The sequence below is a fragment of the Capricornis sumatraensis genome, chromosome 22 (genome assembly GCF_032405125.1).
Source record: "Capricornis sumatraensis isolate serow.1 chromosome 22, serow.2, whole genome shotgun sequence".
NCBI classification, from domain to species: domain Eukaryota; kingdom Metazoa; phylum Chordata; class Mammalia; order Artiodactyla; family Bovidae; genus Capricornis; species Capricornis sumatraensis.
The window spans coordinates 38,145,932-38,290,110 of NC_091090.1; the positions used below are offsets into that span (position 1 = coordinate 38,145,932).

The window sequence follows — 144,179 nt, forward strand, 5'->3', positions numbered from 1 at the left end:
CAGGTTTCAAAATTTTGTGGTTTTAATTAGCTATTGTAAATAAGCTATTCTGCAGTTAATATTACAGGTTAAGACACATTTCTGTTTCTTTTATCAGCAGAAACATAAACTACATTTGAAGATAAGCTTTTAGACTCAACATGATAACTAAAAGCCACGTTTGAAAAAAATATATATACTAGTTGATTTGTTTACTTTATCCAAAATATAATTTTCTTTCTTTTCAAAAATGTTTCCTTACCTTGGTGTGTCTACATATATGTTTATATATATAAATAAAATTCCATCTTCAAAGCTATGGTTTTTCCAGTAATCAGTATGGGTGTGAGAGCTGGACCATAAGGAAATGAAGCACTGAGGAATGGATGCTTTTGAACTGCGATGTTGGAGAAGACTCTTGAGAGTCCCTTGGACTGCAGGAGATCAAACTGGTCAATACTAAAGGAAATCAGCCCTGAATATTCATTGAAAGGACTGATACTGAAGCTGAAGTTCCAATACTTTGGCCATCAGATACAAAGAACTGATTCATTGGAAAAGACCCTGATGCTAGGAAAGATTGATGGTGGGAGGAGAAGAAGATGGCAGAGGATGAGATGGTTGGATGGCATCATAAGTCAATGGACATGAGTTTGAGCAAGCTCCAGAAGACGGTGGAAGACAGGAGAACTTGATGTACTGCAGTCCATGGGGTCTCAAAGACTTGGGTATGACTGAGTTACTGAACTTAACTGAAGGTATGCATATGTGTTATGTATATAACATAATGATTATATGATCATTATACATAGGTCACATTGACAAATAATGTTATTTTAGTTTCAGGTATCATTATACATAGATAATATTGACATATAATGTTATTTTCGGTTCAAGTGTACAACATTATTGTTTGATATGTATTGCAAAAGGATCACCACAGTAAGTCTGGTGAATATCCGTCACTAGAAATAGTTACAATATTCTTCTTACAATGAGAACTTTAAGATCTCTTAACAGTGTTCAAATAGCCAATAAGCATAGTCCCTTTTTGACTTGGTGCAGTTAAATGAGAAATTGGCTAGAGTCTTAGAATCAAAGAATCATGTTGAAACAATTGAGTTGAATCAAACATCTCAGTGCCAGCTCATATAGAGCTTTCTTGAAAAATCCATCCCTGATTAGGCCCTCCAGGCTCCCATCAAACATGGTATGGTGTACAGGCAGATATTGGTGTTTAAGGCTTATGGTATCTTTTTCACGTGTCCACGCATTTCTTTCTCGACATCATTCAGTGCTTCATCCATCTCCTGTCTTCACTATTCAAACAGGTTATAATTATGGCAGAAGACATCTAAGTAGCTTGACTCGCAATTGCTGCCCACTGGGCATTTTGGAAAGAGGCTGTGAAGGAGTCCTTCCAGTTTTAGAGTTTTACTTTCAGGGGATTAGAAAGCTTTTCAGTTTGAAGTGTCCATCAATAGAAATATATCTCAGGAATGAACACTGTTTAATTATTTATTTGATTAAAGATTAGCTGACCATCTGCTGAGAGTAAGGTAATGAAGGGTTAGCAAACAAGGGAGGATTCAGGCAAAAGAATGAGAACCTCTTGGAGAAAGTGGACACATGATTAAGGAGACCATGACCTCTATTTGGTTTATGATTTAGGTTTTGTCTAGGCTGGCTCTGTAAAGGTATTGGTTGTTTCCATTTGATTTCCATTCATCCTCTATGCTTTACAATGTATGACTTACTTAAGTCTTGAAAGCGACTAGTGACTTACTGCTTGTTATTACTGGGTAGTTCTGCTTTGGATCTGGTATTCCAGCATTCCAGGTATGCTAATTTCTATCATTTGCTGCAGAACCTTAACATTTTTTTTTTGATTTCTGGTACTAAGTTGATGAAATACAGGAAAACATAGCTCAGGTGCTTTTGGATAAAACCTTAATTTATCTCCTCCCTTCTCTCTGACTTTTCATTGACTCAACTAGTCACATATTGCTGGATGTCTTTTTTGACTCATGTCTGCCTCATTCCTTGCGTGTGGTCAAGGTCTATTTCATTTCCTGTATCTCTCAAATCCTTTGCGTCTTTTTAATTGGCAGGGCCCTCTTTGATTTTTAGTGTCATAATGTTCCCAGCTCTTTCTGGTCTCTTTCTTTTCCTCTACCAGCCCCAACAGCCACAATTCCACAATCCACATTAAAGTTTCTCTTTTCTAATTCTGGACATTGTGGTCTCTTGGACTAAATATTCTTGGTTTCCTGTTGCTTTGTAGAATAAAGACAAACTGTCCAAACTGGCATATATGATTCTCCTTAATGCATAAAAATCCATAAAAGTATTTCTCCATTCTAACCCTACAATAATATATACAGTATATCATGGGTGCATAATCATGAGAGATACAACATGTACAGTAAAAAATGAACATTTCTTGTGTTTTTGTCAGACTTGATTATTCACTGATACCTTATATTGCTTTATGTATTAGTATATCAGTTGCCTTGATCTAGGATGTCAGAGTTCCTTAATTCATAAGATGATACTAAATGAATTGACAGATGTGCTGTTTTCCTTTTTCCATATCAATATCCCATCAACCTTTCAAAACTCCATCATAAAGCCATCCCATTTGTGCCATTCCTATGACCCACTCAGGTGGCTCCTCGCTTTAGTTCAGTCTACTGTAGCACCGTGCTGGCATCACATCTCATTCTTCTCTCTATCATGCAATACAGCAATTTGTGTGTTTATATCACCCTCTCCATCTCCACAAGTTGCGGGCCTGCTTCTGGAAAATAGAGACTTTTTTAAACCTCAGTTTAAGTCTCACTGTATCCATGACATGTGGCTTACTAATCTATAAGGTCAGTGAACTTAAAAGGTTCTTTATTTATTTGTTTCCATTCGGTAACCACTGCTACTATTCTTGATATAGTAGGGCCATTTCTTCAAATGTAATCTTACACGGAAATCTGTAAAAGAGGGGAAAATCGATGCTTTCTGGATGGCAAGGGAGTGATTGTTAAATCCTGTCCAAATATCCCCTCTTTGGCTATTCCTGACTGACTCTATAATTTATCTATAGCTCTGTTCAATATTGTCTGAAATCTACAGTATTCACTTTATATGTCACAGTCAAGCAAGTAGAGCACTCTCAATGTCACCACTCTGTGCTTGATGTAAAGTCCTAAATTTATGCTTGAAATAAATTTTATAAGAGACAAATACATGAAGATGTATGTGGTCTATTGGTGAGTGTATGTTTCTCCAATTGCATTGTCCGCTTTATTGCAAAATTTTCCTTCTAATAAATACCATCCTCTCTACTGGAAATATCGAGATATTGAAGGAAAAAAAAGTTAAGCAAGTAACAAAATAGAATTAGGTGTTTTAGGCAGTAAATGACAAAGAAAGTGCTTGCAGGGTTTTTTCATGGTCTTTTACCTTTGGAAGAAGAAAGTGAAAGTACAAGAAAGCTGACGCTTTACATGCATGGAGGAGCCAAAGGAGGGATTGATAGTTTGCTTTGGGAGAGAGTATTCTGTAATATTCTACAGGTTTGGGTCATCCCAGGTAGAGGCAGGGGCAGGACTCAGGCAAAAAATAACCCTGCCTATGAGGGAAGAGGTTTGTTTTGCGGACAGTGTTCCTGTATGTGGGTGAAACTTTTCTTTGTCTAAAGGAAGATAATTTGGCTGGATTCTGCCCTGAAGAGTTGCCAAGCTTTGTTCATCTTTAGAACTATGGCCTTTAGTAACAACAAAAGAATACTTCTAATATAAAGGACAATTTCAGAAAAAAGAGGAGAGAAGGGAAAATGGAAATAAAAGGGAATATGAAATATTTGCTCGTAGGATATTAAAAACACATATATATTTGGGTCCTTAAAAATAAAGTGTTCTAACAGCATTTCATCCTTCATTACCCAAGTCCTAGACTCACTTTCCCTTTGCTGCCTTTCCTTCCTTTTGTCTTTCTCTTCCTTCTTCCTTTCTCTTCCTTCTCTCTTATTCATCCACCTTTCCCTTCTACCTTTGATTTCTCATTTTCTGTTTAAGAGGAATTACTGCTAAAGCCCTAAAGATGCTGCAACACCAGCCCAGTAACATCACTGACTTCTTAGGAGAGCCAGTCAAGACATTGGCCCTCATGTCAGGTTGTTTGGAGGCTGTTGAACAAGCTGAGCATCCCTAATCCAGTCACATTGCTCCAGTCTCAGTAGAGACTCAGTCGATTTGGAGGATTTTATAATTCAGGAATGACTAGGGCATGTTTGTAAGGCAAAATAATTAATGACTAGGATAGCTACTCTAAAAGGAAGAGAGAATGGCATCTCACTTCTCAGATAAATGTGTTTTTAAATCCAGATTTCTGATCTCCTCAGTGTCTATGTGACCAGTTTGTCAATTGTCCAGAATCCACAGTGGTGGACAGATGCACACCAGTATTTCTGCCAATCAGTTGTTCAGAGTGTTTATGATACATGGGTTTCCCGTGGGTCAGCTAGTAGGCAGCTGACTATGGGCTGCTTAATTTTCTCCAGATGGTGCTTGCAGAGTGAGGGTAACAGAGAGGCTGTGGTGACTACTGCAGGTGGGGAGCTGTAAAAAGGAAACTATGAATTTGGGGATCCTCAACTTGTGAATGTCATGGAAAATCACCAGGATACCCCTCAAGGGAAACACTTGTCAGTCAGGGGGAATTTCAGATCAGTCCGTCTGGACCAAGAGAAGGCTACAACAGCACCATGTAAGTCAGTGATGTCAGAACTTTCCCATCTCATTACCATCTACCCTGTTCCAACATGGCCCAAGGAATGAAGATCCAGAGAGGGAGACAGAAGGAAATTTGCAGAAATGGACACATACGCATTTCCTGGTAGGTCCCCTGGGCCTCAGCAGGGGAGAGGGAAACACTGAACAGGCTGAATATAAGGTGCAGCTGACACTGACCTGGACTTGTGAAACCCAGAGTGATGGAATGTGTGGAATTGCTGCAAGGTGATGCAGGAAAAGAGGATGCAGTGGAGTGTGGGTGACGACAGCCCCTGGAGGAGGATGAGCCACATCACGTTTCTTTCTGCTATGGTCTCAATCTTTGTGTCCCCCAGAAATTTCGCACGATGAAATCCTGATTCCCATGCTTATGGTATCCATAGGTGGGGCCTTTGTGAGATGATGGAGTTATGACGATGGAGACTCCTCAATGAGATGAGTGCTTTTATATATAAGACACGCACAGAGCTCCCGAGCCCTCTCCCGTGTGAGGATACAGTAAGCAGTGTGTGACCAGAGAGGACTCTGCATGACCACGCTGTAGAAATCCATTTCTGTTGTTTTTAAGCCTGTGGTAGTTTGTTATAGCAAACCAGAAGGACTAAGACAGCATCCTAACAATCTTTAGACAGTTCAGTAAACCTCACGCTTTATACAAAGGTGCAAAGCATTTGTATTGTATGGTGTAACACTGTGATAGTTGGCTGACTGGTCATGGCTGTGTTTCATAAAAAATTCTGAGAATTCAGTCTTCTTGGTAGCATGACCAGAACCATGAACAATTGTCTAATACTTTGATTCTAATAACTTGACCCAGAATAATTTGCTGTGATTCTTATGTAATATCTTAATAGTTTTCTTTGTAATGCCAGCTTCTGCTATTTGTGACTAATTTTAATAGGAGCTTCATTCTCTCAATGTAAGGGTGGATTTTCTTTTGATTTTCTATTAAATGAAGATAAAAAAATCTTAAGAAATTGCCCTCTTAGATTTTGACATCTCTACAGAGTCTGTTTATTTTTTTAAGAGGAGAACAATTTCACAGAGCATGCACTAAAGGGCTATAAATTTTAAAGAAGCTTGCCATGGGATAGATCATTATGATCACCTCAGAGATGGATGGGATGGATGTGGGTTTAGCACGAGTTGTTGATTCGGCACAACAGGATCTTGGTATAAATGTCAACGTTATGTGAATCCCTCTGCAGGCACTTGAACAGTTTATAAAATGCAGAATGACGAATCTTTTCATCTCTGGACACCAGGGATGGGAGTTCTGACCAGACAATGCGATTCTCAGTCAGCCGCCTTACTGGAAAAATAATCTGAATACCCAAAAGATAATGACTTCTTATGTGTTTTATTAGTATTTGCTCTTTTTTTTGCTTCTAATTATCAAAATAAGATTTGGAAAGACATACGAATATAAACTCTCTAGATATGGAATTTGGAGCCAGCCTATGGGAAAACTAAGAGAAATCTAAAATTTAGAAACATAACTCAAGTTTAGTTTTAATTTTCTCTTTTCTTCCTTCCCACTCTCATCCTTTGATTTGAAGAGAACAGAGAAAGAAGACAAGTGGAATTTCAATAGCAGATGTCCTGGGTTACTTTGAAGAAAATGCTCATCTGGGAAATTCTGTTCTCTAGTTCTCTTACTCTTGAAAGTATTTCAACCACCAGTGCCCAGGAAGAGGCAAGCTTTTGGTGGAATTGTGTGCAATGCGGGGAAGGCTGCACATGTCAAAAATTGCAGTGAAATTCTGATTCCTGTACAGTAGAGTCTACCACTATGAATGACTAGGCTCCTGGTTTATATAGTAGCAGTCTAGAATATAGAAGTCATGAATCTTTTTCTTACAAAATGAGGTATTTCAAAACACCTTACGCATTACAAAGGTCACCTCTTTCATTCACGAACAAAGCAAGAAAGCCCTTTGAAGGACACTCACGTTGCTGAATTGCCTCTCTATGAATTCTTGAAGTTCTTGTACTTTTTTCACATTCTCTCTGGCATTTGATAGGATAGTATCTGAGACTTCTTCCATATTCCACAGCTCTGTGAGTAGATGATTCAGAGGTCTATTCCAGGAGTACAGTAATATGAGTATAAACTGACCAAGGTCTTCATTCTAAGCAACCAGAAGAAATGGTCTCATTAAAATAATCATAATTCAGTGGTTTTGGTAACATGTGATCTTTGCTCAGCGCAGCTGACCTAAAAAACTTTTGGTTTTTCTATGTGTATGCAGAGATATTTGAAGGTAGTAAAAGTTGCAAAACTATAAAATGTAAGCTGTTAGTTCACACTTTGCTGAATTATTAAAACTCTAGGTTTTGTTAGGAACTAATTCTTCTGATGCGTTCTAATTTATAACATGAAGAATTTTGTTTTTTCCTCTGAAATTCTACGATCACTCAGTGAGTTCTTTTGTGTTTGTATATTTGCGTGAGAGAATCTAAGTATTTACGGCAAGTCAGTATGTCCCTGCAGAGCCTGACCCAGGAAAGAGGGATTCCACCTGTGCCCACGTCATTGTCACCCAGTGATTCATTCATATTAATGAATCAGACGAATCATTCGTATGGATTTTTGATCAGTAATTGTTTTATGATATTACAACAAAGAGACAAGGAAGAAGACATGACATTCCTAAACAGGCTTCTCTCCTCAGCTGATCCCAAAACCAGCCCCCTGCTGATATGAGAAGTGTCTGTTTTGTTGACATGTGTCGGGGCAGAAAATGGCCCAGTGTTGTCCTTAGTAACGGCATCAGTGGGATTCACAATGGAGTGTTTCCCCCCTAGCTCACTACTATTACCAAAATTTAGCATGAAAATCCCAGGGGCTGAAGATCTCTAGTTAATATGCTTGATTTCTTTACAACCATGAACTGTTTTAGTGGTTAAGAACAAAGAACTGAGTAGGATTAAATATAGTAATGCACATAAAGTGCTCAGTAAAATGTATGGCCATGTAGTAACTCTCAAACTTTAAATTTAAGCTTATTGAACAATCCCTCCTCTTCTTCCTCTTTGACTTTTTCCTTTACTTGACTATCCTCATTATTAATGAGCTTAACAGTGGAAAATAATGCTGGTATCATTAAGAAAGTTATAGAGAGAGAAGACAGTATTTTAAGGGAGGATGCATGTGAAAATATTTTAAATAATGTTAGGATAAAGGATAATGCAGGAAATCAGAAAAAAAGAGATTATAACTGTGAAAGTTTGGAGCTTCCATAAATGATTGAGGCTTGATATGTAAACAGTGTTGTCCTCAGAAAAGAGGCAATTGATGTGGCCATGAGAAGCAAAGCAATGTTTATAGGCTGTTGTAGGAGAGACTTACAAATTAAGAATAAAAGGTGACAGAAGAGTCATTGAGAATGACAAATGAAGGAGGTGTCAGAGAAGTAGAAGCAGAATTGAGAGCCTTGAAAGGCAGATGCGGTGGCTCGGGTGGTGCGGTATAGGACTCCCACGTAGGAGTCACTAGTAACAGGGAGTACTCAAAACTGGAGTGTGTTTCTTACATACTCATGAATTTTTCAGTCTTATATTTTACACATGGAAGTTCCCATTCATTTCCTGTTTTCGTACAGAATAGTGTCTGATGCATTGGTTGAACTAAACTTGTCTGCATGGACATTTTATAGATCTGTTATTTATTTTGCTACTACAGATCTTTAGTCATCCCTTGATTTCGCTCTTGTTTAATCAAATGCACAATATAATTTCTTTTCAATTTCTTACCGTTCCTCCACCTTTTCCTGCATGTACATTTACCATTACCTCTACTAATCTGAAGCCTGGTAACCTACATACTGTTTCATTTGATCCAGTGAAAAACCCAGGTGAAAGACTCACGGTCATCATGAGGGCGATTTCTCTTTCTTTGGGAGTAGGGGTGTCATCGGTATGGCAGCTGTAGAGCATATTCATATAGTTCGGTTTGCCCTGGACATATTTTTCATGCTGAAAGTGATCAGGCAATTAGTTAGGGTTGTTGGGCATTCAGTAGATGAACCCATTACAGGAACATTAACATGTTTGACATTCGTGCAATTTTTTTAACGGGGAGCATCACAAAATTTTAAAGTCATTCTTTTCCTATTTTTCTATACATTGTTTCTATAAAAATGATTTTACATCTAACGTTTCTAACTTTTCCCTTCACTATTTTATTATTCTCTTTTCTTTTTATTTTTTAGTATTTGACCCAAATATAGTATTTTTGTACCAATACTTGATGCTTCCCAGGTGACGTAGTGGTAAAGAACATTCCTGCCGATGAAGGATATATAAGAAGAATCAGGTTGATCTCTAGGTGAGGAGCATCACTGGCAAGAGAGTACAGCATCATACTCCAGTATTCTTGCCTGGCCAATCCTATGGACAGAGGAGCCTCTTGGGCTATAGTCAGTAGGGTTGCAAAGAGTAGGACACAACTGAAGTGAATTAGAATGCATGCTGGACCTATATTTAACCATTTAATCTCTTGTTTTCTTTGGGTTTGAGCCAATATATTCCCTTACAAAGAGTTATACAGTTATGACTTTGACTTATCTCTGAATCCACATACCAAAAACCTTAGTATTCTTCCCAGGTGCAGAGTACAATGTTGTTTATGGTGGCAAAATGGTACGTCATAAATACACGGCAAAAAGTTATAGGAAATACTAAGCAATGGACTGAGAATAATAAAAGTAGAAGAATCTAGCTAACACATTGATAGAGAAAAACTAATCTGTAGCGAAATCTATGAACATTTAAAGAGATTACTTGGAAGAGATGCAAAAAAACTGGACAGTCAAAAATGGAGGATGAAGCAAAAATAGTGAATAAAAGAACTACATGAATTTAACAGAACCCTTTAGCACCGCTTTTTATTAGCTGTCTGCTCTACTGTGTGCTCTTTGACTGACCTAAAAGAATTAACATACAACTTTCAAATACCTTCATCAGAATGAGAATAATTGTTTTCAATTAAACACTCCTTCTATTGTAGCTCAAAAACTATTCACTGCAAATTTTAAAACAATAATTTGTAGCATTAAAAAAACTATCAATATTTGTTTTTGTGAAAGGATTTCAGCTTTGTTTAACATGTTCCATCCACTCAGTTCACTGCAGAGTAGTTCTCATTTATTGGCTATTTACTCTGAGCCTGGAGAAGAAAGCCTAGAGAGACACTGAAGCACCAGAAAATCAACATGCTTCCCTTTCCCCAGTTCCACCTTAAAGTGCTTTATGTCAGGTAGTATTATGGACTGAATACGTGTTCTTCAAATTCATGTGTTTGAGCCCTAACTGCCAAAGTACTGTGTTTTGAAATGGGTTCCGACATTTTGAGATCCCATAGACTGTAGCCCACCAGACTCCTCTGTCCATGGGATTGCTCAGGCAAGAATTCTGGAGTGGCTTGCCATTCCCTTCTCCAGGGAATCTTGCAGACCCAGGGAGAGAACCCAAGGCTCTCACGTTGCAGACAGATTCTTTACCATCTGAGCCACCAGCAAAGCCCATTAAGGTTAAATGAGCTCTTAGGGTGGAACACTGACTCAATAGATTTAGTGTCTTCATGAAGCAAAATGCCAGAGAAATCTCTCTGTGTCTCTGTGTTTTTTATTCTCTCTCTCTTCCCCACACACCACCCTGTGTGAGGATGCATGGAGAATCCAGCCTGGGAAGAAATAATTCTTACCAGAACTTCACCTTGCTGGCACCTTTATCTGGGACTTCTAGGCCCCAGAACTGTGAGAATTATTTATTTCTGTTGTTTATTCCACTGTTAAAATAGATTTCTGTTATTTCCACTGAGTCTATTGTATTCTTTTATAGCATTCTTGGCTGACAAATACAAAATCATTTACTTTGGAAATTTACAAAGAAAATGAATGGAAGGAAATTGAAAAAGTTATTGCACTTCTTAGGAATCTTTGAGATTTCACAAAATTGATCCTTTCTTCGATTTCCACATCTTAGGAGCTGGTGGTCTCTTTGACATAGAGTCTGTGTTATATGAAGTTTGGCATATGGCAGCCTTCTTGTTGAAAGGACAGTATACCTGTCTCTTACATGAAGGTTCCATTTGGGAGCCTGGCCAGCTACAGTCCATGGGGTTGCAAGAATCAGACACGATTTAGCAAAGAAACCACCATCACCAAAGTACTTACAAACTCATTGAACATTATATTGGAATGGTTAGCGATATCACGGGACAGCATGGTGGCATTGAGAAACAGGTTTCTAAGTGATTCCAGGGGGATGTCAAACACGTCAGGACAGCAGATCGGGCATGTTTTGCCTTGGCACAGGAGCAGATTAGACATGACCAGCAGCAGCAGCAGGCAGGACACTGTTTAAATAAAAACATGAGCCATTCTGAGATGATCTAGTCACCTGAGTTTGTCAAATCCATCCTGAGGTGGGAAGCCTTCTCTTTCCCTGTTCCTCTGGGCAGGAGTGATGCTGTAGTAGCCGGGATGGGGAAGAAGGAGGGCCTTCTGTGTAAATTTACATGGATGATGATATTTGCACAAATAGATAGTTGGAGATGTAGGATACCCCCTGTAATTTTGTATTGCTGCCAGAAGTACTTCTGTGCTCTGCAAACATTTGGAACTTAATTCTGAGCCAGAGTGTTTAGGCCATTCTTTTAAGACAGTTTAATGTTGGGACTCTGCAGACTCTGGCAACAGGGCCCTCTAGGAGTTTGCAATTTTTTCACTCTAGATTGACTAATGCTTGCATTTTAGACACTGAAATGACAAGAAAAGTCCAGTTGATCTTTGTGGTTTACCATCACCATGGGGTAAGAGTAAACACATGACTGACTGATCGCTACTATTGACTAAAAAGAGAATACTAAGAGAAAAAAGATACTGTACTTTGGATCTGCTCACTCACCTTAGTAACCCCAGGCATGTCTTTGATACTTTCCCAAAAGCTTGAGAACATCTTAAAATGTGTTTTTCACTGTAACCCTGTGAGATAACCTTAATCTTCACTATGATCATCAAGTTATGTTAATGAAGATGCAATGACTTGGAGAGGGCAAGTAATTTTCCCCAGGTCCCATTATTAGCAGATGCAGGTGACTGGGCACCAATACACTCATCTGTTCACTTCCTGATGTCACATCACACATGCCTGTGGGCCCTCGGTTTGTATGTGTGTAACCAGGAACACATCAGGAGCTTGGTGACTGTGCTGAAAGAGAAAAATATTTTGTCTTTGACTGCAAAACAGCAGTGACCCTAGAACATTTGTTTTACCCACTTTTCACTCACAGTAATGGTCTCTGACAATTATCAGTGTGGGGACCTGGTTCTGCTCGCTAGCCTTTCTTCTAGGCACCTTAACAGCTCTTCTACCTTTATGCATCTTTAATCTTCTCATTACATTTGTTTCTTCAAGAAAACAGCAAATAAATCTCCAAATTTAATAGAATATTACCTGGTCAGCATCCAAGCTAACGTTTGGCTTTGTGAACAAGGCCTGCCCTTTCCTGACTTTGACTTTTTAAAAATTTATCTGTCTGGTCAGGAGTACATCCTGACAACCCATGGGCTTAGTTTTTGAACCATTTCCCAACATCTCCTCTTTGATAGGAGAACTAGACCTTCATGCTTCCATGAGGTTTTGCAATATTTCAGAAATTATTCCTGGCCCTACCTTTGGCCAACAGAAGCATAAAATCATAGATTCTTCCATGCTTGATTTTAATATTACTCTTCCTGTCCATCCTTTGTAAGTAAGCAGAATTTAAGACTGAAGTGAGCAAGAATTGAGTATGAACAAGAGAACTGATAAAATAGAGATTTTATCCTCTTGAATGAGACCTGAACATGATTCTTTTTCCAATTTACCAGAAGAGTGGTAATTTAATCAAGGATAAGATAATCAGCATTTATGAGGTTTTCTCTGCTTTTAGTTAGTTTAAAGGGGGAAGGAATAAAAGAATAAAATAGTCATTTAAAATTAGGTGATGGAAATAAAAGAAGCGGTTCTCAAAAGGAAGACATATAAGTTGGAGAAATCTGGGACTATATCTCTCATCAACTAAAGAGTTTATTGTGGCAGGCAAGGAGAATAATAGCTTGTATACATAGACATAATTGTGTTCATATATTTCTGTGTAATTATACATATGTTATGCCTAAATATACGCTTAATTCCTTCATGGAACTTTGGACCTTATAAAATAGATTTTATAAGAGGCAGTAAATATAGCTGCTGCTGCTGTTGTTAAGTTGCTTCTGTCATGTCCGACTCTGTGCAACCCCATAGACAGCAGCCCACCGGGCTCCATTGCCCCTGGGATTCTCCAGGCAAGAACACTGGAGTGGGTTGCCATTTCCTTCTCCAACGCATGAAAGTGAAAGCAAAGTTGTTCAGTCATGTCTGACTCTTCATCACCCCATGGACTGCAGCCTACCAGGCTCGTCTGACCATGGGATTTTCCAGCCAAGAGTACTGGAATGGGGTACCATTGCCTTCCCCAAGTAAATATAGAATACCCTAATTCCTAATGCAATTGATCATTTATTGGTAGATAACTAACTATATGATTTTTTTTGTGTTAAAATGTTATTCGTCTGTTTGCTTTGGTATCACATATATTAAATAATTGGAATAATACTGAGAAGATCAGCATGGCCCCTGCCCAAGGATGACACACATTTGTAAAGTCTTCCGTATTTTTCTGTAACAACTTCAAGGGTTTAGATTGAAAGCAAGGTGGCAAGGAGGTTAAAGAAAGAGGGAACATAGGTATACCTGTGGATGATTCAAGTTGAGGTTTGGCCGAAAGCAGTACAGTATTGTAAAGCAATAAAACTGTTATTGGGGATCATATAACAGGTTCACATATCCATTGTATGGCTAAAGAGGGTCTGACTGGAAACTGATGGCATCAATTATCATTGGTTAGTGATTCATTTGAACTCTGGGAGTTGGTGATGGACAGGGAGGCCTGGCGTGCTGCGATTCATGGGGTCACTAAGAGTCGGACATGACTGAGCGACTGAACTGAACTGAACTGAGTGATTCATTAACTTTATAGTTGAATGAGCAAAGTAAACGAAGAAAGACTACTATCTGTGATTCAGTGTCATAGCAAGCTATAATCATTGTCTGTGTTCGCTTTTAGGTGGTATAGTACCCAGACTTTGAAATTGAACCTGTTCCCAGAAGTGCAGTCGTGAGTCCTGCCCAGGGTTTTTGTTCCTGATGCTGGAGGTTTCTGTTCGCTGGTCACTAAGGCCGAAATATTCTCTCCTGAGCATTTTCTGGTTCTATCATGTGCATACATTTTTATATGTTGGTTTTCTAATTTGATTCTCTTATTCTTTTGACCCAGACTACCAAATCCCTTTACGATTTATTTTTCAGACCCTTTTGTGCTTTGATTTTTCTGATGCTCATTAGTATATTTGCTTCCATGTCTACCTCTCTGAGTAGTTTTCAGCATCTACATAGTTTAGTTCAGTTCAGTCGCTCAGTTGTCCGACTCTTTGCGACCCCATGAATCGCAGCACGCCAGGCCTCCCTGTCCATCACCAACTCCTGGAGTTCACTCAGACTCACGTCCATCGAGTCAGGGATGCCATTCAGCCATCTCATCCTTGTCATCCCCTTCTCCTCCTGCCCCCAATCCCTCCCAGCATCAGAGTCTTTTCCAATGAGTCAACTCTTCACATGAGGTGGCCAAAGTACTGGAGTTTCAGCTTTAGCATCATTCCTTCCAAAGAAATCCCAGGGCTGATCTCCTTCAGAATGGACTGGTTGGATCTCCTTGCAGTCCAAGGGACTCTCAAGAGTCTTCTCCAACACCACAGTTCAAAAGTATCAATTCTTTGGCACTCAGCCCTCTTCACTGTCCAACTCTCACATCCATACATGACTACAGGAAAAACCATAGCCTTGACTAGACAGACCTTAGTCGGCAAAGTAAGGTCTCTGCTTTTGAATACACTATCCCAGTTGGTCATAACTTTTCTTCCAAGGAGTGTCTTTTAATTTCATGGCTGCAATCATCATCTGCAGTGATTTTGGAGCCCAAAAAAATAAAGTCTGACACTGTTTCCACTGTTTCCCCATGTATTTGCCATGAAGTGATGGGACAGGATGCCATGATCTTCATTTTCTGAATGCTGAGCTTTAAGCCAACTTTTTCACTCTCCACTTTCACTTTGATCAAGAGGCTTTTTAGCTCCTCTTCACTTTCTGCCATAAGGGTGGTGTCATCTGCATATCTGAGGTTATTGATATTTCTCCCAGCAATCTTGATTCCAGCTTGTGTTTCTTCCAGTCCCGCATTTTTCATGATGTACTTTGCATAGAAGTTAAATAAGCAGGGTGACAATATACAGCCTTGACATACTCATTCTCCTATTTGGAATACGTCTGTTTTCCATGTCCAGTTCTAACTGTTGCTTCCCGACTTGCATATAAATTTCTAAAGAGGCAGGTCAGGTGGTCTGGTATTCCCATCTCTTTCAGAATTTTCCAGAGTTGATTGTGATCCACACAGTCAAAGGCTTTGGCATAGTCAATAAAGCAGAAATAGATGTTTTTCTGGAACTCTCTTGCTTTTTCAATGATCAAGCAGATGTTGGCAATTTGATCTCTTGTTCCTCTGCCTTTTCTAAAACCTGCTTGAACATCAGGAAGTTCACAGTTCATGAATTGCTGAAGCCTGGCTTGGAGAATTTTGAGCATTACCTTACTAGCATGTGAGATGAATGCAATTGTGCGGTAGTTTGTGCATTCTTTGGCATTGCCTTTCTTTGAGATTGGAATGAAAACTGACCTTTTCCAGTCCTGTGGCCACTGCTGAGTTTTCCAAATTTGCTGGCATATTGAGTGCAGCACTTTCACATAAACATAAGTGTAGCACCTACATAAACCCTACCCTATTCTCTTATGTCTGGATGTTGGGGTTTAGCATCAGCATAATTTTATGAACTTCATTTTCCTTCTGGTGCAGTTTCTGGTATACAGTTTAAGCTGGTTGGCTCCTATCTGGCTTGTTTGTGTTGTCTCCAAAAATTAGAGAACTCTGTTTTCTTTCTAGGAAATACTGCCCCTTGTTCTGATACCATTGCTAATATTCTGTGATTTCACTTCATGCCTCATAAACTTTGTCTTTCTCAAACAACTGTAACTTGAGCACTATGTGCCTCTATGTTGGATTTTTAAAAGTTACATATTTTCATATATAAAAAATTAATAAGGTCTGAAGCTAGAATCAAGTTTGCTGGGAGAAATATCAATAACCTCAGATATGCAGATGACACCACCCTTATGGCAGAAAGTGAAGAGGAACTAAAAAGCCTCTTGATCAAAGTGAAAGTGGAGAGTGAAAAAGTTGGCTTAAAGCTCAGCATTCAGAAAACGAAGATCATGGCATCCGGTCCCATCAGTTCATGGGAAATAGATGGAGAAACAGTGTAAACAGTGTCAGAGTTTATTTTTTGGGGCTCCAAAATCACTGCAGATGGTGACTGCAGCCATGAAATTAAAAGATGCTTCCTCCTTGGAAGAAAAGTTATGACCAACCTAGATAGCATATTCAAAAGCAGAGACATTACTTTGCTGACTAAGGCCCGTCTTGTCAAGGCTATGGTTTTTCCAGTAGTCATGTATGGATGTGAGAGTTGGACTGTGAAGAAGGCTGAGCGCCAAAGAATTGATGCTTTTGAACTGTGGTGTTGGAGAAGACTCTTGAGAGTCCCTTGGACTGCAAGGAGATCCAACTAGTCCATTCTGAAGGAGATCAACCCTGGGATTTCTTTGGAAGGAATGATGCTAAAGCTGAAACTCCAGTACTTTGGCCACCTCATGTGAAGAGTTGACTCATTGGAAAAGGCTTTGATGTTGGGAGGGATTGGGGGTGGGAGGAGACAGAGACGACTGAGGTTGAGATGGCTGGATGATATCACTGACTCGATGGACGCGAGTCTGAGTGAACTCCGGGAGTTGGTGATGGACAGGGAGGCTTGGCGTGCTGCAATTCATGGGGTCGCAAAGAGTCGGACACAACTGAGCGACTGAAATGAACTGAACTGAACTGAACTGAGGATCTAAGTTTGAGCTTCATGATCTAATCGTGAGATTGAAAAAGCTCTGGGTATTGTTTATGGACAGGGAAGCCTGTGTTGCCACAGTCCATGGGTCACAAAGAGTTAGACACAGCTGAATGACTGACTGAACTGAAGAGAGTGGAACTTACTTGTGTTCTCCTCAAAAAGCAAAAGTAAACATGTGTGGTGATGGCAATGTTACCTAATAGAAAGGGAAACTCATTGCTAATACATGCACAAATGGGGGTGGACAAGATGACGGAGGGGTAGGTGGAAGTGGGGTTCACCTCTCTCCACTGATGCATCAAGAGCATCCAAAGATGCAGCAGTTCTCACAGAAGACCAGGTGAGCACTGGCAGGACTCCCTGACTACTGAGAAGAAATATCTGGATCCATACAGAACTCAGTAGGAGAAAGGAAAGAAGGCACAAGGAGGAAGGGGAGAGGAGGAGGAGAGCAAGTGGGACCAGCCTGCACCCGGGGGAGAAGGAGCTGAAGCTCAGGGGAGAGATCCCCGCATCCATGGCCGTCCACTGGGATGGGGGAGGCATTTAAAGCAGTTGGGGAGTAAACTAACTAATCTGTGACAGTCTGAACGGAGTGAGAACCACATAGAGAAGCCATGCTGCAGCCTTTCATACCTTGGACAGGGTTGTAAGTCCACTGGTATCCACGGAAGCTGGGAGCTGGAGCCATGGGGATTGTGGAATGATCCCAGGGTGAGGACTCCTGTTGATCGTGGGAGTCAGCCTGATGGGATGGGATGGAGGAAATCTGTTGCATGGAATGCTTCTTAAGGAAAGGCATGAGGCCATAAAAGTAAGGTTCAACTGCCTGTGGAGTAGCTGTCTCTTTCTCCATGCTGGTACCTGCAGGTTGAGCAATAGAGAAAGACTTCAGTGAGGGTGGTCCTTGAGTGCCTGATGCACTAAGCAATGGAGAATTTTGAATGTTTATATACCTGACCCTACATATTCTCTTGCTAAATTTTGGGTTTTAGCATTGTAATTTTTTATGAACTTAACTTTCTTCTGGTAGAGTTTCTGGTTTACAATTAAAGCTAATTCCTCACATCTGGCTTGATCTTGGTGTTTCAAAAAACTTTGAGAACCTTCCTTCCTCTCAAGGCAATATTGCCCTTTACTTTACTACCATTGCTGACTTACTGTACTTTCACCTCTTGCCTTACATATTCTATGTCTTTCTCTATTCACTATAACTTTAGTAGTATGGGTCCCTGTGTTGGTATTAATACTTATAGTAAATTATTAACTGATGCAGTTGAGAATCAAAAGGACTACAGTAACAACAGTAGTAATAAATTACAGCCAAATTATAATCCATTAATACTCCCATTTAAAACTGATTTTCTATCTATATATTACTCAGGTCTCTTAACTCATTTTCCTTACTAGGTGGCTCAATTTTGAAATGAAATATAGAAAACAATGGATGGTAAACACTGGAAATTACCTTCCTTTGGATATGCCTCATTAGTAAGTGTGCAAATATTAGGTTCTTTTTCCCCAATGGGCCTGTTCTTAGTACACATTATAGCTCATTGTGGGGTGATTGCTATTGACTGAAAAATGTACACATTGAACTGTAATTGTCCTATAAGTGAGTGGAGATGAAGAGATTAATACCAGAAAGGAACAGGCTTTTGTTGTTCTAGAAGGAAAACCTTGCTGTGTCTCTCACCTACAGTCTAATCTTCAGATTTATTGAAACTCTTGCTTTCCTTACACTCCATTAAAAATTTGGATTATTTGGGTTTTTTTGTCCTTGAGTTGTATGTCTCATGTATTTTTGGATATAAGCCCTTATCAAATATATGATTTGGAAATATCTTCTGTCAATCTGTAAATTGCCATTTGATTTTGTTGATGTTTCTTTGTTTGCAGTTCGATGTCATCACACTTGTATGTTTTTGCAGTGTTGTCTTTGCTTTTGGTGTGAAACCCAAAAACTCATTACAAAGACCAATGGCAAGGAGATTACCTCAATGTTTTCTCCTAGGGGTATAATAGCTTAAAGTCATATGTTCAACTTTTAATCCCTTTTTAGTAGATTTTTGTGTATGGCAAAAGACAGGGGCACAGTTTCATTTTTTCATAGGACTATCCAGTTTTCCCAGTGCCATTTTAAAAAAGCTTGTCCTTTCTCCACTGGATATTCTTGGCTCCTTTTTCATAAGCTAACTGACAATAAATGGGTGTGCCCCTTTCTGGCTTCTCTGTTCTGCTCTGCTGATCTATGTGTTTATTTTTGTGCCAGAAGCAAATCATTTTGTCTTGAATACTATAACTTTCTAATACAGTTTGAAATCAGCAACCCTAGTCTCAAACTTTGTTCTTTTTTCTCAAGGTCACTTGTATCTTTGGTGTGTTGTGATTTAATGCAACAGAATAGACCAAAAGAGATGGAAAAAGTACACAGAAGAACCATACACAAAAAAGTATCTTAATGACTGAGAAAATCACAGTGGTGTATTTTCTCACTCAGAGCCAGATATTCTAGAATGTGAAGTCAAGTGGGTCTTAAGAAGCACTGCTGCCTATAAAGCTATTGGAGGTGATAGAATTCTAGCAAAGCTATTTAAAATCCTAAAACATGATGCTATTAAAGTGCTCCGCTCTATATGTCAGAAAACTTGGAAAAGCCAGAAGGGGCCAAAAGACAGGAAGAGGTCAACCCTTGTCCCATTTCCCAAGAAGGGCAGTATTAAAGAATGTTCAAGCCACTGAACAATTGCAATCATCTCCAGTGCTAGTAAGATTATGCTCAAAATCCTCCAGGTTAGGCTTCAGCATTATGTGAACCTAGAACTTTCAAGTGTTCAATTTGGGTTTAGAAAACGCAGAGGAACTGGAGATCAAATTGGCAACATATGTTGGAACATAGAGAAATCAAGGGAATTCCAGAAAATACATTTGGTTCATTGACCTTACCAAACTGTGTGGATCACAACAAAGTGAAAAATTGTTAAGGAGATGGGCATACCAGACCAACCTTACCCATCTTCTGAGAACCCTGTATGCAGTTCAAAAAGCAACAGTTAGAACCAGACAAAGAACAATAAACTGGTTCAAAATTGGTGAAGGAGTCCGTCAAGGATGAATATTGTCACCCTGACGATTTAACTTATATGCAGAGCATGTCATGCAAAATGTTGGATTGGATGAGTCCTAAAGGCTAGAATCAAGACTCCTGATAGAAATATCAACAACCTCAGATATGTGAATGATACCACTCTAATGGCGGAAAGCAAAGAGGAACTAACGAGACTCCGATGAGGATGAAAGAGGAGAGTGAAAAAGCTGGCTTAAAACTCAATATCAAAAAAGCTAAGATCATGGCATCTGGTCCCATCACTTACATGCAAATAGAAGGGGAAAAGGTGGAAGCAGTGACAGATTTCCTCTTCTTTGGCTCTAAAATCACTGTGGATGGTGACTGCAGCCATGAAATTAGAAGTCGATTGCTTCTTGGCAGGAAAGCTGTGACAAACCTAGACAGTGTGTTAAAAGCAAAAACATCATTTTGCCAACAGAGGTATGTATAGTCAAGGCTATGCTCTTTCCAGTAGTCATGTACGCATGTATGAGCTGGACCAATAATAAACAAGGCAGAATGCTGAAGAAATGATGTATTCAAACTGTGTTGCTGTAGAAGACTCTTAAGAGTCCCTTGGGCACCAAGGAGATCAAAACCAGTCAATCTTAAGTGAAGTCAACCCCATTAACTGTGCGGAAAGACTGATGCTGAAGCTGGATCTCCGATAGTTTGGCCATCTAATGCGAATAGCTGACTCATTGGAAAAGACCCTGATGCTGGGAAAGATTGAAGCCGAAGAAAAAGAGGCTGACAGAGGATGAGATGGTTGGGTGGCATCACAAATTCAATGGGCATGAACTTGGGCAAATTGTAGGAGATGGTAAGTGACAGGGAAATCTGGCGTGTTGCAGTCTGTGAAGTCACAAAGAGACAGACAGGACCTGGCAACTGAACAACAACAACAGTTTGATACAAGTTGTAGAATTTTTTATTTCTGTTTTGTGAAAAATGCCTCAGGATTTTGAAAGAGACTGCAGAGAATATGTAGATAGCTTTGGGGAGTATGGATATTAACAATATTAATTCTTCCAGTCAATAAATAAGAAATAAGTTTCTCTTGTGTCTTTAAATATTTCTTTCATGAGTGTCTTGAATGTTTTCGTACATAGATCTTTCAACATCCAGCTTAGATTTATTTCTAAGTACTTTTTTTGGGGATGCAATTGTAAATGGGATTATTTATATTTCTTTAATGTGTTTTGGTGTTATGTCCTAGAAATTCTACTATTGGGCATATACCCTGAGAAAACCATAATCCAAAAAAGACACGTGTACCCCATAATTCATTCCAACATTCTATACAATAGCCAGGACATGGAAGCAATCTAGATGTGCATTGAGAGAGGAATGGATAAAGAAGTTGTGGTGCATCTATACAAGGGAATTTTAATTAACCTTAAAAAGAAGTGAATTTGGGTCACTTGAGCTGAGGTGGATGAACTTGCAGCCTGTTATATAGAGTGAAATAAGTCAAAAGGAGAAAACAAAATATTGTATATTAATGTGTATATATGGAATCTAGAAAAATGGCACTGGTTAACCTATTTTCAGGGCAGGAAGAAAGACACAGACAGAGAACATGTTTGTGGACACAACAGGGAAAGGAGAGGGCAAGTTGAATTGAGAGAGTAGCATTGAAACATAGTACATTACCATATGTAAGATATTAATAGATAGCTAGTGGGAAGTGGCTGTGTGACACAAAAAGCTTACCCAGTGCTCTGTGACAACCTGGAGAAGTGAAATGGGGTACGTGGTGGGGGGATTCAAGAGGGAGGGGATACATGTATACTTATGGCTGATTCACGTTGTACAGCAGAAACCAACACATTGTAAAGCAATTATACTCTAATTAAAATAAATTTACAAAATAATATATACATATATCAAATTATCCTGTCCTTGGAAGGAAAGTTATGACCTATCTAGATAGCATATTAAAAAGTGGAGACATTACTTTGCCAACAAATTTCCACCTAGTCAAGGCTATGTGTTTCCCAGTGGTCATGTATGGATGTGAGAGTTGGACTGTGAAGAAAGCTGAGCACCGAAGAAATGATGCTTTTGAACTGTGGTGTTGGAGAAGACTCTTGAGAGTCCCTTGGACTGCAAGGTGATACATCCAGTCCATTCTAAAGGAGATCAGTCTTGGGTGTTCATTGGAAAGACTGATGCTAAAGATGAAACTCCAATACCTGGCCACCTCATGGGAAGAGTTGACTCATTGGAAAAGACTTTGATGCTGGGAGGTATTGGGGGCAGGCAGAGAAGGGTACGACAGAGGATGAGATGGCTGGATGGCATCACTGACTCAATGGACATGAGTTTCAATGAACTCCAGACTTTGGTGTTGGACAAAGAGGCCTGGTGTGCTGCGATTCATGGGGTCGCAAAGAGTCGGACATCACTGAGTGACTGAACTGAACTGAACTGAACTGATACTTTAAATATCTTACAGTTTTCTCTACCAATTCTGTCTCAAAAAATGCTCTGCTTGCTAGTCACTATTCATGACATTTGATATATATATATGTTTGTGTCTACATAGGAAAAATTAAAAAGAAAAGAACTGCAGTATCTACTGAGAAAGGCAAAATGGAGACTTTTTCAATGTTTAAATATCACTTAAGCAAAAGCATTAAAAATTAAGTAGTTATCAATGGATGAATAGCCCCTCAGCCTCTGGCCTCACTTTTAACTGCACCCTGCTTCTCCTCTTTCTAGTGTTTGGTAGGTTTTTTATCTTTGAGGGCAAACTTAACACGTCAGCTTCCATACAAATGTTATAACTGGGTGCTTAGTCCCCAGGGGTGACAAAGAATCTTATCAGTTGAAACTGCTTGTGTGAAATAAAAGCCTCCCCCTGTATCATTTGTGCTTTTAAGGAGATCCAAAAAGCTGAGGGTAGCACTGAGAGAGAGGTTTTGTTTTCCAAGCTGGATCCTATTGTCAGGACTAGATCGGTGGTGTATGAAATTTTTCAGGCTGCTTGAGCAGCAGTGGCTGTCTTATGCTTGCACACATATGCCCATCACACAGACACACACACAAACACACACACATCACACACACACACACTCCCCACATAATAAATGACTGGCATACAAAGGAAACTCAGGTTCCCATTTTCCAGTGACTGAAGATAGAAAATTTAGACTGATCTTGTTGCCCTAATTCTCTTCTTTTCAAAGTAAATTGTTAGTGAAAACAGTGAAAATCCCACACTAAACCTTCAAATCAGAAGAGAATTTTAATGTTCCTCCTTCATTTTCTTAAAATAAAAATATTCAAAACAATATAAATACATAGACATCAATTTCCAGGCAAGAGTACTGGAGTGGGGTGCCATTGCCTTTTCCACAATATATTCATACAGATATACATACAGGGTAGCTGAAGGATCTTCTAACCAGGATGGCATTAACTTTGGTGTGGAAGGTCTCTGACAGTGTTACGATGACCAGTCATTGAAAGGTTTAACATTTTTCATGTGGCTGAATATGGTTTTTCTTCTCAACACTGCAGATCATAAAGCCTTTGTGGGGCTACAGTAAAACCCGAGAAACTTGCTCTTGTTTTGCTATCACCACCTCTGAGTTTTGAACCTCTGGGGGTGTCTTATCAACCCAAGTTTCATCTGAAATGGCTGCTGTTAAAATGAAGATGCGTTGCTTTTGAAAAGATATTTCTGTTATTTGTTACCATAATAGCTGTAATTTTTGACTACTTTTCCTTTCTCTAGGAAATTTTACATTTTTAAATGTGAGTGTTGGTATTAAAGTTATAGGGACATTGCATAAGAGTTTTAAAAAATTAATGCTTTGATCAAATTTTGGAACTATAAAATAGGTTGGGGTGACCTGATTTCTCTCAGTCCTCTTGTTTGGTTACAGAGTGGGAACCACATCAGATGGTGACCATTCTGCTCCTTATACAATTCCTGGGAATTCAGTCCACAGTCTCCTTTAATGATCCACCCCAGGACTCAACAACCCAGTTTGTTGAAATTTCCTATTATATATACCTTGAAGCTCGAAGTCATTCCATGTTTTGTTTTCCATTTTCCATGGAATTTGAAACTTCTCTAGTCTAATAATTCTAATAAACTTTGATGTGATTATTAAATGATCTTGAACATAATTTTCTAAAGGTAAGCCATCTTAAGCATTTAGCATTTCTCATGTCTTCCTTTGCACTCTATCTTTTGTATATTTTGGCATATGAATATATAATCATGATTGAAATTGTTTCAAAGCTTCATAATTTACAAAGCAATTTTTATATTCATATTGGTCTTAGTCTCATTGTGATAAACAAGGAGACAAGGGTTTCATGCACTTAGGGAAGAAAGAAACCTGGGAAACAAGGAAGGAAGTTAAGGTGATGTGTAATGAAGGGTTGAGTAGATCAGGAAATGTAAGAACATGAAAGAACATGTAAGAACATGAAATAATGGGATGTGTACATATTTCAATGGCCAAACTAGGTAAGATAGATAGGTCTGCCAAGAACAGTTGCCCTTTTCTGATTCACTAATTTTTGTAGCAACATCAAAGCCTCATATTTTTTGCAGACTCTTGCCTGGTAGAATCCCATTCTGACAAAATTGGCACACAGATGCTCCGCACACAGGTGTGTATACAGACATTGACAGGTGAAATGAGCCAATTTGCATTCTGTCTACCAATGGCTCTTTGGTCTGTCCCTCTTTCCCTTCAATTTTTTTGTAGTCTTCCTGCATGTTCTGGGAAATGGGTAGCTCCAACACACACATTAAAAGTTGTGGGGATAAAGTTGACTCCATTACAAATTAAAGTTACACTGCTGGTTCAGCAGTAAAGAACCCACCTGCCAATGCAGGAGACCCGATTTCGATTTCCTGAGTGGTGAAGATACCCTGGACAAGGAAATGGCAACCCACTCTAGTATTCATGTCAGGGAAATCCCATGGACAGAGGAGCCTGGTTGATTACAGTCCACAGGATTGCAAAAGAATCAGGCACTAATTAGTGACTAAATAACAAAATCAGGGAAGTCTTTCCCCCATCATTCCCTCTTGCTGGCCACTGTTGAATATGATTTTAAAACTGGAGATTTGGAGTTGTATTTGAAAATCAGAAATATATACCACTTCCAATTGAAGGAAGAATCTGTAATTCAGTCCATGAATGTTTAAAGTCTTAGAACTTCATTAAGTTGTGATGACTACAGTGAGACAGTCAAGGTTGAGAAATAGAAGCTCAGCCTTCTCTCCCCAGCAAGACAGCTGCCAGATGACGCTGTGCTCTGAGCTTGTTCTCTTGGCCTCTGTTCTGCTGGTCTCCTGCATGCAGAGCAAGAAAACTTAAAAAGCTATTAGAGTTGGCGGCAGGCGGGGGTGGGGGGCGGGGTGGTCAGACACCCCGTGACAAAAATTTACCCCAATCCCACAAAGAAGGCAACCCTTTTTCTTTTAAATTGGAAATTTTAAGGAAAGATTTGTGGACCTTTGGGTTTATAAAACCACCTGGCGCTTCATAGTTTGCAGGCTGGTTGCTTTGAGAGTTCAAAGTTTGGACTGACCACACCATTATTGTTACCACTCCTCCTTGAATAGTTCAGTTTCGTTTCCACATTGATACCTAAGAAGCTAGGCTTTTAAACTTATTGGACAACTTGTAAACATTGGTAGGATTTAGAATAATGGACCTGTTACTTTTTAAGGACACTTTTTTACTGTTTGACCCTTTTTGCATTAAGGATTCCAGTTGGTGACCTCTGAGTTTCCACTTAACTTAGCTTCCTTATGGAAGCAATGCCTAATTAGGGTTTTGTTCTAGCAGTTGGTGACCTTTGACCCCTCTCAGTAAAGTGTTTAGGCTGAGGAGGGCTTGAAAAGGGTTTTCAGATGGGATATTTCCAACCTCTTCCAAGCTAAAGTATTCTTCCTCTCAGCAGAGCAAAGTCTTATATAGAAATGGTTTCCATTCTTTATAGAGTGTTCTGGTGGAGCAACTCAGATCAAAGGCTTGATATTTGAAAAATGTACATTCACATTGCAGAGCAAAAAAAAAAAATGTTATGCAAGTCAATAATATTACTTTAGAGTGACTCAAGTGTGTTCTCAATTTCAAAAGAAAATGGAGAAAATGAGAACAGGGTGTATAATTTTTCTCTGCCTAATTGTATTTTTAACTGAGGTGAAATCTCAAATATCCCTTTACTGCTAATGACAGGTCCCCAAGGACTCTGGGTGTAGGGCAGTCTGCTTATTAATTGTCATACCTTTGATAATCTTGTACACTTAGATTAAGGGTGACAAACTTTGATCCACCTCACACTTTTGGAATGCAAATTAGTTACATTTTATTAAAGAAATAGCATTTTAGGGAAGAATATAAAATGAGAAACAGAGATAATGTGGATTAGCCCTTTAGGTACCTTTAGCCCCAGAAAATTAGTTGTATTCATAGGATTTTTTACTGTTGTTGTCATAGTATTTGTTGAGTACCCGTTTTATGCATGTCAGTCTTTCTCTTAGGTACACTGTAATTGTATCTTTAGATTACACAACATTTTGGGATAAGGCTGTTTATTTTTTTCTTTGCATATTCAACATATTTTATGGGGTGATTGCTATTGACTGAAGAATGTACACATTGAATTGTAATTGTCAAACAAGTGAGTGGAGATGAAGAAAGTAATGCCAGACAGGCACAGGCTTTTGTTGTTCTAAAAGGAAAACCTGGCTGTGTCTCTCACCTACAGTCTAATCTTCAGATTTTTTGAAACTCTTACTTTTATTACGCTCTAATAAATTTTAGGATTATTTGTTTTTTCTGCCCTTCAGTTGTATGTCTCATGTAGTTTTGGATATTAAGCCCTTTTCAAATATATGATTTGGAAATATTTTCTGTCAATCTGTAAGTTGCCATTTGATTTTGCTGATGTTCCTATGTTTGGAGTTTTATGTGGTTCCACTACTTTGTTTTTGCAGTTGTGCCATGCTTTTGGTGTGAAACCAAAAAAACAATTGCAAAGACAGATGGCAAGAAGATTATCTCAATGTCTTCTTCTAGTAGTTTAATTGCTTAAAGTCTTATGTTCTGATTTTTTATTCATTTTTAGTTGATTTTCGTGTATAGCAAAAAACAGGGGCATAGTTTTGGTTTTTTCATAGGACTATCGAGTTTTCTCAGTATCATTCTTGAAAAGCATGTCCTTTTCCAACTGGATATTCTTGGCTCTTTTTCATAAGCTAACCGACAACATATGGATGTGCATTTCTTTCTGGTTTTGCTGTTCTCCTCTGTTGATCTATGTGTCTGTTTTCGTGCCAGAAGCAAATTATTCTGTTTTGCTTACTATAGCTTTCTAATACAATTTGAAATCAGCAAACCTAGTCTCGAAGTTTATTCTTCTTTCCCAAGATCACTTTTATCTTTGGTGTTTTGTGATTTAATACAGATAAATAGACCAAGAAGAGATGGAAAAAATACGCAGAAGAACTATACAAAAAAATATCCTAATGACCCAGATAATCACAATAGTGTAGTTTCTCACTTAGCCAGATATTATGGAATGTGAACTCCAGTGGGTCTTAAAAACACTGCTACCAGCAAAGCTAGTGGAGGTGATAGAATTCCAACAAAGCTATTTAAAACCCTAAAAGTTGATGCTATTAAAGTGCTCCACTCAATATGTCAGAAATTTCAAAAAGCCAGCAGTGACCAGAGGACTGGAAAAGGTCAATCCTCATCCCAATTCCCAAGAAGGACAGTATTAAAGAATGTTCAAGCCACTGAACAAATGCAGTCATCTCCAGTGCTAGTAAGGTTATGATCAAAATCTTCCTGGCTAGTCTTCAGCATTATGTGAACCTAGAACTTCCAGATGTTCATCCTGGCTTTAGAAAAGGCAGAGGAACCAGAGATCAAATTGGCAGCATTTGGGGGAACATAGAGAAATCAAAGGAATTCCAGAAAACCATCTGCTTCATTAACCTTACTGAACTGTGTGGATCACAACAAATTGGAAAATTCTTAAGGAGATGGGAATACCAGACGAATCTTATCTGTCTTCTGAGAAAGCTGTATGCAGATCAAACAGTAACAGTTAGAAGCAGACAAGGAACAATAAACTGGTTCAAAATTCGTGAAGGAGTCTGTCAAGGATGAATATTGTCCATCACGGCACTGATTTAACGTATATGCAGAGCATGTCATGTGAAATGTTGGACTGGATAAGTCCTAAAGGTTGGAATCAAGATTGCTGGGAGAAATATCAACAACCTGAGATGTGTGAATGATACCACTCTAATGGTAGAAAGTGAAGAACTAAAGAGCCTCCGATGAGTGTGAAAGAGGAAAGTGAAAAAGCTGGTTAAAACTCAATATCAAAAAAGCTAAGATCATGGCATCTGGTCCCATCACTTACATGCAAATAGAAGGGGAAAAGGTGGAAGCAGTGACAGATTTACTCTTCTTGGGCTCTAAAATCAATGTGGATGGTGACTGCAGCCATGAAATTAGAAGAAGACTGCTTTTTGGCAGGAAAGCTGTGACAAAACTAGACAGTGTATTAAAAGCAAAAACATCACTTTGCCAACAGAGCTTTGTATAGTCAAGGCTATGATCTTTCCTGTAGTCATGTACACAGGTAAGAGCTGGGCAGACAGTAAAGAAGGCAGAGTGCTGAAGAAGTGATATTTTTGAACTGTGGTGCTGCAGAAGACTCTTTAGAGTCCCTTGGGCACCAAGGAGATCAAAACCAGTCAATCTTAAAGGAAATCAACACCATATACTCTTCAGAAGGACTGATGCTGAAGCTGAATCTCCAATACTTTGGCCACCTAATGTGAACAGCTGACTCACTGGAAAAGACCCTGATGCTGGGAAAGATTGAAGACAGAGGAAAAAGAGGGTGACAGAGGATGAGATGGTTGAATGGCATCACAAATTCAATGGGCATGAACTTGGGCAAATTCTTGGAGATGGTAAGGGACAGGGAAGTCTGGTGTATTACAGGCTGTGGAGTCACACAGAGTCAGGCAAGTCCTGGCAACTGAACAACAACAACAGTTTTATACAAGCTGTAGAATTTTCTAATTTCAGTTGTGAAAAATGCCTTGGAATTTTGAGAGACTGCAGTGAATATGTAGATAGCTGTGTGTAGTATGGGTATATTAACAATATTAATTCTTCCAGTCAATAAATATGAAATATGTTCCTTTTGTGTCTTTTAAATATTTCTTTCATGATTGTCTTGAATGTTTTCATACATAGATCTTTCAACACCTTGCTTAAAATTATTTCTAAGTATTTTATTTTTTTGATGTAATTGTAAATGGGATTATTTGTATTTCTATAATGCGTTTTGGTGAATGGATAGGTAACTGAGTTTTATATATTCGAATACAGCATAAAAAATGCATGCTATTTTTTTACAGAATAGACAATCCCCCCGCCCCCCCCCCAATAAGATAGTTTTTTATCTGAGCAGTTTTTTATCTGTATCTTTCAAAACTCTGCAATCCCCTGAGTATATACCAAGAGAAATCTATAATTCCTTAGTCCTTGGCTTCATATCAGCATCACAGAGCATTCAGTAAGCTTTGAGTTACCTTAGACAAGTCAGTCTCCTCATCGGGTGCCGTGGTCTAACACTTATGTTCTCCCAAAATTCATATGTTGAAAACCTAACCCCCAAAGTGACAATTTTAGATGGTGGGACCACTTGAAAATAGTTAGGTCATGAGTTCAGAACCCACATGAGGGCAGAGCCCACATGAATGGGATTAGGGCTCTTGTGAAAGAGGCCTGAAATACTTGCTCATCCCTTCTATTTAGGGATATGTCCTGGAAGAGGCCCTCATTCACTCAACCATGTTGGCATCCTGATGTTGGACTTCTAGCCACCAGAACTTAGATAAATACTTGGTTTATAAACCACCTAGCCTCTGGCATTTTGTAATAGCAGCCTGCATTCACTAAAACTCTGGACATGATTAAGTGGGGGAAAAAAAAATTGTCAATCTTGTTTTCCCTTCCTAGGTCATGAGTGTGGAACAGGTAGCAAAGATATTCAATTCCAGTGGCACGTGGTAATGTACTCCATAAAATTGTACATTTCTTTAAAAATTGTAATTCTTTCACATGCTCACCTGGGAACATACTTTCTTAGATGTAATTAACATTTAAACCAATAGCTCGTGGATTTTATGGGATCAATTGAGGGTGTTAAGAGCAAAGATAAAGGTTTCCCAAAGTAAAAACAATTCAACCTGAAGACTGCACCATTACTGGTACCCCAATCTCCAGCCTGTCAGCCCAAAGTTGAAGTAACTGAACTCGAAGGCCTGTCACTGGGCTCTCATCAGAATCCCAACATAACTGCTCTTTGACTTAGTAAACTTATTTCACTTCTCTAGGCCTTGGTTTTCTCAACTAAACAAGGACTTTAGAGTAGAAAATCCTTTACATTTCCAAGATTATGCAAATCTCTGTATGAAATATGATCCAAAACTGAGGTTTTATTCTTTTTCTGGAAAAGAAAATTATCGATTGGTTGTGCAGCTTCCGTGTTGGATCTCTTCTACTTCTAATTATCTGCTCTATCTCACAGTGTTTTTCTCTAGCCTAGCTTTAAGAAAAATTCCTTAATAGAAAAAATTACTTGATTGTTATGAAATACTACTTTTATCTTTGGTTTTTCATTGAAAAGCAGGAGTTGTAGTTAAGCAGACTAGTGAGAGAAACTGTTTCTAAATGTCAGTATGTCACCTTGAGGAATTTTGCTATGCGTAGTTGCTCAGTTGAATCCAACGCTTTATGACTCCATGATCTGACGACCCCATGGACTGCAACCCACCAGGCTCCTCTGTTCATGGGGATTTCTAGGCAAGAATACTAGAATGGTTTGATATGCCCTCTTCCAGGTATCTTCCTGACCAAGGATGGAATCCAGGTCTCCTGTACTGCAGGCAGACTGTTTACTCTCTGAGCCCACAGCTCCCAATAAAATGAGTCTTGACTATACAGAAGATGTGTGATTGTCTACTTTTGTTTCCTGCAACAGTGTTTTTTTTTTTTTCCAGCTAACATATCAGTCCCGTTTCTATTCACCTGAAAGCTATCTAGAATGCAAGTTCTTTCTGAAAGAAAAAAAAAAACAACACAAAAGTAACTTTTATCTGGAATAGCAGTTAAAATTTTGTCCAGTTGTCAGTGTATTTAAAATACCAGAGGCTGAGTATTTCCTTTTAATTCTAATATTTACCTCAAAAGGAACAAATAGGCTGGTCTGTGAAAAATACCAGTTTCTGCTATAGTTGATACTCAGTAAATAGGAAGTTCAGGGTAGTTGGTGCAGCCTTTGTAAACCCAAGGGAACTGAATTAAAGCAGTGGGAATTGGTGTTGTTCAGATAATTAACTATAAGACAGAATGTGGTCAGTGAGATAAAAATGATGAGAATGAAATTAGGAAGCCATAAGGAGGAAGATGGTACTTTCATCTGGGAAAAGTAGGTAACAATTCATCAAGGAGGTGAATTTTTTTGTACCTTCAAAGAAAGATTAGGTGTTTGTGTGCAATGTAAAAATACTTGAATTGTAGACTCTCCTTAAAGTGTTTTCATCTGTTATGGAAATACTTTATGTATTTTCATCTGTCAAGGAAAAGCACAGAATGCCAAATGTCCACATAACAAGGAGACCTGAGCTGTGTCAGAGTCGTGAAAGGCTGCTTTGTGGAAATGGTTTTTACTGAGATCTGAAAGATGCTGAGGAGGTAATCAGGTAAGAGAAAGAGGGTCTTCCAGGGAGAAGGAATGGCATTTATAAAGAGTTAGCCCTATGTGAGAATATACAGTGAGAAGATCACACATGCCAGGATTGCACCTTCAAAGAATTCAATTTACTTGGTAAAACTTATGCTAACTGAACAAGAATACAAGGTGGAATATGATCAGTTCTCTGAAAGAGATAAGAATCAAGTTTTGCAGAGCATAGGAGATATTTCCATTTGCTTGGTAATTCAGTAAAGATTCACTTAAACCTAGGAAATGTGCTTTCTATTGCTACTTTTGCATCGAGTTTTATAAGTTTAGATAAGTGGCATAATCATTCTTGGATTTACTTATATATCCTTAATATGGGAAGATTGTCTAGATAATTTCCAAGGTTTCTTCCCTTTTTGAATATCCAGTGAATCCCACCGGTTATTATCTGGAATAAAAAAAAAAAAAAAAAACCTTTTACTTACAAAGCGTAATGTTTGATACCTACAAAATTATATAAAAAGCATTGAAATTCTTACTGTTTTCTTTTTTCAGTATTTTAAAAATATATTTTCCAGAAAAAATTGCAAGCTATATAAAGAATACATGACAATTTAAATAGGTATACATTATTAATGGATCCCCTCAGTGAGCTAATTAACATATCTATTAATATCATCTCACCTATTTAACTTTCAAGATCTTTTTGGTGAGGACTTTTAAGTTTTCCTCTCTTACATGTGTACCAAATGACTTTACTCATGTCCAACTCTTTGAGACCCCATGGACTATATAGCCTGTCAGGCTCCTCTGTCCATGGGGATTCTCCAGGAAAGAATGTTAAGGTAGTTTGCCATGCCCTCCTCCAGGGGATCTTTTGACCCAGGGATTAAACTCCTTTTACTTTATGTAATGTGCTTGTATTCCTTTGTCTTTGGAAATGTTCTTTGCTCTAAATTTTACTTTGTCTAATATTAACATATGCTTTTATGCCCTGGTGGATATGGGGAATTCGAAGCAGGGACTGCGACAGCGTCTAAGGAATTAATTGCTTAATTAAAGATATGGAGGGATATTAGAAAGAAATAGTGTAGTAAGAAAATAAGTGGAGAAAAGACGCTGAATAACTTGGTTTACGCGGAAAACCAATAAAACTCCAAGACAAGGAGTTTGCAACATCTATGTAGGCCACTGGCGCCCACTTGAATAGCGGAGGCTGCCCCTCCTTGGGCTCCCTCTCGCATGGGTCTTAGAAGCCAGGGCAAGTAAGTAGACATTGTGAGCCTCCACGCTCCAGATGGGAATTCAGCCAGAAAAGAAAAGAACGAGAAAAGACCACACTGGAGAAACCAGTCTTTCCAGGAACTGGTCCGTTTCTTTATTTTCCAGGTTCACTTTTATACTTTTAGTTATCAGTTCAGTTCAGTCGCTCAGTTGTGTCCGACTCTTTGCAACCCCATGAATCACAACACGCCAGGCCTCCCTGTCCATCACCATCTCCCGGAGTTCACTCAGACTCACGTCCATCGAGTTGGTGATACCATCCATCATCTCATCCTCTGTCATCCCCTTCTCCTCCTGCCCCCAATCCCTCCAGGCATCAGAGTCTTTTCCAATGAGTCAACTCTTCACATGAGGTGGCCAAAGTACTGGCGTTTCAGCTTTAGCATCATTCCTTCCAAAGAAATCCCAAGGTTGCTCTCCTTCAGAATGGACTGGTTGGATCTCCTTGCAGTCCAAGGGACTCTCAAGAGTCTTCTCCAACACCACAGTTCAAAAGCATCAATTCTTCGGCACTCAGCCTTCTTCACAGTCCAACTCTCACATCCATACATGACCACAGGAAAAACCATAGCCTTGACAAGACGGACCTTAGTCGGCAAAGTAATGTCTCTGCTTTTGAATATACTGTCTAGGTTGGTCATACCTTTTCTTCCAAGGAGTAAGCGTCTTTTAATTTCATGGCTGCAGTCACCATCTGCCATGATTTTCGAGCCCAAAAATATAAAGTCTGACATGGTTTCCACTGTTTCCCCATCTATTTCCCATGGAGTGATGGGACCGGATGCCATGATCTTCATTTTCTGAATGTTGAGATAAGCCAACTTTTTGACTCTCCACTTTCACTTTCATCAAGAGGCTTTTTAGCTCCTCTTCACTTTCTGCCATAAGGGTGGTGTCATCTGCATATCTGAGGTTGTTAATATTTCTCCCAGCAATCTTGAATCCAGCTTGTGTTTCTTCCAGTCCAGTGTTTCTCATGATGTACTTTGCATACAAGTTAAATAAGCAGGGTGACAATATACAGCCTTGACATACTCCTTTTCTTATTTGGAACCAGTCTGTTGTTCCATGTGCAGTTCTAACTGTTGCTTCCTGGCCTGCATACAGATTTCTCAAGAGGCAGGTGAGGTGGTCTGGTTTTCCCATCTCTTTCAGAATTTTCCACAGTTTATTGTGATCCACACAGTCAAAGGCTTTGGCATAGTCAATAAAGCAGAAATAGATGTTTTTCTGGAACTCTCTTGGTTTTTCCATGATCCAGCAGATGTTGGCAATTTGAACTCTGGTTCCTCTGCCTTTTCTAAAACCAGCTTGAACATCAGGGATTTCATGGTTCAGGTATTGCTGAAGCCTGGCTTGGAGAATTTGAGCATTACTTTACTAGCGTGTGAGATGAGTGCAACTGTGCGGTAGTTTGAGCGTTCTTTGGCATTGCCTTTCTTTGGAATTGGAATGAAAACTGACCTTTTCCAGTCCTGTGGCCACTGCTGAGTTTTCCAAAATTGCTGGCATATTGAGTGCAGCACTTTCACAGCATCATCTTTCAGGATTTGAAACAGCTCAACTGGAATTCCATCACCTCCACTAGCTTTGTTCGTAGTGATGCTTTCCAAGGCCCACCTGACTTCACTTTCCAAGATGTCTGGCTCTAGATGAGTGATCACACCATCATGATTATCTGGGTCATGAAGATCTTTTTTGTACAGTTTTTCTGTGTATTCTTGCCACCTCTTCTTAATATCTTCTGCTGCTGTTAGGTCCATACCATTTCCATCCTTTATCAAGCCCATCTTTGCATGAAATGTTCCCTTGATATCTCTAATTTTCTTGAAGAGATCTCTAGTCTTTCCCATTCTGTTGTTATCCTCTATTTCTTTGCATTGATGGCTGAAAAAGGCTTTCTTATCTCTTCTTGCTATTCTTTGGAACTCTTCATTCAGCTGCTTATATCTTTCCTTTTCTCCTTTGCTTTTCACGTCTCTTCTTTTCACAGCTATTTGTAAGGCCTCCCCAGACAGCCATTTTGCTGTTTTGCATTTCTTTTCCATGGGGATGGTCTTGATCCCTGTCTCCTGTACAATGTCACGAACCTCATTCCATAGTTAATCAGGCACTCCATCTATCAGATCTAGTCCCTTAAATCTATTTCTCACTTCCACTGTATAATCATAAGGGATTTGCTTTAGGTCATACCTGAATGGTCTAGCTTTTAGTTATACATAGAGATAAATGTAAGAGACATAGTCATGCAGGGTCAGCTGCTCAGACCCTTATCTAAAGACCTTGTTCTCAGCATATCTTTGTTACAAGGGTCTTACACTTCACAATTTCTTTTGGTTGGAGACCAATTAACATTTTATGGCCCCACCTTTCTTTCTATTGATAAAGGTTAATCGATCAGAAGGCTTGTTTCCCCTTAAGATCTATTTAGTCTGAAATTAGTGATAAAGTTTCATTTTTACATAGCAAGGACACAATGATTTATAACAAAGAAAGAGGAGTACAGTGATGTATAACAAAAGAGAAAATTCATTAACTCAAAAAGTCTAGTATTGCTAACATCAAAACTACTATATTTCTTTTTCTACATTCCAATTACATTGATTAACATACTCCCAGGTGCCTAAGGATATGGAGGCCTGGCGGCAATCATTAACTCAGCAACGAAACCCTTCACCAACATGATTTTTATCTTTAGAAAAACACTATGTTAACTAAGACTTTCAAAATACTCCAAACTCTCTGTGCCATTTATGGTTGAGAGGTTGTAAACAATCATGTAAGTAGTAGCAGGAGTGTGGATAGTCCTGTCACACAAACTAGTCTGCCAGCAGAGAGGTTTTTGGACTGAAACACCCTTGTCATGCCCAGGAGATTTATTAATTGGAGTCCTAAGTTAACTCCATTTCAGAGAGAGGTGGTGGGGGATGGCCCCCCATATAATGTCAGAAGAGTAGGCGAAAAGCACAATGCAGTAAGGCAGGTAGACTCTGGTTTTGAGGCAGATGCATGAGCAGATCCAGTGAGGCTCCCTTAAGGCCCGACTCGCCTTTGCCTGTCGGGCCCCTCCACCTCATAACCTTTGCCACAGGCGGGACTCGTCCTGCTGGCTCCCGGCACTTTTATCCTTTTATTTTCCAAATATCCATGTGATTATTGAGTTTCTTGGGCTTTCCTGGTGCCTCAGACAGTAAGGAATTCACTTGCCTTGTGAAGACCTGGATTCAATCCCTGGGTTGGGAAGATCCCCTGGAGGAAGACATGGGAATCCGTATTCTTGCCTGGAGAATTCCATAGACAGAGGAACCTGGTGAGCTACAGTCCATGGGTCACAAAGAGTCAGGCACAGCTTAGCAACTAACCCACCACCTGGTGTTCCTTCACATTTGTTGCTTGGGAGGAACAGCCCTACTCAGGCTGCCTTCTGATCTAGGTTGGAGGTCAGGAATGGTGGGCCTGGCTTGTCATCTCTTAGGTGCTGCTGTGTTGCTCTTCCATTCTTCAGGCCCTAAAGTAGCTCACCTTCTTCTTGCCAAATATACAAGGTCCCCTTTAGTGGTCTCTTCTTTTTTCCAGAACAAACAGAGGAGTGGGCACAAAGAGGTCAAGGTTGTCTTGTCTTGAATCACATCTTGTCTTGAAACATATCTTGACCAGAAGCCCAAGGTGTGTTTTATAACCTAGGGAAGAGATTTCATGGAGGGAAGTTGAGGAGGAAAGTGGAAAGGAGTCCACAGCAGGCTGGAGATGCAAGTTGTGGAGTCCCTTTCTTTAGAAGTCATCAGAAGCTGAGAAGGTATTTTTCCTAAGTGATATGTATATTCAGCTCTGCGTAAGTATACTTTCTGTTTCAGCAAACTGTAAGTCTTCTGTATGTTTTCATTAATTTTCTTTACAAATGCATATATATGATGATATCCATATGACATTTTATTCAATCTTCTAGGCCATTGGCCCAGTTTTATTATGACTTGAGATTTAAAAACTGAAAAAAAGATAGAGTTTGGATTATTTACCAGTTGATGTATTGATGGAATAACAAAGAACTAAAGATGTTTACTTAATTGAGCTCACAAAATTTTATATATGCATATGAAGAGAGTTATTCAGATATAATTGTATTTCTTACCCCTTGTGGTATTCTGAGAACTTCAATTGAAGCTATATGTAAAAGAAATTACTTTATTATGATAGTTACATAACTGGTGTAATTACATGTGTACATTCAGAATCCATTAGTCCAGTGGCCATAAAAATGAGTGTCCTCATCCCCTGGGGAAGAAAATGTTACCATTTCAATTTCTATTTATTTTTATCTCACTGTCATTTAGCTTATATTTTCTGTATATCTTTTAAATGTCATAATATATAAGAATAGCAGTGCATATATAATATTTTTACATAATATAATTAGGTAACTGACTGTTGGAAAATGGAAAATAATTTGGAGATTAGTTCTTCAAGAAACAGAAAATTATAAAAATGTGCTGCATAAAATGTTACTTAATTTGGTGGAGTTTACCAACAATTTTTTATCAAACTAGTTCAACTGAAGAGGCAGAATATTCAGAACATCCTTGTTTGCATGAGTTTGCATAGAGCCTCAGAGACGGAAAAATTTTTGAAGTTGGATAGAAGACCAAGAGACCTGACTGGACAGGGGAAAACTTGAATCTTGAATGCAAGAGAGCATGTTTGCCCCCCTCTGTGTGGTCTAAGTTGTCTTTCTTTAAATCACCTCCCTTTCTTCACCTTTATTCCTTAAACCCCATCTTCTGCTTTACTAGTTCTTTTCCAATAGTACAGATCACCTGTTAACATACCATATAATGTACATGGATTCATGTTTATTGCAGATTATCTGTCTTCTCCCAGCTAGAATATCAGTTCCATGAGGATAAGTGTCTGCCTGCTTTGTTTACTGATGTAAACTAAGCACCTATGAGGGCTTCCCTGGTGGCTCAGAGTTTAAAGTGTCTGCCTGCAATGCAGAAGACCTGGGTTCAATCCCTGGGTTGGGAAGATCCCTTGGAGAAGGAAATGGCAACCCACTCCAGTATTCTTGCCTGGAGAATCTCATGGACCGAGGAGCCTGGTGGGCTACAGTCCAGTGGGTTGCAAAGAGTTGGACATGACTGAGCGACTTCACTTTCAGTTTCACTTCAAGCACCTATAAGAGTTTCTGAGTCAAGGAAGAATTAAGTCAATGATCAGTTGGTTAAATGACTAATAGCAGAGTAGTGGGCAGGCCTATGGGTTTCAAAATTTTGTGATTTTGGAAAATTCTGAGAGATGGGAATACCAGACCACCTAACCTGCCTCTTGAGAAATCTGTATGCAGGCCAGGAAGCAACAGTTAGAACTGCACATGGAACAACAGACTGGTTCCAAATAGGAAAAGGAGTATGTCAAGGCTGTATATTGTCACCCTGCTTATTTAACTTATATGCAGAGTACATTATGAGAAACACTGGACTGGAAGAAACACAAGCTGGAATCAAGATTGCTGGGAGAAATATCAATAACCTCAGATATGAAGATGAACCACCCTTTTGGCAGAAAGTGAAGAGGAGCTAAAAAGCCTCCTGATGAAAGTGAAAGAGGAGAGTGAAAAAGTTGGCTTAAAGCTCAACATTCAGAAAACGAAGATCATGGCATCCGGTCCCATCACTTCATGGGAAATAGATGGGGAAACAGTGTAAACAGTGTCAGACTTTATTTTCTGGGCTCCAAAATCAATGCAGATGGTAATTGCAGCCATGAAATTAAAAGAGGCTTACTCCTTGGAAGGAAAGTTATGACCAACCTAGATAGTATATTCAAAAGCAGAGACATTACTTTGCCGACTAAGGTCCATCTAGTCAAGGCTATGGTTTTTCCTGTGGTCATGTATGGATGTGAGAGTTGGACTGTGAAGAAGGCTGAGTGCCGAAGAATTGATGCTTTTGAACTGTGGTGTTGGAGAAGACTCTTGAGAGTCCCTTTGACTGCAAGGAGATCCAACCAGTCCATTCTGAAGGAGATCAACCCTGGGATTTCTTTGGAAGCAATGATGCTAAAGCTGAAACTCCAGTACTTTGGCCACCTAATGCGAAGAGTTGACTCATTGGAAAGGACTTTGATGCTGGGAGAGATTGGGGGCAGGAGGAAAAGTGGATGACCGAGGATGAAATGGCTTGATGGCATCACGGACTTGATGGGCGTGAGTCTGGGTGAACTCTGGGAGTTGGTGATGAACAGGGAGGCCTGGCATGCTGCGATTCATGGGCTCGCAGAGTCGCACACGACTGAGCGACTGAACTGAACCAAACTGAACTGATTATCTATTTTAAATAACCCGTTCTACAGTTAATGTTACAAGATTAAGACACGTTTCTGTTTCTTTTATCAGCATAAACATAAACTATATTTGAAGAAAATGTTTTAGACCAAACATGATAGCCAAAATGCACATTTGGAAAAAAACAATTATACTAGTTTATTTGTTTTCTTTATTGAAAATACATTCCTTTTCAAAAACTTTTTCTTACATAGGTATGTGTACATATATGTTTATATATATAAATAAAATTCCATCTAGTCAAAGCTATGGTTTTCCCAGTAGTCAGTATGGATGTGAGAGCTGGACCGTAAGGAAACTGAGCACTGAGGAATTGATGCTTTTGAACTGCAGTGTTGGAGAAGACTCTTGAGAGTTCCCTGGACTGCAAGGAGATCAAACCGGTCAATACTAAAGGAAATCAGCCCTGAATATTCATTGAAAGGACTGATACTGAAGCTGAAGCTCCAATACTTTGGCCAAATGATACAAAGAATTGACTCATTGGAAAAGACCCTGGTGCTGGAAAAGATTGATGGCAGGAGGAGAAGGAGAAGGCAGAAGATGAGATGGCTGGATAGCATCACTGAGTCGATGGGCATGAGTTTGAGCAAACTCCAGGAGATGGTGCAGGACATGGGAGCCTATTGTGCTGCAGTCTGTGGGGTCTCAAACAGTTGTATATGACTGAGTGACTGAAGTTAATTGAAGGTATGATATGTGTTATGTATATAACATAATGATTATATGATTATTATACATAAGTCACATTGACAATATGCTATTTTAATTTCAGGTATTTATAATGTTATTTTGTTTCAGGTGTACAACATAATTACTTGACATATATTGCAAAATGATCATCACAATAAATCTGGTGAATGTCCCTCATTAGAAATAGTTACAATTTTCTCCTTGTGAGAAAACTTTTACGATCTCTTGCTGCTGCTGCTGCTGCTGCTGCTGCTGCTGCTCAGTCATGTCCAACTCTGTGCGACCCCATAGAAAGCAGACCACCAGGCTCCCCCGTCCCTCGGATTCTCCAGGCAAGAACACTGGAGTGGGTTGTCATTTCCTTCTCCAATGCATGAAAGTGAAAACTGAAAGTGAAGTCGCTCAGTTGTGTCCGACTCTTTTGGCAGTGTTCAAATAGGCAATAAGTATATTCCCTTTTTGACTTAGTGCAGTTAAATGAGACAAGTGGCTCTGAGTTTTAGAATCAAAGAATCATGTTGAAACAGTTGAGTTGAATCAAACTTCTCAGTGCCAACTCAGAGAGAGCTTTCTTGAAAAATCCATCCCTCATTAGGCCCACCTGGCTCCCATCACACATGGTCTGGTGTGCAGGCATAGATCGGTGTTTAAGGCTTATGGTATCTTTTCCACGTGTCCATGCATTTTTTTCTCGACATCATTCAGTGCTTCATCCGTCTCCTGTCTTCACTATCCAAAGAGGTTATAATTACAGCAGAAGACGTCTAAGTAGCTAGACTCGCAATTGCTGCCCACTGGGCACTTTGGAAAGAGGCTGGGAAGGAGTCCTTCCAGTATTAGCGTTTTACATTCAGTTTGAAGAGTCAATCAACAAGCTTCAGTTTGAAGCTTTCCAGTTTGAAGAGTCAATCAACACAAATATGTATCAGGAGTGAACATTGTTTGATTATTTATTTGACTAGTGATTAGCTGACCGTCTGCTGAGAGTAAGGCAATAAAGCGTTAGTAAACAAGGGAGGATTCAGGCAAAAGGATGAGAACCTCTTGGAGAAAGTGGACACATGATTAAGGAGACCATGACCTCTATTTGGTTTAGGTTTTAGGTTTTGTTTAGGCTGGCTCTGTAAAGGTATGGGTTGTTTCCATTTGATTTCCGTTCATCCTCTATGCTTTACAATGTATGTGTTACTTAAGTGTTGATAGCGGCTAGTGACTTACTGCTTGTTATCACTGGGTAGTTGTGCTTTGGTTCTGGTATTCCAGAGAGTCTAGCAGAGGCTCCATAGAATATTTATTTCTATCATTTCCTGCAGAACCTTAATATTTTTTGGTGATTTCTGGTACAAAGATATGAAATACAGGAAAACAGAGCTCAGGTGCTTTTGGATAAAACTTTAATTTATATCCTCCCTTCTCTCTGACTTTTCAGTCATTTATTGACTTAACTAGTCCCATATTGCTGGATGCCTTTTCTGGCTCTTATGTCTGCCTCATTCCTTGCATGTGGTCAAGGTCTATTTCATTTCCTGTATCTCTAGCATGCTTTGTGTCTTTTAATTTGGCAGAGCCCTCTTTGATTTTTAGTGTCATAATCCCAGCTCTTTCTCATCTCTTTCTTTTTCTCTACCAGCCACAACTTCTCAATCCACATTAAAGTTTCTCTTTTCTAATTCTGGACATACTACTCTCTTGGACTAAATGTTCTTGGTTTCCTGTTGCTTTGTAGAATAAAGATAAACTCTCCATTTTGCAATGTATGATTCTCCTTAATCCATAAAAATCCATACAAGTATTTCTCCATTCTAAGCCTACAGTAATGTATACAGTATATCATGGAAGCATAATCATGAGAGATACAACATGAATGGTAAAAAATGAAAATTTCTTGTGTTTTAGTCAGACTTGATTATTCACTGATTCCTCATAATGCTATATGTATTTTATATCTAGGATAAAAAGCTGCCTTGATCTAGGATGTCAGATATCCTTACTTCGTAAGATGATCCTAAGTTAATTGACAGATATACTGTTTTCCCATTTTTGCACATCAATATCCCATCAACTTTTCAAAACTCCATCACAAAGCCATCCCATCAGCGTCACTCCTATGACACACTCACATGGCTCCTAGCTTTACTTCAATATACTGTAGCACCGTGTTGACATCACATCTTATTCTTCTACAACCTATCATGTAATATAGCAAATTGTGTGTTTATATCACCCTCTCCTTCTCCACAACTTGCGGGCCTGCTTCTGGAAAACAGAGATTTTTTTAAACCTCAGTTTAAGTCCTCATTGTATCCATGACATGTGATTTACTAATCTATAAGGTCAGTGAACTTTGAAAGTTTTTCATTTGTTGGTTTCCATTCGGTAACCACTGATACTATTCTTGATATAGTAGGGCCATTTCTTCAAATGTAGTCTTACTTGGAAATCTGTAAAAGAGGGGAAAATTGATGCTTTCTGGATGGCAAGGGAGTGATTCTTAAATCGTGTCCAAATATCCCTGCTCTGGCTATTCCTGACTGACTCTATAATGTTTCTGTGGCTCTGTTCAATATTGTCTGAAATCTACAGTATTCACTTTATATGTCACAGTCAAGCAAGGAGAGCACTCTCAATGTCACCACCTCTGTTCTTGATGTAAAGTCCTAAATTTATGCTTGAAATAAATTTTATAAGAGACAAATACATGAAGATGCATGTGGTCTATTAGTGTGTGTATATTTCCTCCAATTACATTGTCCCCCTTATTGCCAAATTTTCCCTCTAATTAATACCATTTTCTCTGCTGGAAATATCTAGACATTGAAGGAAAGAAAGTTAAGCAAGTAACAAATAGAATTAGATGTTTTTGGCAGTAAATGACTTACAAAGTGCTTACAGGGTGTTTGATGGTCTTTTACCTTTTGAAAGAAGAAAGTGAAAATACAAAAAAGCTGACACTTTACATGCATGAAGACACCAAAGGAGGAATTGATAGATTGCTTTGGGAGAGAGTATTCTGTCATATTCTGAAAAGTTTGGGTCATCCCAGGTAGAGGCAGGGGCAGGACTCAGGCAAGAATATCCTGCCTATGAGGGAAGAGGTTGGTTTTGCTGGACAGTGTTCCTGTATGTGGGTGAAAGGTGTCTTTGCCTAAAAGAAGATGATTTGGCTGAATTGTGCCCTGAGGAGTTGCCAAACTTTGTTCCTCTCTAGAACTATGACCTTTAGTAACAACAAACGAAAACTCCTAATACAAAGGACAATTTCAGAAAAAAGAGGAGAGAAGAGAAAATGGAGATAAAAGGGAATATGAAATATATGCTGTTGGGATATTTAAAAAAGCATATATATTTGGGTCCTTAAAAATAAAGTGTTCAACAGCATTTCATCCTTCACTACCCAGGTCCTAGACTCACTTTCCCTTTGCTGCCTTTCCTTCCTTCCGTCTTTCTCTTCCTTTTCTTTTTTTCATGCCCCTTTCCCTTCTACCTTTTGATTCCCCATTTTCTTTACCAAGAATTACTGCTAAAGCCCTAAAGATGCTGTAACACCAGCCCAGCAACATCGTCGGCTTCCTAGGAGAGCCCGTCAAGAGATTGGCCCTCATTCCAGGTTGTTTGGAGGCTGTTGAACAAGCTGAGCATCCCTAATCCAGTCACATTGCTCCAGTCTCAGTAGAGACTCAGTCTATTTGGAGAATTTTATAATTTTATAGTTTAGTGACCTACTAGGGCATGTTTATAAGGCCAAATAATTAATGACAAGGATAATACTCTAAAAGGAAGAGAGAATGGTATCTCACTTCTCAGATAAATGTGTTTTTAAATCCAGCTTTCTGATCTACTCAGTGTCTATGTGACCAGTTGGTCAATTGTCCAAAATCCACAGTGATGGACAGATGCACACCAGTATTTCTGTCAGTCAATTGTTCAGAGTGTTTATGATACATGGGTTTCCTGTGGGCTGCTTAATTTTCTCCAGATGGTGCTTGCAGAGTGAGGGAAACAGAGAGGCTGTGGTGACTACTGCAGGTGGGGAGCTGTGGGTTCCAGAACATTTCCCCTGATTAAAAAGGAAACTATGAATTTAAGGACCCCTAACTTGTGAATTCCTGGAAAAGCAAAAGGATACCCTACAGGGAAACACTTGTCAGTCACGGAGAATTTCAGATCAGTCCGTCTGGACCAAGAGAAGGCTACAACAGCACCATGTAAGTCAGTGATGTCAGAACTTTCCCATCTCGTTACCATCCACCTTGTTCCAACATGGCCTAAGGAATGAGGATCCAGAGAGGGAGAGAGAAGGAACCTTGCAGAAAAAGACACATCTGCATTTCCTGGTAGGTCCCCTGGGCCTCAGCAGGGGAGAGGGAAACATTGAATAGGCTGAATATGAGGTGGAGCTGACACTTGACTGACCTGGACTTGGGAAAGCCAGAGTGGTGGAATGTGTGGAATGGCTGCCCGGTGATGCAGGAGATGAGGATGCAGTGGAGTGCGGGTGACGACAGCCCCTGGAGGAGGATGAGCCAGTTCAATGAGATAAGTGCTTTTATATATAAGAGACACTCAGAGCTCCCGAGCCCTCCCCCGTGTGACAATACAGTAAGAAGTGTGTGACCAGAAAGGATCCTGCATGACCACGCTGTGGAAATCCATTTCCATTGTTTTTAAGCCTGTGATATTTCGTTATAGCAACCCAGAAGGACTAAGACAGCATCCTAACAATCCTTAGACACTTCAGTAAACCTCATGCTATTTATACAAATTTCGAAGTATTTATATTTTCTCGTGTAACACTATGATAGTTGGCTGACAGTTCGTGGCTGGCTTTCATAAAGAATCCTGAAAATTCAGCCTTTCTGGTAGCGTGAGCAGAACCATGAACAACTGTCTAATTCGTTGCTTCTAATAACATGACCCAGAATAACTGGCTGTGATTCTTAAGTAATCTCTTAATGATCTTCTTTGCAATGCCAGCTTCTGTTATTTGTGACTAATTTTTTTGTGGTTTATTTATTTATTTATTTATTCTTTACAATATTGTATTGGTTTTGCCATACATCAACATTAATCTGCCACAGGTATACATGTGTTCCCCATCCTGAACCCCCCTCCCTCCTCCCTCTCCATACCATCCCTCTGAGTCGTCTCAGTGCACCAGCCCCAAGCATCCAGTATCATGCATCAAATCTGGACTCGTGATTCATTTCTAATTTTATTTTTTATTTTTTTTATATTTGAAACAAGGTTTTATTTTTTATTTTTTTCATATTTTATTTATTATTATTATTATTATTTTTTACTTTACAATATTGTATTGGTTTTGCCATACATCAACATAAATCTGCCATGGGTGTACATGTGTTCCCAATCCTGAACCCCCTTCCCTCCTCCCTCCCCATACCATCTCTCTGGGTCATCCCAGTGCACCAGCCCTAAGCATCCTGTATCCTGCATCAAACCTAGACTGGCGATTCATTTCTTATATGATATTATACATGTTTCAATGCCATTCTCCCAAATCATCCCACCCTCTCCCTCTCCCTCTCCCACAGATTCCAAAAGACTGTTCTATACATCTGTGTCTCTTTTGCTGTCTCGCATAATGGGTTATCGTTACCATCTTTCTAAATTCCATATATATGCGTTAATAGGAGCTTCATTCTCTCAATTGTAGGGTAAATTTTCTTTTAATTTTCTATTTAATGAAAATAAGAAATGTTGACAAATTGCCCTTTTAGAGTTTGACATCTATACAGAGCCTGTGTTTATTTTTTTAAGAGGAGATCCATTTCACAGAACATGCATTAAAAAGCTGCAAATTTCAAATAAGTTTGCTATGGGATAGATCATTATGACCATTCCAGACCTGGATGGCATGGATGTGGATTTAGCACGTGATGCCGATCTGTCGGCATGCCATGAGCTTGGTATAAATGTCAATTTCAAGTGAATCCTTGCGCAGGCAGTAGAACAGGTTATAAAATTCAGAATGACGCACATCTTCATCGTTGGACATCAGGGATGGGAGTCCTGACCAGTAAATATGAGCCTCCAACATCTTCTGCATTGCTGGAATAATCATCTGAATATCCAAAAGATAAGACTTCTTATGTGTTTTATTAGGATTTGCTTATCTTTGTTCCTTCTAATTATCAAATTAAGATTTGGGGATGACATATGAATATAAAACTATCTAGATATGGATTTTGGACCAGCCTATGAGAAAACCATTAGTAATCTAAAAAGTAGAAACATAACTCAAGTTTAGTTTTAACTTTCTCTTTTCCTCCTTCCCACTCTCATCCTTCTGATTTGAGGAAAACAGAGAAAGAAGAGAGTTGGAACTTCAATAGCATACATCCTGGGCTACTTTGAAGAAAATGCTGATCTTGGAAATTCTGTTCTCTAGCTCTCTTACTCTTGAAAATATTTCAACCACCAGTGCCCAGGAAGAGGCAAGCTTTTGGTGGAATTGTGTGCAATGCAGGGAAGGCTGCACATGTCAAAAATTGCAGTGAAATTCTGATTCCTTTACAGTAGAGTATATCACTATGAATGACTAGGCTCCTGCTTTATGTAGTAGCAGTCTAGCATATAGAAGTCATGAATCTTTTTCTTACAAAATGAGGTATTTCCAAACTCCTTATGCATTACAGAGGTCACCCCTTTTATTCACGAACAAAGCAAGAAAGCCCGCTGCAGGATGCTTACCTGGCAGAATTGCCTCTCCATGAATGCTTGAAGTGCTTCTACTTTTTTCACATACTCTCTGACAGTTGATAGGATAGTATCTGAGACTTCTTTCATACTCTGCAGGTCCGTGACTAGATGATTCAGAGGACTATGCCAGGAGTACAGTAACATGAGTATCCACTTACTAAGGTCTTCATTCTAAGCAACCAGAAGAAACAGTCTCATTAAAATAATCATAATTCAGTGGTTTTGGTAACATGTGATCTTTGCTCAGAGCAGCTGACCTAAAAAGCTTTTGGTTATTCCTATGTGTATGCAGAGATTTTAGAGGGTAGTGAAAGTTGGAAAAGTATAAAATGTAAGCTATTAGTTCACACTTTGCTGAATTATTAAAAATCTAGTTTATTTTAGGAAGTAATTCTTCTGATGCATTCTAACTTATAACATGAAGAATTTTTTTTTCCCCTGAAATTCTACCACCACTCAGTGAGTCCTTTTATGTTGCGTACTTTCATGAAGAAATCTAAGTATTTACTGCAAGTCAGTATGTGCCGGCAGTGCCTGACGCAGGAAAGAGGGATTCCACGTGTGCCCACATCATTGTCACCCAAATGAGTCCTTTGTATTGATTTTTGATCTTAATTGTTTTATGATATTACAACAAAGAGACAAGGAAGAAGACATGACATTCCTAAACAGGCTTCTCTCCTCAGCTGATCCCAACACCAGCCCCCTGCTGATATCAGAAGAGTCTGTTTTGTTGACATGTGTCCAGGCAGAAAATGGCACAGCGTTGTCTTTAGTAACAGCATCAGTGGGATTCACAATGGAGGGTTTTCCCATCTAGTTCACCACTACTAGCAGAATTGAGCCTGAAAATCCCGGGGACTGAAGATCTCTAGTTAATATGCTTGATTTCTTTACAGCCATGAACTGTTTTACTGGTAAAAACAGAGAACTGAATAGATTTAATACAGTAATCCACATAAAGTGCTCAGTAAAATGTATGTCCATGTAGTAACTCTCAATAAACTTTAAATTTAAGCTTATTGAACAATCTCTCCTCTTTTCTTTTCCTCTTTGACTTTTTCCTTTACTTGATCATCCTCTTTATTAATGAACTTAACAGAGGAAAAGAATGCTGGTATCATTAAGAAGGTTGTAGAGAGAGAAGATAGTATTTTAAGGGGGGATGCATGTGAAAATATTTTAAATAATGTTAGGATGAAGGATAATACAGGAAATCAGAAAGAAGAGATCATAACGGTGAAAATTTGGAGCTTGCATAAATGATTGAGGCTTGATATGCAAACTTTGTTGTCCACAGAACAGAGGCAATTGTTGAGGCCATGCGAAGCAAGGCAATATTTTATAAGCCTTTGTGTGGGAGATTTACAAATTAAGAATAATAGGTGGCAGTCCTAAGATGGTGGAGGAATAGGAAGGGAAGACCACTTTCTCCCTCACAAATTCCTCAAAAGAACATTTCAATGCTGAACAAACTCCACAAAACAACTTCTGTAGGCTGGCAGAGGACATCAGGCAACCAGAAAAGCAGACCATTGTCTTCAAAAACAGTGAACCTTTCTGAGTGTCCCTCAATGTGGAGAAAATTTTCATCTTTAACCTAGATGTTTTATCATCAGTGCTGTATAGATAGAGAAGTCTAGAGGCTACTGTAAAAATAAAACTGAAAACCAGAAGCAGGAGGCTTAAGTCCAAATCCTGAGAACATCAGAGAACTCCTGAATTCAGGGAACATTAAGCAATAGGAGCTCATCAAATGCCTCCATACCTACACTGAAACCAAGCTCCACCCAAGGACCAACAAGTTCCAGAACAAGACATACCGCACAAATTCGCCAGCAACACAGGAACACACACCTGAGCTTCAATATACAGGCAGCTCAAAGTTACTCCAAAACCTTTGATGTCTCATAACCCATTACTGGTCACTCCACTGCACTCCAGAGAGAAGAAACCCAGCTCCATCCACCAGAACTCCAACACAAGCCTCCCTAACCAGGAAACCTAGACAAGCCACTGATACAACCCCACCCACAGTGAGGAAGCTCCATAATAAAGAGAACTCCACAAATTACCAGAATATAAAAAGGCCACCCCAAACGCAGCAATATAATCAAGATGAAGAGACAGAGGAATACTCAACAGGTAAAGGAACAGGAGAGTTGCCCACCAAACCAAACATAAGAGGAAGAGGTAGGGAATCTACTTGAGAAAGAATTCCGAATATTGATAGTGAAAATGATCCAAAATCTTGAAATCAAAATGGAATCACAGATAAATAGCCTAGAGAAAAGGATTGAGAAGATGCAAGAAAGGTTTAACAAGGACCTAGAAGAAATAAAAAAGAGTCAATATATAATGAATAACGCAATAAATGAGATCAGAAACACTCTGGAGGCAACAAATAGCAGAATAACGGAGGCAGAAGATAGGATTAGTGAAATAGAAGATAGAATGGTAGAAATAAATGAATCAGAGAGGAAACAAGAAAAATGAATTAAAAGAAATGAGGACAATCTCAGAGACCTCCAGGACGATATGAAACGCTCCAACATTCGAATTATAGGAGTCCCAGAAGAAGAAGACAAAAAGAAAGACCATGAGAAAATCCTTGAGGAGATAATAGTTGAAAACTTCCCTAAAATGGGGAAGGAAATAATCACCCAAGTCCAAGAAACACGGAGAGTTCCAAATAGGATAAACCGAAGGCAAAACACCCCAAGACACATATTAATCAAATTAACAAAGATCAAACACAAAGAACAAATATTAAAAGCAGCAAGGGAAAAACAACAAATAACACACAAGGGGATTCCCATAAGGATAACAGATGATCTTTCAATACACATCAGGCCAGGAGGGAATGGCAAGACATACTTAAAGTGATGAAAGAAAATAACCTACAGCCCAGATTACTGTACCCAGCAAGGATCTCATTCAAATACGAAGGAGAAATCAAAAGCTTTATAGACAAGCAAAAGCTGAGAGAATTCAGCACCACCAAACCAGTTCTCCAACAAATTCTAAAGGATATTCTCTAGACAGGAAACACAAAATAGGTGTATAAACCCGAACCCAAAACAATAAAGTAAATGGTAACAGGATCATACTTATCAATAATTACCTTAAACGTAAATGAGTTGAATGCCCCAACCAAAAGGCAAAGACTGGCTGAATGGATACAAAAACAAGACCCCTCTATATGCTGCTTACAAGAGATCCTCCTCAAAACAAGGGACACATACAGACTGAAAGTGAAAGGCTGGAAAAAAAGATATACCATGCAAATAGAGACCAAAAGAAAGCAGGAGTGGCAATACTCATAGCCGATAAAATAGACTTTAAAACAAAGGCTGTGAAAAGAGACAAAGAAGGCCACTACATAATGATCAAAGGATCAATCCAAGAAGAAGATATAACAATTATAAATATATATGCACCCAATATAGGAGCACCGCAATATGTAAGTATTTCTAACAAGTATGAAAGGGGAAATCAACAATAACACAATAATAGTGGGAGACTTTAATACCCCACTCACACCTATGGACAGATCAACTAAACAGAAAATCAACAAAGAAACACAAACTTTAAATGATACATTAGACCAGTTATACTTAATTGATATCTATAGGACATTTCACCCCAAAACAATGAATTTCACCTTTTTCTCAAGTGCTCATGGAACATTCTCCAGGATAGATCACATCCTGGGCCATAAATCTAAACTTGATAAATTCAAAAAAATCGAAATTATTCCAAGCATCTTTTCTGACCATAATGCATTAAGATTAGATCTCAATTACAGGAGAAAAACTATTAAAAATTCCAACATATGGAGGTTGAACAACACACTTCTGAATAACCAACAAATCACAGAAGAAATCAAAAAAGGAATCAAAATAGGCATAGAAACTAATGAAAATGAAAACACAACAACCCAAAACCTGTGGGACACTATAAAAGCAGTGCTAAGAGGAAAGTTCATAGCAATACAGGCATACCTCAAGAAACAAGAAAAAAGTCAAATAAATAACCTAACTCTACAACTAAAGCAACTAGAAAAGGAAGAATTGGAGAACCCCAGAGTTAGTAGAAGGAAAGAAATCTTAAAAACTAGGGCAGAAATAAATGCAAAAGAAACAAAAGAGACCATAGCAAAAATCAACAAAGCCAAAAGCTGGTTCTTTGAAAGGATAAATAAAATTGACAAACCATTAGCCAGACTCATCAAGAAGCACAGAGAGAAAAATCAAATCAATAAAATTAGAAATGAAAATGGAGAGATCACAACAGACAACACAGAAATACAAAGGATCATAAGAGACTACTATCAGCAGTTATATGCCAATAAAATGGACAACGTGGAAGAAATGGACAAATTCTTAGAAAAGTACAATTTTCCAAAACTGAACCAGGAAGAAATAGAAAATCTGAACAGACCCATCACAAGCACGGAAATTGAAACTGTAATCAGAAATCTTCCAGCAAACAAAAGCCCAGGTCCAGATGGCTTCACAGCTGAATTCTACCAAAAGTTTCGAGAAGAGCTAACACCTATCCTACTCAAACTCTTCCAGAAAATTGCAGAGGAAGGTAAACTTCCAAACTCATTCTATGAGGCCACCATCACCCTAATACCAAAACCTGACAAAGATACTACAAAAAAGGAAAACTACAGGCCAATATCACTGATGAACATAGATGCAAAAATCCTCAACAAAATTCTAGCAATCAGAATCCAACAACACATTAAAAAGATGATACACCATGACCAAGTGGGCTTTATCCCAGGGATGCAAGGATTCTTCAATATCCGCAAATTGATCAATGTAATTCACCACAATAACAAATTGAAAAATAAAAGCCATATGATTATCTCAATAGATGCAGAGAAGGCCTTTGACAAAATTCAGCATCCATTTATGATAAAAACTCTCCAGAAAGCAGGAATAAAAGGAACATACCTCAACATAATAAAAGCTATATATGACAAACCCACAGCAAACATTATCCTCAATGGTGATAAATTGAAAGCATTTCCCCTAAAGTCAGGAACAAGACAAGGGTGCCCACTTTCACTGCTACTGTTCAACATAGTTCTGGAAGTTTTGGCCACAGCAATCAGAGCAGAAAAAGAAATAAAAGGAATCCAAATTGGAAAAGAAGAAGTAAAACTCTCACTGTTTGCAGATGACATGATCCTCTACATAGAAAACCCTAAAGACTCCACCAGAAAATTACTAGAGCTAATCAATGAATATAGTAATGTTGCAGGATATAAAATCAACACACAGAAATCCCTTGCATTCCTATACACTAATAATGAGAAAGTAGAAAAAGAAATTAAGGAAACAATTCCATTCACCATTGCAATGAAAAGAATAAAATACTTAGGAATATATCTACCTAAAGAAACTAAAGACCTATACATATAAAACTATAAAACAGTGATGAAAGAAATCAAAGAGGACTGTAATAGATGGAGAAATATACCATGTTGGTGGATCGGAAGAATCAATATAGTGAAAATGAGTATGCTACCCAAAGCAATTTACAATCAATGCAATCCCTATCAAGCTACCAGCCATATTTTTCACAGAACTAGAACAAATAATTTCAAGATTTGTATGGAAATACAAAAAACCTTGAATAGCCAAAGCAATTTTGAGAAAGAAGAATGGAACTGGAGGAATCAACTTGCCTGACTTCAGGCCCTACTACAAAGCCACAGTCATCAAGACAGTATGGTACTGGCACAAAGACAGAAATATAGATCAATGGAACAAAATAGAAAGCCCAGAGATAAATCCACACACATATGGACACCTTATCTTTGACAAAGGAGGCAAGAATATACAATGGAGTAAAGACAATCTCTTTAACAAGTGGTGCTGGGAAAACTGGTCAACCACTTGTAAAAGAATGAAACTAGATCACTTTCTAACACCGCACACAAAAATAAACTCAAAATGGATTAAAGATCTAAATGTAAGACCAGAAACGATAAAACTCCTAGAGGAGAATATAGGCAAAACACTCTCCGACATAAATCACAGCAGGATCCTCTATGATCCACCTCCCAGAATTCTGCAAATAAAAACAAAAATAAACAAATGGGATCTAATTAAAATTAAAAGCTTCTGCACAACAAAGGAATATATAAGCAAGGTGAAAAGACAGCCTTCAGAATGGGAGAAAATAATAGCAAATGAAGCAACTGACAAACAACTAATCTCAAAAATATACAAGCAACTTATGCAGCTCAATTCCAGAAAAATAAACGACCCAATCAAAAAATGGGCCAACGAACTAAATAGACATTTCTCCAAAGAAGACATACGGATGGCTAACAAACACATGAAAAGATGCTCAACATCACTCATTATTAGAGAAATGCAAATCAAAACCACAATGAGGTACCACTTCACACCAGTCAGAATGGCTGCGATCCAAAAATCTGCAAGCAATAAATGCTGGAGAGGGTGTGGAGAAAAGGGAACCCTCCTACACTGTTGGTGGGAATGCAAACTAGTATAGCCACTATGGAGAACAGTGTGGAGATTCCTTAAAAAATTGCAAATAGAACTACCTTATGACCCAGCAATCCCACTGCTGGGCATACACACCAAGGAAACCAGAATTGAAAGAGACACATGTACCCCAATGTTCACTGCAGCACTGTTTATAACAGCCAGGACATGGAAACAACCTAGATGTCCATCAGCAGATGAATGGATAAGAAAGCTGTGGTACATATACACAATGGAGTATAACTCAGCTGTTAAAAAGAATACATTTGAATCAGTTCTGATGAGATGAATGAAACTGGAGCCGATTATACAGAATGAAGTAAGCCAGAAAGAAAAACACCAATACAGTATACTAACACATATATATGGAATTTTGAAAGATGGCAATGACGACCCTGTATGCAAGACAGCAAAAAAGACACAGATGTGTATAACGGACTTTTGGACTCAGAGGGAGAGGGAGAGGGTGGGATGATTTGGGAGAATGGCATTGTAACATGTATACTATCATGTAAGAATCGAATCGCCAGTCTATGTCTGACACAGGATACAGCATGCTTGGGGCTGGTGCACGGTGATGACCCAGAGAGATGTTATGGGGAGGGAGGTGGGAGGGGGGGTTCATGTTTGGGAACGCATGTACACCCGTGGTGGATTCATGTCAATGTATGGCAAAACCAATACAGTATTGTAAAGTAAAATAAAGTAAAAATAAAAATTAATTTAAAAAAAGAATAATAGGTGACAGAGGAGTCATTGAGAATGACAAATGAAGGAGGTGTCAGAGAAGTAGAAGCAGAATCAGGAGAGCCTTGAAAGGCAGATGTGGGGGCTCGGGTGGTGCAGTATAGGACTCCCACGTAGAACTCACTAGTAACAGGGAGTACACAAAACGGGTTTTTTTTTTTTCCTTACATATTTATGAATTTTCAATCTTATATTTTATGCATGGAAGTTCCTATTCATTTCCTGTTTTCATACAGTATAATAACTTCAATCCTGTGTCTAATGCATTGGTTGAACTAAAGTTATCTGCATGGACAATTTATAGATCTGTTATTTATCTTGCTACTACAGATCTTTAGTCATCCCTTGATTTTGCTCATCCTTCATCAACTGCATAATATAATTTCTCTTCAATTGCTTACAGACCTCCAACTTTTTTAGCATGTACATTTACCATAACCTCTAATAATCTGAAGCCTGGTAACCTACACACTGTCTCATTTGATCTGGTGAAAACCCAAGTGAAAGACTCACATTCATCTTTTCAGCTTCTTTTATTTCTTCAGGAGCTTTCAGGAAATTGGTATGGCAGCTATTGGTGGCACTGAAATAGTACAGTTTGCCCTTGGCATATTTTTGATCCTGAAAGTGATTAGGCAATTAGTTAAGGTTTTTGGGTATTAAATAGATGAACCCATTACCAGAACATTAACATGTTTGACAGTCATGTAATTTTTTTAACGGGAGGCATCACAAAATTTGAAAGTCATTCTTTTCCTATTTTTTCCATACATTGTCTCTGTAAAAATGATTTTACATCTAACTTTTCTAAGTTCAACCTTTTCCCTTCTCTATTTTATTATTATTATTATTTTATTTTTTAGTACTTGACTCAAATATAGTACTTTTGTACCAATACTTGGTGTTTCCCAGGTGACAGTAGTGGTAAAGAACATTCCTGCCAATGCAGGACATATAAGAAGACTCAGGTTTGACCCTAGGTGAGGAGCATCTCTTGCAAGAAGTACAGCAGCATACCCCAGTATTCTTGCCTGGCCAATTCTATGGACAGATGAGTCTGCTGGGCTACAGTCAGTAGGGTTGCAAAGAGTTGGACACAACTGAAGTGACTTAGAATGTATGCATGCACCTATATTTAACCATTTAGTCTCTTGTTTACTGTGGGTTAGAGCCAATATATTCCCTTATAAGGTGTTTTACAGTTATAACTCTGACTTATCTCTGAATCTGCATACCAAAAAGCTTAGTGTTCATCCCAGGTGCAGAATACAATGTTGTTTATGGTGACAAAATGGTACGGCAGAAATACATGGTATAAAGTTACACGACATACTAAGCAATGGACTGAGAATAATAAAAGTAGAAAAATCAAGCTAACACATTGATAGAGAAAAACTAATCTTTAGCGAAGGTTATAAACATTTCAAGAGATTTCTTGGAAGATTTGGGGAAAAAAATGGGCAATCAAAAGTCAGGATGAAACAAAAACCAGTGAGTAAAAAGAACTATATGAATTTAATAGAAACCTTTAGCATCGCTTTTTTAGCTGTCTGCTCTACTGTGTGCTCCCTTTTTGACCTAAAAGAATGAACATACAACTTTCAAATACCTTCCTCAAAGCGACTAACTGTTTTGAATTGTAAACTCCCCTTCTACTGTAGCTCTAAAGCTATTCACTGCAAATCTTAAAAGAATAATTTGTAGCATTAAAAAAGCTACCAGTATTCTTTTTTTCTGACCGGCATTCAGCTTTGTTTAACATGCTCCATCCACCAAGTTCACTGCAGAGCGGTTCTCATTTATTGGCTATTTACTCTGAGCCTGGAGAAGAAAGCCCAGAGAGACACTGAAGGGCCAGAAAATCAACATGCTTCCTTTTCCCCAGTCCCACCTAAAAGCGCTTTGTGTCAGGTAGTATTGTGGACTGAATGTGTGTTCTTCAAATTTGTGTGTTCTTCAAATTCATGTTTTTGAGCCTTCACTACCAAAGTACTGTGTTTTGAAAAGGGTTTCAACCTTTTGTTATCCCATGGACTGTGGCCCACCAGACTCCACTGTCCATGGGAGTTCTCAGGCAAGAATACTGGAGTGGACTGCTATTCCCTTCTCCAGGGAATCTTCCAGATCCAGGGATAGAACGCAGGTCTCTCTCTCACATTGAGGGCAGATTTTTTACAATCTGAGCCACCAGTGAAGCCCATTAAGCTTAAATGAGCTCTTGGAAGAAACACTGATCCAATAGGTTTAGTGTCTTCATGAAGCAAAACACCAGAATGTTCTGTGTCTCTGTGTCTTTTATTATCTCTCTCTTCCCCACCCACCACCCTGTGTGAGGACACACCAAGAAGCCAGCGTGGGAAGAAAGAGTTCTTACCAGAACCTCACCTTGCTGGCACCCTGATCTGGGACTTCTAGCCCCCAGAACTGTTAGGAAATAAATTTCTGTTGTTTATTCCACTGAGTCTATTGTATTCTTTTAAGGCATTCTTGGCTGACAAATAAAAAATAATTTATTTTGGAAATTTGCAAAAGAAAATGAATGAAAGGAAATTGAAAATGTTACTGCACTTCTTAGGAATCTTTGAGATTTCACAAAACAGATCCTTTATTCATAATCCACATCTTATGAGCTGATGGCTTCTTTGACCTAGAGAGTATGTAATTTGAAGTTTGGCTAATACAGCCTTCTTGTATAAAGGACAGTATAGCCCAGTCACTTACTCCAGGTTCCATCTGGGAGCCTGGCAGGCTACAGTCCATGGGGTCACAAGAGTCAGACACGACTTAGCAACTAAATCACCACCACCACAGTACTTACAAACTCATAGAACATTATTCTGGAATGCCTATACATCCTGCTGGACAGCATGGTGGCATTGACAAAAAGATCTGAAAGGGATTCTGAGGTGATGTTAATCGCATCAGGACAGCAGGATGGGCATGGGTTGCCTTGGCACAGCAGCAGATTTGACATGACGAGCAGCAGCAGCAGGCAGGACCCTGTTTAAATAAAAACATGAGCCATTCTGAGATGATCTAGTCACCTGAGGTTATCAAATCCATCCTGTGGAGGGAAGCCTTCTCTTTCCCTGTTGCTTTGAGCAGGAGTTGGTGCATAGTACCTGGGGTGGGGAGGGAGTGCCGTCTGCGTAAATTTAGACGGATTATGATATTTGCGCAGATAGATGGCGAAGTAGGTTCAGTTCAGTTCAGTTCAGTTCAGTAGCTCAGTCATGTCGGACTCCTTTCGACCCCATGAGTCGCAGCACGCCAGGCCTCCCTGTCCATCACCATCTCCCGGAGTTCACTCAGACTCACGTCCATTGAGTCCGTGATGACATCCAGCCATCTCATCCTCGGTCGTCCTCTTCTCCTCCTGCCCCCAATCCCTCCCAGCATCAGAGTCTTTTCCAATGAGTCAACTATTGCTCTCAGAAGGACTTCTGTGCTCTGCAATCATTTGGAACTTAATTCTGAGCCAGAGTGTTTAAGCCATTTTTTAAAGACAGTTTAGTGTTGGGACTCTGCAGAGTCTGACAGGGAGGTCCTCTAGGAGTTTGTAATTTTTTCACTCTACATTGACTAATGCTTGAATTTTAGACACTGAAATAACAAGAAAAATCCAGTTGATCTGTGTGGTTTACCATCATGCTGGGGTAAGAGTAAACACATGACTGACTGATCGCTACTATTGACTGAAAAGAGAATACTAAGAGAAAAAGGATACTGTACCTTGGATCTGCTCACTCACCTTAGTAACCACATGCATGTCCTTGATACTTTCCCAAAAGCTTTAGAACATCTTAAAATCTGTGTTTCACAGTAGCCTTGTGAGATAGTCTTAACTCACTATGATCATCAAGTTATGTTAATGAAGATGTGATGACTTGAATAGGGCAAGTAATTTTTCCCAGGTCCCATTATTAGCAGATGCAGATGACTGGGCATCAGTACAGTCATCTGTTCACTTCCTGATGTCACATCACACATGCCTGTGGGCTCTCAGTGTGCATGTGTGTAACCAGGACCACAGCAGGAGCTGTGATGACTGTGATTAAAGAGAAAAATATTTTGTCTTTGACTGCAAAACAGCAGTGACCCTAGAACATTGGTTTTATCCACTTGTTCTGCTCTGTCTATAAAACACTCACTGTTACAGTCTCTGACAATTATCAGTGTGGAGGCCTGGTTCTCCTGGCTAGCCTTTCTTCTAGGCACCTTGACAGCTCTTCTACTTTTATGCATCTTTAATCTTCTCAGTACATTTGTTTCTTCATGAAAATAGCGAATAAATCTCCAAATGATAATACAAGAATATTACCTGGTCAGCACCCAAGACAATGTCATTGTCTCTCAAACAAGGCCTGCCCTTTCTTGACTATGACTTTTTAGGGACAAAACTTACCTGTCTGGTCGGGAGTATATCCTGACACCCATGGACCTTAGGTTTTGAACCGTCTCCAAGCATCTCCTCTTTGACATTAGAACTAGACCTTCATGCTTCCGTGATGTGTTGTAAAATTTCAGAAATTATTCCTGGCCCTACCTTTGGCCAACAGAAGCATAAAATCATAGACTCTTGCACGTGTGATTTTAATATTCCTTTTCCTGTTCATCCATCAGGGTAAACAGAATTAATGACTGAAGTGAGCAAGAACTAAGTTTGGACAAGAGAACTCATAAATAGGGATTTTTGTCATCCTGAATGAGATCTGAACATGATTCTTTTTTCAATTTATGAGAAAAATGGTGATATAAATAATGATAAGATATCAGCATTTACTAGGTTTTCTCTGCTCTTAGTTTAAAGGGGGATGGTATCTAAGAATAAAATGGTTATTTAAAATTAAGTGATAAAAATTAAAGAAGTGGTTCTTTTATTTTAAGAAGACATATAAAGGAAGACATATAAGTTGGAGAAAATTGAAACTATATCTTTCATCAACTAAAGAGCTTATTGTGACAGGCAAGGAGAATAATAGCTTGTATAACATAGACGTATTTCTGTGCATTTATACATGATCAACCTAGATAGCATATTCAAAAGCAGAGATATTACTTTGCTGACTAAGGTCCGTCTAGTCAAGGCTATGGTTTTTCCAGTAGACATGTATGGATGTGAGAGTTGGACTGTGAAGAAGGCTGAGCACTGAAGAATTGATGCTTTTGAAACGTGGTGTTGGAGAAGACTCTTGAGAGTCCCTTGGACTGCAAGGAGATACAACCAGTCCATTCTGAAGGAGATCAGCCCTGGGATTTCTTCAGAAAGAATGATGTTAAAGCTGAAACTCCAGTACTTTGGCCACCTCATGTGAAGAGTTGACTCATTGGAAAAGACTCTGATGCTGAGAGGGATTGGGGGCAGGAGGAGAAGGGGATGACAGAGGATGAGATGGCTGGATGGCATCACTGACTCAATGGATGTCCAGTCTGAGTGAACTCTAGGAGTTGGTGATGGACAGGGAGGCCTGGCATGCTGCAATTCATGGGGTCGCAGAGTCGGACACAACTGAGCGACTGAACTGAACTGATAGATGTATTATGCTTAAGTATATGCTTAATTCCTTCATGGAACTTTGGACCTTATAAAATTTGATTTTATAAGAGGCGGTAAATATAGCAGAATACCCTAATTCCTAATGTAATTGATCATCTATTTGTAGGTGACTATGTGATTTTTTTCTGTTAAATTGTTATTCCTGTGTTTGCTTTGGTAGTACATATATTAATAAAGTGGAGATTAGCATGGCCCCTGCCCAAGGATGATGCACACATTTGTGAAGCCTTCCATATTTTTCTGTAACAGCTTCGAGGAGTGGGACGGGAAGGAAGGTGGCATGGAGGTTCAAGAGCAGGGGACATAGGTTTACCTATGGCTGATTCCTGCTGGTGTTTGGCCGAAAGCAGTACAGTATTGTAAAGCAAGTCCCCTTCAATTAAACATCAATAAATTCAATTATAAAAACTGTTATTAGGGATCATATAACAGGTTCACATATCCATTGTGTGACTAAAGAGGATCTGACTAGAAACTGATGGTGTCAATTATCATTGGTTAGTGATTCATTAACGTTACAGTTGTATGAGAAAAGTAAACTAACAAACACTATGGTCTTGATTCCGTGTCATAGCAAGCTATAATCCTTGTCTGCATTCGTTTTTAGGTGGTATCGTGCCCAAACTTTGAAACTGAGCCTGTTCCCAGAAGCGCACAGTTGTGAGTCGTGCCCAGGGTTTTTGTTCCTGATGCTGAAGGCTTCTGTTCACTGGTCACAAACACCGAAATTTTCTCTGCTGACCATTCTCTGGGTCTATCACGTGCATAAGTCTTTATATTTTGGTTTTCTAATTTGATTCTCTTATTCTTTTGATCAGACTACCAAGTCCCTTTACAATTTATTTTTCAGACCTTTTTGTGCTTTGATTTTTCTGATTCTCATTAGTGTATTTGCTTCCATGTCTACTTCTCTTGAGTATTTTCAGCATCTACATAAACCCTACCCTATTCTCTTACTGTCTGGATTTTGGCGTTTAGCATCAGCATGTTTTTGTGAATTCATTTTCTTTCTGGTGCAGTTTCTGATGCACAGTTTAAGCTGGTTGGCTCACGTCTGGCTTGTTTGTGTTGTCTCCAAAAAATTAGAGAACTCTACTTTCTTTCTAGGCAGTACTTCCCCTTGCTTTGATACCATTGCTAATTTTCTGTGATTTCACTTCCTACCTCATAAGCTTTGTCTTTCTCTATCTACTGTAACGTGAGTCCTATGTGTCTCTATATTGGCATTACTATTTTAAATAAATATCCACTAGTATAGGAGAGAATTAAAGGGAGTAAAATTGCAATAATATTAGTAACAATACTTTCCCCCAAATATAATCCAGTAATGCTCCCAGTTTTAACTGACTTTCTATCCATGTATTATTGAGGTCCCATACTCATTTTTCCATACTAGGTATTTCAATTTTGAAATAGAATATAGAAAACAATGGAGTGGAAATTTTGAAAATCACCTTGGATTTTAGATGCCTCAAGATTAAGTATGTAATTATTAGTTTGCTATAATTAATAAGGTTATTCTGAGCACATATAGCTCAGTGTAGGGTGATAGCTATTGAATGAAGGATGTATACTGTGAACTGCAATCACCAAACAGGTGATTGGAGATAAAGAAAGCAATGCCAGGAAGACACAGGCTTCTGTTCTGGAAGGAAAAACTTACAGTGTCTCTCATCTGAAGTCTACTCTTCAGATTTTTCAAAACACTTACTCTTCCTCTGCTCATTTAATAATTTGGGTTGTTTGATTTCTTTCAATTAGGAGTTGCATGAGTTTCTTATATATACTTGGATATGAAGCCCTTACCAAATAATGTGATTTGCAAATATATTTTTTCATTCCATAGGTTGTCATTTCATTTTATGGATGGCCTCTTTTGCTATGCTGAAAGTTTTGAGTTTGATGGGGTCTCACTAGTTTATTTTTGCAGTTCTTGCCTTTGCTTTTGATGACTGAGTTGTTTGAGATGCTTGTATTTTGGTAAGTAATCCTTTGTCAGTTGTTTTATTTGCTATTATCTTCTTCAATTCTTACCAAAAGACACAGACTGACTGAATGGATACATAAACAACACACACACACACACACACACACACACACACACACACACACACACACACACACATATATATATATATATATATATATATATATATATATATATATATATATATATGCTATCTATAAGAGATCCACTTCAGTCCTACAGACACATACAGACTGAAAGTGAGAGGATGGAAAAAGATATTCCATGCAAATGGAAATCAAAAGATTGCTGGATTGGCAATTCTCATATCAGAAAAAATAGACCTTAAAATCAAAACTATTATAAGAGATTACGAAGGACACTGCCAAATGATCACAGGATCAGTCCGAGAAAAACACATAACAATGTTAAATATTTATGTACCCTACATAAGAGCACCTCAATACATAAGGTAAACACTAACTGACAAAAAAGGAGAAATTGACAGTAACACAATAATAGTAGGGCATGCTCACTCATCTAGAGCCAGACATCTTGGAAAATGAAGTCAAGTGGGCCTTAGAAAGCATCACAACACACAAAGCTAGTGGAGGTGATGGAATTCCAGTTGAGCTGTTTCAAATCCTGAAAGATGATGCCGTGAAAGTGCTGCATTCAATATGCCAGCAATTTTGGAAAACTCAGCAGTGGCCACAGGGCTGGAAAAGGTCAGTTTTCATTCCAATCCCAAAGAAAGGCAATGCCAAAGAATGCTCAAACTACTGGACAGTTGCACTCATCTCACATGCTAGTAAAGTCATGCTCAAAATTCTCCAAGCCAGGCTTCAGCAATATGTGAACCGTGAACTCCCTGATGTTCAAGCTGGTTTTAGAAAAGGCAGAGGAACCAGAGATCAAATTGCCAACATCTGCTGGATCATGGAAAAAGCAAGAGAGTTCCAGAAAAACATCTATTTCTGCTTTATTGACTATGCCAAAGCCTTTGACTGTGTGGATCACAATCAACTCTGGACAATTCTGAAAGAGATGGGAAAACCAGACCACCTAACCTGCCTCTTGAGAAATCTGTATGCAGGTCAGGAAGCAACAGTTAGAACTGCACATGGAACAACAGACTGGTTTCAAATAGGAAAAGGAGTACGTCAAGGCTATATATTGTCACCCTGCTTATTTAACTTATATGCAAAGTATATCATGAGAAATGCTGGGTTGGAAGAAACACAAGCTGGAATCAAGATTGCTGGGAGAAATATCAATAACCTCAGATATGCAGATGACACCACCCTTATGGCAGAAAATGAAGAGGAGCTAAAAAGCCTCTTGATGAAAGTGAAAGAGGAGAGTGAAAAAGTTGGCTTAAAGCTCAACATTCAGAAAACAAAGATTATGGCATCCGGTCCCAACACTTCATGGGAAATAGATGGGGAAACAGTGGAAACAGTGTCAGACTCTATTTTTGGGGGCTCCAAAATCATGGCAGATGGTGATTGCAGCCATGAAATTAAAAGACACTTACTCCTTGGAAGAAAAGTTATGACTAACCTAGACAGTATATTCAAAAGCAGAGACATTACTTTGCCAAATAAGGTCCGTCTAGTTAAGGCTATGGTTTTTCCTGTGGTCATGTATGGATGTGAGAGTTGGACTGTGAAGAAGGCTGAGCGCCAAAGAATTGATGCTTTTGAACTGTGGTGTTGGAGAAGACTCTTGAGAGTCCCTTGGACTGCAAGGAGATCCAACCAGTCCATTCTGAAGGAGATCAACCCTTTGATTTCTTTGGAAGGAATGATGCTAAAGCTGAAGCTCCAGTACTTTGGCCACCTCATGTGAAGAGTTGACTCATTGGAAAAGACTGATGCTAGGAGGGATTGGGGGCAGGAGGAGAAGGGGACAACCGAGGATGAGATGGCTGGATGGCATCATGAACTCGATGGATGTGAATCTGAGTGAACTCTGGGAGATGGTGATGTACAGGGAGGCCTGGTGTGCTGCGATTCATGGGGTCGCAAAGAGTCGGACACAACTGAGTGACTGGACTGAACTGAACTGATGTTAACACCGCACTTATTCCAATGGACAGATTAAGAAAACAGAAAATTAATAAAGAAACATAAGCCCAAAAGGAAATATTAGAGCAAACAGACCTATTTGATATCTTCAGCACATTCCATCCAAATGCAGAAGAATACTCTTTTCTCAAGTGCACATGGAACATTCTCCTCATCTTGGGTCACAAATCAAACCTCAGTAAATTTAAGGAAATTGAAATTATATTAAGAATTTTCTCTGACCACAACACTATGATACTGCTACTGCTACTGCTGCTAAGTCACTTTAGTCGTGTCCGACTATGTGCAGCCCCATAGCCGGCAGCCCACCAGGCTCCTCTGTCCCTGGGATTCTCCAGGCAAGAACACTGGAGTGGGTTGCCATTTCCTTCTCCAATGCGTGAAAGTGAAAAGTGAAAGTGAAGTTGTTCAGTCGTGTCTGTCTCTTGGCAACCCCATGGACTGCAGCCTACCAGGATCCTCCATCCAACGGATTTTCCAGGCAAGAGTACTAACATACTAGATATCAATGATAGGGGAAAAAAACCTATAAAGAATTCAAACACATGTTGATTAAAAAACACATTTCTAAATAATGAACAGATTATTATAGAAATAAGGGAAATCAAAACAGTCCTAGAAACAAAGAACAGTGAAAACATGATGATCTAAAACCTAGAGGATGCAACAAAAGCAGTTCTAAGAGGGAAGTTTATAGTAATACAAATCCTACCTCAGGAAACACATTGAATAGGCAACCTAACTTTACGTATCTTTAACTCTTTTAAAATTTCTCTTACCAATGTCTTAAAGGTTTTGCATCAAATCTTTCAACACCTTCCTAAGTTTATTTCTAAGTGTTTTAACTTTTTGTGATGCAATATTTAATGGAATTGTTTCCTTTATTCCACTTTCTGATAGTTTTTTGTTGATATACAGCTAGGCAACTGAGTTTCATATATTGGAATATAGTAAACATAATGTATGCTACATCTTTAAAGAATAGACATTGTCCCACAAATAAGACATATAGACGATCAAAAGGTATATGACAAGATGCTCAGCATCACTAATATTCAAAGGAAATGCACATCAAAAGCACAAGAGATATCACCTCTTACTTGTTGGAATGCCTAGTACTAAAAATGTAAGAAATGACAAATGTTATTGAGGATGAGGAGAAAAAGGAGTGCTTATGCACTGTTGATAGATATGTATACTGGTGCAACTCCCATGGAAACACACTGTGGAGGTTATTCAATAAATTTAAAAGAGAACATTTATGTGATCCATTATCCCACTTCTGGATATGTAATCAAAGGAAATGAAATCATTGTCTCAAAGAGAGATCTGTATTCCCATGTTCATTGCAGCATTATTCACAGTAGCCTTGGTATAGGCACAACCTGAGTATCTTTCAACAGGTGAAAGGATTAAAACAATGTGACGTGACATATATAGGTAAATATTATTTAGCCATTAGAATTAGAAAGAAATCCTTCCATTTGTGGCAACATGAATGAAACTGGAGGACATTACATTAAGTAAATTTAGTCAGAGGAAGACAAATACCATATGATCTCACTATAAGGAGTTTCAAAAAAAGAAAAAGGAAAGAACTCAGAGTAGAAAAATGATTGTCAAAAACTGGAGGGTAGGACAAATAGGGAGAGATTTTTAAAGGTTACATATTTTCCTGTATAAAAAATTAAGAAGGTGAAGATCTAAGTTTGAGCTTCATGATCTAATCATGAGATTGAAAGCTTTGGGAGTCAGAGATATACAGGGAAACCTGGCGTACTGAAGTCACTGGGGTCACAAAGAGTGGAACATGACTGAAAGACTCACTGAACTGAAGAGAGTGGAACTTACCTGTGTTCTGCTCAAAAAGCAAAAGTTAGATGTGTGTGGTGATGGCAATGTTACTTAATAGAAAGGGAAACTCATTTCTAATATGTGCACAAATGGGGGTGGACAAGATGACGGAGCATTGGGTGGAAGTGGGGTTCATCTCTCTCCACGGTGCCTCAGGAACGTCTAGAGATGCAGCAGTTCCCACAGAGACCAGGTGAGCACTGGAGGGACTCCCTGAGCACTGAGAAGGAATATCCGGATCCATACAGAGCTTGGTAGGACAAAGGGAAAAAAGAACAAGGAGAAGGGGAAAGAAGGAGCAGAGCAAGTGGGACCAGCCTGCACCAGGGGGTGAGGGAGCTGAAGCACAGGGGAGAGATCCCCACATCCATGGCCGTCCACTGGGACAGGGGAGGCATTTAAAGCAGTTGGGGAGTGAATTCACTAATCTGGGACAGTCTGAACACAGTGAGAACCACATAGACAAGCCATGCTGCAGCCTTTCATACCTTTGACAGAGTTGTAAATCCACTGGTGTCCACGGAAGGTGGGAGCTGGAGCCATGGGTTTGCAGAATGATCCCAGGGTGAGGACTCTTGTTGACTGTGGGGAGTCAGCCTGATGGGATGGGATGGAGGAAATCTGCTGCATGGGATGCTTCTTAAGGAAAGCCAGGAGGCCATAAAAGTAGGGTACTACTGCCTGTGGAGTAGTGCTCTTTCTCCATGCTGGTACCTGTAGGTTGAGCAATAGAGAAAGTCTTCAGTGAGGGTGGTCCTTGAGTGCCGGATGCACTCAGCAATGGAGAATTTTGAATGTCTATATACCCGACCCTACCCTATTCTCTGTCTACATTTTGGGTTTAGCATCATAATGTTTTTATGAACTTAAATTTCTTCTGGTAGAGTTTCTGGTTTACAAATTAAGCTAATTCCTCACATCTGGCTCAATCTTTGTGTTTCAAGAAACTTTGAGAACCTTCCTCCTCTCAAGGCCATACTGCCCTTTACTTTACTACCATTGCTGACTTCCCATACTTTCACTTCTTGCCTAACATATTCTATGTCTTTCTCTATTCACTATAACTTTTCTAGGCAATGGCAACCCTCTCTTGCCTGGAAAATCCCATGGGTGGAGAAGCTTGGTAGGCTGCAGTCCATGAGGTCCCTGAGGGTCAGACACAACAGAGTGACTTCACTTTCACTTTCATGCATTGGAGAAGGAAATGGTAACCCACTCCAGTGTTCTTGCCTGGAGAATCCCATGGACTGGGGAGTCTGGTGGGCTGCCGTCTATGCGGTCACACAGAGTCGGACACGACTGAATCGACTTAGCAGCAGCAGCAGCAGCAGTCCCTGTGTTGATATTAATATTTGTAATAAATTATTAATGGATACAGTAGAGAACCAAAAGGACTACAGTTACAACAGTAGTAATAAATTACTCCAAAATTATAATCCATTAATTCTACCATTTAAGATGATTTTCTATCTATATATTATTGAGGTCTCTTAACTCATTTTCCCTACTAGGTAGCTCAATTTTGAAATCAAATATACAAAACAATGGCATGGTAAACTCTGGAAATTACCTTCCTTTTGATATGCCTCATTAGTAAATATGCAAATATTAGGATATTTTTTCCCCAATGGGGCTGTTCTTAGTACGTATTATAGCTCACTGTGGGGTGTTTGCTATTGACTGAAGAATGTACACATTGAACTGTAATTGTCAAACAAGTGAGTGGAGATGAAGAAAGTAATGCCAGGAAGGCACAGGCTTTTATTGTTCTACAAGGAAAACCTTGCTGTGTCTCTCATCTACAGTCTAATATTCAGATTTATTGAGACTCTTACTTTTCTTACACTCCATTAAAAATTTGAATTATTTGGCGTTTTTTGCCCTTGAGTTGTATGTCTCATATATTTTTGGATATTAAGCCCTTATCAAATATATGATTTGGAAATGTCTTCTGTCAATCTGTAAATTGCCATTTGATTTTCTTGATGTTCCTTTCTTTGGAGTTTGATTGGATTTCACTTGTTTGTTTTGGCAGTTGTTGCCTTTGCTTTTGGTGTGAAACTCAAAACCTTTTTGCAAAGACTGATGGCAAGAAGATTACCTTGATGTCTTCTTCTAGGGGTTTAATCACTTAAAGTCTTATGTTCAACTTTTTAATCACTTTTTAGTTGATATTTTTGTATGGTAAAAGACAGGGGTACAGTTTCATTTTTTCATAGGACTCTCCCATTTTCCCAGGGCCATTTTGAAAAGTTTGTCCTTTCCCCCACTGGATATTCTTGGCTTCAACAATATATGGGTGTGCATTTCTTTCTGGCTTCGTTGTTGTACTCTATTGATCTATGTGTCTGTTTTTCAGCCAGAAGCAAATCATTCTGTTTTGATTACTATAGCTTTCTATTATATTGGAAATCAGCAACCATAGTCTCAAACTTTGTTCTTCTTTCTCAAGATCACTTTGACTCATTGGTATTTTGAGATTTAATAAAGCAGAATAGACCAAGAAGAGATGAGAAAAGTACACAGAAGAACTATACAAAAAAATGTCTTAATGACCCTATAATCACAATGGTATAGTCTTTAACTCTGAGGCAGACATCTAGAATGTGAAGTCAAGTAGATTTTAAGAAGCACTGGTGCCCATAAAGCTAGTGGAGGTGATAGAATTCCAGCAAAGCTATTTAAAATCCTCAAAGATGATGCTATTAAAGTGCTCCACTCAATGTGTCCGAAAATTTAGAAAAGCCAGCAGTGGCCAGAGGACAGGAAGAGGTCAATCCTCATCCCAATTCCCAAGAAGGACAGTGCTAAAAAATGTTCAAGCCACTGAACAGTTGAACTCATCTCCCATGCTAGTAAGGTTATACTCAAAATCCTCCAGGCTAGGCTTCAGCATTATGTAAACCTCGAACTTCCAGATGTTCAACCTGGGTTTAGAAAAAGCAGATGAACCAGATATCAAATTGGCAACTCTTGCTGGAACACGGAGAAAGCAGAAAAACATCTGCTTCATTGGCCTCACCAGACTGTGTGGATCACAACAAAGTGGAAAATTCTTAAGGAGATGGGCATACCAGACCAACCTTACCCATCTTATGAGAAACCTGTATGCAGTTCAAAAAGCAGCAGTTAGAAGCAGAGAAGGAACAATACACTGGTTCAAAATTAGTGAAGGAGTCCTTCAAGGCTAAATATGGTCACCCTGCTGATTTAACATATATGCAGAGCATGTCATGTTAATTGCTAGACTGGATGAGTCCTAAAAGCAGGAATCAAGATTGCTGGGAGAAATATCAACAACCTCAGATATGTGAGTGATACAACTCCAATGTCAGAAAGTGAAGAGGAACTAAAGAGCCTCCGATGAGAGTGAAAGAGCAGAATGAAATAGTTGGCTTAAAACTCAATATCAAAAAACCTAAAATCATGTCATCTGGTCCCATCAGTTCAGTTCAGGTCAGTGGCTCAGTCGCGTCTGACTCTTTGTGACCCCATGAATTGCCACATGCCAGGCCTCCCTGTCCATCACCAACTCCCAGAGTTCACTCAAACTAACGTCCATCGAGTCAGTGATGCCATCCAGCCATCTCATCCTCTGTCGTCCCCTTCTCCCCCTGACCCCAATCCCTCCCAGCATCAGTCTTTTCCATTGAGCCAACTCTTCACATAAGGTGGCCAAAATATTGCAGTTTCAGCTTTAGCATCAGTCCTCCCAAAGAACACCAAGGACTGATCTCCTTTAGAATGGACTGGTTGGATCTCCTTGCAGCCCAAGGGACTCTCAAGAGTCTTCTCCAACACCACAGTTCAAAGGCATCAATTCTTCAGTGCTCAGCTTTCCTTATAGTCCAACTCTCACAGCCACACATGACTACTGAAAAAACCCTAGCCTTGACTAGACGCACCTTCGTTTACAAAGTATTGTCTCTGCTTTTTAATATGCTGTCTACGTTGGTAATAACTTTCCTTCCAAGGAGTAAGTTTCTTTTAATTTCATGGCTGCAATCACCAACTGCAGTAATTTTGGAGCACCAAAAGATAAAGTCAGCCACTGTTTCCAGTTTCCCTATCTATTTGCTATGAAGTGATGGGACCGGATGCCATGATCTTCGTTTTCTGAATGTTGAGCTTTAAGTCAACTTTTTCCCTCTCCTCTTTCACTTTCATCAAGAGGCTCTTTAGCTCCTCTTCACTTTCTGCCATAGGGTGGTGTCATCTGCATATATGTGGTTATCGATATTTCTCCTGGCAATCTTGATTCCAGCTTGTGCTTCATCCAGCCCAGCATTTCTCATGATGTACTCTACATATAAGTTAAATAAGCAGAGTGACAATATAGAACTATGAGGTACTCCTTTTCCTATTTGGAACCCTTCTGTGCTCCATGAAAAAGAATCTAAATAAGAGTGTTTATACATATATGTATACCTTATTCACTTTGCAACAAAAACTGACATTTATAGCACTGCAAATCAATTACACTGCACTAAAAATAAAAAATGAATTAAAATAAATCAAATATCTGGAATAAACCATATCCACATGTATAACAGCTTTCAGTGAACTCTTAGAGTCCTAGCTGATTATGGAACCCCAAAATGTCTTGGGAGATCCCCAAACTTGTAATCGCTCTGAAGTGAATAAAGTCTTGAGGACTTTCCACACTGAAATATGTATCTGTCAAAGGCCTTTTTCTTCAGATGCATAGTCGTGATGTTTCCATGTTGGTCAACAGGTACTTTGTCTAAGATCTCAGTAATTAACTCATATTTCAAATAGGACATGTATAAGAGGGGCAGGGGGATTGCTCAATGACTGATAACCAAGAAAGACCCTGGAAACACCCTTATATTGTTGTGAAATCCATCAAGGAGTTTGCCATCTCAGCCCCTCCCCCTGGGACTGCTGGTCGTGATCCAACTTCCTTAGTCCTTGGCTTCCTATCAGCACCACAGAGCATTCAGTATGGATGAGGCATTGGGTTACCTTAGACAAGGCCGTCTCCTCACTGGGTGCCATGGTCTAAATGCTTGTGGTCTCCCAAAACTCATATGTTGAAAACCTAATCCCCATAGTAACGATTTTAGGAAGTGGGACCATTGGAAAATGATTCGGTCAAGAGGCAGAGCCCACATGAATGGGATTAGGGCTCTTGTGAAAGAGGCCTGAAATACTTGCTCATCCCTTTATTTAGGGATTTGTCCCGACAGAGGCCCTCACTCACTCAACCAGGCTGGCAACCTGATCTTGGACTTCTACCCTCCAGAACTGTGACACATAACGTGGTTTATAACCCACCCAGCCTCTAGCATTCTGTAACAGCAGCCTGTATGCACTAAAACACTGAATGTGATTAAATGGGGAAAAAAAGTGTCAATCTTGTTTTCCCTTCCAAGGTCATAAATGAGGAACAGGTAGCACAGATATTCAATTTCTGAGGCACATGGTGACATATTCCATAGAACTGTACATTTTCTTTCAAATTTGTAGTTCTTTGACATGCTAACCTGAGAACATATTTTCTTAGAGGTAATTAACATTTAAACCAAGAGATTGTGGATTTTATGCAATCAGTTGAGGGTGCTAAGAGCAAAGACTGATGTTTCCCAAAGTAAAAGCAATTCAGCCTGAAGATGGCACCATTACTGGTACCCCAATCACCAGCCCTTCAGCTTAGAGATGAAGCAACTGAACTCAAAGGCCTGTCACTGGGCTCTCATCAGAATCCTAACTTAAATGCTCTTTGACTTGGAAAACTTATCTTCACTTCTCTAGGCCTGGTTTTCTCAACTGGAAAAGGAAAATTAGAGTAGGAAATCCTTGACATTTTCAAAGAGTATGCAAATCTCTGTATAAAACATGATTCCAAACTGAGGTTTTATTCTTTTTCCGGAAAAGAAAATTACCACTTGGTTGTGCAGCTTCCCTGTTTGGATCTCTTATACTTCTCATTATCTGCTCTATCCCACAGCGTATTTCTCTAGCTTAGCTCTCAGAAAATACTGTGATAAAAATAATTACTTGACTGTTACGGAATATTACTTTTATCTTTGATCTTCCACTGAAAAGCAGGAGTTGTATTTAAGGACACTAGTGGGAGAAACTGTTTCTAAATGTCAGGATGTCAAGGTAAGAAGTTTGCTGTGCGTAGTTGCTCAGTCATGTCAAACACTTTACAACCCCCCTGGACTGACAACCCCTTGGACTGCAGCCCGCCAGGCTCCTCTGTCCATGGGGATTCTCTCAGCAAGAATACTGGAGTGGTTTGACATGCCCTCTTCCAGGGATCTTTCTCACCAGGGATGGAACCCAGGTCTCCTGTATGCAGGGGGACTCTTTACTGTCTGATCTTCAAGCTCCTAAAAAATGGGTCTTGACTATACAGAAGATGCCTGATTTGTCTGCCTTTGTCTCCTGCAACAGTGGGTTTTTTTTCCAGCTAACGTATCGGTCCCATTTCTATTCACCTGAACGCTATTTAGAATGCAAGTTCTCTAAAAGAAAAAAATCAACACAAAAGGAACTTATATCTGGAATAGCAGTTAAGGTTTTGTCCAAAATACCAGAGGCTGGGTATTTGCTTTTAATTATAATATTTATCTCAGAAAGAACAAATGGCTGGCAAGTTTCTGCCATGTTTGATACGCAATAAATAATAACTTCAGGGCAGCTGGCATAAAACTGTAGCCCCAGTGGAACTGAATTAAAGGAGTGGGAATTGGTGTTGTTCAGATAATTAACTGTAATATAGGTCAGAATGTGGTCAGTGAGATAAAAATTGTGAGAATGAAATTAGGAAGCCATAAGGAGGAAGATGGCACTTTCATCTGGGAAAAGTAGGTAACAATCATCAGGAGGTGAATTTCTTTTGTATCTTCCAAGAGAGACTAGGTGTTTTTGTCCAATGTAAGAATATTTGATTTGTAGGCTCGCCTTAAAGTATTTTTATCTGTCATGATCAGAGTGCTCAGCTAAGAAACTGAACTTCTCTAGTGAAGTTGAGAATCCTATGGCAAATAGTAGACTCAAGCGGCAGGTTCAGAGCACTGTCTCTAGTTCTGACCTATTCAGCCTTTTAGTCCGTAACTGGATTATCACATTATCTTAGGACATGAACTGCCAGGGCTAGTGTATATGGAATAACAGACTGCAAATCTAGTGGTTTCTATCTAATAAGATGATGATTAAAACAAATGCATCCACAGTTTTGTGAAAATAAAAGTCACTTACATGTCCAAATCTTTGTGGCCCGATGGACTATACAGTCCATGGAATTCTCCAGGCCAGAAAACTGGAGTGGGCAGCCTTTTCCTTCTCCAAGGACTCGTCCCAACCCAGGGATCAAACCCAGACCTCCCACATTGCAGGCAGATATTTCACCAGCTGAGCCACAAGGGAAGGCCCCACAGTTCTAGTTCTGTAATTATGTCCAAATAACCAGGATATAAGGGTTTGGGTGGGGAGAGAAGTCCTCCATGGTTTTAGTTCACTGTATGCTGTGAGAGCAGCATCAATAATTCATTGGAATTGTACTCTGCATGAACGAAAGTGTTTCATTGAATGAACACCTAAGGAAGGCCTGCTGGATGCAAAGAATGGACAGCGGTGAAGAGCACACATGTGGACTTTGTGAATTAGGACTTAAATTTTAATAGAAAAACAGAAAGAGGTAAATTTCAAAGTTAAATGTTGCACCACAATTGGGACACGTGTCGAGAGGGAAAAGCACAGAATGCCCTGTGTTCACATCTGAGCTCTGTCAGAGTCACGAAAGGCTGCTTTGGGAGTGGCTTTTACTGAGATCTGGAAGATGTCGGGGAAGTCATGAGGTAAAAGAACAAGAGTCTTCCAGGGAGAAGGAATGGCATTTATAAAGAGCTTTATCCATATGTGAGAATATAGAGTGAGAAGATCAGACATGCCAGGATTGAACCTTCAAGGAATTCAATTTACCTGGTGAAAATTAGGCTAACTGGACAGTGAATACAAGGTGGAATATGATCAGTTCTGTGAAAGAGATAAGAATCAAGTTTTGCAGTGCATAGGAGATATTTCCATTTGCCCGATAATTCGGTAAAGATTCACTTAAACATAGAAAACCTGGTTTCTATTGCTACTTTTGCATTGAGTTTTTTAAGTTTAGATAAGTGACTTAATAATTCTGGATTTCCTTATATATCCTTAATATGAGAGGATTTTCTAGATAATTTCTAAGTTTTCTTCCTTTCTGAATATCCAATGAATCCCACTGGTTATTATTTGGAATAAAAAAAAAAATTTTACATACCAAGAGTAATGGCTGAAATATCTATAATAGGATATAAAAGTATTGAAAATCTGTTTTTTTTTCCTTTTTCAGTTTTTTAAAATATGATTTCCAGATAAAATGGCAAGATATTTAAAGTATACCCTATAATTTAAATAGGTATACATGATTAATAGATTTCCTCATTGATTTAATTAACATATATATTAATATCACCTCACATATTTACCTTTCAAGATCTTTTTGGTGAGATCTTTTAAGTTTAACTCTCTTACATGTGTGCTAACTGAGTTCAATCATGTCCAACTCTTTGTGACCCCATGGACTATATAGCCTGCCTGTCTCCTCTGTCAATGGGGATTTTCCAGGAAAGAATACTAGAGTGGGTGGCCATGCCTTCCTCCAGGGGATCTTCCTGACCCAGAGATTCAACCCATGTCTCTTATGCATCCTGCACTAACACCACCTGGGAAGCCCCACAGATGTCAATAACACATTACAAACCATAGTCACCAGGTTACACATTAGATACTGAGACCTTATTCATCATCTTACAGCTTAAAATTTGTGCACTTTGACCAAAGTCATCCTTAAATCATTGATTTCTCAGCACTTATTTTTACACAACCTGTGACATGTTCTTGTATTTATGATTTTGGAGTCAGGAAAAAAGATGTCCCCCTCCTGTTGTAAGCAGCTTAGCATTAGATCTTTGAGGGACCATCTTTATCTAGCAGCTCCATAGCCACCCCTATCATTGTCAGAAATCAAGAGGATTTACACAGGTAAGAAAAATAAAGAAAAGTGGCTCCCCTGGTGGTTCAGATGGTAGAGAATCTGCCTGCAATGTGGGAGACCTGGGTTGCACCCCTGGGGCAGGGAAGATCCATGCAGAAGGGAATGGTTACCCACTCTAGCACTTTTGTCTCAAGAAGCCTTTGGACAGAGAAGCCTTATAGGCTACAGTCCCTGGGGATCACAAAATGTCAGACATGCCTGAGCGACTAACATACAAGGAACTTTAAGGATTTGGAAGCCATATCAGAACTAAGGACAGCTTAAAAGGAAAAGCAAAACTCTTTGAGACAGGCAAGAACATGGATGCACGAACACTTATCGGCCAACAAGGCAAAGGAAGAGAATGGATATTGCAGCCTCTAAGAGTCTTGTACATAGCTGCAGCTAAAAGCGAGGGCTTCTGACCAGAGCTTTGGGCTTCAGTGGAGAAACTTGGCCACTTCCCAGCAAGAAAGGAGTCAGAGGAAAGAATCAATCCACTGATCTCTTTCTCCACTGACTCACCAACCTCTTTTGTCCACCCCTGGCCAGATTCAATTAGAAGTCAGATGCAAGAAGTGCTAGAGGGATAAAGTTTGGTCTTCTCAGCATCCAAAGGTTCATAATATAATAGAAAATGATCAACAGAGTTCCCGAGGGGCATATCAAACACACCCACCATTTCTATATAGTAGCTATGTTTTCTTTATCTTATGATTCTAGTTGTGGTTAATTTTGCTAGACATTTCGCATGCCTGGGTAGGATTAACTTTAATGGGAGAAGTCAGTTTCTGATTTGACCTAGACTAGAGTATTTGTCACTGTATTCCTGGTATCAGAATATTATTACTGGGACCCTAACTGACTGTATCCTTGATTCACTTAAACCCTTTGAAGAGATAGGTAATGTGACCAGACTTCAGAAGAGACCAGAAACTATCAAGAGATGTTTTTATGCATTGTTGAATTCATTTGGTTGATTTGTATGTGTGAGAGTGAAAACTTTTAATTCCAAACTTGTGAGAGACATTAGTCTGAAATTTCCTTTTTGAACTGCCTTTGTCTGATTTTGATATAGATCAATATTGGCCCCATCTCATTAGTTGGGAATGGTTTCCTACTCTTTCATTTTCTTGAAGAGATTATATCAAATTGATCTTAATTTTCAGGATTGGGAACTCATGTACACCCATGGCGGATTCATGTCAATGTATGGCAAAATCATATAAAACCATACAAAACCATTGTAAAGTATAAATAAATAAATAAGAGCAATATATATATATATATATATATATATATATTAGAATTCTCTGGTCAAACTAGCTTGGATTGATGATTTCTTTTTCTAAAGTTTTATGTCACAGTTTCAATCTCATTAAAGTTTATAGGAGTATTCAGATGATGTATCTATTTTTGCTTCAAGTATTTTGAGGTTATATTGTTTGTTGTATAAATATTTAGATTATTATGAATTCCTGCTGGATTGACTCTTTTTCACTTATGTAAAGTCCTTGTATTCCTTTGTTTGTATATATTTTCTTTGGTCTAAAGTCTACTTTATCTAATATTAACATCAGTTTTTATCCTTTTATTTTCCAAATATCCATGTGATTATTAAGTTTCTTGGGCTTTCCTGATGCCTCAGACAGTAAGGAATCCACTTGCCTTTGAAGACCCGGATCAATCCCTGATTGGGAAGATCCCCTGGAGGAGGACATGGGAATCTGTATTCTTGCCTGGAGAATTCCATAGACAGAGAAACCTGGTGGGTTACAGTCCATTGGGTCCTTAAGAGTCAGGCACAGCCTAGCAACTAAACCACCACCTGATGTTCCTTCACATTTGTTCCTTGGGAGGAACAGCCCTACTCAGGCTGCCTTCTGATCTAGGTTGGAGGTCAGGAATGCTGGGCCTGGCTTGTCATCTCTTAGGTGCTGCTGTGTTGCTCTTCCATTCTTCAGGCCCTAAAGTAGCTCACCTTCTTCTTGCCAACTATACAAGGTCTCCTTTAATGGTCTCTTCTTATTTCCAGAACAAACAAAGGAGTGGGCACAGAGATAAATGTCATCTTGTCTGAACCAGAAGCCCAAGGTGTGTTTTGTAACCTAGGGAAAAGATTTCATGGAGGGAAGTTGAGGAGGAAAGTGGAAGGGAGTCCACAGCAGGCTGAAGATGTAAGTCGTGGAGTTCCCCTCTTAGAAGTCATCAGAAGCTGAGAAATTATATTTTTTAGGTTATATATATATTCATCTATGAGGGAATACACTTTCTGTTTCAGCTAACTATAAGCCTTCTGTATGTTTTCATTAATGTTCTTTACAAATGCAAATATATAATGATTTCCATATGACATTTAATTTATTCTTCTAGGCCATTTAATTTCAGTTCAGTTCAGTCTCTCAGTCATATCCTACTCTCTGTGACCCCATGAACTGCAGCACACCAAGCCTTCCTGTCCATCACCAACACCCAAACCCATGTCCATGGATTCAGTGATGTCTGTAACTATCTCATTCTCTGTCATCCCATTCTCCTCCTGCCCTCAATCTTTTGAAGGTGAAGTTTCAGCTTCAACATCAGTCCTTCCAAAGAACACCTAGGACTGATTTCCTTTAGGATAGACTGGTTGGACCTCCTTGCAGTCCAAAGGACTCTCAAGGGTCTTCTCCAACGCCACAGTTCAAAAGCATCAATTCTTCGGTGCTCAGATTTCTTTATAGTCCAACTCTCACACCCATACATGACTACTGAAAAAACCATAGCCTTGGCTAGATGCATCTTCATTGACAAAGTAATGTCTCTGCTTTTTAATATACTGCCTACATTGGTCATAACTTTCCTTCCAAGGAGTAAGCGTCTTTAATTTCATGGCTGCAGTCACCATCTGCAGTGATTTTGGAGCCCCCCAAAATAAAGTCAGCCACTGTTTCCACTGTTTCCCCATCTATTTGCCATGAAGTGATGGGACCGGATGCCATGATCTTAGTTTTCTGAATGTTGAGTTTTAAGCCAATTTTTTCACTAGGCCATTTTTTCAAGGGCATTGCTCTGCTTTTATTATGATTTGAGATATAAACCCTGTAAAAAACATATCTATTGTACAATTTGGATTATTTCCCAGTAGATGAACTGATGGAATATCAAAAGAACAAAAAATGATTACTGAATTGAGCTCACAAAATCTTATAAGTGTATATGAAGAGAGTTATTCACATATAATTGTATTTGGCCCCTTGTGGTATTCTGAGAACTTTGTTTAAAGCTATATATAAAAGAAATTACTTTATTATGATAGGTAAACAATTGATATAATTATGTGTGTACATTCAGAATCCATTAGTCCAGTGGCCATAAAGATGAGTGTCCTCATCCATTGCAGAAGAAAATGTTACCATTTCCGTTTATTTTTATCTCACTGTCATTTAATTTATATTTTGTTTATATATTTTAAATGTCATAATATATTAGAATAGCAATGCATATATAAGATTTTTACATAATATAATTAGGTCACTGACAGTGTGCTGAAAAATGGAAAATAATGTGGAGGTTAGTTCTTCAGGAAACAAAATAATGAAAATTTGCTGCATAAAATGTTACTTATTTTGGGGAGTTTACCAACAATTTTTTATGAAACCAGTTCAACTGAAGAGGCAGAATGTTCAGAACATCCATGTTTGCATGAGTTTGCATAGAGCCTCAGACAGAAACATTTTTGAAGTTGGGTAGAAGACCAAGAGACCTGCCTGGACAGGGGAAAACTTGAATCTTGAATGCAAGAGAGCATGTTTGCTCCCCTCAGTGAGGTCTAAGTTGTTTTTCTTTAAATCACATCCCTTTCTTCACCTTTATTCCCTAATCCTCTTCCTATGCTAATTCTTTTCCTGTAGTAGAGATCACCTGTTAACATACCACATAATGTACTTGGATTCATGTTTATTGCAAAGTATCTGTCTTCCCTCAGCTAGAAGATCAGTTCCATGAGGACAAGTGTCTGCCTGATTTGTTTAGTGGTGTAAATTAAGCACCTATAAGAGTTTCTGAGTCAAGGAGGAATTAAGTCAATGATCAGTTGGTTAAATGACCAATAGCAGAGGACTGAGCAACACTATAGGTTTCAAAATTTTGTGATTTCATTAGCTATTGTAAATAAGTAGTTCTAGAGTTAATGTTACAAGGTTAAGACATATTTCTGTTTCTTTTACCAGCATAAAGATAAACTATATTTGAAGAAAAGGTTTTAGACCCAACATGGTAGCCAAAATGCACATTTGAAAAATCAAATTATACTAGTTTATTTGTTTTCTTTATCTAAAATATAATTATATTCCTTTTCAAAAACTTTTCCTTACATAGGTGTGTGTACATATATGTTTATATACATAAATAAAATTCCATATACTCAAAGCTATGGTTTTTCCAGTATGGATGTGAGAGCTGGGCCATAAGGAAACTGAAGCCCAAGGAACTGATGCTTTTGAACTGCGCTGTTGGAGAAGACTCTTGAGGATCCCTTGGACTGCAAGGAGAACAAACCGGTCAATACTAAAGGAAATCAACTCGGAATATTCATTAAAAAGACTGATAGTGAAGCTGAAGCTCCAATACTTTGGCCACCTGATGCAAAGAACTGACTCACTGGAAAAGACCCTGATGCTGGGAAAGATTGAAGGCAGGAGGAGAAGGAGATGCCAAAGGATGAGATGGTTGGATGGCATCATCGATTTGATGGGCATGAGTTTGAGCAAGCTCAGGAGATGGTGGAGGACACAGAAGCCTGATGTGTTGTAGTCCATGAGGTCTCAAAGAGTGGATATGACTGAGTGACTGAACTTAACTGGAGGTATGCATATGTGCCATGTATATCACATAATGATTATATGATCATCATACATAGGTCACATTGACAAATATGCTATTTCAGTTTCAGGTATCATTATACATAGATAATTTTGACATATAATGTTATTTTGGTTTCAGGTGTACAATGTAGTTATTTGAAACTTACTGCAAAATGATCACTGCAATAAGTCTGGTGAACATCTCTCACTAGAAATAGTTACAATTCATTCTTGCATTGAGAAATTTTATGATCTCTTCAGTTCAGTTCATCACTCAGTTGTCTGACTCTTTGTGATCCCATGAATCGCAGCACACCAGGCCTCCCTATTTTTCACCGACTCCCGGAGTTTACTCAAACCCATGTCCATAGAGTCGGTGATGCCATCCAGCCATCTCATGCTCTGTCGTCCCCTTCCCCTCCTGCCCCCAATTCTTCCCAGCATCAGAGTCTTTACCAATGAGTCAACTCTTCCTATGAGGTGGACAAAATATTGCAGTTTCAGCTTTAGCATCAGTCCTTCCAATGAACACCCAGGACTGATCTCCTTTAGAATGGACGGGTTGGATCTCCTTGCAGTCCTAGGGACTCTCAACAGTCTTCTCCAACACCACAGTTCAAAAGCATCGATTCTTTGGCATTCAGCTTTCTTCACAGGCCAACTCTCACATCCATACATGACCACTGGAAAAACCATAGCGTTGACTAGACGGACCTTTGTTGGCAAAGTAATGTCTCTGGTTTTTAATATGCTATCTAGCTTGGTCATAACTTTCCTTCCAAAGAGAAAGCATCTTTTAATTTCATGGCTGCAATCACCATCTGCAGTGATTTTGGAGCCCACCAAAATAAAGTCTGACACTGCACTGTTTCCCCATCTGTTTCCCATGAAGTGATGGGATCGGATGCCATGATCTTAGTTTTCTGAATGTTGAGCTTTAAGCCAACGTTTTCACCCTCCTCTTTCATGTTCATCAAGAGGCTCTTAGTTCCTCTAGAAGCAGAATCAGGAGAGGCTTGAAAGGTAGATGAAATGGCTCTAGTGGTGCAGTAGAGGACTTCCATGCAGGAGTCACTAGTAACAGGGAGTACTCAAAACTGGGTGTGTTTCTTACATATTCATGAATTTTGCATCTTTTATTTTACACATGGATTTCCCCATTCATTTCCTGTTTTTGTACAGTATAATAGCTACAGTGCTGTGCCTAATGCATTGGTTGAACTAAACTTGTCTGCATGGACAATTTATAGATCTGTTATTTATGTTGTTTCAAAGATCTTTAGTCATCCCTTGATTTTGCTCATGCTTCATCAACTGCGAAGTATAATTTCTCTGCAATTGCTTACAGGCCTCCACCTTTTCCTGCATGTACAGTTAACATTACTCTAATAATCTGTAGCCTGGTAACATACATACTGTCTCATTTCATCCGGTAAAAAATCCAGATAAAAGACTCACATGCGTGCGTTGGACGTGTTCTCTATCTTCACGGGTATGGAAGGAATTGATGTGGCAGTTGTTAGAGGCATTGATATGGTACAGTTTGCCCTGGGCATACTGTTCATCCTGAAAGTGATCAGACAATTAGTTACAGTTGTTCGGCATTCAGTAGATGAACCGATTACCAGAATATTAACAAGTTGGTAGTTGTATAATTTTTTTACTGGGGGGGCATCACAATATTTGAAAGTCATTCCTTACCTATCTTTTCTATACGCTGTCCCTATAAAACTGATTTAACATCTACTTTTCTAAGTTTAACATTTTCCCTTCTCTGTTATATTATTATAGAGTTGCTGTTTTTTTTTTTTTTTTTAGTGTTTGAACAAAATATATTACATATATACCAACATTTGGTGCTTCCCAGGTTATGGTAGTGGTAAACAACATTCCTGCCAATGCAGGACAAATAAGAAGACTCAGGTTTAATCCCTAGGTGAGGAGCATCCCTTGCCAGAAGGTACAACAGCATACTCCAGTATTCTTGCCTGGCCAATCCTATGGACAGAGGAGCCTGTTGAGATACAGTCAGTAGGGTTGCAAAGAGTTGGACACAACTGAAGTGACTTAGAATGCATGCATGCACCTCTATTTAACTATTTAATCTCTTGTTTACTCTGGTTTAGAGTATATTCCCTGATAAGGTGTTATACAGTTATGACTTTCACTTATCACTGAATCTTCAACCAAAAAGTTTAGTGTTCATCCCAGGTACAGAAGGCAATGTTGTTTATGGTGGGAAAATGGTACAGCAGAAAAACTTGGCATAGAGTTATAGGAAATACTAAGCAATGGACTGAGAATAATAGGAGTAGAAAAATCTAGCTAACACATTGATAGAGAAAAACTAGTCTTTAGCAAAAGTTATGAACATTTCAAGAGATTACTTGGAAGATATGGGAAAAAATGGGTAGTCAAAAATGGAGGATGAAACAAAAACTAGTGAGTAAAAAGAACAAAGTGAATGGAATAGAAACCTTTAGCACCACTTTTTATTAGCTGTCTACTCTACTGTGTGCTCCTTGATTGACCTAAAAGAATTAACATACAATTTCCAAATACCTTCATCAGAAAGAGAATAATTGTTTCCAATTGTAAACTCCCATTCTATTGTTGCTCTAAAGCTATTGCTGCAAATCTTAAAACAATAACTTGTAGAATGAAAAAAACTATCACTATTCATTGTTGTGACCAGGATTCAGCTTTGTTTAACATAGTTAATCCACTCAGTTCAGTACAGAGCAGTTCTCATTTATTGCCTATTTATACTGAGCCTGGAGAAAAAAGCCCAGAGCGACACTGAAGGACCAGAAAATCAACATGCTTCCCTTTCTCAGTTCAGTTCAGTTCAGTTCAGTTCAGTCGCTCAGTCGTGTTGACACTTTGTGACCTTATGAATCATAGCACACCAGGCCTCCCTGTCCATCAGCAACTCCCGGAGTTTACTCAAACTCACCTCCATTGAGTCCGTGATGCAATCCAGCCATCTCATCCTCCGTCGTCCCCATGTCCTCCTGCCCCTAATCCCTCGCAGCATCAGAGTCTTTTCCAATGAGTCAAGTCTTCACATGAGGTGTCCAAAGTATTGGGATTTCAGCTTTAGCATCATTCCTTCCAAAGAACACCCAGGACTGATCTCTTTTAGTCCTGGTTGGACCTCCTTGCAGTCCAAGGGACTCTCAAGAGTATTCTCCAACACCACAGTTCAAAAGCATCAATTCTTCGGCCCTCAGCTTTCTTTATACTCCAACTCTCACATCCATACATGACTACTGGAAACAACATAGCCTTGACTAGACGGAACTTGTTGGGAAAGTAATGTCTTTGCTTTTCCATATGCTATCTAGGTTGGTCAAAGCTTTCCTTCCAAGGAGTAAGCGTCTTTAATTTCATGGCTGCAGTCACCATCTGCAGTGATTGTGGAGCCCAAAAAACTAAAGTCTGACACTGTTTGCACTGTTTCCCCATCTATTTCCCATGAAGTTATGGGACCAGATGCAATGATCTTAGTTTTTGGAATGTTGAGCTTTAAGCAACTTTTTCCCTCTCCTCTGTTACTTCAGTGACTTATGTCAGGTAGTATTATAGACTGACTATGTTTCCTTCAAATTCGTATGTTAAGCCTTAACTGCCAAAGTACTGTGTTTTGAAAAGGGTTTAACTTTTTGGGACCCCATGTTCTTTAGCCCACCAGACTCCTCTGTCCATGGGATTTGTCAGGCAAGAATACTGGAGTGGCTTGCCATTTGCTTCTCCAGGGAACCTTCCAGACCCAGGGATTGAACCCCGGTCTCTCACATTGTGGGCAGATTGTTTACCATCTGAGCCACCAGTGAAGCCCATTAAGGTTAAATGAGCTCTTAGGGTGGAACACTCATCCAATAGGTTTAGTGTCTTCATGAAGGGAAACACCAGAGAATTCTCTCTGTGTCTCTGTGTCTTTTCCTCTATCTCTCTTCCCCATCCCCCACCCTGTGTGAGGAAACGGAGAAGCCAGCCTGGGAAGAAAGAATTCTTTCCAGAACCTCACCCTGCTGGCACCCTGATCTGATCCCAGAATTGTGAGGAAATAAATTTCTATTGATTATTTCACTGAGTCTATTGTATTCTTCGCTGGCATTCTTGGCTGACAAATACAAAATCATTATTTTGGAAATTTACCAAAAAGATGAGGAGGAAATTGAAAAAGTTATTGCACTTCTTAGGAATCTGAGATTTCGCAAAACGGATCCTTTCTTTGATTTCCACATCTTATGAGCTGATGGCTTCTTTGACCTAGAGACTGTGTTATTTGAAGTTTGGCTGATGCAGCCTTCTTGTTGAAAGCACAGTATAGCTCAGTAACAAAGGCAAAGGTTCCATCTGGGAACCTAGTGGGATACACAGTCCATGGGGTTACAGTAGTCAGACATGACTTAGCAACTAAACCACCACCACCAAAGTACTTACAAACTCAGTGAACATTATCCAGGAAAGGCCAAAAATGTCACAGGACAGCCTGTTGGCATTGAGAAACAGGTCACTAAGGGATGTAAGGGGGATATCAAACACGTCAGGACAGCAGGACGGACATGAGTTGCCTTGGCACAGGAGCAGATTTGACATGACCAGCAGCAGCAGAAGGCAGGACCCTGTTTAAATAAAAACATGAGCCATTCTGAGATGATCTAGTCACCTGAGATTATCAAATCCATCCTGTGGAGGAAAGCATTTCTTTCCCTGTTGCTCTGAGGAGGAGTTGGTGCTGTAGTAGCTAGGGTGGGGAGGAAGGAGCGCCTTCTGTGTAAACTTAGATGGATGATGATATTTGCACAGATAGTGGAGAAGTAGGTTACTCCCTGCATTTTTGTATTTCTCTCAGAAATACTTCTGTGCTCTGCAAACATTTGGAACTTAATTCTGAGCCAGAGTGTTTAGGCCTTTTTTTTTTTTTTTTAAGACAATTTAGTGCTGGGACTCTGCAGACTCTGGCAGCGAGGCCCTCTAGGAGTTTGTAATTTTTTCACTCTACATTGACTAATGCTTGCATTTTAGACACTGAAATGACAAGAAAAGTCCAGTTGATCTGTGTGGTTTACCATCACGCTGGGGTAGAGTAAACACTGACTGACTGATCACTACTACTGAGTATAAAGAGAATACTAAGAGAAAAAAGATACTGTACCTTGGATCTGCTCACTCACCTTAATATCCCCATGCATGTCTTTGATACTTTCCCAAATGCTTTAAAACATCTTAAAATTTGTGTTTCACAGGAACCTTGTGAGATAGCCTTAATCTTCACTATGATCATCAAGTTATCTTAATGAAAATGCAATGACTTGGAGAGGGCAAGTAATTTTCCCCAGGTCCCATTATTAGCAGATGCAGGTGACTGGGCACCAATACACTCATCTGTTCACTTCCTGATGTCACATCACACATGCCAGTGGGCCCTCGGTCTGCATGTGTGTAACCAGGACCACAGCGGAAGCTGTGATGACTCTGCTTAAAGAGAAAAATATTTTGTCTTTGACTGCAAAACAAAGTGACCCTAGAACATTGGTTTTATCCACTTGTTCTGCTCTTTCTATAAAACACTCACTGTTACAGTCTCTGACAATTATCAGTGTGGGGGCCTGGTTCTGCTCGCTAGCCTTTCTTCTAGGCACCTTGACAGTTCTTCTACTTTTATGCATCTTTAGTCTTCTCGTTACATTTGTTTCTTCAATAAAATAGCAAATAAATCTCCAAAAGGTAATAAAAGAATATTACCTGGTCAAAACCAACACAATATCATTGGATCTGTGAACAAGGCCTGTCTTTTCCTGACTTTGACTTTTTAGGAACCAAGTTTACCTGTCTCATCCAGAGTACATCGTGACAACCCATGGAGCTGTTTTTGAACCGTCTCCAAGCATCTCCTCTTTGATATTAGAAAGAGGAGATGTAATATTTCATATTGCATGATGTAATATTTCATAAATTATTCCTGGCCCTACCTTTGGCCAACAGAAGCATAAAATCACAGACTTTTGCAAGCATGATTTTAATATTACTTTTCATGTCCATTCTTTGTAAGTTAGCAGAATTTAAGTCTGAAGTGAGCAAGAATTGAGTTTGGACAAGAGAACTTACAAAATAGAGATTTCATCCTCCTGAATGCGATCTGAACATGAGTCTTCTTCCAACTTACCAGAAGAGCAGTAATTTAATTAAGGATAAGATATCAGCATTTACTACTGATTTACTACAGCATTTACATTTTCTCTGCTCCTAGTTTAAAGGGGCATGGTATCTAAGAATAAAATGGTTATTTAAAATTAGATTATGGAAATACACTTTCTAACACCATACACAAAAATAAACTCAAAACGGATTAAAGATCTAAACATAAGACCAGAAACGATAAAACTCCTAGAAGAGAACATAGGCAAAACACTCTCCGACATAAATCACAGCAGGATCCTCTATAACCCACCACCCAGAATATTGGTAATAAAAGCAAAAATAAAGAAATGGGACCTAATCAAAATTAAAAGCTTCTGCACAACAAAGGCAACTATAAGCAAGGTGAAAAGACGACCTTCAGAATGGGAGAAAATAATAGCAAATGAAGCAACTGACAAAGAACTAATCTCAAAAATATACAAGCATCTCCTGGAGCTCAATTTCAGAAAAAAAAAAAAAATTACCCAGTCAGAAAATGGGCCAAAGAACTAAACTGACATTTCTCCAAAGAAGACATACAGATGGCTAACAAACACATGAAAAGATGATCAACATTACTCATTATCAGAGAAATGCAAATCAAAACCACAATGAGGTACATGTCACGCCAGTCAGAATGGCTGCTACCCAAAAGTCTACAAGCAGTAAATGCTGGAGAGCATGTGGAGAAAAGGGAACACTCTTACACTACTGGTGGGAATACAAATTAATACAGCCACTATGGAGCACAGTGTGGAGATTCCTTAAAAAACTGGAAATAGGACTGCCATACAATCCAGCAATCCCACTGCTGGGCATACACACCAAGGAAACCATATTTGAAAGAGACACTTTTACCCCAATGTAAAAGTGTCACAGCACTGTTTATAATAGCCAGGACATGGAAGCAACCTAGATTTCCATCAGTAGACGAATGGTTAAGAATGTTGTGGTGCATATACACAATGGAGTATTACTCAGCCATTAAAAAGAATACATTTGAATCAGTTCTAATGAGGTGGATGAAACTGGAGCCTATTATACAGAGTGAAGTATGCCACAAAGAAAAACACCAATACAGTATACTAATGCATATATATGGAATTTAGAAAGATGTTAACTATAACCCTGTATGTGAGACAGCAAAAGAGACACAGATGTATAGAACAGCCTTTTGGACTCTGTGGGAGAGGGTGAGGGTGTGATGATTTGGAAGAATGGCATTGAAACATATATAATATCATATGTGAAACAGATCGCCAGTCCAGGATCGATGCATGATACAGTATGCTCGGAGCTGGTGCACTGGGATGACCCAGAAGGGTGGGATGGGGAGTGATGTGGGAGGGGGGTTGAGGATGGGGAGCACGTGTACACCCGTGATGGATTCATGTTGATGTATGGCAAAATCAATACAATATTGTAAAGGAATTAGCCTCTAATTAAAATAAATAAATATATATTACAAAAATAAAAATAAATAAATTGATAAAGCCAAAAAAAAAAGATACAGGAAGGAAATTGTGACTCTATTATGTGGTAAATATTAATAAATAGATACATACTAACAACAGAAAAAGAAGATGTGGTACATATACACAGCAGAATATTACTCAGTCATTGAAAAGAATGAAATAATGCCATTTGCAGCAACATAGATTGTTCCATATGTAGGTCCATAGATGGACCTAGAGAGTCATGCTGAGCAGATTACAGACAGAGAAGGAGAAATCTCTTACAATATTCCTTACAGGTAGTATCTGAAAAGAAATGATACAAATGAAATTACTTACAAAGCAGAAGGAGGCTCACAGACTGAAAAAACGAACTTATGGTTGCTGGGGGGAAGGGATAGTTAGGGAGTTTCAGATGGTCATGTGCAGAGTTTAGTTCAGTTCAGTTCAGTCGTTCAGTTCAGTCACTCAGTTGTGTCCGACTCTTTGCGATTGCATGAATTGCAGCATGCCAGGCCTCCCTGTCCATCACCAACTCCTGGATTCACTCAAACTCACGTCCATCAAGTCGATGATGCCATCCAGCCATTAGAAGAGAACTGTTATGTGATCCCTTATCCCACTTCTAGATATATAGTCAAAGGAAATGAAATCATTGTGTCAAAGAGAGATCTGTATTCCCATGTTCATTGCAGCATTATTCCCAGTAGACTTGGTATAGGCACAACCTGAGTATTTTTCAACAGGTGAATGGATTAAAACAATGTCATGTGACATATATAGATAAATATTATTTAGCTGTTAGAAAAAGAAAGGTATCTTCACATTTGTGGCAACATGGATGAAACTGGAGGACATTATGCTAAGTGGACTAAGTCAAAGACAAATACCATATGATCTCAATTATAAAGAATCTCAAAAAAGAAAAAACAATGGAACTCATAGTAGAAAATGATTGCCAAAGACTGGAGGGTAAGGGAAATAGGGAGAGAATTCTAAAGGTTACACACTTTCATATATAAAAAATTAATAAGATCTGAAGATCTAAATTTGAGCTTCATGATCTAATCATGAGATCTAATCATGAGTTTGAGCAAGATCTGGGAGTTGGTCATGGATAGGGAAGCCTGTGTTGCTGCAGTCCAAGGGGTCACAAAGAGTCAGAAATGAATGAGCAACTGAACTGAACTGAGGATCTGATGTAGAGAATGGTTACCTTAACTAATAAGATTGTGTTGTATTGCTGAAATATTCTGAGAGAGTGGACATCATCAAGCGGCATCACCGACTCGATGGACGTGAGTTTGACTAAGCTCTGGGAGTCTGGGATGTACAGGGAAGCTTGGCATGCTGCAGTCCATGGGGTCTCATATAGTTGGCCATGAATGATGACTGACTCAACTGAAGAGAGTGGAACTTACCTGTGTTCTCTTCAAAAAGCAAAAGTTAAACAGTGTGGTGATGGCAATGTTACTTAATAGAAAGGGAAACTCGTTCCTAATACATGCATAAATGGGGGTGGACAAGATGACAGAGCAGTGGGTGGAAGTGGGGTTCATCTCTCTCCACGGTGCGTCAGGAACGTCTAGAGACGCAGCAGTTTTCACAGAAGACCAGGCGAGCACTGGAGGGACTCCCTGAGCACTGAGAAGGAATATCCGGATCCATACAGAGCTTGGTAGGACAAAGGAAAGAATGGACAAGGAAGAAGGGGAAAGAAGGAGGAGAGCAAGTGGGACCAGCCTGCACCAGGGGGTGAAGGAGCTGAAGCGCAGGGGAGATCCCCACATCCATGGCCATCCACTGGGGACAGGGGAGGCATATGAAGCCACTGGGGAGTGAACTCACTAATCTGTGACAGTCTGAACGGAGTGAGAACCACATAGACAAGCCATGCTGCAGCCTTTCATATCTCAGACAGGGTTGTAAGTCCACTGGTGTCCACGGAAGCTGGGAGCTGGAGCCATGGGGATTGTGGAATGATCCCAGGGTGAGGACTCCTATTGACCATGGGGAGTCAGCGTGATTGGATGGGATGGAGGAAATCTGCTCCATGAAATGCTTCTTAAGGAAAGCCATGAGGCCATAAAAGAGGGTTCAACTGCCTGTGGAGTAGAGCTATATCTTTCTCCATGCTGGTACCTGTAGGGTGAGCAATAGAGAAAGCCTTCAGTGAGGGTGGTCCTTGAGTGCCTGAAGCACTAAGCAATGGAGAATTCTGAATGTCTATATACCCGACGCTACCCGATTTATCTAAATTTTGGGTTTTAGCATTGTAATATTTTTATGAACTTAAACTTCTTCTGGTAGAGTATCTGGTTTACAAATTAAGCTAATTCCTCACATCTGACTCTTTCTTGGTGTTTCAAGAAACTTTCAGAACCTTCCTTCTCTCAAGGCCTTACTGACCTTTACTTTACTGCCAATGTTGACTTCCCATACTTAGACTTCTTGCCTAATATATTATTTCTTTCTCTAGTCACTGTAAATTTACCAGTAGATGTCCCTATTTGTATTAATACTTATGTTAAATTATTAACCTGATGCAGTAGAGAATCAAAAGGAATAGAGTTATAGTGATAATAATAAATTACCTCCAATATATAATCCATCAATGCTCCCATTTAAAACTAATTTTCTATCTGTATATTATTGAGGTCTCCTAACTCATTTTCCTTCCTAGATGGCTCAATTTTGAAGTGAAATATAGAAAACAATGGAATGGTAAACTCTGGAAATTACTTTCCTTTTGATATGCATCATTAGTAAGGGTACAAATATTAGGTTTTTTTCCCCAGTGAGGCTATCCTTAGTACACATTATAGCTCACTGTGGGGTGATTGCTATTGATTGAAGAATGTACACATTGAACTGTAAATGTCAAATAAGTGAGTGGAGATGAAGAAAGTAATGCCAGGAAGGCACAGGCTTTTGTTCTAGAAGGAAAACCTTGTTGTGTCTCTCATCTACAGTCTAATCTTCAGATTTATTGAAACTCTTACTTTAATTATGCTCCATTAAATTTTTTGATTATTTGGGCTTTTTGCCCTTGAGTTGTATGTCTCATGTATTTTTGGATGGTAAGCCCATATCAAATATATGATTTGGAAATATCTTCTGCCAAATGTAAGTTGCCATTTGATTTTGCTGATGTTTCTTTGTTTGGAGTTTGATGTAGCCCCACTGGTTTGTTTTTGCAGTTGTTGCATTTGTTTTTGGTGTGAAAACAAATTGCAAAAATCCAAAAAAAAAATTGCAAAGACTGATGGCAAGAAGACTACCTCAATGTCTTCTTCTAAGAGTTTAATCGCTTAAAGTCTTACGTTCAAATTTTTAATCCATTTTTATTTGATTTTTCGGCTTGGAAAAGACATTGGTACAGTTCCATTTTTTCATAGGACCCTCCAGTTTCCCCAGTGCCATTTTTGACAAGCATGTCCTTTACCCGCTGGATAGTCTTAGTTCCTTTTTCATAAGCTAACCAACATTATATGGGTGTTCATTTCTTTCTGGCTTCGCTGTTCTGCTCTGTTTATCTATGTGTTTATTTTTGTGCCAGAAGCAAATTATTTTTGCTTACTATAGCTTTCTAATACAATTTGAAATCAGCAACCCTAGTCTTGAACTTTGTTCTTTTTTCTCAAGATCACTTTTATCTTTGGTGTTTTGTGATTTAATACAGCAGAATTGACCAAAAAGTGATGGAAAAAATACACAGAAGAACTATACAAAAACATATCTTAATGACCCAGATAATCACAATGGTGTAGTTTCTCACTCAGAGCCAGAAATTCTGAAATGTGAACTCCAGTGGGTCTTAAAAAGCATGCTGCCAACAAAGCAAGTGGACGTGATAGAATTCCAGCAAAGCTATTAAAATTCTGAAAGACGATGCTATTAAAGTGCTCCACTCAAAATGTCAGAAAATTTCAGAAAGCCAGCAGTAACCAGAGGACTGGAAAAGGTCAATGCTGATCCCAGTTCCCAAGAAGGACAGTATTAAACAATGTTCAAGCCACTGAACAGATGCAGTCATCTCCAGTGCTAGTAAGGTTATGATCAAAATCTTCCTGGCTAGGCTCCAGCATTATGTGAACCTAGAACTTCCAGATGTTCATCCTGGCTTTACAAAAGGCAGAGGAACCAGAGATCAAATTGGCAGCATTTGGTGGAACATAAAAGATAGCAAGGGAATTCCAGAAAAACATCTGCTTCATTGATCTCACCAAACTGTGTGGATGAAACTGGAGCCTATTATACAGAGTGAAATAAGCCAGAAAGAAAAACACCAATACAGTATACTAACAACAAAGTGGAAAATTCTTAAGGAGATGGGCATACCAGACCAACGTTACCTGTCTTCTGAGAAACCTGTATGCAGTTCAAAAAGCAACAGTTAGAACCAGACAAAGAACAATAAACCGGTTCAAAATTGGTGAAGGAGTCTGTCAAGGATGAATATTGTCACCCCGACGATTTAACTTATATGGAGAGCATGTCATGCAAAATGTTGGACTGGATGAGTCCTAAAGGCTGGAAGCAAGATTGCTGGGAGAAATATCAACAACCTCAGATATGTGAATGATACCGCTCTAATGGCAGAAAGCGAAGGGGAACTAAACAGCCTCCAATGAAGGTGAAAGAGGAGAGTGAAACAGCTGGCTTAAAACTCAATATCAAAAAAGCTAAGATCATGGCATGTGATCCCGTCATTGACATGGCAAATAGAAGGGGAAAAGGTGGAATCAGTGACAGATTTCCTCTTCTTGGGCTCTAAAATCACTGTGGATGGTGACTGCAGACATGAAATTACAAGACAGTTGCTTCTTGGCAGGAAAGTCATGACAAACCTAGACAGTGTGTTAAAAGCAAAAACATCACTTTGCCAACAGAGGTCTGTATAGTCAAGGCTATGCTCTTTCCAGTAGTCATGTACACATGTAAGAGCTGGACAGACAGTAAAGAAGGCAGAGTGCTGTAGAACTGATGTTTTCAAACTGTGGTGCTGTAGAAGACTCTTGAGAGTCCCTTAGGCACCAAGGAGATCAAACCAGTCAACCTTAAAGGAAATCAACCCCATATACACTTTGGAAGGACTGATGCTGAAGCTGAAGCTCCAATACATTGGCCACCTAATGTGAATAGCTGACTGATTGGAAAAGACCCTGATGCTGGGAAAGATTGAAGACAGAAGAAAAAGAGGGAGGCAGAGGATGAGATGGTTGGATGGCATCACCGATTCAAAGGGCATGAACTTGGGCAAATTCTAGGAGGTGGTAAGGAACAGGAAAGGCGGGCATGGTGCAGTCTATGCAGTCAGTAAGAGTCAGACGTGACCTGACAACTGAACAACAACAAGAGTTTTATACAAGTTGTAGATTTTTTTTTTTTTCTGTTTTGTGAAACATGCCTTGGAATTTTGAAAGAGACTGCATGTTTGGAGAAGGCAGTGGCACCCCAATCCAGTACTCTTGCCCGGAAAACCTCATGGACGGAGGAGCCTGGTAGGCTGCACTCCATGAGGTCGTGAAGAGTCGGACATGACTGAGTGACTTCACTTTCACTTTTCACTTTCCTGCACTGGAGAAGGAAATGACAATCCACTCCAGTGTTCTTGCCTGGAGAGTCCCAGGGACGGCAGAGCCTGGTGGGCTGCCATCTATGGGGTCGTATAGAGTCGGACACGACTGAAGCGACTTAGCAGCAGTAGCAGCAGCAGCAGTGAATATGTAGATAGCTGTGGCTAGTATGGATGTATTAACAATATTAATTCTTCCAGTCAATAAATATGAAATATGTTCCATTTGTGTGTTTGAAACATTACCTTCGTGAGTGTCCTGAATGTTTTCATACATAGATCTTTCATCATCTTGCTTAAATTTGTTTCTAAGTATATTATTTTTTTGATGTAATGGTAAATGGGATTATTTGTATTTCTGTAACGTGTTTTGGTGTATGGATAGGTAACTGAGTTTTATATATTCAAATACTGTATACAAAATGCATGCTATTTTTTTACAGAATAGATAATTTTTCCCCAAAAAAACGCAATTTTTTATCTTGGAGCTTTTTAACTTTATCTTTCAAAACTGTGCAATCCCCAAGGTATATACAAGGAGAAATCCATAATTCCTTAGTCCTTGGCTTCGTATCAGCACCACAGAGCATTCAGTATGCATGAGGCTTTGGGTTACCTTAGCCAAGAGAGTCTCCTCATCGGGTGCCATGATCTAATGCTTGTGTTCTCCCAAATTCATATGTTGAAAACCTAATCCCCAAAGTGACGATTTTAGATGGTGGGACCATTTGAAAATAATTAGGTCATGAGTTCAGAACCCGCATGAGGGCAGAGCCCACATGAATGGGATTAGGGCCCTTGTGAAAGAGGCCTGAAATACTTGCTCATCCCTTCTATTTAGGGATATATCCAGGAAGAGGCCCTCACTCACTCAACCATGCTGGCATCCTGATCTTGAACTTCGAGCCTTCAGAACTGTGATAAATAACATGATTTATAAACCACCCAGCCTCTGGCATTTTGTAATAGCAGCCCACATGCACTAAAACACTGGACATGATTAAGTGGGAAAAAAAAAAAAGTCAATTTGTTTTCCCTTCCTAGATCATAAATGTGGAACAAGTAACATAGATAATCAATTCCAGTGGCATGTGATAACATACTCCATAGAATTGTAAATTTCTTTCAAATTATAGTTCTTTGACATGCTCACATAGGAAGATATTTTCTTAGACGTAATTAAATTTTAAACCAATAAATTTTGGATTTTATAGGATCAGTTGAGGGTGTTAAGAGCAAAGATAGAGGTTTCCCAAAGTAAAAGCAATTCAGCTTGAAGACGGCACCATTACTGGTACCCCAATCTCCAGCCCGTCAGCCTAAACATGAAGCAACTGGCCCCTAAGGCCTGTCACTGAGCTCTCATTAGAATCCTCACATAACTGCTCTTTGACTTAGAAAACTTATCTTCACTTCTCTAGGTCTTGGTTTTCTCAACTAAACAAGGAAATTATTTTTACATTTCCAAAGAGTATGCAAATCTCTCTAGAAAACATGATCCCAAACTGAGGTTTTATTCTTTTTCCTGAAAAGAAAATTATCGATTGTTCATGAAGCTTCCTTGTTTGGATTTCTTCTACTTCACATTATCTGCTCTATCTCACAGTGTATTTCTCTGGCTTAGCTTTAAGAAAAATTCCTTGATAGAAATAATTACTTGATTGTTATGGAATACTACTTTTATCTTTGGTCTTTCAGTGAAAAGCAGAAGTTGTAGTTAAGCACACTAGTGAGAGAAATTGTTTCTAAATGTCAGTATGTCACCTTGAGGAATTTTCTATAAGTAGTTGCTGAGTCAGGTCCAACAATTTACGACTCCATGGTCTGACGACCCACCAGGCTCCTCAGTAAATGGGAACTCTCTAGGCAAGAATACTAGAGTGGTTTGACATGCCCTCTTCCAGGGATCTTCCTGACTAGCGATGGAATGCAGGTCTCCTGTACTGCAGGAGGACTCTTTACTGTCTGAGCCAACAGCTCCCGATAAAATGATTCTTGACGTATACAGAAGATGCATGATTGTCTACTTTTGTTTACTGCCACAGTGGTTTTATTCCCATTAACATATCAGTCCTGTTTCTATTCACCTGAAAGCACTCTAGAATGCAAGTTCTTTCTGAAAGAAAAAAATAATAACACAGAAGGAACCTTTACCTGGAATAGCAGTTAAGATTTTGTCCTATTCAGCCTTTTTGTCGGTGACTTGATTATCACATTATCTTAGGACATGAAACTGTGAGGGCTAGTGTAGGTGGAATAAAAGACCAAACAGGTTTTAGTTCACTGTACGCTGTAGGAACAGCATCAAAAATTCATTGAAATTTATTCTGCATGAATAAAAGTGTTTCATTGAACAAACACCTAATGAAGTCCTCTTGCATGCAAAGAATGGACAGTAGTAAGAGCACACATGTGGACTTTGTGAATTAGGACTTAAATTTTAATAGAAATACAGAAATGACGTGAATTTCAGAGTTAAATGTTGCGCCACAATTGGGATACCTGTCGAGAGGGAGAAGCACAGAATGCCATATTTCCACATAACAAGGAGACCTGAGCTGTGCCAGAGTCAGGAAACGCTGTTTGCAGGAAGTGGTTTTTACTGAGATCTGAAAGATGTCGAGGAGGTAATCTTGTAAGAGACAGAGGGTGTTCCAGGGAGAAGAAGGCATTTGTAAAGTGCTTTAGCCACATGTGAGAATATAGAGTGAGAAGATCGGACATGCCAGGATTCAACCTTAAGGGAATTCAATTTACTTGGTAAAACTTATGCTAACTGGACAGTGAATACAATTGGGAATATGATCAGCTGTGAGATAAGAATCAAGTTTTTCAGAGCATGGGAGATATTTCAATTTGCCGGGTAATTCAGTAAAGATTCCCCTAAACCTATGAAATCTGGTTTCTATTGCTACTTTTGCATCAAGTTTTATAAGTTTAGATAAGTGACATAATCATTCTTGGATTTACTTATATATCCTTAATATGAGAGGATTGCCTAGATAATTTCCAAATTATGACTTTTCTGAATATCCAATGAATCCCTATTTTTGGAATTAAAAAAAAAACAAAACCCTTTACATACCAAGTGTAATGTCTGAAATACCTATATAATTATATAAAAAACATTGAAATTCTTGCTATTTTTCTTTTTTTCAGTTTTTTAAAAATTTATTTTCCAAATTAAATGGCAAGTTATTTAAAGAATACCTTACAATTTAATAGGTATACATTATTAATGGATTTCTCATTGATTTAATTAACATATCTATTAATATCACCTCACGTATTTACCTTTCAAGATCTTTTTGGTGAGGACTTTAAGTTTTACTGCTTTACATGTGTGCTAAGTGATTTCAGTCATGTCCAACTCTTTCTGACCCCATGGACTATATAGTCTGCCATGCTCCTCTGTCCATGGGGATTCTCCAGGGAAGAAAGTTAATGTGGGTTCCCATGCCCTCCTCCAGGGGATCTTCGTGACCTAGGGATTCAACTCTTTATTCTTTCTGTAATGTTCTTGTATTCCTTTGTCCTTAGATATTTTCTTTGCTCTAAAGTCTACTTTATCTAATATTAACAAATGTTTTATCCTTTTATTTTCCAAATATCCATGTGATTATTGAGTTTCTTGGGCTTTCCTGGTGCCTCAGACAGTAAGGAATCCACTTGCCTTGTGAAGACCTGGATTCAACCCCTGGGTTGGGAAGATCCCCTGGAGGAGGACATGAGAATCCATATTCTTGCCTGGAGAATTCCATGGGCAGAGGAACCTGGTGTGCTACAGTCCATGGGGTCACAAAGAGTCAGGCACAACTTAACAACTTCACCACCACTTGGTGTTCCTTCACATTTGTTCCTTGGGAGGAACAGCCCTACTCAGGCTGCCTTCTGATCTAGGCTGGAGGTCAGGAATGCTGGGCCTGGCTTGTCTTCTCTTAGGTGCTGCTGTGTTGCTCTTCCATTCTTCAGGCCTTAAACTAGTTCACCTTCCTCTTGCCAAATATACAAAGTCCCCTTTAGTGGTCTCTTCTTTTTTCCAGAACAGAGAGTAGGCACAAAGAGAACAAGCCCATCTTGTTTGAACCAGAAGCCCAAGGTGTGTTTTAGAACCTAGGGAAGAGATTTCATGGAGGGAAGTTGAGGAGGAAAGTGGAAAAGAGTCCACAGTAGGCTGGAGATGAAAGTCGTGGAGTCCCTTTCTTTAGAAGTCATCAGAAGCTGAGGAAGTATTGTTCCTAGGTGATAGGTAAATTCAGCTCTGAGTGAGTACACTTTCTGTTTCTGCAAACTGTAACTCTGTATTTCTTCATTAATTTTCTTTACAAATGCATATACATGATGATATCCATATGACATTTTATTCATTTTTCTTGGCCATTGCTCCACTTTTATTATGACTTGAGATTTAAACCCTGAAAAAAGATATCTGTTGTAGAGTTTGGATTAATTTCCAGTAGATGAATTGATGGAATGACAAAAGAACTAAAGATGATTACTTATTTGAGCTCGCAAAATTATACGTATGCATATGAAGAGAGTTACTTTACTAGCATGTGAGATGAGTGCAATTGTACGGTAGTTTGAGCATTCTTTGGCATTGCCTTTCTTTGGGATTTGAATGAAAACTGACTTTTCCAGTTCTGTGGCCACTGCTGAGTTTTCCAAATTTGCTGGCATATTGAGTTGCAGCACTTTCACAGTATCATCATTCAGGATTTGAAATAGCTCAATTGGAATTCCATCACCTCCACTAGCTTTGTTAAGATCATGGCATCTGGTCCCATCACTTCATGGGAAATAGTTGGGGAAACTGTGGAAACAGTGTCAGACTTTATTTTTTGGGGCTCCAAAATCACTGCAGATGATGACTGCAGCCATGAAATTAAAAGACGTTTCCTCCTTGGAAGAAAATTTATGACTAACATAGATAGCATATTGAAAACCAGAGATATTACTTCGCCACCAAAGTCCATCTAGTCAAGGTTACGGTTTTTCCTGTGGTCATGTATGGATGTGAGAGTTGGACTATGAAGAAGGCTGAGCGCCGAAGAATTGATGCTTTTGAAATGTGGTGCTGGAGAAGACTCCTGAGAGTCCCTTGGACTGCAAGGATATCCAACCCGTCCATTCTGAAGGAGATCAGCCCTGGTTGTTCTTTGGAAGGAATGATGCTAAAGCTGAAACTCCGGTACTTTGGCCATCTCATGCGAAGAGTTGACTCATTGGAAAAGACTCTGATGCTGGGAGGGATCGGGGGCAGGAGGAGAAGGGGATGACAGAGGAAGTGGTGGCTGATGGCAACACCGACTCGATGGACGTGAGTCTGAGTGAACTCCAGGAGTTGGTGATGGACAAGGAGGCCTGGTGTGCACGATTCATGGGGTCACAAAGAGTCGGACATGACTGAGCCAATGAACTGAACTCAAGTGGTGAAGAGAGTTATTCATATATAATTGTATTCTTGTTCCCTTGTGGTATTCTGGAACTTTGACTGAAACTATATGTAAAATAAATTACTTTATTATAATAGTTAAATAACTGGTATAATTATATTTGTACATTCAGAATCCATTAATCCAGTGACCATAAAAATGAGTGTCCTCATCCCATGCAGAAGAAAATGTTACTATTTCCATTTCTATTTATTTTTGTCTCAATGTCATTTAGTTTATATTTTGTGTATATTTTTTAAATGTCATAACACAGTAGAATAGCAATGCATACTTTTACATAATGTAATTAGGTTACTGATAGTGTGTTGAAAAATGGAAAATACTTTGGAGATTAGTTCTTCAGGAATCAGAAAACTATCAAAATTTGCTGAAGAAAATGTTACTTAATTTGGTGGAATTTGCCAAAAACTTTTCATGAAACCAATTCAACTGAAGAGGCAGAATGTTCAGAACATCCATGTTTGCATGAGTTTGCATAGAGCCTCAGAGATGGAAACATTTTTGAAGTTGGGTAGAAGACCAGGAGTCCTGCCTGGACAGGGGAAAATGTGAATCTTCAATGCAAGAGAGCATGTTTGCTCCCCTCAGTGTGGTCTAAGTTGTTTTTCTTTGAATCACCTCCCTTTCTTCACCTTTATTCCCTAAACCCCATCCTCTGCTTTACTAGTTCTTTTCCCTAGTACAGATCACCTGTTAACATACCACATAATGTTCTTGGATTCATGTTTATTGCAGATTATCTGTCTTCCTCCAGCTAGAATATTAGTTCCATGAGGATAAGTGTCTGCCTGCTTTGTTTGTTGATGTAAACAAAGCACCTATAAGACTTTCTGACTCAGGGAGGAATTAAGTTAATGAGCAGTTGGTTAAATAACCAATAGTAAAGTACTGGGCCGACCTATAGGTTTCAAAATTTTGGGATTTTCATTAGCTATTGTACATAAGCTGTTCTGCAGTTAATGTTACAAGGATAAGACATGTTTTTGTATCTATTATCAGCAGAAACATAAACTACATTTGAAGAAATTGTTTTAAACCCAACATGATAGCCAAAATGCACATTTGAAAACAATTATGCTAGTTTACGTGTCTTTTTAATCCAAAATATAATTATATTCCTTTTCAAAAACTTTCCCTTACAAAGGTGTGTGTTCACATATGTTTAAATATATAAATAAAATTCCATCTAGTCAAAGCTATGGTTTTCCCAATAGTCAGTATGGATATGAGAGCTGGACCATAAGGAAACTGAAACCCCAGGAACTGATATTTTTGAACTGCAATGTTGGAGAAGACTCTTGAGGGTCCCTTGGAATGCAACGAGATCAAACTGGTCCATACTAAAGGAAATCAGCCTTGAATATTCATTGAAAGGACTGATAGTGAAGCTGAAGCTCCAATACTTTGGCCACCTGATGCAAAGAATTGACTCATTGGAAAAGACCCTGATGCTGGGAAAGATTGATGGCAGGAGGAGAAGGATAGGCAGAGGATGAGATGGTTGGATGGCATCGCCGACTCAATGGACATGAGTTTGAGCAAGCTCCAGGAGATGGTGGAGGACAGGGGAGCCTGATGTGCTACAGTTGGTGGGGTCTCAAACAATTGAATATGACTGAGTGACTGAAGTTAATTGAAGGTATGATGTGTTATGTACATAACATAATGATTATATGATTATTATACATAAGTCCCATTGACAAATATCCTATTTTAGTTTCAGGTATCATTATACATAAATAATATTGAGATATAATGTTATTTTGGTTTCAGGTATGCAACATAATTATTTGATATATATTGCAAAATGATCACCACATTAAGTCTGGTGAACATTTCTCATTAGAAAGAGTTACAATTTTCTCCTTGTGATGAAAACTTTTACAATCTCTTGGCAGTGTTCAAATAGGCCATAAGTATATTCCCTTTTGGACTTAGTGCACTTAAATGAGTCAAGTGGCTCTGAGTCTTAGAATCAAAGAATCATGTTGAAACAGTTGAGTTGAATCAAACTTCTCAGTGCCAATTCAGAGAGAGTTTTCTTGAAACATCCATCCCTCATTAGGTCCAGCTGGCTGCCATCACACATGGTATGGTGTGCAGGCATAGATCGGTGTCTAAGGCTATGGTATCTTTTCCACGTGTCCATGCATGTCTTTCTTGACATGATTCAGTGCTTCAACCATCTCCTGTCTTCACTATCCAAACAGGTTATAATTATGGCAGAAGACATCTAAGTAGCTAGACTTGCAATTGCTGCCCAGTGGGCATTTTGGAAAGAGGCTAGGAAGGAGTCCTTCCAATATTACTGTTTTACTTTCAGGGGATTAGAAAGCTTTTCAGTTTGAAGAGTCAATCAATGCAAATATGTCTCAGGAATGAACACTGTTTAATTATTTATTTGATTAGTGATTAGATGACCGTCTGCTGACAGTAAGGCAAAGAAGGGTGAGTAAACAAGGGAGGATTCAGGAAAAAGGATGAGAACCTCTTGGAGAAAGTGGACACATGATTAAGGAGACCATGACCCCTTGGTTTAGGTTTTAGGTTTTGTCTAGGCTGGCTCTGTAAAGGTATGGGTTGTTTCCATTTGATTTCCATTCATCCTCTATGCTTTACAATGTATGTCTTACTTAAGTGTTGAAAGTGACTAGTGACTTACTGCTTGTTATCACTGGGTAGCCCCGCTTTGGTTCTGGTACTCCATAGCATCTAGCAGAGATACCTTAGAGTACCCATTTCTATCATTTGCTGCAGAACCTTAACATTTTTTGGTGATTTCTGCTACTAAGATGATGAAATACAAGAACCTAGAGCTCAGGTGCTTTTGGATAAAACCTTAATTTATCTCCCCCTTTCTCTCTGACTTTTCAGTCATTTATTGACTCAGCTAGTCCCATATTGTTCGATGTTTTTTTTTTTTCTTTGATTTCCTTTTTTTAAAAATTATTATTTATTTTACTTTACAATACTGTATTGGTTATGTCTGCCTCATTCCTTGCATGTGGTCAAGGTCTATTTCATTTCCTGTATCTCTCACATGCTTTGCTTCTCTTCACTTGGCAGAGCCTTCTTTGATTTTCAGTGTCATAATGTTCCCAGCTCTTTCTGGTCTCTTTCTTTTCCTCTACCAGCCCCAACAGCCATGACTCCTCAATCTACATTAGAGTTTCTCTTTTCTAATTCTGAACATTCTGCTCTCTTGGACTGAATATTCTTGGCTTTCTGTTGCATTGAAGAATAAAGACAAACTCTATTTTGCCAAAATGATTCTCCCTAATGCATAAAAATCCATACAAGTATTTCTCCATTCTAACCCTACAATAATATATACAGTATATCATGGGGGCATAATCATGAGAGATACAACATGAATAGTAAAAAATGAACATATCTCGTGTTTTTGTCAGACTTGATTTTCCACTGATACCTTATAATGCTATCTGTATTAATATCTCAGTTTCCTGGATCTGGGATGTCAGAGATCCTTACTTCATAGGATGATCCTAAATGAATTGACAGATATACTGTTTTCCTATTTTTGCACATCAAGGTCCCATCAACGTTTCAAAACTCCATCATAAAGCTACCCCATTTGCAACACTCCTATGACACACTCAGATGCCTCCTAGCTGTACTTCAATACACTGTAGCCCCGTGGTGGCATCACACCTTATTCTTCTTCACGCTACCATGCAATATAGCAGTTGGTGTGTTTATATCACCCTCTCCTTCTCTATAACTTGTGGGCCTGCCTCTGGAAAATAGAGATTTTTTAAATCTCAGTTTAAATCTTCATTGTAGCCATGACATTTGATTTACTAATCTATAATGTCAGTGAACTTCAAAGGTTCTTCATTTGTTTGTTTCCTTTCAGGAACCGTTGTTACTAGTCTTGATATAATAGGGCCATTTCTTTAAATGTAATCATACATGGAAATCTGTAAAAGAGGGGAAAATCAACACTTTCTGGATGGCAAGGGAGTGATTGTTAAATGCTGTCCAAGTATCCCCGCTTTGGCTATTTCTGACTGACTCTATAGTATATCCATGGCTTTGTTCAATATTGTCTGAAATCTACAGTATTCACTTTTTATGTCATAGTCAAGCAAGGAGAGAGCTCTCAATGTCACCACCTCTGTTGTTGATCTAAATTCCTAAATTTGTGCTTGAAGAGACAATACATGAAGATGTGTGTGGTCTATTGGTGTGTGTATGTTTCCTCCAATTGCATTGTCCCCCTTATAGGCAGACATTCCCTCTAATAAATGCCATCCTCTCTGCTGGAAATATCTGAACGAAAGAAAGTTAGGCAAGTAACAAAATAGAATTAGATGTTTTGGGCAGAAAATTACTTAGAAAGTGCCTACAGGGTTTTTTCATGGAAAGGGAATATGAGATGTTTGCTCTTAGGATATTAAAAAAAGCATATATATTTGGGTCCTTAAAAATAAAACCTTCTAACAGCATTTTGTCCTTCACTACCCACATCCTAGACTCACTTTCCCTTTGCTGTTTTTCCTTCCTTCTGTCTTTCTCTTCCTTCTGTCTTATCCATCCCCCTTTCACTTCTACCTTTTGATTTTCCATTTTCTTTGTCAGGAATTACTACTAAAGCCCTAAAGATGCTGTAAAACCATCCCAGCCACATCACTGACTTATTAGGAGAGCCAGTCAAGAGATTGGCCCTCATCCCAGGTTGTTTGGAGGCTGTTAAACAAGGTGAGCATGCCTAATAGAGTCACATTGCTCGAGTCTCAGTAGAGACTCAGTCTATTTGGAGGATTTTATAATTCTGGGACCTACTAGGGCATGTTTGTAAGGCCAAATAATTAATGACAAGGATAGTTAATCTAAAAGGAAGAGAGAATGGTATCTCACTTCTCAGATAATGTGGTTTTCAATCCAGCTTTCTGATCTACTCAGTTCTTACGTGACCACTTGGACAATTGTCCCGAATCTACAGTGATGGACAGATGCACACCAGCATTTCTGCCATTCAGTCATTCAGAGTTTTTATGATACATGGGTTTCCTGTGGCTCAGCTAGTAGGCAGCTCAGTGTGGGCTGCTTAATATTTTCCAGATGGTGCTTGCAGAGTGAGGGAAATAGAGAGGCTCTGGTGACTACTGCAGGTGGGGAGCTATGGGTTCCAGAACATTTCCCCTGATTAAAAAGGAAACTATGAATTTGGGGATCCCCAAATTGTGAATGTCTTGGAAAATCACCAGGATAAGCCCTCAAGAGAAACACTTGTCAGTCAGGAGGAATTTCAGATCAGTCCGTCTAGACCAAGAGAAGGCTACAACAGCACCATGTAAGTCAGTGATGTCAGAACTTTCCCATCTCGTTTCTATCTACCCTGTTCCAACATGGCCCAAGGAATGAAGATCCAGAGAGGGAGACAGAAGGAACTTTGCAGAAATAGACACATCTGCATTTCCTCATAAGTCCCTTGGCCCTCAGCCAGGGAGAGGGAAACATGGAATAGGCTGAATATGAGATGGAGCTGACACTAGACTGACCTGGACTTGGGAAACCCAGAGTGATAGAATGTGTGGAATGGCTGCAAGGTGATGCAGGAGATGAGGATGCAGTGGAGTGTGGGTGACGACAGCCCCTGGAGGAGGATGAGCCATAACACCTTTGTATCTGCTATGGTCTCAGCCTTTGTGTCCCCCAGAAATTTCATATGATGAAATCCTGATTCCCATGGAAATGGCATCCATAGGTGGGGCCATTGTGAGGTGATGGAGCTATGAGGATGGAGCCTCCTCAATGAGTTGATTGTTTTTATATATAAGAGACACACAGAGCTCCCGAGCCCTCCCCCCGTGTGAGGATACAGGAAGAAGTGTGTGACCAGAAAGACCCTGCATGACCACGCTGTGGAAATCCATTTCCATTATTTTTAAGCCTGTGTTATAGCAACCCAGAAGGACTAAGACAGCACCCTAACAATGTTTAGACAGTTCAGTAAACCTCATGCTATTTACACAAAAGTGCAAAGCACTTATCTTGTCTGGTGTAACACTGTGATAGTTGGCTGACAGTTTGTGGCTGGCTTTCATAAAGAATCCTGAGAATTCAGTCTTCTTGGTAGCATGACCAGAACCATGAAGAACTGTCTAATTCGTTGCTCTAATAACTTGACCCAGAATAATTGGCTGTGATTCTTACATAATCTCTTAATGGTTTTCTTAATAATGCCAGGTTCCGCTATTTGTGACTAATTGTAATAGGCGCTTCATTCTCTCAATTGTAGGGGTGGATTTTCTTTTGATTTACTTTTAAAGGAAGATAAGAAATGTTAAGAAATTGCCCTCTTAGATTTTGACATCTCTAAAGAGTTTGTGTTTATTTTTTTAAGAGGAGACCCATGACAGAGCATGCATTAAAAAGCTGTAAATTACGACCACCTCAGAGCTGGATGGGATGGATGAGGATTTAGCACATTTTGTGGGCTCGGCACCACAGGATCTTGATGTACATGTCAACTTTATGTGAATCCCTGTGCAGGCAGTAGAACAGGTTATACAATTCAGAATGACGCCTATCTTCATCGCTGGACGTCAGGGATGGGAGTCCTGACCAGGTACTGGAAGCATTGTGCATCGTATTCAGGACTGGAAGAACAATCTAAATACCCAAATGATAATGACTTCTTATGCGTTTTATTAGTATCTGCTTATCTTTTTCTCTTCTAATTATCAAATAAAGATTTGGGGAAGACATATGAATATAAAACTCTCTATATATGGATTTTGGAGCCAGCTTATGAGAAAACTATTAGAAATCTGAAAAGTAGATACTTAATTCCAGTTTAGTTTTAAATTTCTCTATTTTTCCTTCCCCCTCTCATCCATTGATTTGAGGAGAACAGAGGAAGAAGACAAGTGGAACTTCAATAGCATACATCCTGGGTTACTTTAAAGAAAAATGCTGATCTTGGAATTTCAGTTCTCTAGTGTTATTACTCTTGAAAATATTTCAACCACCTGTGCCCAGGAAGAGGCAAGCTTTTGGTGGAATTGTGTGCAATGCAGGGAAGCCTGCACATGTCAAAAATTGCAGTGAAATTCTGATTCCTTTACAGTAGAATCTATCACTATGAGTAACTAGGCTCCTGTTTTATGTAGTAGCAGTCTAGCATATAGAAGTCATGAATCTTTTTCTTACAAAATGAGATATTTCCAAACTCCTTACGCATTACAGAGGTCACCTCTTTCATTCATGAACAAAGCAAGAAAGCCCTCTGCAGGATGCTCACCTTGCTGAAGTGTCTCTCTATTAAGGCTTGAAGTTTCTCTGACATGCTCTCAATCTTCATGGTGCTTGATAGGAAATCCTCTAACAATTCTTTCATACTCTTCAGCTCTGTGACTAGATGATACAGAGGATTATTCCAGGAGTACAGTAGCACGAGTGTCCACTTAGTAATGTTTTCATTCTAAGCAACCATAAGAAACAGTTTTGTTAAAATAATCATAATTCAGTGGTTTTGGTAACATGTGATCTTTGCTCAGAGCAGCTGACCTAAAAAACTTTTGATTATTCCAATGTGCATGCAAAGATTTTTGAAGGTAGTAAAAGTTGCAAAAGTATAAAATGTAAGCTGTTAGTTCACACTTTGCTGAAATATAAAAATCTAGGTTATTTTAGGAAATGATTCTTCTGATAAGCTCTAATTTATAACATGAAGAATTTTCTTTTTTCCTCTGAAATTCTACCACTCAGTGAGTTCTTTTGTGTTTGTATATTTGCGTGAGAGAATCTAAGTATTTACAGCAAGTCAGTACCTGCCTGCAGTGCCTGACCAGGAAAGAGGGATTCCACCTGTGCCCACGTCATTGTCACCCAGTGATTCATTTGTATTAATGAATCAGATGAGTCCTTCGTATTGATGTTTGATTGGTAATTGTTTTATGATATTACAACAAAGAGACAAGGAAGAAGACATGGCATTCCTAAACAGGCTTCTCTCCTCAGCTGAACCCGACACCAGCCCCCTGCTGACATCAGAAGAGTCTGTTTTGTTGACATGTTTCCGGGCAGAAAATGGCACAGCGTTGTCTTTAGTAATAGCATCAGTGGGATTCACAATGGAGGGTTTCCCCCCTAGTTCACTGCTACTAGCAGAACTCAGCATGAAAATCCTGGGGCTGAAGATCGCTAGTTAATATGCTTGATTTCTTTACAGCCATGAACTGTCTTACTGGTAAAGAACAGAGAACTGAGTAGGATTAAATATAGTAATGCATATAAAGTGCTCAGTAAAATGTGAGGCCAGGTAGTAACTCTCAATAAACTTTAAATTTAAGCTTATTGAACAATCCCTCCTCTTCTTCCTCTTTGTCCTTTTTCCTTTACTTGTTCACCCTCATTATTAATGAGCTTAACAGAGGAAAAGAATGCTGGTATCGTTAAGAGGGTTGTAGAGAGAGAAGATTGAATTTTAAGGGGGGATGCATGTGAAAATATTTTAAATAATGTTAGGAGGAACGATAATTCAGGAAATCAGAAAGGAGAGATGATAACTGAAAATTTGGAGCTGCAATAAATGATTGAGTCTTGATATGTAAACTGTGTTGTCCTCAGAACAGAGGCAATTTTTGCGGCCATGAGAAGCAAGTTCAGTTCAGTCGCTCAGTCGTGTCCAACTCTTTGAGAGCTGATGAATCGCAGCACGCCAGGCCTCCCTGTCCATCACCGTCTCCCGGAGTTCACTCAGACTCACGTCCATCGAGTCCGTGATGCCATCCAGCCAACTCATCCTCTGTCGTCCCCTTCTCTTTCTTCTTCCAATCCCTCCCAGCATCAGAGTCTTTTCCGATGAGTCAACTCTTCGTATGATGAGGTGGCCAAAGTACTGGAGTTTCAGCTTTAGCATCATTCCTTCCAAAGAAATCCCAGGGTTGATCTCCTTCAGAATGGACTGGTTGGATCTCCTTGTAGTCCAAGGGACTCTCAAGAGTCTTCTCCAACACCACAGTTCAAAAGCATCAATTCTTTGCTGCTCAGCCTTCTTCACAGTCCAACTCTCACATCCATACCTGACTACTGGAAAAACCATAGCCTTGACTAGACGGACCTTAGTTGGCAAAGTAATGTCTCTACTTTTGAATATACTATCTAGGTTGGTCATAACTTTTCTTCCAAGGAGTAAGCATCTTTTAATTTCATGGCTGCAATCACCATCTGCAGTGATGTTTTATAGACCATTGTGGGGGAGACGTACAAATTAAGGATAAAAGGTGACAGAGGAGTCATTGAGAATGACAAATGAAGGAGGTGTCAGAGAAGTACAAGCAGAATCAGGAGAGCCTTGAACGGCAGATGCGAGGGCTTGGGTGGTGCAGTATAGGATTCCGAAGTAGGAGTCACTAGTAACAGGGAGGACTCAAAACTGGCGTGTGTTTCTTTCATATTCATGAATTTTGCAATCTTATATTTTACACATGGAAGTTTCCATTCATTTCCTGTTTCCATCCAGAATAATAGCTGCAGTCCTGTGTCTAACGCATTGGCTGAACTAAAGTTGTCTGCATGGACAATTTATAGATCTGTTATCTATCTTGCTACTACAAATCTTTAGTCATTCCTTGATTTTGCTCATGCTTAATGAACTGCCTAATATAATTTCTCTTCAATTGCTTATGGTTCCTCCACCGTTTTCTGCATGTACAGTTACCATAACCTCTAATGATCTGACGTCTGGTAATCTACATACTGTCTCATCTGAAACGGTGAAAAACCCAGGTGAAAGACTCACGTTTTCCTGGTCGACTTTATCTCTTTCTTCGGGAGAATGGAGGGAATTGGTGTGGCAGCTGTTGGTGACATTGATATAGTACAGTTTGCCCTGGGCATATTTTTCATCCTGAAAATGATCAGGCAATTAGTTAGTGTTGTTGGGCATTCAGTAGATGAACCCATTAACAGAACATTAACATCTTTGATAGATGTGAATTTTTTTTAACGGGGGGGGGGGTCATCACAAAATTTGAAAGTCATTCTTTTCTACTTTTCTATACATTGTCTCTATAATAATGATTTTACATATAACTTTTCTAAGTTTAACCTTTTCCGTTCTCTGTTTTATAATTATCTTTTTTTTTTTTAACTATTTGAACCAAATATAGTATGTATGTACCAACATTTGGTGCTTCCCAGGGGACAGCAGTGGTAAAGAATATTTCTGCCAATGCAGGAAATATAAGAAAACTCAGGTTTGATCCCTAGGTGAGGAGCATCACTGACAAGAGGGTACAGCAGCATACTCCAGTTTCGTGCCTGGCCAGTCCTATGGACACAGGAGCCTGTTGGGCTACAGTCAGTAGGATTGCAAGGATTGGACACAACTGAAGTTACTTAGAATGCATGCATGCACCTATATTTAACCATTTAAATTCTTGTTTACCTGGAAGAGTTGGAAAAAAAAAATGGGCAGTGAAATGGAGGATGAAAGAAAATCTAGTGAGTAAAAAGAACTACATGAATTGAATAGAAACCTTTAGCACCGCCTTTTATTAGCTGTCTGCTCTACTGTGTGCTCCTTGACTGACCTAAAAGAATTAACATACAACTTTCAAATCACTTCCTCAGAAAACAAATAATTGTTTCCAATTATAAACACCCCCTCTATAGCAGCTGGAAACCTATTCACTGCAAATCTTAAAACAATAATTTGTAGCTTAAAAAAACTACAAGTATTCATTTTTGTGACCGGGATTCAGCTTTGTTTAACTTGTTCCATCCACCTAGTTCACTGCAGAGCTGCTGCTGCTGCTATTAAGTCACTTCAATAGTGTCCAACTCTGTACAACCCCATAGACGGCAGCCAACAAGCTCCCCCGTCCCTGGCATTCTCCAGGCAAGAACACTGGAGTGGGTTTCCGTTTCTTTCTCCAATGCCTGAAAGAGAAAAGTGAAAATGAAGTTCCTCAGTCACGTCCGACTCTTAGAGACTCCATATACTGCACCTACCAGGCTCCTCAATCCATGGGATTTTCCAGGCAAGAGTACTGGAGTGGGTTGCCATTGCCTTCTCACTGCAGAGCAGTTCTCATTTATTGACTATTACTCTGAGTCTGGAGAAGAAAGCCCATGGAGACCTTGAAGGACCAGAAAATCAATATGCTTCCTTTCCCCAGTCCCACCTAAAAGTGCTTTGTGTCAGGTAGTATTGTGGACTGAATGTGTGTTCTTCAGATTCCTGTGTTAGAGACCTAACTGCCAAAATACTGTGTTTCAAAAAGGATTCTGACTTTTTGGGATTCCCATGGTCTATAGCCCACCAGATTCGTCTGTCCATGGGATTTCTCAGGCAAGAATACTGGAGTGGCTTGCCATTCCCTTCTCCAGGGAATCTTCCAGACCCAGGGATAGAACCCAAGTCTCTCACATTGCAGGCAGATTCTTTACCATCTGAGCCACCAGTGAAGCCCATTAATGGTAAATGAGCTCTTAGGGTGCAAAACTCATCCAATAGGTTTAGTGTCTTCATGAAGTGAAACACCAGAGAATTCTCTCTGTGTCTCTGTGTCTTTTCCTCTATCTCTCTTCCCCACCTCCCACCCTGTATGGGGACTCACGGAGAAGCCATCCTGGGAAGAAAGAGTCCTTACCAGAACCTCACCTTGCTGGCACCCTGATCTTGGACTTCTAGCCCCCAGACTGTGAGGAAATAAATTTCTGTTGTTTATTCCTCAGAGTCTATTGTATTCTTTTATGGCATTCCTACCTGACAAATGCAAAATCATTTATTTTGCTTATTTAAAAAAGAAAATGAATGAAAGGAAACTGAAAAATTTATTGCACTTCTTAGGAAACTGAGATTTCACAAAACTGATCCTTTCTTCAATTTCCACATCTTCTGAACTGACGGCTTCTTTGGCTGAGAGTGTGTGCTTTTGCAGCCCTCTTGTTTAAAGGATAGTCTAGCCCCATCACTTAGGTGAAGTTTCCTTCTGGGAACCTGGAGGGCTACAGCCCAAGGGGTAGCAAGAGTTGGACACGATTTAGCCACTAAAGCACCACTATCATAGTACTTACAAACTTGTTGAACATTATTAAGGAAAGGTTATGGAAGTCGTGGGACAGCCGGACAGCATCGATAAAGAAGACTGCAAGGGATCTCAGGGAGGTGGCAAACATGTCAGGACTACAGGACGGGCATGGGTTGCCTTGGCACAGGAGCAGATTTGACATGACCAGCAGCAGCAGAAGGCAGGACCCTGCTTAAATAAAAACATGAGCCATTCTGAGATGATCTAGATACTCAGGTGACTAGATTATCAAATCCATGACTAGGTTATCCAATCCATCCTGTGGAAGGAGGCCATGTCTTTCCCTGTTGCTGTGAGCAGGACTTGTTGCTGTAGAAGCTGGGGTGGGATAGAAGGAGTGCCTTCTGTGTAAATTTACATGGATGATGATATTTGCACAGATAGATAGTTGGGGAAGTAGGTTACTCCCTGTATTTTTGAATTGCTCCGAGAAGTACTTCTGTGCTCAGCAAACATTTGGAACTTAATTCTAAGCCAGAGTGTTTGGGCTATTCTTTAAAGACAGTTTAATGTTGGGACTCTGGAGACTATGAGCAGTGAGGCCCTCTAGGAGTTTGCAATTTTTTTACTCTACATTGACTAATGCTTGAATTTTAGACACTGAAATGACAAGAAAAGTACAGTTTATTTGTGTGGTATACCATCACACTGGGGTAAGAGTAAACATGTGACTGATTGATGACTATTATTGAGTACAGACAGAATACTAAGAGAAAAAGGATACTGTACCTTGGATCTGCTCACTCACCTTTGTAACCCCATGCATGTCTTTGATACTTTCCCAAAACCTTCAGAACATCTTACAGTTTGTGTTTCATAGGAACCCTGTGAGATAACCTTAATCTTCACTATGATCATCAAGTTCTGTTAATGAAGATGCAATGACTTGGAGAGGGCAAGTAATTTTCCCCAGGTCCCATTATTAGCAGATGCAGGTGACTGGGCACCAATACACTCATCTGTTCACTTCCTGATGTCACATCACACATGCCTGTGGCTCTCAGTCTGCATGTGTGTAACCAGGACCACATCAGGAGCTGTGATGACTCTCCTTAAAGAGGAAAATATTTTGACTTTGACTGCAAAACAGCAGTGACCCTAGAACATTGGTTTTATCCACTTGTTCTGTTCTGTCTATAAAACACTCACTGTTACAGTCTCTGACAATTATCAGTGTGGGGGCCTGGTTCTGCTCGCTAGCCTTTCTTCTAGGCACCTTGACAGCTCTTCTACTTTTATGCATCTTTAATCCTCTCATTACTTTTGTTTCTTTGAGTAAACAGCAAATAAATCTCCAAATGGTAATACAAGAATATTACCTGGTCAGCACCCAAGACAATGTCATTGGCTCTGCAAACAAGGCCTGCAACTTCCTGACTTTGACTTTATACGGACAAAATTTACCTGTCTGGTCTGGAGTTCATCCTGACACCCACGGCGCTTAGGTTCTGAACCGTCTCCAAGCATCTCCTCTTTGACAGTAGAACTAGACCTCCCTGCTTCCGTGATGTGTTGTAATATTTCAGAAATTATTCCTGGCCCTACCTTTGGCCAACAGAAGCATAAAATCATAGACTCTTGCATGCATGATTTTAATATTACTTTTCCTGTCTGTCCTTTGTAAGTAAGCAGAATTAAAGACTGAAGTGAGCAACAATTTAGTTTCGACATGAGAACTGATAATATAGAGATTTTATCCTCCTGAATAAGATCTGAACATCATTCTTTTTCCAATTTACAGGAAGAGTGGTAATTTAATTAAGGATTAGATATTAGCATTTATAAGGTTTTCTCTGCCTTTAGTTATTTTAAAGGGGAATGGTGTCTAAGAATAAAATGGTTATTTAAAATTAGGTGATGAATTCTGGTTTCCTCGGTATGTATGCCCAGCAGTGGGATGGAAAGGGACACGTGTACCCCAATGTTCATCGCGGCACTGTTTATAATAGCCAGGACATGGAAACAACCTAGATGTCCATCAGCAGATGAATGGAGAAGAAAGCAGTGGTACATATACACAATGGAGTATTACTTAGCTGTTAAAAAGAATACATTTGAATCAGTTCTGATGAGATGGATGAAACTGGAGCCAATTATACAGAGCGAAGTAAGCCAGAAAGAAAAACACCAATACAGTATACTAACACATATATACGGAATTTCGAAAGATGGCAGTGATGACCCTGTATGCAAGACAGCAAAAAAGACACAGATGTGTATAGCGGACTTTTGGACTCAGAGGGAGAGGGAGAGGGCGGGATGATTTGGGAGAATGGCATTGAAACATGTATACTATCATGTAAGAATCGAATCACCAGTCTATGTCCGATGCAAGATACAGCATGCTTGGGGCTGGTGCATGGGGATGACCCAGAGGGATGTTGTAGGGAGGGAGTTAGGAGGGGGGTTCATGTTTGGGATCGCATGGACACCCGTGGTGGATTCATGTCAATGCATGGCAAGACCAATACAGTATTATAAAGTAAAATAAAGTTAAAAAGTTAAAAAAAATAATAAATGTAAAAAAATAATAATAGGTTTTAAAATTTAAAAGTTAAAATTAAAAAAAAAAAGAGCCAATGGAAAAAAAAGAAAACTCCACAGAATTGCAAAAGTCCAATGTAGAGGCGGAGGTTTATAACAATACAAAATGTGACTGAGGGGGAAAAAAAGCTCAAAAATTTAATTAGATTTTATAATACCAATAAAATAGACAACTAAAAGGAGGGGTGGGGAATCCAAACGAATCTCCAGAACAAGTCAAAACATAAGAATAATAAATGTTTTGAATCAAAAAAAAAAAAAATTAGGTGATGAAAATAAAAGAAGTGGTTCTCAAAAAGAAGATATATAAATTGGGAAAATCTGGGACTATCTCTCTCATCAACTAAAGAGCTTATTATGACGGGCAAGGAGGATAATTGCTTATATAACATAAACATATTTGTGTGCATGTATTTCTGTGCATTATACATGGGCTATGCATAAATATTTGCTTAATTCCTTCATGAAACTTTGGACCTTATAAATTCGATTTTATAAGAGGCAGTAAATATAGCAGAATACCCTAATTTCTAATGTAATTGATAATTTATTGGTAAATGACTAACTATATGACTTTTTCGGTTAAATTGTTTTTTTTTTAATATTTTATCTCAAATATTTATTTTTTAATTTAAATTCATTTATTTTAATTGGAGGCTAATTACTTTACAATATTGTATTGGTTCTGCCACACATCACTATGAATCTGCCACGGGTGCACACAGATACCCCATCCTGCACACCCCCCCACCTCCCTCCCCATAACATCCCTCCGGGTCATCCCAGTGCACCAGCTTAAGGATCCTGTATCGAACCTGGACTAGTGATTTGTTTCTTATATGATATTATACATGTTTCCATGACATTCCCCGAATTCTTATTCATGTGTTTGACTTGGTAGCACATATATTTAAAAATTGGAATAATACTGAGAAGATTAGCATGGCCCCTGCCCAAGGATGACACACAAATTTGTGAAGCCTTCCATATTTTTCTGTAACAGCTTCGAGGGTTGAGATGGGAAGGAAAGTGGCAAAAAGGTTCAAGACCAAGGGACATAGGTATACCTATGGCTGATTCATGCTGAAGTTTGGCACAAGTCTTTATATTTTGGTTTTCTAATTTGATTCTCTTATTCTTTTGATCAGACTACCAAGTCCCTTTACGATTTATTTTTCAGACCCTTTTCTGCTTTGATTTTTCTGATGCTCATTAGTGTATTTGCTTCCATGTCTAACTCTCTGAGTATTTTCAGCATCTACATAAACCCTACTCTGTTCTCTTACTGTCTGGATTTTGGTGTATAGCATCAGCATATTTTTATGAACTTCATTTTCCTTCTGGTGCAGTTTCTGATACACAGATTAAGCTGGTTGGCTCACATCTTGCTTGCTCGTATTGTCTCCAAAAAATTAGAGAACTCTGCTTTTTCTAGGCAGTACTTCCCCTTGTTTGGTTACTGTTCATAATTTTCTGTGATTTCACTTTCTGCCTCATAGCTTTGTCTTTCTCAGTCTACTGTAACGTGAGTACTATGTGCCTCTATATTGGTATTACTATTTTAAATAAATATCCACTAGTATAGCAGAGAATTAAAGGGAATAAAATTGTAATAGTATTAGCAATAATACATTCCCCCCAAATATAAACTGATAATGCTCCCAGTTTTAACTGACTTTCTATCCATGTATTATTGAGGTCCCCTACTCATTTTTCCATACTAGCCGTTTCAATTTTGAAATAGAATATAGAAAACAATGGGGTAGAAAATTCTGAAAATCACCTTGGAATTTAGATGCCTCAAGATTAAGTATGTAATTATTAGTTTGTTATAGTTAATACGGCTATTCTGAGCACATATAGCTCAGTGTAGGGTGATAGCTATTGAATGAAGGATGTATACTGTGAACTGCAATCACCAAACAGGTGATTGGAGATAAAGAATGCAATGCCAGGAAGACACAGGCTTCTGTTCTGGAAGGAAAAACTTACAGTGTCTCTCATCTACAGTCTACTCTTCAGATTTTTCAAAACACTTGCTCTTTCTCTGTTCCTTTAATAATTTGGGTTGTTTGATTTCTTTCAATTAGGATTTGCATGAGTTTCTTATATATACTTGGATATGAAGCCCTTACCAAATATGTGATTTGCAAATATATTTTTTTTCATTCCATAGGTTGTCATTTCATTTTATGAATGGCTTCTTTTACTATGCAGAAAGTTTTGAGTGTGATGTGGTCCCACTAGTTTATTTTTGCAGTTCTTGCCTTTGCTTTTGATGACTGAGTTGTTTGAGATGCTTGCATTTTGGTAGTAATCCTTTATCAGTTGTTTTATTTGCTATTATCTTCTTCAATTCTTACCAAAGGCACAGACTGGCTGAATGAATAGAAAAACAAGACCCATATATATGCTGTCTACAATAGATGCACTTCAGTCCTAGAGACACATACAGACTGAAAGTGAGAGGATGGAAAAAGATATTCCATGCAAATGGAAATCAAAAGATTGCCAGATTGGCAGTTCTAGTATCAGCAAAAATAGGCCTCAAAATTAAAACTATTATAAGAGATTAAGAAGGACACTGCCAAATGATCAAGGGATCAGTCCAAGAAAAAGGCATAACAATATTAACTATTTATGGACCCTACATAAGAGCACCTCAATACATAAGGTAAACACTAACTAACGAAAAAGGAGAAATTGACAGTAACACAATAATAGTAGGGCATGTTAACACCACATCTATACCAATGGACAGAACAACAAAACAGAAAATTAATAAAGAAATATAAGCCCAGAAGGAAATATTAGAGCAAACAGAACTAATTGATATCTTTACACATTCCATCCAAATGTAGAAGAATACATTCTTTTCTCAAGTACACACAACATTCTCCTCATCTTGGGTCACAAATCAAACCTTGGTATATTTAAGGAAATTGAAATTATATTAAGAATTTTCTCTGACCACAACACTATGATACTGCTACTGCTGCTAAGTCGCTTCAGTCATGTTCGACTCTCTGTGGCCCCACAGGTGGCAGCCCACCAGGCTCCTCTGTCCCTGGGATTCTCCAGGCAAGAACACTGGAGTGGGTTGCGATTGCCTTCTCCAATGCATGAAAGTGAAAAGTGAAAGTGAAGTTGCTCAGTCATGTCCGACTCTTGGCAACCCCATGGACTGCAGCCTACCAGGGTCCTCCATCCAGGGGATTTTCCAGGCAAGAGTACTATCATATTAGATATCGATTATAGGAAAAAAAAAACCCAACTATAAAGAACACAAACACATGTTGAATAAAAAACACATTTCTAAATAATGAACACATTACTATAGAAATAAGGGAAATCAAAATATTCTTAGAAACAAAGAACAATGAAAACATGATGATCTAAAACCTGTAGGATGCAACAAAAGCAGTTCTAAGAGGGAAGTTTATAGAAATGCAAATCCTACCTCAAGAAACACATTGAATAGGCAACCTAACTTTACATATCTTTAACTCTTTTAAAATTTCTCTTATCAATGTCTTAAAGGTTTTGCATCAAATCTTTCAACACCTTCCTAAGTTTATTTCTAAGTGTTTTATCTTTTTGTGATGCAATAGTAAATGGAATTGTTTTCTTTACTCCACTTTCTGATAGTTTGTTGTTGATATACAGCTAGGCAACTCAGTTTCACATATTGGAATATATAAACATAATGTAGGCTACATTTTTAAAGAATAGACATTTTCCCACAAATAAGCCATATAGACGATCAATAGGTATATGAAAAGATGCTCAGCATCACTAATAATCAAAGGAAATGCAGATCAAAAGCACACGAGATATCACCTCTTACTTGTTTGAATGTCTAGTACTAAAAATGTAAGAAATGACAAATGTTATTGAGGATGAGGAGAAAAAGGAGTGCTTATGCACTGTTGGTAGGTATGTATACTGGTGCAACTCCCATGGAAACACACTGTGGAGGTTATTCAAGAAACTTAAAAGAGAACGTTTATGTGATCCATTATCCCACTTCTGGATATGTAGTCAAAGGAAATGAAATCATTGTCTCAAAGAGAGATCTGTATTCCCATGTTCATTGCAGCATTATTCACAGTAGACTTGGTATAGGCACAACCTGAGTATCTATCAACAGGGAAATGGATTAAAACAATGTGAAGTGAAATATATAGGTAAATATTATTTAGCCATTAGAATTAGAAAGAAATCCTTCCATTTGTGGCAACATGAATGAAACCGGAGGGTATTATGCTAAGTAAACTAAATCAGAGAAAGACAAATGCCGTATGATCTGAACTATAAAGAGTTCAAAAAAAAAAAAAAAAAAAAGGAAGTCAGAGTAGAAAAACGATTGCCAAAGACTGGAGGGTAGGACAAATAGGGAGAGATTTTTAGAGATTACATATTTTCCTGTATAAAAAATTAATAAGGTGAGGGTCTAAGTTTGAGCTTCATGATCTAATCATGAGATTGAACAAGCTCTGGAAGTCGGGGATGTACAGGGAAGCCTGGCGTGCTGAAATCCTGGGGTCACACAGAGTGGGACACGACTGAATGACTGACTGAACTGAAGAGAGTGGAACTTACCTGTGTTCTCCTCAAAAAGCAAAAGTTAAACATGTGTGGTGATGGCATTGTTACCTAATAGAAAGGGAAACTCGTTTCTAATATGTGCACAAATGAGGGTGGACAAGATGCTGGAGTGGTGGGTGGAAGTGGGGTTCACCTCTCTCCACGGTGCGTCAGGTACATCTAGAGATGCAGCAGTTCCCACAGAGACCAGGTGAGCACTGGAGGGACTCCCTGAGCACTGAGAAGGAATATCTGGATCCATACAGAGCTCGGTAGGACAAAGGAAAGAAGGGACAAGGAGGAAGGGGAAAAAAGGAGGAGAGCAGGTGGGACAGGCCTGCACCCGGGGGAGAAGGACTTGAAGCTCAGGTGAGAGGTCCCCGCGTCCATGGCCGTCCACTGGGACGGGGGAGGCATTTGAAGCAGTTGGGGAGTGAACTCACTAATCTGGGACAGTCTGAACACAGTGAGAACCACATAGACAAGCCATGCTGCAGCCTTTCATACCTCGGACAGGGTTGTAAGTCCACTGGTATCCCCGGAAGCTGGGAGCTGGAGCCATAGGGATTGCAGAATAATCCCAGGGTGAGGACTCCTGTTGACCGTGGGGAGTCAGCCTGATGGGATGGGATGGGGGAAATCTGCTGCATGGGATGCTTCTTAAGGAAAGCCAGGAGGCCATAAAAGTAGGGTTCAACTGCCTGTGGAGTAGCTATCTCTTTTTCCATGCTGGTACCTGCAGGTTGAGCAATAGAGAAAGTCTTCAGTGAGGGCGGTCCTTGAGTGCCGGATGCACTCAGCAATGGAGAATTTTGAATGTCTATAAACCCAACCCTACCCTATTCTCTGTCTACATTTTGGGTTTTAGCATCATAATGTTTTTATGAACTTAAATTTCTTCTGGTAGAGTTTCTGGTTTACAAATAAAGCTAATACCTCACATCTGGCTCGATCTTTGTGTTTCAAGAAACTTTGAGAACCTTCCTTCCTCTCAAGGCAATACTGCCCTTTACTTTACTACAATTGCTGACTTCCCATACTTTCACTTCTTGCCTAACATATTCTATGTCTTTCGCTATTCACTATAACCTTAGTAGGCAATGGCAACCCACTGTTCCTCAAAAATCCCATGGGTTCAGGAGCCTGATAGGCTGTAGTCAATGTGGTCCCTGAGGGTCAGACACAACTTAGCAACTTCACTTTCACTTTTCACTTTCATGCATTGGAGAAGAAAATGGCAACCCACTCCAGTGTTCTTGCCTGGAGAATCCCAGGGACAGAGGAGCCTGGTGGGCTGCTGTCCATGCGGTCTCACACAGTTGGAGACAACTGAAGCAATGCAGCAGCAGCAGCAGCAGCAGCAGCAGTCCCTGTGTTGATATTAATATTTATAATAAATTATTAATGGATGCAGTAGAGAACCAAAAGGACTACTGTTACAACAGTAGTAATAAATTACTCCCAAATTATGATCCATTAATTCTCCCATTTAAAATGATTAAATAATTTTATTATTGGGGTCTCTTAACTCATTTTCCTTACTAGGTAGCTCAATTTTGAAATGAAATATACAAAACAATGGCGTGGTAAACTCTGGAAATGATCTTCCTTTGGATATGCCTCATTAGTAAATATGCAAATATTAGGATTTTTTTTCCCTCAATGGGGATGTTCTTAGTACGTATTATAGCTCACTGTGGGGGTGATTGCTATTGACTGAAGAACGTACACATTGAACTGTAATTGTCAAACAAGTAAGTGGAGATGAAGAAAGTAATGCCAGGAAGGCACAGGCTTTTATTGTTCTAGGAGGAAAACCTTGCTGTGTCTCTCATCTACAGTCTAATATTGAGATTTATTGAGACTCTTACTTTTCTTACACTCCATTAAAATTTAAATTATTCGGGTTTTTTTGCCCTTGAGTTGTATGTCTCATGTATTTTTGGATATTAAGCCCTTATCAAATATATGATTTGGAAATGTCTTCTGTCAATCTGTAAATTGCCATGTGATTTTCTTGATGTTCCTTTCTTTGGAGTTTGATTGGATTTCACTTGTTTGTTTTGGCAGTTGTTGCCTTTGCTTTTGGTGTCAAATCCAAAGCCTCCTTGCAAAGACTGATGGCAAGAAGATTACCTCAATGTCTTCTTCTAGGGGTTTAATCACTTCAAGTCTTATGTTCAACTTTTTAATCCCTTTTTAGTTGATTTTTGTGTAGGCTAAAGACAGGGGTACAGTTTCATTTTTTCATAGGACTCTCCAGTTTTCCCAGTGCCATTTTGAAAAGTTTGTCCTTTCCCCACTGGATATTCTTGGCTCCTTTTTCATAAGCTAACCAACAATATATACATTTATATATGTACATTTCTTTCTGGCTATGTTGCTGTACTCTATTGATCTATGTGTCTGTTTTCAAGCCAGAAGCAAATCATTCTGTTTTGATTACTATAGCTTTCTAATATATTTGAAATCAGCAACCATGGTCTCAAACTTTGTTCTTCTTTCTCAAGATCACTTTGACTCTTTGGTATTTTGAGACTTAATAAAGCAGAATAGACCAAGAAGAGATGGGAAAAGTACACAGAAGAACTATACAAAGAAATCTTAAGGACCCAGATAATCACAATGGTGTAGTTTCTAACTCTGAGGCAGATATCTAGAATGTGAAGTCAAGTGGGTCTTAAGAAGGACTGCTGCCCATAAAGCTAGTGGAGGTGATAGAATGCCAGCTAAGCTATTTAAAAACCTCAAAGATGATGCTATTAAAGTGCTCCACTCAATGTGTCAGAAAATTTGGAGAAGCTAGCAGTGGCCAGAGGACAGGAAGAGGTCAATCCTCGTCCCAATTATGAAGAAGGGCAGTACTAAAGATTGTTCAAGCCACAGAACAGTTGCAGTCATCTCCATTGCTAGTAAGGTTATGCTCAAAATCCTCCAGGCTAGGCTTCAGCATTATGTAAATCTCGAACTTCCAGATGTTCAACCTGGGTTTAGAAAAAGCAGATGAACCAGAGATCAAATTGGCAACATTTGCTGGAACACAGAGAAAGTAAGGCAATTCCAGAAAAGCATCTGCTTCGTTGACCTCAGCAAAATGTGTGGATCACAACAAAGTGGAAAATTCTTAAGGAGATGGGGAATACCAGGCAAACATTACCCATCTTACGAGAAACATGTATGCAGTTCAAAAATCTCAGCATGCCAGGCCTCCCTGTCCATCACCAACTCCCGGAGTCACTCAGACTAATATCCATCAAGTCGGTGATGCCATCCAGCCATCTCATCCTCTGTTGTCCCCTTCTCCTCCTGAACCCAATCTCTCCCAGCATCAGGGTCTTTTCCAATGAGTCAACTCTTCTTATGTGGTGGCCAAAGTATTTGAGTTTCAGCATTAGCATCAGTTCTTCCAAAGAACACCCAGGACTGATCTCCTTTAGAATAGACTCACTGGATCTCCTTGCAGTCCCAGGGACTCTCAAGAGTCTTCCCCAGCACCACAGTTCAAAAGCATCAATTCTTCTGCACTCAGCTTTCTTCACAGGTCAACTCTCACATCCATATATGACCACTGCAAAAATGATAGCCTTGACTAGACAGACTTTTGTTGGCAAAGTAATGTCTCTGCTTTTTAATATGATATCTAGCTTGGTCATAACTTTCCTTCTAAGGAGTAGCAGCCAAAAAAGATGTCCTTTTCATTATAGGGGACTTGAATGCAAAAGTAGGAAATCAAGAAACACCTGGAGTAACAGGCAAATTTGACCTTGAAATGCAGAATGAAGCAGGGCAAAGACTAATAGAGTTTTACCAAGAAAATGCACTGGTCATAGCAAACATCCTCTTCCAACAGCACAAGAAAGACTCTACACATGGACATCACCGGATGGTCAACACTGAAATCAGATTGATTATATTCTTTGCAGCCAAAGATGGAGACGCTCTATACAGTCAACAAAAACAAGACCAGGAGCTGACTGTGGCTCAGATCATGAACTCCATATTGCCAGATTCAGACTCAAATTGAAGAAAGTAGGGAATACCGCTAGACCATTCAGGTATGACCTAAATCAAATCCCTTATGATTATACCGTGGAAGTGAGAAGTAGATTTAAGGCCTAGACCTGATAGATAGAGTGCCTGATGAACTATGGAATGAGGTTCGTGACATTGTACAGGAGACAGGTATCAAGACCATCCCCATGAAAAGAAAGGCAAAAAAGCAAAATGGCTGTCTGGGGAGGCTGTGAAAAGAAGAGAGCTGAAAAGCAAAGCAGAAAAGGAAAGATATAAGCATCCGAATGCAGAGTTCCAAAGAACAGCAAGAAGAGATAAGAAAGCCTTCTTCAGCAATCAAGCAAAGAAATAGAGGAAAAGAACAGAATGGGAAAAACTAGAGATCTCTTCAAGAAAATTAGAGATACCAAGGGAACATTTCATGCAAAGATGGGCTTGATAAAGGACAGAAATGTTATGGACCTAAAGAAGCACAAGATATTAAGAAGAAGTGGCAAGACGCATAGAAGAACTGTACAAAAAAGATCTTCACGACCCAGATAATCATGATGGTGTGATCACTCATCTAGAGCCAGACATCTTGGAATGTGAAGTCACATGGCCCTTAGAAAACATCACTACGAACAAAGCTAGTGGAGGTGATGGAATTCCAGTTGAGCTGTTTCAAAACCTGAAAGATGATGCTGTGAAAGTGCTGCAGTGACTATGCCAGCAAATATGGAAAACTCATCAGTGGCCACAGGACTGGAAAAGGTCAGTTTTCATTCCAATTCCAAAGAAAGGCAAGGCCAAAGAATGCTCAAACTATCGCACAATTGCATTCATCTCACATGCTAGTAAAGTAATGCTCAAAATTCTCCAAGTGGGGCTTCACCAATATGTGAACCGTGAACTCCCTGATTTTCAAGCTGGTTTTAGAAAAGGCACAGGAATCAGAGATCAAATTGCCAACATCCGCTGGATCATGGAAAAAGCCAGAGAGTTCCAGAAAAACATCTATTTCTGCTTTATTGACTATGCCAAAGCCTTTGACTGTGTGGATCACAATAAACTGTGGAAAATTAGGAAAGAGATGGGAATGCCAGACCACCTAACCTGCGTCTTGAGAAATCTGTATGCAGGTCAGGAAGCAACAGCTAGAACTGCACATGGAACAGCATACTGGTTCCAAATAGGAAAAGGAGTGCGGCAAGGCTGTATTTTGTCACCCTGCTTATATAACTTATATTCAGAGTACATCATGAGAAACGCTGGACTGGAAGAAACACAAGCTGGAATCAAGATTGCCGGGAGAAATATCAATAACCTCAGATATGCAGATGATACCACCCTTATGGCAGAAGTGAAGAGGAGCTAAAAAGCCTCTTGATGAATGTGAAAGAGGAGAGCAAAAAAGTTGGCTTAAAGCTCAACATTCAAAACACTCTCCGACATAAGTCACAGCAGGATCCTCTATGATCCACCTCCCAGAATTCTGGAAATAAAAGCAAAAATAAACAAATGGGATCTAATTAAAATTAAAAGCTTCTGCACAACAAAGGAAAATATAAGCGAGGTGAAAAGACAGCCTTCTGAATGGGAGAAAATAATAGCACATGAAACAACTGACAAACAACTAATCTCAAAAATATACAAACAACTTATGCAGCTCAATTCCAGAAAAATAAACGACCCAATCAAAAAATGAGCCAAAGAACTAAATAGACATTTCTCTAAAGAAGACATATGGATGGCTAACAGACACATGAAAAGATGCTCAAAATCACTCATTATTAGAGAAATACAAATCAAAACCACAATGAGGTACCATGTCACACCAGTCACAATGGGTGCAATCCAAAAATCTGCAAGCAATAAATGCTGGAGAGGGTGTGGAGAGAAGGGAACCCTCCTACACTGTTGGGGGGAATGCAAACTAGTACAACCACTATGGAAAACAGTCTGGAGTTTCCTTAAACAATTGCAAATAGAACTGCCATAAGACCCAGCAATCCCAATGCTGGGCATACACACCGAGGAAACCAGAATTGAAAGAGACACATGTACCCCAATGTTCATCGCAGCACTGTTTATAATAGCCAGGACATGGAAACAACCTAGATGTCCATCAGCAGATGAATGGATAAGAAAGCTGTGGTACATATACACAATGGAGTATAACTAAGCCATTAAAAAGAATACATTTGAATCAGTTCTGATGAGATGGATGAAACTGGAGCCAATTATACAGAGCGAAGTAAGCCAGAAAGAAAAACACCAATACAGTATACTAACACATATATATGGAATTTCGAAAGATGGCAGTGATGACCCTGTATGCAAGACAGCAAAAAAGACACAGATGTGTATAGCAGACTTTTGGACTCAGAGGGAGAGGGAGAGGGCGGGATGATTTGGGAGAATGGCATTGAAACATGTATACTATCATGTAAGAATCGAATCACCAGTCTATGTCCGATGCAGGATACAGCATGCTTAGGGCTGGTGCATGGGGATGACCCAGAGGGATGTTGTAGGGAGGGAGTTAGGAGGGGGGTTCATGTTTGGGATCGCATGTACACCCGTGGTGGATTCATGCCAATGTATGGGAAAACCAATACAATATTATAAAGTAAAATAAAGTAAAAATAAAAATTATTAAAAATTAAATTATAAAAAAATTTATAAAAAATAAAAAAATAAAGCTCAACATTCAGAAAACAAAAATCATGGCATCCGGTCCCATCACTTCATGGGAAATAGATGGGGAAACAGTAGAAACAGTGTCAGACTTTAATTTTTTGGGCTCCAAAATCACTGCAGATGGTGACTGCAGCCATCAAATTAAAAGATGCTTACTCCTTGGAAGAAAAGTTATGACCAACCTAGATAGTACATTCAAAAGCAGAGACATTACTTTGCTGTCTAAGGTCCATCTAGTCAAGGCTATGATTTTTCCTGTGGTCATGTATGGATGTGAGAGTTGGACTGGGAAGAAGGCTGAGTGCCGAAGAGTTGATGCTTTTGAACTGTGGTGTTGGAGAAGACTCTTGAGAGTCCCTTGGACTGCAAGGAGATCCAACCAGTCCATTCTGAAGGAGATCAACCCTGGGATTTCTTTGGAAGGAATGATGCTAAACCTGTAACTCCAGTACTTTGGCCACCTCATGGCGAAGAGTTGACTTATTGGAAGACTCTGATGCTGGGAGGGATTGGGGGCAGGAGGAGAAGGGGACGACCGAGGATGAGATGGCTAGATGGCATCATGGACTCGATTGACATGAGTCTGAGTGAACTCCGGGAGTTGGTGATGGACAGGGAGGCCTGGCGAGCTGCGATTCATGGGGTTGCAAAGAGTTGGACATGACCCAGCAACTGAACTGAACTGAACTGAAGGAGTAAGCATCTTTTAATTTCCTGGCTGCAATCACCATCTGCAGTGATTTTGGAGGCACTCCAGAATAAAGTCTGCCACTCTTTCCACTATTTTTCCTTCTATTTGCCATGAAGTAATGGGACCAGATGCCATGATCTTAGTTTTCTGAATGTTGAGCTTTAAACCAACTTTTTCACTCTCCTCTTTCACTTTCATCAGGAGGCTCTTTAGTTCTTCTTCACTTTCTGCCATAAGTGTGGTGTCATCTGCATACATGTGGTTATCAATATTACTCCCGGCAATCTTGATTCCAGCTTGTGCTTCATCCAGCCCAGTATTTCTCATGATGTACTCTACATATAAGTTAATAAGCAGGGTGACAAAATACAACTGTGACGTACTCCTTTTCCTATTTGGAACCCGTATGTGCTCCATGAGAAAAGAATCTAAATAAGAGTGTTTATACGTATATGTATAACTTTTTCACTGTTCAACAATAACTGACATTTATAGCATTGCAATTCAATTATACTGCACTAAAAATAGAAAAAATAAATTAAAATAAATCAAAGATCAGGAATAAACCATATCCATATGTATAGCAGGTTTCAGTGAACTCTTGGAATCCTAGCTTATTATGGAACAACAAAATGGTCTTGGGAGATCCCCAAACTTGTAAATGCTCTCTGAAGTGAATAAAGTCTTGAGGACTTTCCACATTGAAATTTTTATCTGTCAAAGGCCCTTTCCTTCGGATTCATAGGCGTGATGTTTCCATGTTGGTCAACAGGTACTTTGTCTAAGAACTTAGTAATTAACTCATATTTCAAATAGGAACATGCATAAGAGGGGCAGGGGGATTGCTCAATGACTGATAACCAAGGAAGACCCTGGAAACACCCTTATATTTTTGTGAAATCCATCAAGGAGTTTGCCATCTCAGACCCTCCACCTGGGACGGCTGGTCGTGATTCAGCTTCCTTAGTCCTTGGCTTCCTATCAGCACCACAGAGCATTCAGTATGGACGAGGCATTGAGTTACGTTAGACAAGTCAGTCTCCTCATTGGGTGCCATGGTCTAAATGCTTGTGGTCTCCCAAAACCATATGTTGAAAACCTAATCCCCACAGTAACGATTTTAGGAAGTGGGACCATTGGAAAATGATTCGGTCAAGAGGCAGAGCCCACATGAATGGGATTAGGGCTCTTGTGAAAGAGGCCTGAAATACTTGCTCATCCCTTTATTTAGGGATTTGTCCTGACAGAGGCCCTCACTCACGCAACCATGCTGGCACCCTGATCTTGGACTTCTAGCCTCCAGAACTGTGACAAATAACGTGGTTTATAAACCACCCAGCCTCTGGCATTCTGTAACACCAGCCTGCATGCACTAAAACACCGACTGTGATTAAATGGGGAAAAAAAGTGTCAATCTTGTTTTCCCTTCCAAGGACATAAATGTGGAACAGGTAGCATAGATATTCAATTTCTGAGGCACATGGTGACATATTCCATAGAATTGTACATTTTCTTTGAAATTGTACTTCTTTGACATGCTGACCTGAGAACATATTTTCTTAGAGGTAATTAACATTTAAACCAATAGATTGTGGATTTTATGCGATCAGTTGAGGGTGTTAAGAGCAAAGACTGATGTTTCCCAAAGTAAAAGCAATTCAGTCTGAAGACAGCACTATTACTGGTATCCCAATCACTGGCCCGTCAGCCTAAAGATGAATTTACTGGACCCTAAGGCCCGTCACTGGGCTCTCATCAGAATCCTAACTTAAATGCTCTTTGACTTGGAAAACTTATCTTTAATTCTCTAGGACTTGGTTTTCTCAACTAGAAAAGGAAAATTAGGGTAGGAAATCCTTTACATTTCCAAAGAGTATGCAAATCTCTGTATAGAACATGATTCCAAACTGAGGTTTTATTCTTTTTCCCAAAAAGAAAATTACCACTTGGTTGTGGAGCTTCAATATTTGGATCTTTTATACTTCTCATTATCTGCTCTATCCCACAGCGTATTTCTCTAGCTTTGCTTTCAGAAAATACTTTGATAGAAATAATTACTTGACTGTTACGAAATATTACTTTTATCTTTGATCTTCCACTGAAAAACAGGAGTTGTAGTTAAGCACACTAGTGAGAGAAACTGTTTCTAAATGTCACGATGTCAACGTAGGAAGTTTGCTGTGCATAGTTTCTCAGTCGTGTTCCACACTTTACAACCCCCTGGAATGACGACCCCTTGGACTGCAGCGCGCCAGGCTCCTCTGTCCATGGGGATTCTCTCTGCAAGAACACTGGAGTGGTTTGACATGGCCTCGTCCAGGGACCTTCCTGACCAGGGATGGAACCCAGGTCTCCTGTATGCAGGGGGACTCTTTGCTGTCTGATCTTCCAGCTCCTAAAAAATGGGTCTTGACTGTACAGAAGATGCCTGATTTGTCTGCCTTTGTCTCCTGCAACAGTGGGTTATTTTCCAGCTAACATATCAGTCCCGTTTCTATTTACCTGAATGCTATCTAGAATGCAAGTTCTCTAAAAGAAAATAATCAACACAAAAGGAACTTATATCTGGAATAGCAGTTAAGGTTTTCTTCAGTTGTCATTTTGTCCAAAATACCAGTGGCTGGATATTTGCTTTTAATTATAATATTTACCTCAGAAAGAACAAATGGCTGGCAATTTCTGCCATGATTGTTACGCAATAAACTTTAGGGCAGTTGGCGTAACTCTGTAGACCCAATGGAACTGAATTAAAGGAGTGGGAATTGGTGTTTTTCATATAATTAACTATAATATAGATCAGAATGTGGTCAGTGAGATAAAAATTATGAGAATGAAATTAGGAAGCCCTAAGGAGGAAGATGGTACTTTCATCTGGGAAAAGTAGGTAACAATTCATCACCGAGGTGAAATACTTTTGACCTTCCGAGGGAGACTTTGTGTTTTTGTACAATGTAAGAATATTTGATTTGTAGGCTCACCTTAAAGTATTTTTATCTGTCATGATCAGAGAGCACAGCTAAGAAACTGAACTCCTCTAGTAAAGTTGAGAATCCTATGGCAAATCGTAGATTCAAGCAAAAGATTCAGAGCACTATCTCTAGTTCTGTCAAATTCAGCCTTTTAGTCCGTGACTGGATTATCACATTATCTTAGGACATGAACTGCCAGGGCTAGTGTATATGGAATAACAGACTGCAAATCTAGTGGTTTCTATCTAATAAGGTGATGATTAAAAACAATGCATCCACAGTTTTGTGAAAATAAAAGTCACACAGTCATGTCCAAATCTTTGTGGCCCCATCCAGGCCAGAAAACTGGAGTGGGTAGCCTTTTCCTTCTCCAAGGAATCTTCCCAACCCAGGGATCAAACCCAGACCTCCCACATTGCAGGCAGATATTTCACCAGCTGAGCCACAAGGGAAGGCCCCACAGTTCTAGTTCTGTAATTATGTCCAAATAACCAGGATATAAGGGTTTGGGTGGGGAGAGAAGTCCTCCATGGTTTTAGTTCACTATATGCTGTGAGAGCAGCATCAATAATTCATTGGAATTTTACTCTGCACGAATGAAAGTGTTTCATTGAATGAACACATAAGGAAGGCCTGCTGGATGCAAAGGATGGACAGCGGTGAAGAGCACACATGTGGACTTTGTGAATTAGGACTTAAATTTTAATAGAAAAACGGAAAGAGGTAAATTTCAAAGTTAAATGTTGCGCCACAATTGGGACACGTGTCGAGAGGGAAAAGCACAGAATGCCCTATGTCCACATAACCAGGAGCCCTGAGCTGTGTCAGAGTCAGGAACAGCTGCTTTAGGGAAGTGGTTTTTACTGAGATCTGAAAGATGTCAGGGAAGTCATGAGGTAAAAGAGAGAGGGTCTTCCAGGAAGAAGGAATGGCATTTATGAAGAGTTAGCCATATGTGAGAATATAGAGTGAGAAGATCAGACATGCCAGGATTGAACCTTCAAGGAATTCAATTTACCTGGTAAAACTTATGCTAACTGGACAGTGAATACAAGGTGGAATATGATCAGATCTGTGAAAGACATCAAAATCAAGTCTTGCAGCGCATAGGAGATATTTCCATTTGCCTGATAATTCGGTAAAGATTCACTTAAACCCAGGAATCCTGGTTTCTATTGCTACTTTTGCATCAAGTTTTATAAGTTTTGATAAGTGACTTAATCATTCTTGGATTTCCTTACATATCCTTAATATGAGAGGATTTTCTAGATAATTTCCAAGGTTTCTTCCTTTTCTGAATATCCAGTGAATCCCATTGGTTATTGTCTGGAATAAAAAAAAACCTTTCATATACTAAGAGCAATGACTTATATATCTATAATATGATATAAAAAGTATTGAAATTCTTGTTTTTTTTCTTTTTTCAGTTTTTTAAAATATGATTTCCAGATAAAATGGCAAGATATTTAAAGTATACCCTATAATTTAAATAGGTATAAATTATTAATGGATTTTCTCATTGATTTAATTAACATATCTATTAATATCACCACACATATTTACCTTTCAAGATCTTTTTGGTGAGAACTTTTAAGTTTAACTCTCTTACATGTGTGCTAACTGACTTCACTCATGTCCAGCTCTTTGCGACCCCATGGACTATATAGCCTGCCAGGCTCCTCTGTCCATGAGGATTCTCCAGGAAAGAATACTAGAGTGGGTTGCCATGACTTCCTCCAGGGGATCTTCCTGACCCAGGGATTCAACCCATGTCTCTTATGCATCCTGCACTGGCAGGAGGGGTCTTTACCATTAACACCACCTGGGAAACCCCACAAATGTCAATAACACATTACAAACCATAGTCACCACACATTAGATCCTGAGACTTTATTATCATCTTATAGCTTAAAGTTTGTACACTTTGACCAAAGTCATTCTTAAATCACTGATTTCTCAGCACTTATTTTTACATGACCTGTGATATGTTCTTGTATTTATGGTTTTGGAGTCAGGAGAAAAGATGTCCCCTTCCTTTTGTAAGCAGTTTAGCATTAGATCTTTGAGGGACCATCTTTATCTAGCAGCTCCATAGCCACCCCTATCACTGTCAGAAATCAAGAGGATTTACACAGGTAAGGAAAATAAAGAAAAGTGGCTCCCCTGGTGGCTCAGATGGTGGAGAATGTGCCTGCAATGTGGGAGACCTGGGTTGCACCCCTGGGGTAGGGAAGATCCATGCAGAAGGGAATGGTTACCCACTCCAACATTCTTGTCTGAAGAATCCTAAGGATAGTGAAGCCTTGTAGGCTACAGTCCCTGGGGATCACAAAATGTCAGACATGCCTGAGTGACTAACATACAAGGAACTTTAAGGATTTGGAAGCCATATCAGAACTAAGGATAGCTTAAAAGGAAAAGCAAAACTCTTTGAGACAGGCAAGAACATGGATGCACAAACACTTATAGGCCAACAAGGCAAAGGAAGAGAATGGATATCGCAGTCTCTAAGAGCCTTGTACATAGCTGCAGCTAAATGCGAGGGCGTCTGACCAGAGCTCTTGGCTTCAGTGGAGAAACTTGGCCACTTCCCAGCAAGAAAGCAGTCAGAGGAAAGAATCAATCCACTGATCTCTTTCTCCACTGACTCTCCAATCTCTTTTGTCCACCCCTGGCCAAACTCAAGTAGAAGTCAGATGCAAGGAGTGCTAGAGGGATAAAGCCTTGTTTTCTCAGCCTCCAAAGTTTCATAACATAATAGAAAATGATCAACAGGGTTCCCGAGGGGCACATAAAGAATATCAAACACACCCACCATTTCTATATAGTAGCTATGTTTTCTTTCTCTTATGATTCTAGTTGTGGTTAATTTTGCTAGACATGTCGCATGCCTGGGTAGGATTAACTTTAATGGGAGAGGTCAGTTTCTGATTTGACCTAGACTAGAGTATTTGTCACTGTATTTCTGGTATCAAAATATTATTACTGGGACCCTAACTGACTGTATCCTTGATTCACTTAAACCCTTTGAAGAGATAGGTAGTGTGACCAGACTTCAGAAGGGACCAGAAACTATCAAGAGATGTTTTTATATGCATTGTTGAATTCATTTCGTTGATTTGTATGAGTGAGAGTGAAAACTTTTAATTCCAAATTTGTGAGAGAAGTTAGTCTGAAATATTCTTTTTCTACTGCCTTTATCTGATTTTGATATAGATCAATATTGGCCCCATCTCATTAGTTGGGAATGGTTTCCTACTCTTTCATTTCCTTGAAGAGATTATATCAAATTGATGTTAACTTTTGAAATATTTCTTAGATATCTCTGGTCAAACTATCTTGGATTGATGATTTCTTTTTCAAAAGTTTTATGTCACAGTTTCAATCTCATTAAAGTTTATAGGAGTACTAAGATGATGTATCTATTTTTGCTTCATGTATTTTGAGGTTATGTTGTTTGGTGTATACATATTTAGGATTATTATGGATTCCTGCTGAATTGACTCTTTTTCACTTATGTAAAGTCCTTGTATTCCTTTGTAGATATTTCTTTGCTCTGAAGTCTACTTTATCTATTATTAACATTTGTTTTTACACTTTTATTTTCCAAATATCCATGTGATTATTGAGTTTCTTGGGCTTTCCTGATGCCTCAGGCAGTAAGGAATCCACTTGTCCTTGAAGACCCGGATCAATCCCTGAGTTGGGAAGACCCCCTGGAGGAGGACATGGGAATCTGTATTCTTGCCTGGAGAATTCCATAGACAGAGGAACCTGGTGGGTTACAGTCCATAGGGTCCTTAAGTGTCAAGCACAGCCTAGCAGCTAACCCACCACCTGGTGTTCCTTCACATTTGTTCCTTGGGAGGAACAGCCCTACTCAGGCTGCCTTCTGATCTAGGTTGGAGTCCAGGAATGCTGGGCCTGGCTTGTCTTTTCTTAGGTGCTGCTGTGTTGCTCTTCCATTCTTCAGGCCCTAAAGTAGCTCACCTTCTTCTTGCCAAATATACAAGGTCCTTTTAGTGGTCTCTTCTTATTTCCAGAACAAACAAAGGAGTGGGCACAGAGATAAATGTCATCTTGTCTGAACCAGTAGCCCAAGGTGTATTTTATAACCTAGGGAAGAGATTTCATGGAGGAAAGTTGAGGAGGAAAGTGGAAGGGAGTCCACAGCAGGCTGGAGATGAAAGTCGTGGAGTCTCCTTCTTTTGAGGTCATCAGAATCTGAGAAAGTATATTTTCTAGGTTATATATATTCAGTTCTGAAGGAGTACACTTTCTGTTTCAGCTAACTATAAGCCTTCTGTATGTTTTCATTAATTTCCTTTACAAATGCATATATATAATGATATCCATATGACATTTTATTTATTCTTCTAGGCCATTTCATTTCAGTTCAGTTCAGTCTCTCAGTCATGTCCTACTCTTTGTGACCCCATGAACTGCAGCACGCCAGGCCTCCCTGTGAATCACCGCCTCTCAGAGTCCACCCAAACCCATGTCCATTGATTCGGTGATGTCTTTAACCATCTCATCCTCTGTCATTCCCTTCTCCTGCCTTCAATCTTTCCCAGCATCATGGTCTTTTCAAATGAGTCACCTCTTCACATCAGGTGGCCAAAGTATTGAAGTTTCAGCTTCAATATCAGTCCTTTCAATGAACACCTAGGACTGATCTCCTTTAGGATGGACTGGCTGGATCTCCTTGCAGTCCAAGGGACTCTCAAGGGTCTTGTCCAAAACCACAGTTCAAAAGCATCAATTCTTCGGCACTCAGGTTTCCTCACAGGCTAACTCTCACATCCACACATGACTCCTGAAAAAAACATAGCCTTGGCTAGATGCACCTTTGTTGGCAAATAATGTCTCTGCTTTTCAATATACTGTCTACATTGGTCATAACTTTCCTTCCAAGAGTAAGTGTCTTTTAATTCCATGGCTGCAATCACCATCTGCATGTTTTGGAGCCCCCCAAAATAAAGTCAGCCACTGTTTCCACTGTTTCCCCATCTATTTGCCATGATGTGATGGGACTGGATGCCATGATCTTAGTTTTCTGAATGTTGAGCTTTAAGCCAATTTTTTCACTAGGCCATTATTTTCAACGGCTTTGCTCTGCTTTCATTATAATCTGAGATTTAAACCCTGTAAGAAACAAATCTATTGTACAGTTTGGATTATTTCCCAGTAGATAAATTGATGGAATATCAAAAGGACTAAAAACGATTACTGAATTGCACTCACAAAATCTTATATATGCATATGAAGAGAGTTATTCACATATAATTGTATTCTTGGCCCCTTGTGGTATTCTGAGAACTTTGATTGAAGCTATATATAAAAGAAATTACTTTATTATGATAGATAAGCAACTGATATAATTATGTGTGTACATTCAGAATCCATTAGTCCAGTGGCCATGAAGATGAGTGTCCTCATCCCCTGCAGAAGAAAATGTTACCATTTCCGTTTATTTTTATCTCACTGTCATTTAATTTATATTTTGTTTATATGTTTTAAATGTCATAATATATTAGAATAGCAATGCATATGTAAGATTTTTACATAATATAATTAGGTCACTGACAGTGTGTTGAAACATGGAAAATAATGTGGAGATTAGTTCTCCAGGAAACAAAATTATAAAAATTTCCTACATAAAACATTACTTAATTTTGGGGAGTTTACCAACAATTTTTTATGAAACCAGTTCAACTGAAGAGAGTCAGAATGTTCAGAACATCCATGTTTGCATGAGTTTGCATAGGGCCTCAGAGAAAGAAACATTTTTGAAATTGGGTAGAAGACCAAGAGACCTGCCTGGACAGGGGAAAACTTGAATCTTGAATGGAAGAGAGCATGTTTGCTCCCCTCAGTGTGGTCTAAGTTGTTTTTCTTTAAATCACATCCCTTCTTCACCTTTATTCCCAATCCCTGTCCTCTCCTTTACTAGTTCTTTTCCCATAGTAGGGGTCACCTGTTAACATACAATGCAATAAACATTCATGTTTATTGCAAAGTATCTGTCTTCCCCCAGCTAGAAGATCAGTTTCATGAGGACAAGTGTCTGCCTGCTTTGTTTAGTGATGTAAAGTAAGCACCTATAAGAGTTTCTGAGTCAAGGAGGAATTAAGTCAATGATCAGTTGGTTAAATGACCCATAGCAGAGTACTGGGCAACAGTATAGGTTTCAAAATTTTGTGATTTTCATTAGCTATTGTAAATAAGCTGTTCTACAGTTAATGTTACAAGGTTAAAACACATTTTGGTTTCTTTTACCAGCAGAAAGATAAACTACATTTGAAGAAAAGGTTTTAGACCCAACATGATAGCCAAAATGCACATGTGAAAAATCAAATTATACTAGTTTATTTGTTTTCTTTATCTAAAATATAATTATATTCCTTTTCAAAAACTTTTCCTTACATAGGTGTGTGTATATATATGTTTATATATATAAATAAAATTCCATCTAGTCAAAGCTATTGTTTTTCCAGCAGTTATGTATGGATGTGAGAGCTGGGCCATAAGGAAACTGAAGCCCAAGGAACTGATGCTTTTGAACTGTGCTGTTGGAGAAGACTCTTGAGAGTCCCTTGGACTGCAAGGAGAACAAACCGGTCAATACTAAAGGAAATCAGCCTGGAATATTCATTGAAAAGACTGATACTGAAGCTGAAGCTCCAATACTTTGGCCACCTGATGCAAAGAACTGACTCATTGGAAAAGACCCTGATACTGGGAAAGAAAGAAGGCAAGAGGAGAAGGAGATGCCAAAGGATGAGATGGTTGGATGGCATCATTGACTCAATGGGCATGAGATTGAGCAAGCTCAGGAGATGGTGGAGGACACAGGAGCCTGATGTGCTGTAATCCATGGAGTTTCAAAAAGTGGATATGACTAAGTGACTGAACTTAACTGGAGGTATGCATATGTGTCATGTATATAACATAATGATTATATGATCATCATACATAGGTCACATTGACAAATATGCTATTTCAATTTCAGGTGTCATTGTACATAGACAATATGATGCCATGATCTTAGTTTTCTGAATGTTGAGCTTTAAGCCAACTTTTCACCCTCCTCTTTCATGTTCATCAAGAGGCTCTTAGTTCCTCTAGAAGCAGAATCAGGGAGGCTTGAAAGACAGATTCAATGGCTCGAGTGGTGCAGTAGAGGACTTCCACGCAGGAGTCACTAGTAACAAGGAGTACTCAAAACTGGGTGTGTTTCTTACATATTCATGAATTTTGCATCTTTTATTTTACACATGGATGTTCCCATTCATTTCCTGTTTTTGTACAGTATAATAGCTGCAATCCTGTGTCTAATGCGTTGATTGAACTAAACTTGTCTCCATGGACAATTTATAGATCTGTTATTTATATTGCTTCAAAGATCTTTAGTCATCCCTTAATTTTGCTCATGCTTCATCAACTGCATAGTATAATTTCTCTGCAATTGCTTACAGTCCTGCACCTTTGCCTGCATGTACAGTTACCATTATCTCTAATAATCTGAAGCCTGGTAACCTACATACTGTCTCATTTAATCTTGTAAAAAACCCAGGTAAAACTCTCACATGCATGCGTTGGAGGTGTTCTTTATCTTCAGGGGTATGAAGGGAATTGATATGTCAGTTGTTAGAGGCATTGATATGGTATAGTTTGTCCTGGGCATACCGCTCATCCTAAAAGTGATCAGACAATTAGTTACAGTTGTTCAGCATTCAGTAGATGAACCCTTTAATAGAACATTAACAAGTTGATAGATGTATAATTTTTTTATTGTGAGGGAATCACAATATTTGAAAGTCATTCCTTTCCTATCTTTTCTATACATTGTCCTATAAAATGGATTTAACATCTAACTTTTCTACGTTTAATGTTTTCCCTTCTCTGTTATATTATTATAGGGTTTTTTATTATTCTTTAGTGTTTGAACCATATATAGGACATATGTACCAATATTTGGTGCTTCTCGGGTGATGGTAGTGGTAAAGAACATTCCTGCCAATGCAGGACATATACGAAGACTCAGGTTTGATCCCTAGGTGAGGAGCATCACTGGCAAGAGGGTACAGCAGCATACTCCAGTATTCTTGCCTGGCCAATCCACTGGACACAGGAGCCTGTTGGGCTACAGTCAGTAGGGTTGCAAAGAGTTGGACACAAATGAAGTGACTTAGAATGCATGCATGCACCTATATTTAACCATTTGATCTCTTGTTTACTGTGGGTTAGAGCCAATATATTCCCTTATAAGGTGTTATACAGTTATGACTTTCACTTATCACTGAATCCACACACCAAAAAGCTTAGCGTTCATCCCAGGTAGGCAATGTTGTTTATGGTGGGAAAATGATATGACAGAAAAATTTGACATAGAGTTATAGGAAATACTAAGCAACAGACTGAGAATAATAAGAGTAGAAAAATCTAGCTAACACATTGATAGAGAAAAACTAGTCTTTAGCAAAAGTTATGAACATTTCAAGAGATTACTTGCAAGATATGGGAAAAAATGGGTAGTCAAAAATGGAGGATGAAACAAAAACTAGTGAGTAAAAAGAACAAAGTGAATGGAATAGAAACCTTTAGCACCACTTTTTATTAGCTGTCTGCTCTACTGTGTGCTCCTTGATTGACCTAAAAGAATTAGAATACAACTTCCAGATAACTTCATCAGAAAGAGAATAATTGTTTCCAATTGTAAACTCCCATTCTACTGTAGCTCTAAAGCTATTCACTGCAAATCTTAAAACAAACTTGTAACATTAAAAAAACCTACCAGTATTTATTTTTGTGACCAAGATTCAGCTTTGTTTAACATATTTCATCCACCCAGTTCACTGCAGAGCAGTTCTCACTTATTGCCTATTTATACTGAGCCTGGAGAAGAAAGCCCAGAGCAACACTGAAGGACCAGAAAATCAACATGCTTCGCTTTCCCCAGTTCAGTTCAGTTCAGTTCAGTCACTCAGTCATGTCCTACACTTTGCGACCCCATGAATCACAGCACACCAGGCCTCCCTGTCCATCACCAACACCCGGAGTTTACTCAAACTCACATCCATCGAGTCGGTGATGCCATCCAACCATCTCATCCTCTGTCATCCCCATGTCCTCCTGCCCCCAATCCCTCCCAGCATCAGAGTCTTTTCCAATGAGTCAAGTCTTCACATGAGGTGGCCTAAGTTTTGGAGTTTCAGCTTTAGTATCATTCCTTCCAAAGAACCCCCAGGACTGATCTCCTTCAGAATGGACTGGTTGGATCTCCTTGCAGTCCAAGGGACTGTCAGGAGTCTTCTCCAGCACCACATTTCAAAACCATCAATTCTTTGGTGCTCAGCTTTCTTCACAGTCCAACTCTCACATCCATACATGACTACTGGAAATACCATAGCCTTGACTAGAAGGAACTTGTCGGTAAAGTAATGTCTTTGCTTTTCCATATGCTATCTAGGTTAGTCAAAGCTTTCCTTTCAAGGAATAAGCATCTTTTAATTTCATGGCTGCAGTCACCATCTGCAGTGATTTTGGAGCCCCAAAAAAATAAAGTCTGACACTGTTTGCACTGTTTCCGCATCTATTCCCCATGAAGTGATGAGACCAGATGCCATGATCTTAGTTTTTGGAATGTTAAGGTTTAAGCAACTTTTTCCCTTTCCTCTTTTACTTTAGTGCTTTGTCAGGTAGTATTATGGACTGACTGTGTTTTCTTCAAATTCGTATGTTAAGCCTTAACTGCCAAAGTACTGTGTTTTGAAACGGGTTCAATTTTTTGGGACCTCATGTTCTTTAGCCCACCAGACTCCTCTGTCCATGGGATTTCTCAGGCAAGAATACTGGAGTGGCTTGCCGTTCCCTTCTCCAGGGAACCTTCCAGACCCAGGGATTGAACCCCGGTCTCTCAACTGTGGGCAGATTCTTTACCATCTGAGCCACCAGTGAAGCCCATTAAGGTTAAATGAGCTCTTAGAGTGGAACACTCATCCAATAGGTTTAGTGTCTTCATGAAGGGAAACACCAGAGAATTCTCTCTGTGTCTCTGTGTCTTTTCCTCTATCTCTTTTCCCCAACCCCCACCCTCTGTGAGGACACAGGGAGAAGCCAGCCTGGGAAGAAAGAATTCTTACCAGAACCTCACCTTGCTGGCACCCTGATCTGAGACTTTTAGCCCCCAGAATTGTGAGGAAATAAATTTCTGTTGATTATTCCACTGAGTCTATTGTATTCTTCGCTGGCATTCTTGGCTGACAAATACAAAATTATTTATTTTGGAAATTTACCAAAAAAATGAGGAGGAAATTGAAACAGTTATTGCACTTCTTAGGAATCTTTGCGATTTCACAAAATGTATCCTTTCTTTGATTTCCACATCTTATGAGCTGACGGCTTCTTTGACCTAGAGACTGTGTTATTTGAAGTTTGGCTGATGCAGCCTTCTTGTTGAAAGCACAGTATAGCTCAGTAACAAAGGCAAAGGTTCCATCTGGGAGCCTAGTGGGATACACAGTCCATGGGGTTACAGTAGTCAGACATGACTTAGCAACTAAACCACCACCACCAAAGTACTTACAAACTCAGGGAACATTATCCAGGAAAGGCCAAAAACATCATGGATGAGCCTGATGGCATTGAGAAACAGATCTCTAAGGGATGTAAGGGGGATGTCAAACATGTTAGGAAAGCAGGATGGGCATGGGTTGCCCTGGTACAGGAGCAGATTTGTCATGACCACCAGCGGCAGCAGGCAGGACCCTGTTTAAATAAAAACATGAGCCATTCTGAGATGATCTAGTCACTTGAGGTTATCAAATCCATCCTGTGGAGGCAAGCCATTTCTTCCCCTGTTGTGCTGAGGAGGAGTTGGTGCTGTAGTAGCTAGGGTGGGGAGGAAGGAGCGCCTTCTGTGTAAATTTAGATGGATGATGATATTTGCACAGAATGTGGAGAAGTAGATTACTCTCTGCATTTTCTCTATTTCTCCCAGAACTACTTCTGTGCTCTGCAAAGATTTGGAACTAAATTCTGAGCCAGAGTGTTTAGGCCTTTTTTTTTTTTTTTTTTTAAGACACTTTAGTGCTGGGACTCTGCAGACTCTGGACAGGGAGGCCCTCTAGGAGTTTGTAATTTTTTCACTCTACATTGACTAATGCTTGCATTTTAGACACTGAAATGACAAGAAAAGTCCAGTTGATCTGTGTGGTTTACCGTCATGCTGGGGTAAGAGTAAACATATGACTGACTGATCGCTACTGTTGAGTACAAAGAGAATACTAAGAGAAAAAGGATACTGTACCTTGGAACTGCTCACTCACATTAATAACCCCATGCATGTCTTTGATACTTTCCCCAAAGCTTCAGAACCTCTTAAAATTTGTGTTTCACAGTAACCCTGTGAGATAGCCTTAATCTTCACTATGATCATCAAGTTATGTCAATGACGATGCAATGACTTGGAGAGTGCAAGTAATTTTCCCCAGGTCCCATTATTAGCAGATGCAGGTGACTGGGCACCAAAAAACTCATCTGTTCACTTCCTGATGTCATATCACACATGTCAGTGGGCCTTCAGTCTGCATGTGTGTAACCAGGACCACAGCAGAAGCTGTGATGACTGTGCTGAAAGAGAAAAATATTTTGTCTTTGACTGCAAAATTGCAGTGACCCTAGAGCATTGGTTTTATCCACTTGTTCTGTTCTGTCTATAATACTCACTGTTAGTCTTTGACAATTATCAGTGTGGGGGCTTGGTTTTGCTGACTATCCTTTTTCTAGGCACTTTGACAGCTCTTCGACTTTAATGAATCTTTAATCTTCTTGTTACATTTGTTTCTTCAAGAAAATAGCAAATAAATCTCCAAATGATAATATAAGAATATTACCTGGTCAGCACCAATACTACATCATTGGATCTGTGAACAAGGCCTCTCTTTTCCTGACTTTGACTTTTTAGGGACCAAATTTACCTGTCTGCTCCAGAGTACATCCTGAAAACCCATGGAGCTTAGTTGTTGAATCATCTCCAAACATCTCCTCTTTGATATTAGAACTAGACCTTCATGCTGCCATGATGTAATATTTTAGAAATTATTCCTGGCCCTACTTTGGCCATCAGAAGCATAAAATCATTGACTTTTGCAAGCATGATTTTAATATTACTTTTCCTGTCCATTCTTTGTAGGTAACAGAATTTAAGACTGAAGTGAGCAAGAACTGAGTTTGGACAAGAGAACTTACAAAATATAGATTTCATCCTCCTGAATGAGACCTGAACATGAGTCTTCTTCCAATTTACCAGAAAGAGCAGTAATGTAATTAAGGATAAGGTATCAGCATTTACTACTGACTTACTACAGCATTTACATTTTCTCTGCTCTTAGTTAGTTTAAAGGGGCGTGGTATCTAAGAATAAAATGGTTATTTAAAATTAGATGATGGAAATACTCTTTCTAACACCATACACAAAAATAAACTCACAATGGATTAAAGATCTAAACATAAGACCAGAAACTATAAAACTCTTAGAGGAGAACATAGGCAAAACACTCTCCGACATAAATCACAGCAGGATCCTCTATGACCCACCTCCCAGAATATTGGAAACAAAAGCAAAAATAAACAAATGGGAGCTAATCAAAATTAAAAGCTTCTGCACAACAAAGGAAACTATAAGCAAGGTGAAAAGACAGCCTTCAGAATGGGTGAAAATAATAGCAAATGAAGCAACTGACAAAGAATTAATCTCAAAAATATACAAGCATCTCCTGGAGCTCAATTCCAGAAAAATAAACGACCCAATCAAAAAATGGGCCAAAGAACTAAACTGACATTTCTCCAAAGAAGACATACAGATGGCTAACAAACACATGAAAAGATGATCAACATTGCTCATTATCAGAGAAATGCAAATCAAAACCACAATTAAGTACCTTTGCACGCCAGTCAGAATGGCTGCTATCCAAAAGTCTACAAGCAGTAAATGTTGGAGAGCCTGTGGAGAAAAAGGAACCCTCTTACACCGCTGGTGGGAATGAAAACTAGTAAAGCCACTATGGAGAACAGTGTGGAGGCTCCTTAAAAAACTGGAAATAGAACTGTCATATGACCCCGCAATCCCACTGCTGGGCATACACACCAAGGAAACCAGACTTGAAAGAGACACTTTTACCCCAATGTAAAAGTGTTGCAGCACTGTTTATCACAGCCAGGACATGGAAGCAACCTAGATGTCCATCAGCAGACGAACAGATAAGAAAGCAGTGGTACATATACACAATGGAGTATTACTCAGCTATTAAAAAGAATACATTTGAATCAGTTCTAATGAGGTGGATGAAACTGGAGCCTATTATACAGAGTGAAGTATGCCAAAAAGAAAAACACCAATACAATATACTAACGCATATATATGGAATTTAGAAAGATGTTAACCATAACCCTGTATGTGAGACAGCAAAAGAGACACAGATGTATAGAACAGCCTTTTGGACTCTGTGGGAGAGTGTGAGGGTGTGATGATTTGGGAGAATGGCATTGAAACATATATAATATCATATGTGAAATGGATTGCTAGTCCAGGTTGGATGTATGATACAGGACGCTTGGGGCTGGTGCACTGGGATGATCTAGAGGGATGGGATGGGGAGGGAGGTGGGAGAGGGGTTCAGGATGGGGAGCACCAGTACACCCGTGATGGATTCATGTTGATGTATGGCAAAACCAATACAGTATTGTAAAGGAATTAGCCTCTAATTAAAATAAATAAATATATATTACAAAAATAAAAAATAGATAAATTGATATAGCCAAAAAAAAAAAGGATGCTGGAAGGAAATGGTGACTCTATTAAGTGGTAAATATTAATAAATAGATACATATAAACAACAAAAAAAGAAGATGTGGTACATATATACAGCAAAATATGACTCAGACATTGAAAAGAATGAAATAATGCCATTTGCAGCAACATAGATTGTTGCATATGTAGGTCCATAGATGGACCTAGAGAGTCATGCTGAGTAGATTAAGTCAGACAGAGAAGGAGAAATATCATACAATATTCCTTACAGGTGGTATCTAAAAAGAAATGATACAAATGAAATTACTTACAAAGCAGAAGGAGGCTCACAGACTGAAAAAACGAACTTATGGTTGCTGGGGGGAAGGGAGTTCAGTTCAGTTCAGTTAAGTTGCTCAGTTGTGTCCAACTCTTTGTGACCCCATGAATTGCAGCATGCCAGGCCTCCCTGTCCATCACCAACTCCTGGAGTTCACTCAAACTCACATCCGTCAAGTCGGTGATGCCATCCAGCCATTAGAAGAGAACTGTTATGTGATCCCTTATCCCACTCTAGATATATAGTCAAAGGAAATGAAATCATTGTGTCAAAGAGAGATCTGTATTCCCATGTTCACTGCAGCATTATTCACAGTAGACTTGGTATAGGCACAACCTCAGTATCTTTCAACAGGTGAATGGATTAAAACAATGTCATTGACATATATAGGTAAATATTATTTAGCCATTAGAAAAAGAATCTTCACATTTGTGGCAACATGGATGAAACTGGAGGACATCATGCTAAGTGGACTAAGTCAAAGACAAATACCATATGATCTCAATTATAAGGAATCTCCAAAAAAGAAAAAAAGATGGAACTCATAGTAGAAAATGATTGCCAAAGACTGGAGGGTAGGGGAAATAGGGAGAGAATTCTAAAGGTTACACATTTCATATATAAAAAATTAATAAGATCTGAAGATCTAAATTTGAGCTTCATGATCTAATCATGAGACCTAATCATGAGTTTGAGCAAGCTCTGGAGTTGGTTATGGATAGGGAAACGTGTTGCTGCAGTCCACAGGGTCACAAAGAGTCGGAAATGAATGAGCAACAGAACTGAACTGAGGATCTGATGTAGAGAATGGTTACCTTAACTAATAAGATTGTGTTGTAATTTTTTAATTGTCTGAGAGACTGGACATCATCACGCGGCATCACCAACTTGATGGACATGAGTTTGACTAAGCTCTGGGAGTCTGGGATGTACAGGGAAGCTTGGCATGCTGCAGTCCATGGGGTCTTTAATAGTCGGCCATGAATGGATGACTGACTCAACTGAAGAGAGTGGAACTTACCTGTGTTCTCTTCAAAAAGCAAAAGTTAAACATGTGTGGTGATGGCAATGTTACTTAATAGAAAGGGAAACTCATTCCTAATACATGCACAAATGGGGGTGGACAAGATGACAGAGCGGTGGGTGGAAGTGGGGTTCATCTCTCTCCAAGGTGCATCAGGAATGTCTAGAGATGCAGCAGTTCCCACAGAGACCAGGTGAGCACTGGAGGGACTCCCTGAGCACTGAGAAGGAATATCCGCATCCATACAGAGCTTGGTAGGACAAAGGAAAGAACAGACAAGGAGGAAGGGGAAAGGAGGAGGAGAGCAAGGGGACCAGCCTGCACCTGGGGGTGAGGAAGCTGAAGCGCAGGGGAGAGATCCCCGCATCCACGGCCATCCACTGTGACCGGGGATGCATTTGAAGTAGTTGGGGAGTGAACTCACTAATCTGTGACAGTCTGAATGGAGTGAGAACCATGTAGACAAGCCATGCTGCAGCCTTTCATACCTCAGACAGGGTTGTAAGTCCACTGGTGTCCATGGAAGCTGGGAGCTGGAGCCATGGGTTTGTGGAATGATCCCAGGGTGAGGACTCCTGTTGACCGTGGGGAGTCAGCCTGATGGGATGGGATGGAGGAAATCTGCTCCATGAAATGCTTCTTAAGGAAAGCCATGAGGCCATAAAAGAGGGTTCAACTGCCTGTGGAGTAGAGCTATCTCTTTCTCTATGCTGGTACCTGTAGGGTGAGCAATAGAGAAAGCCTTCAGTGAGGGTGGTCCTTGAGTGCCTGATGCCTGAATCAATGGAGAATTCTGAATGTCTATATACCCGACCCTACCCTATTCTCTGTCTAAATTTTGGATTTTAGCATTGTAATATTTTTATGAACTTAAATTTCTTCTGGTAGAGTTTCTGGTTTACAAATTAAGCTAATTCCTCACATCTGACTCCTTCTTGGTGTTTCAGGAAACTTTCAGAACCTTCCTTCCTCTGAAGGCCATACTGAGCTTTACTTTACTGCCAATGTTGACTTCCCATACTTTGACTTCTTGCCTAATATATTCTTTCTTTCTCTACTCACTGTAAATTTACCAGTAGATGTCCCTGTTGGTATTAGTACTTATGATAAATTATTAGGCTGATGCTATAGAGAATCTAAAGGAATAGAGTTACAGCAATAATAAGAAGTTACCTCAAGTTATAATCCATTCAGTTCAGTTCAGTCACTCAGTCGTGTCCGACTATTTGCGACCCCATGAATCGCAGCACACCAGGCCTCCCTGTCCATCACCATCTCCCGGAGTTCACTCAGACTCATGTTCATTGAGTCAGTGATGCCATCCAGCCATCTCATCCTCTGTCGTCCCCTTCTCCTCCTGACCCCAATCTTTCCCAGCATCAGAGTC

The 144,179-nt window shown here is 39.3% G+C and overlaps 1 protein-coding gene, 2 non-coding genes and 4 pseudogenes across 3 annotated transcripts; 3 read left to right on the top strand and 4 right to left on the bottom strand.

Moving 5' to 3' along the window:
• Positions 1–5,902: 5,902 nt before the first annotated feature.
• Positions 5,903–17,674, bottom strand: LOC138069249 (placental prolactin-related protein 3-like; annotated as a pseudogene).
• LOC138069867 (U6 spliceosomal RNA) lies at positions 13,372–13,476 on the top strand. Its single transcript, XR_011144133.1, has one exon. It is a non-coding gene; the product is annotated as a U6 spliceosomal RNA (small nuclear RNA).
• A 28,263-nt stretch (positions 17,675–45,937) lies between the features above and the next one.
• Positions 45,938–66,179, bottom strand: LOC138098079 (placental prolactin-related protein 3-like; annotated as a pseudogene).
• On the top strand, positions 59,752–59,847 carry LOC138069876 (U6 spliceosomal RNA; annotated as a pseudogene).
• Positions 66,180–104,528: 38,349 nt separating the features above from the next.
• LOC138098051 (placental prolactin-related protein 1-like) lies at positions 104,529–117,962 on the bottom strand. Its single transcript, XM_068994274.1, has 5 exons — positions 117,788–117,962; positions 110,136–110,317; positions 107,854–107,961; positions 105,352–105,531; positions 104,529–104,720 (listed from the first exon to the last, which is right to left on the bottom strand). The coding sequence occupies exons 1-5, from the start codon at positions 117,960–117,962 to the stop codon at positions 104,529–104,531; spliced, it is 837 nt and encodes a 278-aa protein (XP_068850375.1).
• LOC138069842 (U6 spliceosomal RNA) lies at positions 113,577–113,687 on the top strand. Its single transcript, XR_011144110.1, has one exon. It is a non-coding gene; the product is annotated as a U6 spliceosomal RNA (small nuclear RNA).
• A 9,168-nt stretch (positions 117,963–127,130) lies between the features above and the next one.
• LOC138097988 (chorionic somatomammotropin hormone 2-like) lies at positions 127,131–143,454 on the bottom strand (annotated as a pseudogene).
• Between the last annotated feature and the right edge of the window lie 725 nt (positions 143,455–144,179).

Excerpts from the sequence above, each read along its gene's own strand:
- LOC138098051 (XM_068994274.1), bottom strand. The coding sequence starts at position 117,962 with ATGGCCTCCTGGCTTTCCTTAAGAAGCATCCCATGCAGCAGATTTCCC. Across the intron at positions 107,962-110,135 it reads TAATAATGTTCAACAAGTTT|GATGAAAAATATGCCCAGGG; the intron begins GTAAGTACTATG and ends GATCATTTTCAG. Across the intron at positions 105,532-107,853 it reads ATAAAGTCGACCAGGAAAAC|AATGAAAACATTACTAAGTG; the intron begins GTGAGTCTTTCA and ends ATGGTTGCTTAG.